The following is a 144,179-nucleotide window of genomic DNA, read 5'->3' as shown; positions in this document are numbered from 1 at the left end:
ACATAATTTTAGTCTAATCTGCCTAAAGAATGTCCTCTGTTTGAAGTTGACAGTGCTCTATCTTCTGAGAGGAATAATTGCCTTTTGAGTACAGCAGGAGAGGCCACTGAGGTAAGCCTGTCGAGGGTCTGCACCTTACAGGTGTGCCCTTGGACAGACAACCTCCTCGTTGTTCTAAAGAGAGAGACGGCGGGGGGGGGGAGCCAGGCTGAAAGAATTCATCTGCCAGTTGAAACTTTACAAGGCACCGGCACAGCAGCAGCACTCTGCATTCTGGCCAAAGTGCAGCGAACAAAGACACACTGATGTCCGGTAATTCCTCCCGTGTGATGCAGCTGACAAATTCTTGTCATTAAAGTTTTATCATTTTGTTGGACAGGTTTTGATGAAACTGACCCGCTTGTAATCTGTTTGATTTGGACAACTGCATCCGTGACAAAGTTACTGACAGCTATTGTCGAGAAACGAAAGCGACACCCCTCATATAGAGCAGGCTTTGTGTGCGCGTTTCAGTACGTCGGCCCTGTTTGCATACACGGCCGCTGAAATCCTGTGTGGCCATTGATTATGATGTTAAACATTCATTTCCCGATCATTTTGGTTAAAGTGTAGCTATGTATCAGCGATATGAGGTGGCTATTTTTGATGCCTTCTCTCTAAGACAAACTGAATCTCTGCTTCATTTGTCAAACTTCTCTGCTGCTTTTTAATGGGGCCTATTAATTGTGCAGAGAAATCTGTCCCTTTCTGAACACGGCATTGAAAGCTGCTGAACAGCTGTCCCAGCTCTGGAGAATCATATGGAAGAATGCATTATCGGCCTTGTTTGAATATTCCCTTAGATTTGGAATAATCAGGCAGCTATTCAGTAGCGAGATGGCCACGCACAGATGCCAAAGCACAGCTGAGGGGACCACTGCGGTGTGATGCCGCTCAAACACACACAAAACCAGTGGCATGAAGAATGCGGTGTGCAGGTGCAGGTGTGCTTTATTTCTGTATTGTGTGCTTATCATTCATAACGCTGTAGCTAAGACGCTTTCTTTTCAGCCCTTTTATCTCCCCCCCTTTTTTCTCTTCCTTCTTGCCTTGTTCAAGGTGATCCTAGCTTTGCATATGGCTGATTAATCTTATTGCACAGTAGCTAACATTGATCACAGAAATGATTAGAAATGCATTAGTCAGCAAACTGTTTGGAGTGGTTGGGTTTAAGTGCTAGTGCCAAGCCATTTTCCATAGGTGTCCATGTTTTTAATTTTGTTATATAGAATTTTGCAAATGGATGCATGCATGCCGCCCAAATACAGCATCAAAGCTTTAATGCTTACAGACATAATTTAATCTCCTAGATGGCAGGCCTGATGGACTGTGTAGAGAAGGCATCCCTGCTAAATTCATTATGCTAAAAGTTGCTAGATCTCACTAGCTGATGAGAGGGAGACAGAGTAGCATAACCTGTGTTTGTATTTTCTGCTGGATAAGATATTCTGGCGGTGCATTGCAATGTTGATGAAAGCAGACTTCTTCGGTCAGTGTTGACACCACAGAGCTGTCACCGAGTTAAAAAAGAGAATGGTACAAACTTCTACATATAGTACAGCAGCCATAACCATAACTATAATGCGATATTCGGTTCCAGTTTCAAATGTTTTGTCAAGTTATCTCCACATAAATAAACTGAGCATAATGATCCAGTGCTCAACCGCATGCAGTAGCTGACCGCATATTATTTAACACAGTGCTGCTCAAGTGCTGATGTGTTTAAAAAGTGACACTGCCACCTAGTGAATCAACTCAACATGATCTGCTGTTTCACACTTGAACGTGATATTCAGAAGTACAAAAAGCTAGGATATCCATTTGCTTTTGAAACAATGTCGTTCATGAATTCCTACAAAGTAAAAGCCAGATGCAGAAAACCCTGCCTTCATCCCAACACACTTTTTGAAGCCATTCTTCATTTTCCCCTGACCTCACTGACTGCAGCCCCTCCTCCTCGCTCCTGGCTCAGACGCCTCCTTTAATCATTAAACAAAGTCTTTCTTTATGCACAGAATTTCTTTTCTTCCTCTGATTTCAGAGTTCAAGTTCACACTAAATGCATTTTAGCTTTTAGATTTATTGTACTTTTGTATGCAGGAACATTCATACGAAAGCTAAAGTCAGGTTCATTAGAATGACGTACTTTGCACAGATCATAAGCAGGATGCAGGGTCAGTTTACGGCAAGAAGAACAGACTGACATAAATAAAAATAAATAAATGATCAATCAGCCTGCTTAAGTAAATAGGTTAGTGCAATTTTCAAAACAGCCAAATACACTTCATTACTTAGCAAAGGGACACCTTTACAATTAAAAAGCATGGCATCCCTTCAACAGCAGAGGTGCAACTCATAAGGGTCCCACCAAGACAACTCTTGCCACATGTTCAACACTCCCTATTAAAAACCTGGGGAAATTAATGAGCTTCCATTGGCACCCTCACAACAAAGGGATCTATAAAGCAGGCTTAATGTTCTCAGGGAAACTTTACTCTTCAGTAGTTCCCAATCAACCGGTAGCAGCAGATTTTGTTTTATTTCCCTTGTAACCTACAACGGGAGCTAAAAATGCTACTCACTGCATCTTTACATAAATGTTATCCTTGATTGAAATTGCTTTAAGCTCATTATTAATCAAAGATTTGTCAATAATTAACCATGTTGGGTTGTCAAAATCTAATTATGTATAACTGTAGTGTATATTTTTGAATAACAGCTGAGCAGCGTGCTTTTGAAAAATCCATAAATGCGTAAAATATCGCCAAACAACATGTATTTGTTATTTATTCACAGCTCTGCTAAAAGAGTTCTAAAAACAGGCACACATGGTGTACATGGAGAACAAAACCCTCTCATGTTGTGAGCATTGATTTGTTCTTTCTACCTGCTTGTACACAATTAAGAACACTTAGGAATCAAAGAGCGCAGAGGTTTGCAGAAAGGTATTAATTAGAACTTTATTTATGCAGATGCTTTGTAAATTTGCATAAAAAGCAATTCCACAGATGGGTTTATGGCAGTAATGACTGTTCCAGTCTGCAATAAAACATCTGCTTAATCACAACAGAGACAGTCAATGGCTGCTGTGAAAACAGGCTGTCCAAGTACATCTCAAAGAAAGTACTGAGGTGAGGAGATGGTGTGGACGGGTTAGAAAAAAAAAAAAAAAACAGCAGCGAGATTTAGGGAAAAACCTGTTCAAACGCAGCATTAGTTAAAAGGGACACACTTCCCCTAAATATTTGCTGGTGGTACTTTGAGGGCTCTGATGTTGAGAAAAATGCCCTTATCGTGTTGGCAGAACAATCCACTTACTGTGTCTAAGAGAAGAGCAAGTTTTGTTCCAAGTCAAGCCAAGTCTTTGTCTGCATGTGCCAACTATTTTGAAAATATTCCACTTTGTCTTTTTAATCCATGAGAGCCACACGCAGACACGAGCTCGTGCACGCTCGCACACACACACACGCACCCACGCACGCGGCAGTGTGGCTGCAAGGTCACTCCAAGTATTGATAAATCACCCAGCTGTGATTCCCTCCTGACAGCTCAAACTAACATCAAGCTGGATGGGGGAGAACAAAAGACCATCAAGCGGCCCTTTTCCTGACACTTTTATTCAATCACGGCCAGATTGCTTACGACAGCACCAGCAGCTGTTTCGTCTTCATCTTTCCCCATTTGATAAAGCGTGTCAAGTCATATTTCTGTAAGTACTTCACCTCACCCCATACTGTGCAGATCCGCAGCGATTCGGCATATGCACATTCCACATGAGGGGATCGTCAAATGGGTCAGGGAGTAATGACACCCCTCTGAAGGTCGCACCACACTGGCGTGGGGGTGGGAGCAGGTAGGTGGGTGGAGGAGGAGGGGTGGGGGGTAGATGGGGGGTGACGACAAAGCAACAAGCTGAAGGTCAAAGATAAGAACAGCCGCAGAGATATCTAAGATAGCCAGCAGAAATTAAACAATGAGGGAAAGGCAGTAGGGCTTTGATTGTGTTGTTTAAGGGGGGGGGGGGGGATTGCTGGTGCTTGGGATTGTTATTTTGGGATCACCATCCCGTTCACAGCTCTTCTGTTGACCTTGTTCCTCATGGGATGGAGGTCTGTGATAGGACGGAGAAATATTGCAATGTCCATTGTTTGTTTGTGATCAGACATCAGCCCCGGACAGAAATGAGATTTCCATTTCGCCACTGCCTTTTAATGTTTACATTTAGATTGCCTTTACAGGTCCTGCTTTCCCGTGCAAGCGTCTGATAACAATTACAGGTGTTTGAGTTTCTTGTACAGAGGATGAATGCCATAGTTGACAATAACGGTTGCATCCAAGGATGAAGCACTCAGCACTGCCTCGCTCTGATTATTTTTGTGCAACTATTTGAGGTCATTAAGTCATGTATATATATATATATATGTAGGTTGTAGCTCAGTACTGATAATCTGCACAAAGCTTTTATGTGAGCAAACATTCCGAAGAAATAATGCAAATATTAATAAAAGTACAGCTACAGCTGTTTCTATCTTCTGCTTTCTCTCATGCCAAACAGAAATAGCTTGACTTGACGGGACAATGTAGCGTGTATCAAACTTCTGCCATACATCATTAGAACAAGAGCCAAACCAGAAACTGTACTGTTGCGCTTGAAAACTGTGTCACTGGAAATATACAGTAACACACCTGTTCCAAGTCACACGCCTCATAGCACTTCATCTGAAACACGTCTCAGGATCACCTCTTCAGCATCTTTCGCCTTGAAAAAAATGACATCTTCTCAGTCAGGTGCTATTTTGGCCGGAGCGGATGGCCGCTAGCTCTGTGGAAAGAGAGACATGTAAATCAGGTGGAATCTGGGAGATGCTCATATCAAAAATGGGACAGCTCACTCCACTCAGACTTGGCCTGGCTCCCAGGAATGCAGTTAGCAAGCACACAATCACTGCCTATTCACGGTGGCACAGCTGCTGTGGACATATGTTCCCCACCAAAGGAGGAGGACATCAACCAGGCACACCTTGAACAGGTTAGCAGATGAATGGCGTTCAGTCCTTTGACAGTCTGCCCTCGTCTCGTTGTAGTTTCCCTTGCTCAACAAATAAGTTCCTCTCCAGTGTGGCCTAAACTTTTCGCATACATTCATCCACGGCAAACCGTGGGCATAAAACAGTAACAGTATAGTTTTGTGACTGTATGCTTGCTATGCGTTTGGTGGTAACTTCACTTCTGTCAATAAATATCTGAAATCAGTGACATTTCTCAATCATTTAGGCTCTTTCAGAAGGACAATGAACCTCATGGAACAGTAATAAGGAATATTAATAGTAAAAGCGCATACAAAGACTTTTTACCACCCCTCAGCAAATGACCATATGTGAGAGAAAAGATTACATTTATTCATAGCTGTCTTTCATCAGGAAGCTTAAAACCCAAACTTCGAATGTAACCCCAAATTATATGCATATTGAGCTGACCTCTTCACCCTTTTTCTTAAAGCCATAGAGGCGGTGTGATATGCAAAAACCCGCAGATCCTTCAGCTCATCATTTAGACGATTTCAGCACTTTTGGTTTTCCAGCCGTCCAAGGGTGATCACGCCAGTCACTAATAGATAAAGAAGAGGCCCCCCATTAGCGTGGAGGTCATACATGTAATGTAAAAATTCTCAGACCGAGCTGCCATCGCAGTCAGAGAAAAAAACAATGTGACTTACACTTGAAATTCACTCGATGCAATGTCAAACACTTAAAATCGTGAGACAGAGAACGCGCTAGATAACTGCAATCCATTCTCACATTATCCATTGTTAACACTCGTGCTTTTGTCACCCATCTCTGCAGCTATGACCTATTTGCTTTAGTGAAGTGCTCTGAGGCCATGGAGCCATGTGAAGGTTGTTCACCCATCCAGCAGGGCCATTTACAGGAGAGAGACCCCAGAGTCGAGCCGCTGCAGCTCTCTAATGACTCTATCAGCTACACTGATGGGAGCAAATGGCACCCAGAGATTTCAACACATTCCCTGAGCATGCATTACATTTGCTCTCCTTATTTTCGTCATTGTTTTGTAATGGTAATGCACAAGCGTGCATGTAAGGACATTGTAAAACACATGAAATTACACCATGGCACTATAAGAAACATTGAGCAACAATTTACACACATGCCAGGCTAACTCTAAAGTTAAGAAATTATGATGCCACTGTCATATTAAGTTGCTAACACATCTTCAAACGATCTTTTAGCTCTTTAACCTAAATACAACCTCGGTATAATTATTGTGATTTCCAAGGGAAGCAGGGCTGATCTTGCACCTCAATCCAACAATTACAGGAAACTATGTGTAAGATAAAAACAGAATATGTGCTTTCCTTTGTGAGAGCTGGTGGAAAGTCACAGGAGTATTCATTAAGGCCTTTGTGTCCTGTTTGAAATAGTGCTGTTAAAGGCTTTAGCTGTGGGCATCTCTCTGGAAGAGATATAATGATCCTCCAATTAGAGACAGAATCATGAGACCTGTTTATTAGTCCTAATTCATCTCCTCATTGTGCTGAGCATATCAAATAGCAGAGGAAAAAAAAAATCAACAATTTGCCTACCATAATTACAGATCTATTAATAGTTTCACAACAATGACAAGCAAAGCTATTCACATCATTTTCTATAGTCAAGAACCATACTGCACCACTGTCAAATGTACCCATTAAAGCCTGCATTTATACCAGCTCAGTGACATCTTGCATTTCAAAGACGTCTCTGAGCCTCTTCAGATAAATTACACTTTTTCATTAACAAGAATGGTTTTGGTATTATTAATTCTAAATGGATTTTCAGACACCTCCCTACATTTGTAGCTTATCATACAATAGCAGGCTTTTGTGGCCGTGAAGGTATTTTCCATTAAGAACAAAAAGATGAAAAAAAAAAAAAAGAAGAAGAAGCCTGCAATGCATTGTTGAGGTTTCTGTTTCAGGAGTCTGAAGGTAAAAAAGGGATACAGAATGGCAATTGAAAATCCTCACACCTAACTTGAAATGTGGAAGTTAGTGTTCCACAAAGTTCAAGACACATAATCATGGAGAGAGCTGTTCCCCTCAGATAACTCTAAGCCTTAATATTATTATGGTTTCATTAATTCTAAAAGGTGATGAATGAACACAAAATGAACATAAAATTCTCGACTGGTGATTGAACCCTTTAGGCATAATTTGGTGATCTGTAGTACAACCTATTAGAGTTTGTACAGTAAACTATTTTAGTGCTATATCACAGTTTTCATTACTTTAGTGACTATCAAGCCAACCTTTGACTAAGTTACAACAGTTTTGCCAACACATCCTTACAATAAACTATAATGTTACTGTGTGTGTTGGATGCCTTTTTTTATGTAGCATGGTAAACTATGTCATGGTACAAGAAATATATGATGCTATTGGTCATGGTCTGGCAGTGGTGTCAATACTGTTATATGGCAACAACCTCCAAGGGACAAACACTGCCATGGTACAACAGTGTCACAGTCATAGGACAATGCGTCCATATGCAGTAGGACCACAATTTTGGTGAATTTGACGTTAAATACAGAGTCTACTGTGTGTTAGATGAAGTCTCTACAAGCCATGGGTACAATCTGACTTCTGGCCGTGACAGGTATTATACCTTATGGCCCACAACTTGCTCTCCCATGTAACCTCTTGTACTCTACTGTATGTTCGCTGATCTCTACCCACGTCTCTGCCTGTACGCGCCCTCTCCACCGCTGCGGTGTTGGACACCCTCCTCATCGCGTGGAGGATCCCGCAGGCGCAGCGTACCTTCAGGGAAGCTTCGCGGAAGTGCGCAGGAGGATGCGCATTAGCCCTCCTGGTAAGAAAATTCCGGTGTTATTTCTGGGGTTGTCCGTTAGTGGTAGCCGTGAAACGCTATTTTAAATAACTCAGTTTGCGTTAGCCTAGAAATTATTCCCCCAAGAAAATAACTGCGTAAAGGCTTGACCAATAAAGTTACCACCAAATACAGAAGAGCTGTTTTCAGGCAATGCTAGCTAAGTAGCATTAGCTTAAAAAAACGTTTACTATTGCGGTTAAAAATATTAGCTTAATGTTCGCTAAAGGCTAAAGTTAGCCTCCAGCTAACTTAGAGTTAAAAGGCACATTGTTGCTGGTATATTCTTGGGTGGATAAAGCTGTCCTAATCTGCTGTGAAATGGCTGCAAATGTACTGTGTGTATTACTTTATTAGGCTATAATTTCATTAAGTTGTCAAATAGTAGTAATAGTAATGCCATTACTTTTTTTGTTTTAGGTGCTGGCTAATGGCTGGTTGACTTGCACAAAAAACTTTCCCAGTCAGGCTTTGGTAAAAATGAATAGACTGATGACAGAAAGCAAAAGCACACTGCAAAGTGCTTATGGACCTGCCATGCCGCAATTTTGGGACGTTCTGGTATGTAACATTGGATGATACAAACTACATGTGTTTTCACCCTTTCATTTTTTTCCACTGTTCATCAGAGATCAAAAAGGCAGCATCACATTAATGTTAGCTAACATTATTTGGTAAGGATGATAAGATGCAAAGACGATGTGGTAAGACATTGTTCAAAATTAAATAATTTAGGGTTAGTCAGGGAACAGAAAACTTTTGGTGTGTTGAGTCATCTTAATGGCTCATGATACTTTTTTGGGGTGATCATATTTTCACTGCATGGGGTGATGTAACTCCATCACAGTGTTGCGGGTACTCCTGATTGGTCAGAAGCTAAATATTGATATGCTCATGGGAAATCACTGGTATACTTGTTTATTAAATGGCGGGTCATTCATTCACTTTTATTTTGCCTGTGAATAAATGTTTTTCCCTCCTGTGTAACTGTCCAGTAATGATGGATATGTTTGTGTCATATGACTGCTGTAGTTTACATCTGTGGACAGTTTAAAATGCACAGAGAAGTGGACTTCAGCAAAGGGAATTAAAGCACAGCTAACGCTAAGTGGAAGAGCGCTACAGTTTCATGTGTGATATGGGTAATACCAACAACCTAATGGGACATGCTTTAGATTTGCAGTGTTTGGGACTGCCAGTGCAAAGCAGCTGCAGCATCTTGTTGGTACAGTCCATCCACTCCTCCTGGCTCCAGGGTGTTGGCAAACTGCTCCAATCCCCCAAAGTGATGTGACAAGTCGACCTCAAGTTAAGGTAACACTCGTTAACAGATAAAATAAATTCATGGTTCTTAACTTTAGAGAGCAACCACGCCAGTATAACAGATTTGATACTGTATTCAGTCAAACCCCAACACAGCTGTCATAACGTTTCCTTAAGAAGAATCTTTGCTGCCTCTCTGACAAATAGTGCAGCTCATGACAGTAGAAGCAGGGGCTGCTGCCAGCTTTGGGGAAAAAAGCTGTGTGGACGGCACCAGCACATCAGTTTCACACGGAGCTGGCTTCCTCCTGAACTCAATCATATCACTAGCCAGAATGAGGCCATAGTGTTGGCACAGCAGAGAAAATGTGAGGCCGTCTTACCAGTAAAGTTGAACCTGGCCCAGCCCTTTGCCACAACACAATGCATCATCTAGTAATGTAACTTGAAAGAGACTCTAAACTTTATCTTGTAATCGAGATCTAAAATCCAGTCTTATAGGTTGTTAACAACTGTGCAATGTTTCGGCAGTGATGAGCCTTCAAACTCACTGATCTGTTACTCTAATTGGGCGTCCTGGATCGTATTTGCCTTCCATTTTTTTTAAACAGTGCTGTTAACGGACTGAATGCTCAGCTAATCTGAAACTAGATTACATTTCACAAAGTTCCAGAACAATTACACCTAATGTTTGTGAGTAGTTCGCCATTTTGTACGAGTTTATGCAAATCTGTTTTCTGTACACGTAAACCCAAAACTTGACACAGCAGAAATCCTGGGTTTTGTGTTATTTGTGAATATTAGTCATGTTTTGGTGTCAGATTTAACTAGAAGTTTTGAAATTTGTCTTCATTGTAATCTCATAGACATTATCAAGGGCTTGAGAGACAGATTGACTCAGAAAGATCATGAGAACACGAAGAACTTTAAGTTTCCATAAGTTTTGGGGAACTGCATCAAATATTGCAGATCACGTCACCTGTTACAATATTTTAAATATTGTTTCAGCAATAACACTTTGAATGAAACAGCCTTTTAATTTGTTCCGTTCTTAGTTTTTCCTTGTATTTTATACACTGGTGCATACATTCATCTGCTTTAATGCATGAGATGTGTACACTGTCCATTAACAGGCCTTCTGGATTATGATTTGAAGGTTTTGGTGACATAACTTTATTTTACAAAGCAGCTAAACTTGAATTTAGTCTTGCAGTGGCCTTTTTATACATTCATAACATGTTTTGGAAATAAAAGTTAATTATTAATTATTGAGGTTAATTATTGTCTTTTATTCTTGCAATGTGCCCACTATAAATGTGTTAGTTAATAAGGATAAACAAATGCCGATTCAGAGAAACCATGTGTGCAATAGGCATCTAAGTGAGATAGACTGAAGCCCTGCTGTCTGTTGGGACAGGGCAGCTCTACTTTGGACAAATTAATCTCCAGTAAAGATGACTTAGATCAACTTTGAAAAACACTAAGATGAAAACTCATAAAATGATTACGAACGGCGGCCAGAATGACAAGTATTATCAACAAAAATTAATCAGGTGCATCTTTTCATGAACTCAATTAATAATGTGCAACAACGGGGTCTTTTTTCCCTGGAATGAAAATTAATTAGCAGGGGAAGGTCACTCGGAGATGCTGACATCACTCATCAGGCCGCTGTGGCAGTTCTAATTATTTGTCTTCCAGGCTTGGCTGATCAAAAATTATTGCCATACCTGAGCAACATTTAGAAAAAAAGCTTTGTTTAAAGCGCTTTTAATTAGACCTGCTATTTGATTAATGCCGTGTAAGCGCTCAGGATCGGCCCTCTTATCAGCATTTCTGACAAGTTTGCTGGGTATTGTTGTGTGAAAGACGTTTTACTGACACTAACCGACTGTTTAGAATCTAATTCGTTCACTTTAGTTGCAATTAAAAAGCTATTTACTGCGAGAGCACTTGTTGATATTAATATAGATGTTGTAAACTTTGACAAAGCACTCCGTATTTATACTTGAAATAAATGTGGCATTAAGTGATAAGTAAATAAACTTACATTATGAGGATTAGACCTAATAAGGAGCGTAGTTACTAACAACCTGCAATATCACACAAACACAGTGCTGTTGTGAATTGTGTAATGATCACACAAGTTGCTGCCTGCACATTCTTGCAAGTGTAACTCTAGTTCCCATAATTTATTGTACTTTTGTCAGCCATACTTAATAACAAAAGACAAAGGTCACAGCAAACCAACATGATTACCTAACCTCTGTCTGATAACATATCTAGCCACTACTTGGCTCCTTGGCCACATATAGTAGCGAGAGGACAAAGCAGCCTTGTGAACGAGGCTTTATCAAGCTCTTGCGTCTTTCCAGAGTTATTGTGTTGACTCGTTGCCTGAACTATCTTCAACCCTTACTACATCAATTCACATTACCTGCAAATTAGCAAAGTTCTACTTTCAAGCTCACAGTACATTTGATCCAAATAGAGTCTAAATGCCATTTCTGTTCCTATTAACCTACGGATCGGTGTGGCAGATATTTTCATGAGGTTGCGGGGGAAAAAACACGAGGCTAATGGCTTGGTTGTGACAGCGCTATTCATGATGATTTATGATTCTGTGTTTAAGTTGATTACTCCACTGCTGACTCGGAATACTATTTCAATTAGTGCACTGAAGGTCACTCCACGAAATCCCTCCATAATCTATTCCTATTAACACTAATGCGCCGAGTATCCATATCTGTTCACCCTTGTTGATTCAAATCATCCCCACTCCTAACGGCCAGCTTGTTTACCAGTTTACTGGTTCGGACGTATCCTAGATGGTAATTTTCTCTCCTCCGTGTATCATTAATGTCTTCAGTCTTGACACATGGCTAGGAGGGACATCTCAATAGAGCTCGGGTGCATTTTTATTGCTTTTATTATTTCTAATTTGTTTTACAGATCAAGTGATATTTTTGCTGACTGAAATTGATCCTGAAAGCCCTATAGGCAAACGTGGTAATATTGTGAGGTTAGAAAGCAACAACCTCCTATTACTTGTCATCATGAGAACCAAAATAGCCTCGGCGTGATCAAAATTTTAGAGGTCTAAATTAATTTTACATCACTTTCATTCATACTCCCACTCACCCATGCAGAGGAGGAAATTAGCTACCTGTATTTAATCTAATATGTTCCCACTGTAAGCGCTGGTGGACATGATAGACTTAATCAGTTCACACTGAATCAAAAAGCTCACCAGACAGTGCTTAGCAATGAACAATCTATTAAGTTTCAAAGACAGGGTCTCTGAGTTTGCCATCAAGACTGGAGGCCTACTTTAATTCACAGGATGTTACTCTCACAATACAAATGACCTACCCGTATGATTTAGTTGTTTTGAGGCTACTGAGATGAGATATAAATCAGAAATTGGAAACAAATTTACAACTAAAGGTTTATTGCCTGTTTGCCAGTTAAACTTTAACTTCATAGTTGTTTGGATTGGCAGGAAAACATTTTATTGCGCATAAAGAAGCAGACAAAAATCAGTAATGAAAAAGGTCAAAACTAACTGCTAACAGCCCTTATCAGCCACAACAGGCCTCTAGGCCCCAGAACAGGAAACATCCTTTTTTGGAGAGAAGGGTAAAAGTGCTGACATTGTCACCAGTTGATGGGACTCTATCCAAGGGATAGGTGAAAACACTTGGGCACAGTGACATCAATTTTCAAGATGATTTAACTCCATGCTCCTGTGTTGGAGGAAAGAAACTTCAGACCCCTGATTTACCTCCGATGACAGCCACGCGGCCCCCGAAACAATGTTTCCAAGGCTACTAGCGAATGACGAGTGGTCACGTCTGTACAGCCGTCCCCATTGGTTTGATTTATGTGACCGGGATCCAATAAAAATGGCAATCAAATCAACCCAGCCACTTTACAGGTAGAGGGCTGTCTGATTGAGTTGTCGAAGGCATGGCTGAGGCTCAGAATGATTATGCTAGGAAACGGAGAGGGGTCCATCTCTCCGCACCCAACAAGGACACCATACATCTCCCCATGCAGCTTTCCTACTCCACTGTGAAATGTATCCAAAATAACTGCACACCTACTGCTTGCCTGCCTCCCCTCTCTGAAGGTTATTTGTCGTCTGAAGGACTCTCCCTGTCAGCCTATGATGAATACCATGTACACAGACAAGAGCAGCGTCAGGTCCAGGATTAGCCGGAAAACTCACTGATCTGTGAATAACCTAAAAAAGAGGAGCTGAAGATTAGCAATGATGCTTTTAGGAATGATCCATCAAACTCAACTACCTCAGTCACTCAAATGAATCATCTCACTTGATTCTTTAACCCAGGCGAAGTACGAGTGACTGCCGCGCTACCTGCAGGTCACAGAGATCATTTTGAGGATGTTTATTAAATCAGTGCTATCAATTTTCTTACTGATCATCTTTTATCTGTCCTGTCCTTGGGGATGAGTCAAGCACACAATGATGTTAAAGGTTGCGGTATTCAACTTATGGCTTTTCCATTCAACCTCCAGAGCTCCGCTGGCTATATTGAATTACAGCCATTGCCATAACGTACAAATTGATACCTGAAATACGCCCCATATTGAGAGGGCCTGTCACTAAAGTTAACTCACTTCTGTTAACAGAGCTACCGTACAAAGCAGAACAAAAAATGAGCAAACAATAATTGTGAACTATTTGCCTTGGCTTTGAACTAATGACAACTTAGGCAGGCCTGTTTACTGTGCATGAGGAAGCACACATTCAGGAAGTAAATTGGATCAAAGTACAAGCAGCTGCTTAAGTACTTACTCGCTTCGATAAGCAGAGTGAAATCACCATCATTGTTGCATTAGAGTGACTTGCTTCAGTCACCGCCAGGAAAGCAGACAGGAAGAGGAGAGGGGAGCTGATAGTGTACCAGCTCCATGTGTCATGAAGGAGCTGCTGGCTAACAGCCAGCCTGAAAGAGAACAATTGAACATCACTGTAGAGTCTTTTTGTGTTGGAAACACAATCACCTTGTTAGAGAACACAATGCATTGTACAACAGGTACAAACACATCCTCTGGAATAACAGTCAAGCATGTGGAATTTAAACAATCAGTCCACACATTTCAAGACATACATTTATGAGGAGAGTTTTTTTTGTTGTTTTTTCCCCTGCAGCTGTAATAGTTACCTCAATATTATTTCATAGAAAAGTAGGCCGCCACAAAAGTCAACAGAATACCAATTTAAAACATGGAAAAAGTCAGTCATGGTAAGAAAAACAAACAGATATGAACCCAGTGGCCTTTTAATATCTTCTTTTTAAGGGTCAAGCAGAGAGTGAAAACAAAAATTCTATGATTCAAAGGATCCAAAATGACATCATCTGAAGTTTCCACTGAACTCTGAAGACCTTTCCTCTCTAGCAGAGAGGACACAAGGAAAGTTCAAGGATTGAGCAAGTCAGTTGGACTAACATGCCATGGAACAGGAAATAGCCATTCATTGATTTTGTGTGTGTCCAGAAAGATCAATTTTATTCTTCCTTTGTTTTCAGACTACAATGCACTAAAGCCTCTGCAGCAGCAGGATGTGTTTCGTACAAACGTGGTCCAAATGAAGCTATAAATCAAGTGTTGGAGCAGAAACACATAATGTCATCCCCCATAGACCACGCACTGTACAGTACTGCACCTCAAACTCCTCCATTCTGCTTCCATTCTGTCTGTACAAACAGCCTCACAATGTCAGACAGTCTGCTTAATATGACTGTCAAAATGAGGACTATTGAAAACTGCTCAAAAAAAGGTAGCAGGATGCAGATTTATTCCATTTGGATATGTATTTTAATGCTTCGTGGAGAAGTTAGTCATGGTTAGATTGTGTCGTATTGCATTCGCTCCTCCTACTGTTATCTGCTTCAACATCGCTCTGTTGTCATGCAGTTTGCTGATTAAGTGTGCGTGTGCACGCGCATCGTGCTCATGTGCATAAACTGACACTTCTTTAATTGTATTGCACTTGTGATATCTGGTGCTGGAGTTAACTCGTAAAAGTGAAGTCTCAAGCAGATTCCCAGCGTCTGCCTATTTAAGATTCATAGAAAAGACCATCCACCCCAATCAATATCTACTTGAGATTTAAGTTGCATTATGTGTCCCCTTCACAGGCATGATTTAAAACATCAGCACAAAGTATTCTTAATTTTATTGCCTGCCGTAAATTAAAATTAATGATGCTGACATCCACAATTAACAATGAAAAATGCAGATTCTTATAATTACTTTAGCAGTAATATTGTTTTCAGCCTGGGCTCAAGGTGCTCCTCATATGCTCCTCAACATTCAGTAAAACACAAAAAGACAGCTTCATTACATTTTATTTGCTATAGGAAACAAAAAAAGGGTCTAACAAAAATCCACAGCTCATTTGGGAATATCTCGCCATGCATAATTAAGCAAATTTGATTGGAATTAAGCATGACTTCTTTTGGTTGGGTTTTAATGAATGCAAATCAGGCATCTACATCCCTAAGATTAATTTCAGCCAATTAAAAAACAAAGCTTGTTGGAAAGTGTAAAAGTGTTCAAAGCAGGGCAGCAAAGCAGTTTCTCTCTCCCTCTCCCATTCCCTCTCTCTCCTCATCTCATCTTCATAACTTGCACTCAGGAGAATCCCCCCCCCAACTTTGATCATTAGCATGAAGTTACAGGCAAACAGTATGAATTCAAATGTGGCAGAAATGCACTGCCAAGATCCTTATGCGTTCGTAATCTCAAAGTTGCACCCCTTAATAGTTTCTTTACACAGATATCGTTTGAGTACCTCTGCTTGAGGACTGACAGCACAGTTAGGATATGCATTTATCAGAAGGTGTATAGAAACATTAATACAAATACGCTCAAATATTGATACGATGTGCTAATTTCTCGCTTGTGATGCAAAGGCAAACTTCAGTGCGTTAAAGATGCCATTGTTCTGGGTTTTGACAGGACAAAATATGACAATTATTCTGCATTAGTTTGCCCACAATAATGTTGGCACAACCTGAAATCAACCTTTATCAGTGTTCAAGAGCATTCAATCCATCTGACTTAAGCACTCAGGAGATCTCATCGCGGTATTTTCCATGTGAAGGCACCATTGCACACCAGACCAGTGACAAATAATGCAGCTCACACCAGTAACAAATGTCAGTGTCAGGCAGTGTCTATGGCTTATGTAGGCGTCAGTCTCACCATGACAGCCTTACATTACCCTCCATCTTAAATGTTAGGCTGTTTTTTTTCACCTATCAATGCATCGCACTGAGTAAATCCTGATTATTTGGAGAATCAGACATAAACGCTAATGATTGAGGGCAAGCAGGCACCTTCGGGCTAATGCTAATCTGCCTGCACATTGCTCGGAGAACGGCGTGTACATTGATTTGATCTCTCACATCAAAAGACAAACAGTGGTGCAAGTCAGCACATCCCCAGTCAATGTCATTCCTTGAAGTGATTCCCCCACACGTGCATCTTCATGGGCCTGGGGAGAGAGGGAGGGAATAGAGAATTAGGCAATCAGATCTATTGGCATTTCTTTAAAGGAGATTCATGGTGGGAGGACAGAGGAAACGTGTGGAAAAGTGGTTCCCCGTTCACCTGCTAACCAGAGCCAGTTCTGAGAGGCTTGCTGTGTTTAGATTGCATTAATCCCTCTGTCTCTACCTGTTACAGAGCTTTCATTAATGTTGTCTTTTAACATCAAGTCTCCTGCAGAGTGGGGAATAAGTGGAGAGTTCTCAGAACTCTGCAGAAAGTTCAAAGCGCCACAAGAAACCCTTTATGTGTTCCCTTAATCATTCAAAAACCCATCCTAGTATGCCACTTGCGTAGCTCCTCCATATGACGAGAAGAATTAATATTTGGCCTCTGATGCATTCTTTTTGAAAGAATAAAGGAATGTGAAGGAAAAGCATTATCTATTCAAGGAGCGCAGGGAATACTGACTGTGTCTCAGTTCTGTTGTAGCTGCTGCGTCTCATTTTGTCTGTTGCAGATCACAGGGCTGCAGACTGGTATGTTTCTGAGGGAGAAAGAGAGAGTGGGAAATTGTACTGTTTTATTAGAACCCGGTGGGAGAGTTTTGTAGTGGCAAGCATACCATTGAGTCTATTTGCATCATGCTAGCAATGAATAGATATGATAATATTGTGATACTTTGGAATCGCTCCCACAAAAGTGGTTTATGTGATGATTTTTATGTGGTGAGAGCCTCTGGCAGAACCCCTCATGATATCAGAGAGATAAGTCCACACCACAGTTTTATATTCATTTATTTTTACCGTGAACGTTACAAATCTACACCTTTAGACTGTAACTTATGATCGCTACTTCAATGTGAAAGACTTGTCAAAATACAAGCCAGCATAATTATTATTTCACGACTGTTCTCTATCATTTGTTCTGTTCCACTTGTTAGTGCCTATTTTTTTTGTGTCTGAGTCCTCCACTGTGTATTAACTCTGACGCCTTAGGCTTTTCATTTCATTCAGTAAAGCCTCATTGCTATAGAGTTGGCCTTATGCTTACTTTATGCACCAAGGACCACATATTCAAGTTCACTAGAGCAGACCTACGCGCCTTTTGAAGCATTTGGACCGCGTTATTATGAAAGTATAGTGTTCGTACATTTGTAACTGCAATTGCAACCCAGCCATCAGTGTAAAATTTGCTATTCGAAGTTTCCTGAATGCATCGGCACAGAGAGCGGGAAAAATGTGTGTACCCTTTATTTTCACACATAATAACACAACAGAGATTATTATTCAAGGGGTAAGACCAGTGAAAGGCTATTCAGTGCATTTGTTTCAGACTGTCCTACTAAAAAACTGAAGTAATTTGCTCAAAGCCTTTAAACATTGTATGCGTTCAGCGGTGCTTTCTAAAAGCCTTTTAATTAATTTTTGTCAAATTGCATTGAACTTTTTAGAAAGAGGGTACTGTGGAAAAACTGTCTGCTAGGTGTAGGGCTAAATTGTGTGGAGTGAAGAGATGTTACTGTGTGATGGGAAGCCCAAGGGACAAGCAGGAGGACAATGCTGTCTCTTGGGAGAATTTTATGCTGCTGAAGTGAATTTGAATACATAAAGGAGAACTCGGGTAAAAAGGAAAGGGGGGTACAACATAGCCTGTGTTCTCCTGGTCCCTTGTGTGGGAAAAGAGGCAGATTACCCTACGTTTTCTTTTTTTTTATTCTGGCCCGATTCTCAATTACTAATTTTGCATTTTAAGGTCTGCAATTGTGCCATGAGTACATTAGCTCAAGAATAGCATATTTTACCTCCGAGCAGCACACTTTCAAGTGCCAAATGTGTTGCTCTTCAATGGTAGTTAATTTATTTCTAATGAATGTATCCATTACCACATCACAGATCTGTTACAGATGCAGTGCATCACAGTCAAAGTGTTGCACAGATTTATTGCCTCCACTAGAGACGTTGCATGTTTCTCCCTAGTTAGTTCATTTTTTGCCTCTTTGTCAGCTAGATATCTTAAGAGTTCAACAGATTTTTGCAGGATTCGGTGGACAGATGGGCCCTGTGCCAAGGAGTAAGGCTTAGATGCTGGTAGTGTTCTGGGTCCAGAATTTCCTGATACAAGCCTATTTGATGTTAGCTGTAACACTGACAGAGACTTGATCTCAAATCGTAAAGGATTTATTTACATTGTCATTTGAGGTTCGCACTGTCCATTTGTCTCATAGTTCTACCTATATCCTGATTGTGTATGAAGGACTCATTTGCAAAAACACTTTTATTTATTTTGCTAAATAATGTCTTTTTGTGTGTGCACTCCAGCGATTATCAGTCAAACTGGTGTTGGTTTATTCGTTTTAAGAATGGCTTTTGTCTTGCAAATGAACTCTTTGCTGGGATGTTTTCTGTGATTGCCTCAGTGAAAAAAACATACGGTGCAACATTGGTCAACACAAAAAACAACCGAAAAAAGAGAACATATTCGTATCAGCACGTTTTCCTGCTCAGGCAGGCAACGCCCCGCATATTCTCCCCTCTTAGTTTTCCTGTTTGGTCTGCCCTCTTTACTTTGTCCCTTATCTAAGCATCATTCATTCCTCCTCCGTGATCCTGCTCTTGGCTGTGGTCTGCATGGCTTGGCACCCTCCCATTCCTCCTCTACCCCACTAAAGACACTGCTCTGCACTGTTCTTTGTCTTCAACCAAAAGCAGAGGGGTTGGGTGGTGTGTGGGGGAATTACTTGTTGACATGCAGCACCTTCACCTGTTTGCAGTACACCTTGCTATATTGTCTTTCTGCATCTTGCCTTGCTTTATGCACCTTATGGTAAAACTAGAACATCGACAATACAGCGTATTATTTATATCTTAAGTTTTTTCTATGACGGCTTTCAAACATATTCATCCTCAAAGATTTCTCAAAGAGCAGTCAGTGGGTCCCTGTTGAGCCAGATCTAAAGGGATTCCAAGATAAATGAGGAATCTTTCATAATTATATCATACACTATGTATAGTCAAAGCATCTCTGGAAGTGATTTGTTAAATAAAACCTATTTCTATATCTGTAACAAAGATCTTCCTTTTGTACAACATAGTCTGATAAATGAAAGGCTTCATGCATCAGTTTTAGAGTCCATGACCTGAAAACATTGTAAGACTTGCAGAGGCATGTTACTGTGTCACCGTAAGCATGAACTGGGTTGCAGTAGATGTGTTCTGGGTTCCTGTAGAGGTCACTGTTGTGTGGTGACTTTGTGTCAGATTGGAATACTATCAGCGGCCCTCATGCATTCCTTCATGAAGTCTGCACCAAGCACTGTGACATTGAAATAGACTGAGGGAATGTGAGCAAGAAAAGAATTACAAAGTTGATTTTGTTTGCAAAGCCATAATGTCTAGTAAACAACATGGTTTTAAAAAGGAAAAGTTTGTTGATGCTTAATCTGTACAATAATGAACAGTAATTATTTTTGTGCCTGTGTTAAGCATGCTGTACCAGTAGTAAGTTAATTGGGACCAAATAAAGAACCTTATGTACATATGTCTGAAGACGTATTAGAATTGTAGGATTATTTCCTGTCTGGAAGAAACACATTATGTTAATCACAAAATCCCCATATTTGTGTATCTGGGAGATGATTATGAGTGGGCTTTATTACCAAGAACACAAATTAGATAGTATGAATGAGTTCATCCCAAGCATTTGTATGTGCCATTTAACTCTGAAATCCTTGTTTATTAAACTCCAATTGCACATATGAATCAACTGTTTGGCATTAATCATGAAGTACAAGGGCCCAGATGGTACAATCTTAGCCAAGCTTGAATTAATACGAAAGGTTGAATCGCTGCTGCATTGAGATCCTCTCAAGGACCTTTGAAGAATGACATGAATAATCATTGTTGTTGGATGCATAGTTTATTAAGTCAGCAGAGCATAGTGACCTACTGCAAACTGAGAGATATTATAGCACATGGCACTGCCCTGCCTGGACTTTTTGATGTATTGCAGCTTGGATGCTAAAATGAAGAATGACTTCTAGTGCGAACTAATATAAAATTTTAGCATCATATCATGCGCCGTAATATCAGTATCATATGGTGATCATGATAACTAAACATAAACATGACCAATGTGACACACAGATAATGGTCACACATCACTGATTACTGCCACTGTTGCAGCCTGTTTATGCTGTCGGACTGGCGAGCCGCTTCCACTTAGCTTGGCTTACAGAACAGTGAAGCCATTTGAAGTTTGTCTTATGGTGTTCAAGTTTATGACACAATGACCTGATATACTGGATTGGTATCAGGGCTAATATAACTAGCTGGCTGTTGGCCAGTCATGAGTAATCCACATTTATTACCTTTATTGTCCTTAAAAAATTCCAGCAGTTTAGTTGCAATATTTTCTTAAGAAGGTTATCATTAAATTTACACAAACTAAAAAATTAAGAGTACAACCACGATTCCAAAAAAGTTAGGATGCTGTTTTTACTGACAACGTTTTTATGAAGGGTACCCAAGTCCATGTATTAATCTCCTTTCTACAATCATGTGTTCACAAAGTGGTGAACTTTCCTCCACCCTTGCTTGTGAACGACTGAGCCTTTCCAGGATGCTCCTTTCATACCCAGTCATGATACTCTCACCTGTTACCAATGAACCTGTTTACCTGTGGAATGTTCCAAACAGGTGTTTTTGGAGCATTCCACATCTTTCCCAGTCTTTAGTTGATCCTGTCCCAACTTGTTTGAAACATGTTGCTGCATCAAATACAGAATAAGCAGATATTTACAAAAATCAATGAAGCTGATGAAGTCTTTAAATATATTGTCTTTGTGTTGTTTTCAATTGAGTATATGTCAGAAAGGATTGGCAAATTGTCACATTCTGGTTTAGGTTTACACAACATTGTAACTTTTTGGAATTGGGGGTGAAGTTACAGCTTCACGTTACCTTACAGGCAGAAGAATATTCCCAATCAGTCAGCTCCACACAGTTATATACATACATATTTCCAAGTGGAAATGAAAACAAAACACTGCATTGGGGCGTGTGCCTTGATCATAATCAGTATGGGGTGATAGAAAGTGGCGTTGGTGGTTCCATAGTTCATAAGGAAGCACAAGATTAATACATACATCTTGATTAAGGTAATTAAGATAACAGGTTAATGGCTGAAAATACAGCCAAGGAAAGGTCAACCTGACACTGTAATATAATATTGTAATCACTGTAACATTTTTTTTGTCTTAGTATTATTTGTGTCTGTAGCATTACTATGAATAATTCTTTGTATCTTATATTGATTTCACTCAGTAATATGAAGAAGAGGAAAGAGGACAAGAAGAAACAGTAGTCAACAGGCAGGCAAACAAGATTCAAATGGCAAAACTGGTGTGTCTACTGTGCAATTACAGCTGGACAAATAAAAAACTGTGTAGAATGACAACTTATTACAGGAGTATATCCTGTCATTGTCTCTTGTTCTCAACAAAAACAGTCCTCCTCCACTTTGCTTTGGCCTTACGCTTAATGTATTCCAGCTTAGCTGATTTCCTCATTCTAAAGGACATCGCATCTCATTTCTTGTCACTTGTCTCCTAAATTCCTAAAGGTACAATTAGCATTTTGTTTGACGAAATGTTGAAAGGTTCATAGATTGATATTTGCAAAAATGTAAGAGGGTGTTTTTTTTTTTTTTTCCAAATGCAAATTCTGACATTTATTAACTTTTATTACAGATACTCTGTTTATGGATTGTAAAGCTCTGCATAGCTTTAATGGGAATAAAGTAAAATTACAATGTTTAAACACAATCAGTGTGGCAAACCAGCAAGTGTGTAATTTAGTGTGGTGTGGCAATGAAATGTTTTACGGGCCTTGATTTATGCCCTGTGCATGGCATTTCTAATGAGAGAGACCAACATTGCAGTGCGCCTGTGTTCCAGGAAACTACATTTACAGCAGATCTTTTTTCTCAAGAGTGTTTTTCCCCTGTGAAATAATGTCAGCACTTTCCCACCTTCAAAGTCCTTTTGTTTCCAGATCTATTAACAATTCTAATTGTACAGGAACACTTGTTAAGTAAGGCTGGTAAATAAAGCAGGAAACGCATTATTTCCTTTTAGTGCAGATTAAAGGTACAGCTATGCTGGGTTGAAGCACATTAATGAGGTTTTAAATAAAAATGCTGGCAGGGAATTTACACCGCTGACTGGTTTAACTGCAGTAAGCAGTTGATTTTCCTTGATGTTAAAGGGGAACATTATTTCACCCACTAATGAAAAATACATCTTTCCACCCTCCTATCTGTTAATTAACATGTTTGTGTAAAGGGATTTTCAAAAACGGATACAATCGCTTTCAATCTGATTAAAGTAAGTGATACATAATAGGGAGGTTGTTTTCCTTGGGTCCCTCTGTTAATTGAATAGCTTTGTATGACTTGGAATGTTTTTCCTAGTCACAACAGTTTCCCCGGACCTAGCTGCTCGGGATGCCCCTATCTTAATTACGGATCATACTCCAAATGTGGTTCAATTTCCTCAGCAGGACAGTTTCTGTTAACCACTATTTTTAAGGCCAATAACAACGTCAAAGCTAGGGATGATTAAAGCAATTAAAGTTTCCCTTTGTTTTCTAAGCACAGCGAGATAGGCCTGCCTGTTTGTACAGCATTTATTAAACATTTACTAAATGGAATTGAATCTGTCATCGATGAAGTTTTCTGAGACAATTACCTTTTAGCATGGCAAACACTGTTTCACTCAGCTAACGTCTCACAGCTTATGGCTGTGATTAGCCATTTGATTTCATCAAGCCAAACTAAAATCCTCCAGCTGAGAGAGAGAGAGAGAGAGAGAGAGAGAGAGAGAGAGAGAGAGAGAGAGAGAGAGAGAGAGAGAGAGAGAGAGAGAGAGAGAGGTTTAAATATAATTTTACCATCGGAATTTCTCAATTAGCATACCACATTTTCTCCATTAGATAAACTGCCTTTAGAGAGCTGGCTGGTTTAATCTGTTTAATGTCCGTGTAAACTATAATCTCTTGATTCTAAAAAGAAATCCCTTAAGGACATCATTCGCATACACTCTTCATAAGACAGTTTTTGAAAGACATGATCGAGTGCAGCTTTTAAAGAGGGATTGAACAGAGATGGGTTGTTATGCCTATCATGCTTTTCTTTGCTGCGGCACGTGGATTTTGCGAGTCCTAGTTTTACTTGCTTGAGTTTAGCTAATCATTAGTAATTAGCTTGTCCTTGCTTGACTATCACTAGAACATGCAGCATCGCTAAATTTTAGATTGTTCCAGCAGTATGCAGGTTTACGTGAGCACTCTGTGTTCTGCTTGGTAATTCTGCGAGTTTTGTGGAAGAGCCTGTTGTCTCTGATGTTATGTGCTAGATTAAGTCACTCCTCTTGAAAGATGGCAGTTGGCGTTCTCTGAAAGATAATTTGGAAGAGATGTCACCACGTGACATGATATATGAATCAAACTTTGATCTCAGATCGAAACAGAAGTGTATCAGACTGTGTGCACACGTACATCACCGCCTATCACAGCAGCGCTGGACTGTTAGTCTATATGGATGTAGAAATCACAATTTGTTGTTATCCTATTGAACGATGAGCAGAGAGAAATCAGAGTGTTTACATGCATATCATTGCCTTCCATCATACACTGCAGGCTGTATGAATTAGGGCCTGCAAACACCGCCTCATTCTCCTTGCATCACGCCAAGAGTCACTCCATTGATTACCCTTCCCCGCTCCCAGGAAATGGCTCATGCATCTCGTGTACATTATAACAAATGTTCTCTTTGCATTACAATTGAATTGTGATTGTTATGTTCAATCAATGGGGAAAGGTCACGGGATCGCTCCTGCCAGCGCTTTAATGGAGAAGTCGATGAGGATTCATTTTAATCACTGCGGCTGTGGCAGAATGAGCACAACACTGAGAGACTGTCAATGGCCCGGTAATTACCGCTGTTTATACAGGTTTCTGCTTTAGCAATTTAGATATCCACAAATCTCTCTGTTTCTTGCAGCACAGTTATATTGGAAGCTGCGTGGCATCAAATGAAGTGCTGTAGGATGTGGGCCGTGACTGCTCTAATTGTTGGACTATCGGTGAGGCTGGCTCTTTGAAAATGGAGTGAGCTCCATTTGCTCCTCTTTTGAGCAGTTATATTACCAGAAAGCTGTTACGTACTTTACATACTTTGTGTGAAGGAGAATTCTATTAGCTCCGCTGAATGCAAGTCCTGCCTGTAACACTTGCATCAAGACGTGGAAGATTGTATATGTAGATCACCCATGTTTACAGTTCAAGCCTGTCCAGGTTAACCCGAGTGTAAGTGTGCAAACAGCTAGTGGTACTAAATGATCATGCCTGTGCTCTTGAAGAAAATGTGTTTGTATACATTAGTTTAGATGTATCTCACTTCATTTTCTATTTTCTTAGTTGCATTCTTCCCTGTGGTCACTTTGCTCAGCATGTGTTATGCTTTGCATGTAAGGTGACTTGACAACTCTAAAGCAGAAATGCAGTTTTATGTAGATTGGGGGTGCAATTGATGATTATTTTTATTAGCGATTAATCTGCTGTTTATTTTCTTGATTAATCGTTCGGTCTATAAAATGTCATCAAGAGCTCCTGGAGTCCAGGGTGGCGTTTTCAGATGCCTTGTGATGTCCAACCAGCAGTCTAAAATCCAACAAAATTCAGTATGCAGTGCTATAAAACAGAAAAAAAGAGCCAATTGTCTGATGGGAGAAGCTGTCAGAGAGAAGTTTTTACTCAATGATCAAAACCGTTTTAGATTTAGATTCATTTTCTGTCCATTGAAATTCTGGACTGTGACCAAAGAGTTATTGGTTCTGGTCAGAAGAATATATAGAAACTGTAAACACTCAATGAGCAAGCACCACGAGCAAAGTCCCATAACTTGTTTGCAGATAGGAAAACAATTGATGGCCGGTGTAGAATATTATCACGCACCCTCCACCATCAGTGTGCTCTCTGACATCTCCCCTTCACCCCAAGTGGCATGTTTGTGTTGGCCAGAGTCTAAGAATAGATGGGGTCAAGGCAGTGTAACCTTGGAGAAACAAATATTCATGATCAATAAGTGCGTTATTCCAAGCATCTAAATGATTCTTATGTCTGAAGCTGCTTCTCTCCCCCCACGCGGAAAGGCAGTTTGAAGATTTATGCAGACGAGGTAAAAGGACATTTTAAAAGACTACACAGTATCACTGCTTTCAAATGTCATGTAATCATAGGTTAGGGGAGAGTGCTGGGCACCGAGAGCTAAGTGATGCTACAGATAATGAATTGCCTCTGAAATATAATACATCGTGAGTATGATTCTTTGTTCCGAGCTCTGTACACCAACTCTGTTCAATTAAAGTTATTTATCTCTCTTGTTTTTTAAGTTCATCAATTATATTGTGATACACTTAATGTCCATAAGAGGATGATGTATGATTGGTCTAATTATTTCTTATTCACCATGCTTTCTAAAGCATATCAATTTTGTTAATACCATGTAATTAAAACACGTCAGTGCGCTACAAGTTGCTGGCTGTATTAATGACTATGAAAATTATTTTAATTAAATAGCCAATTATAGAAAAGTCCTAACCATGAGAATTGACATTTAAATGAATTCAATTTAAATTGCTTTTCAACATTGTTTTATCAAAGCTTTATGGGGTGAATAAATTATTACATCAAACAATATACTGTGTCATTGATCACACACAAGTCTTGTCCCATATCCATACATTTTGAAACACTTTCCTGATGCCATGCATCATACTGGGTGATTACGTTTTGACACAGTCATTTGTTTACTGCAATCTCATCCACATGTACTGTACTTCTTTGTAGTTTTAGGAAAACTCTGATAACGGTTTGTGTTAGTTGACCAAGTATTCAGTCACCCTAAAAAAAACTTCATTCACGATACAACTACTTGAAAGTACCGCTGCTGTGCCTGAAGGAAGACACGGCATTTTTTATCACAAGTAAACATTTTTCTTAGAAAGCTGTTTCCTTTAAGGATCGACTCTCAAACACGATTCTACATGCAGTAATGATTTTTCTCTATGAACAAAGTACTGTGGTGTGGAGTGCAGCACCAGTACACACTTTATTTTTGTGCTGCGCCGTGTTTTCATAACTGTGGTCAGACACATGCAGCCCACCCAGTCTGTTGAAAAGCCTTTGTATCTCAAACATCATACATATCCTGTGGTGCCTTTTAATACCTATTAAGCTATTCAGGCTCATATACTTTCCTTTTTTCCCACATAATGTTAATGAAAGTCATTTTTCAGACATTACAAGCACAATGATTTGCAGTTAACCCATGCAAACAAGAGAAATAGTGGGCAAACTGTTGTGACATTCATTGTATATAATGAAATCTTAATATGGTGCATATTTAAGTGAAAGGTTAGCAACATAAAGGGCAAATGGATTGCCTGGCAATGAATTTTAAGCAGCTATTGATTTTACACTACAAGCTACCTCTTTCCCTGAATGATAATTTTGAAATGGCATACTGCTTATCTTAAAGCTGATCTGACACAACAGGACAACAGAAATACACAGAATATTAAGGGAAAGGCAGACTGTGATAAGCTCTTCCTGATGTGCACCACACTCACTCCACCTATGAGAATACATGCTCAGTGCTGATGTACTCTCCAAAATTCACTTGATACAAGTATGTCTTAATGGCAGCCAGACGATCCTGATCAAGATTGTCCAAAGCTGTAAAACTAAGAAAGCCGTGACTTACACTTTCATGTATGTGTCTCAAGACACAGTATTTTTTTGGAAATCAAACCTAATCTAATGAATGCAAACAAATTGGGGAATGGAAGGTAAAAACCCTGACAGTTGTGGTGACTGAAAACAAATTTAAACAGTTTCATTTCTGCAAAACTTCCAAAATGTTCCTGCAAATCGTTGAATAATGTGTAAAAGTTATGTTTTTTTTTGTTTTTTACATTCTAACTTCAATAGGGGGAAATCTATTAATAAATTGTTGAAATTAGGTTAATCCAGCAGCTTGTTTACATTGCTCACAGTCTTACACAAATTGATTTGTTAAGAAAGATAGGAGGAAAGGTTCTGTAGTCCATGATGTGCCACAGCAGTTGAATACATGTGGAAACTCTGTGAGCGCCTGCTGTACATGGACTTTACAGTACGCCATGACACACAGCTGCATTTCCCTCCCTCTGCCATTATCCTTTTTAGCTGTACTGTCTGAGATTGAGCTGCACGGTGGCGCAGCAGGTAGTGCGCGTGCCTCACAGCACGAAGGTTGCCGGTTCGATCCCCGGGTCAGGCGGGGCCTTTCTGTGTGAAGTTTGCATGTTCTTCCCGTGCATGCGTGGGTTCTCTCCGGGTACTCCGGCTTCCTCCCACAGACCAAAAACATGCTCATTAGGTTAATTGATGACTCTAAATTGTCCGTAGGTGTGAGTGTGAGTGTGAATGGTTGTTTGTCCTTGCATGTGGCCCTGCAATCGGCTGGCGACCGGTTCAGGGTGTACCCCGCCTCTCGCCCATTGTAGCTGGGACAGGCTCCAGCCCCCCGCAACCCCGAAAGGGATAGGCGGTATAGATAATGGATGGATGGATGTCTGAGATTGACAGAAAGTTTGAGAGCTCATGTTCTCGATGGCTAAAGCTGCGCTCAGTACTCAGCATCATAAAATAGTGCAACCCCTGAACAAGCTGGTGTTCTGTCTGGAGGGCTGCCAGTCACCCAGGACACCCAGAAAGTAAACAGCTACTATATCTGTGCTCAGTGTTTTTGTTTTTAAATGTTTTAAAGGCTTGATTACACTCAAACTTTATTAGAAACTGTACTTTTATGTATGTGCAGCATACACTGTCATACAAAGTGTGCATTGGTTTGCATACAAAACTTCCATCTATTGCCTCATGTAGTGTAGTAATAGTGTTGTAATGATCAGAGCACTAATTCAATGACCCATTTGTTCCTTTCTCACAGATAGGGTGTACCTTGGACAGTGACTCATACAGTTAGGAAATATGGCATCAGAATCAAAAACAAACAAAATTGCAGTTTTAATTCCTGGAGGACAAAAGTTACATGCTTTCAAAATGCTTGCTGCAGCTGCAGGATGTAAACAATCACAAAGTGCAAATGTTTTCTCCACATTTTGTTGATTAAAGCCATAACTGTCAACAAGACGCCTGTGATGCAGCGGGCTTTAGAAAGCAGGTGTAACCTGTTAGAACCAGAAATAACTCTTAACATTCATTTCAGATGTAACTTGTGATTGCATGTTTTTCTTTTTTTTTCAAATCACAGGAAAAAAAATGACAATGTGTACATGTCTTTATGATCGGCTATAACCGGATGTCTCTTGTTTGAAAGACACAATGCAACATTTTCACAGACCTGCAACATTTCAGTGGTTGCCCAAGCCCAGTTATCTGTTCTTCAAAGGCTTCCACTGTCCCCTAGCTCCTCCCTCTCTGTACCGTGTGACAACAACAACTCATCCACAGAGCGGTGCTGCACTTTTCAGCTCATTTTCCTCCTGTCATTCCTCCTCCTATCTTTGATCATTGTCCCGCCGCTCAGCCCCCCCTTAAACCCTCACTCTGCACGCCTTTTTTCGGCAGCTCTTTTTACTTCCCAACTTATCTGAGGAGCTAAACTCTCGTGGATTCTTTCATTTAGGGGTGTCTCGGCAGGCTGGGTTTTATACTTTGAACTTCGGCTACTCTCTTCCCCTCCTGTAGGTGACCATGGCCGTACCGGCTGCTCTGATCCCACCAACTCCTCTGGTCCCACCGCCTCCGATCTCGACTCCCTCCGCGACGACGTCCCCGCCGTCGACAACTTCATCACCATCTCCATCCCTGGCCCCCCCATCCGGACCCGGACAGAACCTGTTCAGATCAGAGCTCCTCGGCACCAGCAGCCCGGGCATCCCGACGGCGGGTCTACCCCCCAGCAAACCCGTGTACTCGACCCCGTCGCCTGTTGAAAACATACCGCAAAACAATGAGTGCAAGATGGTCGAGTTGCGCGGTGCCAAAGTGGCGTCTTTCACCGTGGACGGCTGCGAGCTCATCTGCCTTCCTCAGGCTTTCGACCTGTTCCTGAAGCACCTGGTCGGCGGACTGCACACGGTCTACACTAAGCTGAAGCGGCTGGAGATCACGCCGGTGGTGTGCAATGTGGAGCAGGTCCGCATCCTCAGAGGGCTCGGCGCCATCCAACCCGGGGTGAACCGCTGTAAACTCATCTCCAGAAAAGACTTCGAGACTCTGTACAACGACTGCACCAATGCGAGGTGAGTGAAGAGCTCTGTACGGCATTTTGGCTTCAGTGTCTTAACGGACGGCCGTGCGTAAAGACGCGGGAGCAAGGAAGGGGGAGACATTTTTCCTTTTACAAAACAAGTGGTTCAAGCAATGTGTGAAACTTATCAGGCACATTTAATAATTAGTTGTGACAGACTGGGAAAGTATTAGAATATGCGTGAGCGTGCATCCAGGCAGCGTGGACGGGAAGAGGCCAGCGCGCAACATCAGTGGAAAAGTTCAGTGAAAGTTTTTAACACGTGCAGGGCAAAGCTGTGCCATGATGGATGGCCTGTCTGCTTCAGAACAAATGAATCGATAACGTAGGCTACACCTCGGCTGAGTTTTACAATGTTGTTGAATAAACGTCAGGTGTGTCGAGGTGCAAGAACAAGAACAATTCAGGAAACGAGAGCCCGGGCGTCTTTTCACGAGCCTTACTTTACTATAATTCTTAATTGAAGGAAACTTTTAGCGCAACTTTATTTTTAAATGACTCTGGAATAAAACTAGGTTATGTCTTGTTGTATGCCCTTGCCACAGGGGGAATACATTTTCAATTATGACAGCTTTGGTTTTCAAGTAAACAAGACAAACTCCGAATTTCAGAATTAGATGACGTGGAATATTTTTATATTCATTTTTTTCTTAGTATTGGCAGCCAGTACATTTCTTAAGGACGTTACAGTACACTCACGGCTCCTGTACCAAAGGGTGTGTGAAGCCATTTTTTCCCACTGTAAATGCTATAGAAAATTGTCACACACACATATGAGAGTGTGCCTTAATCGAGCACCCTTGATTTCTTTTAAACAAGGAAATGAATATAGAAAGTGAGTGAGGTAAACAGCTGTACATGTGAAATTTAATGCATTAACCCTTATTACCAAGTCAAATATTTTGGGCTTTAAATGTTTTAATATGGAGTGATTTAAGAGAGGATCAATATTTGATTAAAAGCCATTTTTTGCTGTCCTGTTGCTCCTAGCTTTGATGTATCGCTCAGTCTCACAGGATAGTTCAGCCCTGGTCAAATTTACCATCTTACCTGTCACTGTGATTGATTCCATATTGATCTCCTACCCCTGAAATGAGCTGGAAATGCAAATATGATGGAAAAGCTCACATCAGTGGGGAATAGCAATAAACACTTTGAGCCACTTTGAAAAGCATGCAGCCTTTTTGCAAAAATATAGTGTGAGATTAAACTTCATTCTGATGATGAGATGCATCTTAATATCACAAGCAAATGTGAAAATGCACTGACACACAGACAGAAGTTGCTGTGCAAACAAAAAAAAATCTCTACTATTAAGATCCACGTGTGTGATGAGGTTTAATACATCTTGACCCTCAAACCGTTGCTTTATTTGCAAAGTGGACTATTAGGCCTGGTCAGAAAATGCAAAATCAGATAACTCACACAACATTTGAAGAAGACTCAGAGTGATATTATTACAATGAAACATTATGCTAAAGGTTTTTTTCTTATCTAGTTCATTATTTCAATTTTAAGCAGCCTACAGTTTTTCTATCAGTAAACACAGTTTCTCACCAGCCTCACACATCTACATATGATATTTGGAGCTTAGAAATATGCTTCAGCTCCATTTTTCCATCGCAGTAGCAATCGTCTCAACAACTCACCTGTGCACTTTGGTGCTTAAGCATCATTTACATAAAGCACCAAGGGAGCAGAGCACCCCCCCACCCTCTCTCTCTCAATAGAGAAAGACACACCGTGCGGTGATCCTCCTCTCAAGCCTGGCATGGGGCTTCAGGTGACAAAGTATGTGGTTGAACTCTCAGGGTTGTCAATGGGGGGGATGGCCAGCGATGGGGTTAAAGGATAATGCAGTGCCTCGCGTCGCTTTAATGACGCTAAAGTGCTGGGCTATTACGGGCACATGGACAGGACTGTAATTGTCTCTGAAAGCAGCCAGGTACTCCCGGTGCTGGGCTAAAATCAATCACTCAGACCCGGCCTGCCCGCCTGCCTGCCCCATTTGGAGAATTACATCATGGAACAGTGAGGCATCCGCTGGATAAAAGGCTTCTGTTACTTAGAAAGAGTTGATTTTATTTGCAGGGATGTGTGCTTTACACCGTCTGTCATTGAATTGCTGCTGACAAAATGATCAGTCTGAGTAAACAGGACACAGGTTGCCCTGCAGGTGAAAGCGAGTTCCCTCTCCAAAGTCGATGTTCTGTTTTGCACCGACTTAGTGTCGGAGAAAAAGTATTTGGGTTCACCAGTTAACCTGCTCAGGTTACACAACAACAGCCTGCTGCCTGAGATAGTTTAGCTTTTCATCTCGCTCCATTACCACAATGTCACTACTCTTTTTATACAGCGGCAGAGTGGTAACAATGAAGTGAATAATACTCCTGTACAATGGGTCTTACTATTTCACATGCTGTTTTTTTCCCTCTCGCCGTCTATTGTGTTAAAACAACACTACTCTCATTTTGCACACAGTGTGAATGTGAATAGCATCACAGAGCACCGCTGCATCCCGCTGATTTAGTTTGGATGTGGACGCAAACAAAGCTCCAACCAAATTGTCCCCCACTATGCCCACTTTTGCATAACTCTTTTTGAACATGTTAAATGTTGCTCAGAAATGTAATGCAGGAGCTTTTTGGTTCTGTGGTGATGGAGTCAAAAATGAGAATTTAGACTGGAAAATTCTTCTTACATACGTTTACAGTGAGTGCTTGAACTGCGTGAGCTTTACCTAATAAGCAGCACAGTATTTTAGTAATTATTGTTCATCTTTAAAGATGCTAGGAATACAGTCATTCTTGACCCCTTCATTTTCTTAAGGACTCTCGTGCCAGATTAGCAGTGCTCACTCTCGCTCCCACACTGATCCAGGTTAGTAATCTCCCCTACATTATGACTCTGGCCCTCCAGGAGCCCCCTGTTCCAGCTACTTGTTTTCCTTTTCATTTTCCCTGTGGTGGGGTGGAAAAGGTTCTTATTGCTTTGTGACACTTGAACTCTCTGAAAGGTTATTATAACACAGGGGGCGGTGCAGAGATATCACATATCTCTCATTGGTCTGCTTTGTGGAGGCAGGCTATCCGATGCTGGGGCGCAGAAACGCAGCAGTTAATTGACAATCATTGTCTACCCTTGAAGGTTAACCACACGCCCCAGACAATGTCCCACCACTGGGAATGGGACGGCTTTTCACTTACATGCCCTTCTTAAATAGATTTTCCCCGGCTCGTTTCAGTCAAGCAGATCTTACCCTGAAATGTTATAAGTGACAGGTCACAGTGAGACTTTTTCTTTAACAGATACGTTTAATTGATAGTGATATGACAGAGTGTGTTATGAGAGGTATCACCTCTTTTGTTCCTATTTCAAGAGTGTTTATGCCTAAACACACATATTTGCAAATGACGGTAATTGTTTTGTTTAGCGCTCAGTGTGAGCTGCCACTGAGGGTGCCAGCTTGTCTCTCTCCCTCCTCTCCTCTGCTGAGCTCTCTTATAATATATTTGTTTTCTACAAGGCACGGATGTGTTTACAGGTACTCAGGGGAGATTTCTGGATTCCATTCAAATCATTCCCAGTCAGAGTGGGTGCTAAGATACCCGTCACCCAGCAACCACATCCAAGAGGGAGCTTGGGCGATAATAACTTCAAAAACAGAGTGACAGATGCCTGATTAGAGAGAGAGAGAGAGAGAGAGAGAGAGAGAGAGAGAGAGTATACAAAGCTGTTTAAAATCCAAATCTATTCAAGTACTTTCTTGAAAGTCAAATTGGCCCTCATATTGTTTCTTTACTGAAGGGAGAAAAGCATTTTAGGTATTTTAAGTTTTTCTCTCTTTAATTTTTTTTCTTCCACTTGTTTTTTTTTTTTTTTTTTTTTTACATTTTTAATCCTTCAGTGGGGCTCTGCTAAATTTGATTAGGTACAGTACATGTGCTCAAGTCAACTGTGCAGTTGGCAGATGGTGGCAAGGTGTTTTTTTTTTTTTTTTTTTTTTAACAAACAAATAGTCTCCTTGAAAATCTGAATTGCTTTATTGACTTGACATTCACTCAGCTGGAACAAGTGCAGATTACAACATTTTTTAGAAAAATCCACAGACTGGCTCAGTTGACAAAAGTAACATTCATTTTCTGTTTTTCTTTAAAGTGCAGGTTTTTTTTTTTTTTTTGCAGCTTTCAACGAAGCTGAACCAAGACTGTGGAAAGCACAGATTTCACTTGTTAAAGAGGCTTTGTTTGACACTGTCTAATGTCATTTGTGGATTTAGAGGCTATTTGCATGGTGAAGAGGCCTGTATTGTTAATTTGCCCGTTGGATGCATTAGTTGTCCAAGCTCTTATCTTATTTGCATGCCTTTACTGGATCCGCAGCAATTGAATCACCAATTAAATCTCCTACCAAATGAAATGGTTACGAATCGCACATGGACGTCAGGTCTTTTCACGTTGATCAGAGTATTAAAATGACCTATTTTTATTATGTTCGCCAGCCATAAAGGGTTATTAGCTTTGATTTTTATAGACAACAGACTTAAGCTGTTTAAAATCTGTCTGTCAATAAGACTTATCTAGCATATTAAACTAGATTTGTTAACACTGATTTTACCTGATGATTTTACACTTGAGACTGATTGCCTGACAGGCCGGCAATAGATTTTGGGTCACCCTGATTTCCACCCTCCTCTCTCCCCAGTCAGAGCTCCTTTGCTTGTCTTTACTCACGGGCTCCTTCACATTACAGCACATTTAGGGAGCATGGCGGAAGTCAGTGACGCTCGCACCAGGATGTTAAATGCTACTGACAGAAGTTAGAGGGAGCAGATGAGATTTCCTGATTGGAGAAGGAATGCAGGCCCTTGCCTGGCTCTGTCTAATATGGTCACATAGAGAAATTGATTTTCCTCAGAAATTAATTAATTTTTCATATAGCCCAGAGCTGGAGTTTAAAAAAGAGTGCACACTTGCTGGTTTCCTATTTTCCCCCTTTTTTAAAGAATTATTGCCTAATCATATTAATACTTTTGCCCCAAGGATGAAAAGATAATTGTACAAATGCATTTGGAAATATGTATCACTGAGTATTTATGATTAAATTATGCAAATAACTCCGCTCCCATCCTTCGTGGGCCCAGATTGTCTAATTAGGATTGATATGGCGAATAGATGTTGGGGAATCTGAATACAAGCATGTCCAAAGAGCAGAAAATTGAAAATGACAAGGCTGGAATCCTTAAAAAGTGTGTAGGCCCCCCCCTCTCCCCTCCTTCTCTGTCTAATTCAGCGTAACTGTATCAGGAGTTAATTTTCCCCGGCTTCATTTCTCGTCTGAGCTGACAGGAAAAGGAATCCATCAGGGAAGCAATCTCAGATGGGATTCCACAAATTTCCTCCACTTGTTTTTTCTCCCCCTCTTCATTTTCGTGGAGGCTATCAGGGATGAATCTTCTCCTGAGTAAACATGCAGATGTTATTCCTCCAGTGTCAATGTTTTTGGAGCTCTCTACTCAATACAAAGGACTCCTCCTAATAATTGAAGTATATTAAGAAAGGAATGTCATCCAACAAAAAGCTCTTTGTACTTCTCAGTCGAGTATTGGACATCATATTATGATAGCACAACTTTTTTTTTTCTCATTATACTGAAAGCTAGGAAACACTTGTGCAGATGCATTTTGCTTTATGTAAAGACAATTGTAGTCCAGTATCACCATGCAATTGTCAAGTTTGATATGACAGTGTTAGGAGTTGGCTGTTATTAAGGCAGCTGATGGCAGAGTAGATTCATGCTAAGACTCAATTTTCTCAATGCCAAAGTAGTCAAAAGTATCAAATTGATTTTTGAAAGTCTTCAGTCTATTGCGGTCTATTTATTAAACCCCACACTAGAAATGTGCCATCTCAGATTCAAGTTGGACTTGCCCAAACAGAGACTGACAGACAGACACACTGTACATTGACACTACTTTGAGCCAACAGTTACATGTAATTTAACAAGAGCCGTGTTCCTTGCTGGGCTCAGCGGTACATCACAGAGAAGAAATCAGGGAGGAAATGACATCGGTTTCCACTCTCTCTTCTTCTGTTGTTAGCTTCAGATGAACGGCACAGCACAGGAACGGCTCCAGTGCCTCCAACAGTATCTATTAAAGGGCTGATTGTTATCTAATCTTTACCTGGCGCTAGCTGGAAAAGCCCTGAAGCTAATGACACTTGAGACTAGCAGCACATTCGGTGGTGGTTCAAAGCGTCTGCTCAGTCAATACTTTCTGATGAAAACCTAAGAAAACGGCCCCACAGCTATTTATGTGGAGCCTGGATTCACTTAAACACCAGAAACACTTAATGCAGTCAGTTTGTTGCATTGAATTATAACTAACAATGTGCATAAAATGAGTTTGTGTTGAGCCAGCAGGCGAGACACTAAACTGCTCTCCTGTGCCTGGTTTTGGAGCTTCAGAGACTCTGGTGTTCAATTCAGGTTTTAGTGTCTGTAAAAAAAAAAGACTTTAAACCACACTGGCATAAGTCAACAATTAGGATGATTTACTCTTAGCCACATTTCCATTTTTACCAATTTTAGTGCCTTCAGTGCATTATAATGTCAGTGTGCCACAAATGGTAAATTACCAATTTAAACTGTTCTTTTAATATACATTTATAGGTCATATCTAGATGATTGGTTCGAGCAACAGCATTGGACACTGATCAGCAGATTGTTCCAGATCTGTCTTTCAGATGATGAAAAGAAATTAATTAATTAGTCATTAATCTTAAGGTCGTTGTCAGCTGAATGTTTCTTACATGAGAAAAACTGTCAAAAAAAATTGGATTTTTATTAGCTGATATATACACAACCCCATCCACTGCCTAGGTTTTTGAACATTAGCGTTCAAAATAAAAGAAGTGTTAACGCTAACGAGATATTCTGTGCTGCGTTTGGACGCGTTATTTGTCCCGTCGCTCTGTTTTCAGTGCAGAATCATTTCAGCTGTCAGCAGTTCAAAGTGAATGAAGCAGCTCGTTTGGTGGTGCACTGTAAAACGATAAGGTCTGCAATTTTGGCTTTTATCCACAGAGATAGCCACACCCAGAGCTGCTTCCTGACGGCATTGCACACCTGTAGAGGTTATGAGCGGGGTATCAATATCACCAGGTCAACACATTTTCATCTAACACTGACATCTCTCTTTGCCGTCCACCCTCTCTCTCTCTCTCTCTGCTTCTGTCTCCCTCTCTCCCTTTAAGCCTAGTGAGAATATTGGTGGGAGTCTTTATTGGTTGCAGCGCTTGGGTTTCTCTCCGCGTAGACTCAAATGTCACCGTCTCCCTGATGTTTCTTTAAAATCGCCTGTGCCACCACTTGCTGTGGCGCCCGGCTATTATTACCCTCCTCTTAAAGAGTGACAGTCGGGTCCTCAGAGACGTGACACAAACCTCTGTGGATGGAGCTGTAGTGCTGTGTCAAGCCGATGCTCCCAGCCAATCAGATAGCACGGAGCAGACCACTGTACACCTGGTATGCTGCGAGGTGAGCAGAAAAGTCAGGAGTCAGTTCACACATTAAAACATGACTTCTGCATGCCTCTACGCACAGATACAAAATCTAAAACGTAGACTAACTTAGGTAAAGTTTGTGTGCTAGAAGTCACTTTTTAACTGTGATCTTAAACTCAGTCCATGCTAAATGTCTTGAGAGCGTGTTCCCAGTCGTTCCACAGTGGTGCAGAAAATACAGTGAGACATGTTCTCTATGGAACTAAACATGGTTATGATAATAAAGCAGCCCTTGGCTGAAATGTCCACATACATTAACCCTCTGTAACTTTCACATGGGGATTGTGTGAGTGTGTTTGCTTCTGTTCAAGTGTGTGTGAGATGCTCAGTGAGGGAGAGAGAGTATGTGTGTGTGTGTGTGTGTGTCTGTGCGTGTGTGTGTGAGAGAGAGAGAGAGAGACCCTCGCACTACTTCACATATGAATGGTCTTGTGTGAAAAGGAGGATGAATTGAGTCAAGCTGACATAGCATGCCAATAAGCTTTGTCTCATTTCCAATGCCGTATTCATTTGTGCCACAGAGAGATTTATTGCATGATTGACAATTATGAGAGGGTGACCTAGTTCTTTGTGATGGAACAAAAATGGTTTTCATCAGTTGCCTTTGCTGTCTTTTGCATTGTGTGTGTGTGTCTGGTAAAGAATAGTCTCCATGCACTGAAATACTTTTTTTCCCCCCTCCAACTATTGAAACTCATGCGTTTTTCTCGTAATGGCTTCATATATTTTGCATAGAATCACATCATCCACTATGTCTGTTTCACAGCAGAAAAAATGAATTTCCTACCCCATTAAGCAATGTGAGCTGTCTAAATGGATCACGTTAAAGTGACATTTTTACGAATGCTCTTCAATCTCTAACTTTGGTGTAGAAATAAAAAGAAAAGGAAGTCATTTTACACACTACATACATGCACATTATTTATATATATATATGAGCCATTTTCTATCAGTGCTTGCTGCACTGTATTTCTGACTGTATTATTGTTGTTACCTGATCACCCAAATCACACATGTACTCATCCTTTTAGTGCTGTGACTGTCAGTGAAGAGCTTCGTTTGTGCCTTACATTTCCTGATTCCTTTATTCCTTTATGGTTCACTCTACCTGTCTATTAGCTGTGTCTTTTCTCTCCGTGTGCGAGCGAGTGTGCGCGCCCAGTCAAGCTTAGATTACTACGACTGTGAGGAGGAAGTCTCTGCACCTCCTGGGACTCCTGCTTGACTGGCCCCACAAATGATACAAGCCAGGGTTTAGTTGGGAGTTAATATCCTGCAAAATTGTCCTGCACAGCCTCGGCAGAATGTGGATGATTAAATGACACAAGCATATCAAAAACATTTTTCTCAGACTAGTGGCTGTTAAGTGTTGCGCCGGTGCAGCCCGTCTCCCAAGGTTACCATTAAAAAGAAAGGAATAATCAGTGGGAAGTGGGTGTCATTGAGCTGTGTGTGTTTTTCCATGTGTGCACCTGTATGAGCGTGTGCGGGGATGCTTTAGATGTTTTGTGTAATGCCCTGTTTGAGTGGTAATAATATCTCAACAGGATTTCAGGGTCTCATTGAGAGGTGTGGTAGAAGGTTGAGAGGACATATGCTAATTGTGCCTGAGAAGACTCGACTCTCAGAAACACATCCCACCAGAGTTTTCCTTGTACGCTGGATGCCAGACCTGCCCTAGTGACAAAAAAAAAAAAAGGCTTGAGGCTCCAAAGCGATCCATTTTATCCTTTCTTTTTCAAAGGATGCAATGCTTTGTTTTAACCTCTGCCGGAAAGGAGATGAAAGGCAGTGTAATAAAGCCAAAAGGTCTTTCTGTAGTTATCAAATGGCCTTTCACTCCTGACCTTTAAGATGCCACAGTAGGAACTGGAGACAATGCTAGAAATACAGATCGGATTTCAGAGATCAAACACCTCTTTGTATAGTTTACTTGCATGGAGAAGAAAGAACAACCTTTCACAGCCCATCATTTGAACATAGGGAAAAAAGAAAACCCAGAAATATTTGGGAAAGAATGAACTGCCTTGTCAGCGCCTGCACAGATCAAACACTTAGAAAGTTCAAGTAATGCAGCAACAGATACATTTAGGTTCTGAAGCATTTCTTTATTTCTTCCTTTATCTGATATGCTCTTGCCACAGCAATGGGCTTTGTATGAATCATCTGGGACTTGGCTCTTGAATGTGTGTGTGTGCGTATGTGCGATTGCATGTGTGTGCACATGCATTTACACTGCTGTGAGTTGCTTTTTATGTTACATGTCATTGACATACTAATGTGCAGAAACATTTTCACAGAGCTGTGCTGTTTGCTTTTCCTAATGCTGCACGTTAGGCCAGCTGATGCTGTCCACCAGGAAGCCTTTCACGAAGCAATGAATGGGAAGGCTTGAGATGAAATGGATGTGTGGCTGTAAGATGTCAAGTCCGCTGCACTTCTATTAATAGTTAATAAGTTTCTGAGCTGTATGTACTGTACTCTGAAGTCTTAAAGCCTCAATTTACACATATAATCATTTTGCTTTAATGTGGCCACTGCGGCACGATTTATAGCTGATGGATATGGGTGCGATGTGGGAGGTTCAGATTCAGGTTACTTGAAATGACAAGGTGCAGCATTGTAATGACAGGCCTACAATACCCAGCAGCCCATTTTTTTTTCGATCATGTCCATAAAGGGGCTGACTACAGAGATCACTAATCATGCTCTTGGACGTAGACGTTATCAGAATCTGTGATGGCACCCAGCATTCCTGTCATTCTCCACATTCTGCCGAGCAGCACTCCCACTCTGAGCGTGGAGTGTCGGTGCCTGTGGACCCTGAAGGGCTCTGTGTAAGAGGCCCAGTTGGGGTCCTGCTGGTCCAGGCCTGTTGACAGTTCCTTGGCACTGTTGTCTCAGCAGGAAGACATCAGTTGGAGCAACAGAGAGGCCATGGATGAAGGCCGTCTGGTCAGCACAGAGAATGGAGTTGGAGAAGATTAGGCTTCACCCACGGGTCATTGTGTTCCCAGAGCAGGCCCAAGCTCGCCGGCCTCCGTATTGTTAAAGGGAAAGGTCAGGTCCAACGACTAGGCTAAGCCTATTAAACAGCCCGCACTGCTTCTTCCTGGAAACCTGACTGTGCTTTCTCTTAACTACCGAACAGGGGAAAAATCAGCTTTGAACAGCTGAGGTCGGCCATATCCTGATGTGAAGCGGAGACCACAGCTAATTGAAAAGAATATAACTGTATACCCATATGAAAGCATTGCAGTCATGCCTCTTTATAACACCAGGCAGCCATTTCGTATGACATGTTTCACATTTTGAAGAACTGCTAATTGTTTTACACAGCCCTCAAGTTGGTATGCTGTACAGTATGTGCGCTAGGCTGCCAACGTTCGCTCTGACAGATCCTACCAGTGTCGAACAAATCCTCACATCTATATCCTCTCAGTACTAAATGCTTATGTACCGCATTCATAAGGTCGTCTGAGCCCCAACACACTCCCATAAGTCTCCTTTAGCTGTAGTGATGGCTGATGTCAGGGATGTCTGCTGAATGAAAGGAAACACAGGCAGATAGCGTTTGATCCGTGATGGAGATGAGTCCACATAGGAGTAGAGCTAGTGATTAATAATGGTGCATCTGGGTAAAAAGGATGTCATCCCCTGGACGTCTAATGAAAGCTCTTGAACATATCTGGGAGAGGCGATATGTTGACAGTAGATGATGCAAATGAGGCTAAATGTGAGAGGAAACCTGAAATGAATCACCCCGCTGTCTCAGTGGCGTTTGTGTGCGTGCGCGCGCGTGCACGTGTACGCGCCCCGAGTAGCAGCCAGCCGTTTACACCGTACAAAGCTCGGTGTGACACTCTCCCTCCTTTGTCTCAAACTGCTAACTGTATTTAATTTCACATCTTATCGGGCCGGGCTTTGTCTGTCTGTGAGTCTCTGCACAGTGGAGGCGACCCCCGGAGATAAACTCTGTCAGGCTCTGGGGTGATTTATTAAATTCTGATTTCTGTGAAGGACTTTAATGTCGAGGGGGTGGGAAGAGCGGGAGGGTGGATGGGGGTGTTGGCCGGGGGTGGGGGGGTTGGTGTGGGGGAGAAAATATGTCGCAGGTGTCTCTGCCAGCCCCGGGCACTGTTCTTTCTCCATTACCAGCATTGTTAGGTATAGAGAGGCAGGAGAAAAGAGAGAAGTAGGAATCTATGCTGAATTTCCTGTCTTTGTTGTGGCAGCGGGTTTGTTTTTTTCCTCTGTTCCAGGCCAGAACAGCGGTATCAAATCTCACTTGTTTGGACTGGAGATAGCGACTGGAGTGTGGGACGCGGGTTAGTTTCATCGAGGGCTCGACCCAGCTCAGTTTAACAGTTAGATTTTAATACTTCTCCCTCTCTTCCTCGTGACACCTGAATGGGGCTCTAACCCTCCAACCAAATCTATTAGGTAAATCCTCTGACCTTATCGGGCTCCTTATCCCCCTCCGATATTTGAATAAAGCCTGATGTCAGGACATGTGTGACATTTTTTTTGACGAGTTCAGCAGATTTTATGGGCAGCTATTACAGCCAGTGTGGACCCAGTGCTGCAATTTAAAATATTTTCTTGTTAAGCACACTTCACAGGTCAATTGTGACCGCGCCGCAGCTCAACGTGTTAATTTTAATATCATTTTATTCATCTCAAATGCATCAGCCCCTCCCCCTTGAAGCCTATTTTACATTTCTCTTTCATATCACCTTAATCTAAATTGATGTGTTATCATACATGGATCTCAGAGGAGGGGATCAAATAATGACTGTCAGTGGTGCATGGTGAACTGTGTTTTTGAACATAATTTGGTCCTCTACATTATAAAATATGCTTTAAAGCCAAACCACAAGGTGATTTTCATATGACCCTTCCCTTTGTGAGAATTGTTTTTTAAACTGAGAACAGAGCTGTAAAAGTGACGCGTTGCTTCCTCTGATATCTGTGAAGCAGTTTGATCAAAAGGTAATATTGGAGAGGGGCGCTGCTGGTTCTTGTCTCTTACACGTTACTTCCCAAAGGGCTCTTTTCTCTGTGACACCTCGATTCTCTAAAGCGATGAGTGGATGATAAAGAGTTGTGGATTCCATATATTTATTTATTGCTCGTATTGAAGAAGTTAATAGAAGACTGTGGGCTGTGATGCGTGAAGGGCTGCATGGGACAGGACTTCTTGTCTTAGATGCAGAACTATAGAAAGCCAGGCTGAACACATACATCAAACCACACAGACGTGCATGTGCACAACTATCCACACACACACACAAGCACACAGCGATGCTCTATATCAAATAGTTTGCCCCCTCTCTTTCTTTCTCTTCCCATTTTTCTTTTCAAACCAGGGCATATCCCACTCTCAGGGTAGCTATTAAATCAAACCTAGAAGATGAGTTTGCAAAGCCAGAAACTCAGTCTTACTTGTACTACTCCAAAACTAAACATTCAGAGCTCAGCAGCCCACAACCTCCAAAAAAAAAAAAAAAAAAGATCAGTTTAAATACACTTTCTCTCTTGCAGAAGCAGACTTTGTTTGACCTAGTATGCAAACCCTGGTTAGCAGGTTTGATTGAGCGGAGCCGAGGATCTTAGGGCCGGCTCCTCTGATACCTACGTCTCCCTGTCTCCATTGTTCTCTGCAAGTCAGCATCTTTTGTCTTTGCCACTGATTTGTCTTTTGATCTGTGCGAGTGATTTATCTGCATGGAATCGTTTTTCTCTCTGTTCCCCCTCAGGAAATTTGGAATGAGGCTGGCCTAACCTTGCCAGGGCCAAACAAAGCCCGAGAGCTGATCTCATGTATTTTGATGCTGTTTGTGAAAACGACACACACACACACACACACACGCACACACACACACACACACACACACACACACACACACACACACACACACACACACACACACACACACACACACACACAACTCAGACTTTGAGAGGGCTGAAAAAAGAGGAGAAAAAAGCAGCCTGATGGTGTCCGTTGTTTTGTGTTTTTCTCAACAGATGTAAGTACCTCCAGCTAAATTTCCATTTGGAAGTGACATGTTTTTCAAACTCGAAATTATTAAATGTTAGTAAGTGGATTTAAGTGGATACTTCTCATGCAGGCTACTAGACCGCTCCGCACAGACATCCTCTGGGAGAGCAGGCTCTGCTCGCTGTGGCTGAGATCACCAGGTAGGGCTAATGGAACGGGGACCCTGATGTCTTCCGACTGCAACAGTTTTCCCTCTGTTTGCCTGCTTAAAAAACGCCAGAGGTTGGGGGGATTGGAGTTGACAACCCTGAGGGGATTGGAGCTGTTTGCCTTGTGCGCTTTTTTTTTTTCCACCCGCCCTCATGTGCAGCTGTTATAGCATCCTCCCTCCTCCTACCAGCTGCCAGAGAGAGAGAGAGACACACCAACACAGAAAGACAGAGAGAGAAAGGGAAAGAGAGCCTTAGTGAGAGGGAAGGGTAGGACAGAGGCGGGGGGAGTAAACACAACCACTCAACACCTGCTGCCCGGTGAAGAGAAAAGGTGTGTGCAGGAGAGAGGGTAGAGGGGGGGCACAGAGGTAGGTGGTTAGGGAGAGGCGACATGAGTACAAAAGCCTGAGAATGTGTTAATGTGGGAGTGAGGATTGTGAAAAAACAAAGATTAGAGGAGAGACAGGTGGGGGGATATGCAGGTAGGCTACAGTATCACACTCTAAACCTTTGGTATTCTAAGTGCTCCCTCATGCGCGCAGCCTGCTTATCTTTAGTGGTAATCTTGGAAAAATATAAATATCTTTGTTCCGAAGGCAGTAGTCTCATTGCTCCAGATGTTTACGTGCTTTGATCAACATTGTTTTGGGGTTGAGGCCCAGCGTGTTTGTCTGAGATCTCAGAGAGAGGAAACTTTTCCTCAGCCACGCTAATTATTTTTCCATCACCGAGCCGTCACCAGTGAGAACTCTTCGTGTCCACATCGCCTCCCAGGCAGCAAATAGAGCGCATAACACTAGGAAAGCATGAAGCCGTCGTGAGCGTGTTTGCACAATTAATGATTTCCGAGATAGCTTTCTTTCTGCAACATTTTCCACATGAAATTTAACAAATACTATGGCGTGATACCACAGGTGATAAGATTGACACTGAGAGTTTTGTGCACACGGAGGTATTTGATTCCTGTCCAAAATATGCATATGCATTTAAATCAAATGAAGAAAGCAATCTTTTTAATCAGCCATTTGCTCTGTATCAGAGAAGTGCAGAGTCCCCCCCCCCGTTCCGTTTGGGAACGAATTGTCAATTGGCTGACATTATCTAAACAAGAAATATTAAAACTAATTAAAGAAATGTCTCTGTATAATCTTGATAAGGCTGAGGTTATTTTTTTTTTCCTTTCTCTCTCCGACTGCTGCACTGTGTGCTCTGTTAGGGGACTTGCCACAGGCTTGTCTGAGCAGAGGAAGTTATGAAACTCCTACTGCCATATCATTTGCACAAGGAAGTTTCAGCCTGTTCCTCTGGCTCTGTTGACTTGAGTCCATAAAACAGCTTTATTAAAAATGACACCATTCCACTCTGTATTTGCTCAGTGGCTGCTCATCTAGATTAGGTCACATGTTGCTGTGTAGTGTGGCCAACAATAGCCAGAGTTTATGACAGATAGCAGCTGTCTGGGCTGACTGTGTTGTGATAACATATTGCATACTGTACATCTCTAAATCTGCTGCCTTCTCATCGAGATAATCTGCTTCTGTTTTCAACAGAAAACTGTCTCGGCCACAATTCAAAAGCAAGTCAGCGCTGTTCCAATTTCCTGTAACCAACTGCACATGATAGTAAATCATGAAGCTGAAGTGACATGGCAAAGGCTGCTCCAGCTCACACTGAACGCGAGGCTCGTTCAGCAGAATTGATGTAACACTGTTACTTTGTATTGCACAAGAAAAATACTTCAGTGAGGAAATCGCCGTATGTTTCTCAACCAAAGCACAGTTTCATCTTGATAAAAGGGCCAAAATCTGTACAATCGAGGTAACACAAAGCATATCGAGTGTCTTCATTGTGTGCGCTTACAGGAGTGCTTGTGTGTGCATGCCCATGGATGTATAACATAACACCACAGAGGGAACACAGAAAGGGAGGGGGGAGCATTCAGAATTATGTTATGGCTGCCTCCTGTTTAGCTTTTCCCAGAGCCCCAGGCGACTGGAAGGCATCAAGGACACCTGGGTGCGACTTTATTAAAGTATGAAATGAGAGGTCAGTGACGCGACGGTCCCACACATGACATCCTGCTGCTGGCCCTTTCTTCCCTGCCTCCTCTCCTCAGTCCAGGGCTCTGATGACTCCTCTATGAAAGTCTGTTTCATTAATCCCCCTGAGGGTCCCCTCAACTGCTCTTTCTGCCGCTGATACAAATTTAATTCCTGATAGGTCTGTTAGATGGAAGCCATGTCTATCAAGGCTTTTAATTAATGTGGCACCACTCTCTGTGTATCACAGTGTTTATCTGAAATTCATGACCAGGGCGAGGACGGACGGGATTGTTCAAAGATGGCTTGTTTTCCCTTTTTGGTTGAAATGTGAATTTTAATTAGACACGGTTGTTACTCTGAGGGGTTGTAAAAGGGGGCTCTGTGCTTGTTACAAGGAGGCATGTGTGTGCGTCGTGCGTGTGTGTGCAAGGTAACCGCGAGCTTTGTATGTTCACCTACTGTCACACCTTTCCAGTGTGTTTATTTTTCTTTATTAATGCTCCAGTATTTTGAAGCAAAACAATGTTGTTAACAGGTTCAGGAAACTACCTACAAAAGTGCAGTTGACTAAATTCTTCGGGCTTCACTGTAAATCCAGAGGCTGACAATGGGCTGGCCCCACAACTGTTTGTACTGGCAGGTTGTTTCCAGCCTAATAGCTGTACAGTATCATTGTCAGCCTCTTATCATGGCAGGCACAGCCATTTCTGACACACTGACACCTCAATGGTGTGTGTGCGTCTATCTTCGTGTGCACTTGTTTGCATCTGTATCTGCAAATTATTTGAATGTTTATACGTACTTTTTTTTGTTTCTGCATATATTTAGGACCACTGTTGAAATCTGTCGTTCTAAGAAAAGAGATGAAGTGATTTTTCTCCCCTTGTTAGCGGACTTGCCCCTCAGAGAAAGTGTCAGAGAGAAATGAAAAGCTCATCTCCAGCTGTATCTCCAGTCTCTAATAGCATGGACGGTGCCTTGAGATGGTTCTGATGGAAGATTATCATTTGTGCAGCGCACTTCTTAGCACTCTTATCCTTGTCCCTGAGTCTAATTTGTGTTGAGGCTAATTTGTATGCTGTCCTTAATGGTTGTGTTTGGGTTAGTTCTGAGTAGCACAAAGCCTTTAATTGTGAGGTTTAACATTTTGCAATTAAAATCTCCCCTCATTGCTCTGAGGAATGAATGAGCCGTCTTTGATGTGCTTTAATCAGCCGAGATGTATTGTAGTTTAAGAAGCATAAAGATGCCAGATACATTTCTGATTTTAAATTGACACACTCTTACACCTTTGAAGATGATAGTTCCCCCACCCCCTGCCTCCCCCCGCCTCACCCCCGCTGGCTTAAAGCAGCGAAAGCTCGGTCCCTTGAACCCCACTCTCAGATTCTGGGGCACAGATCTCTATCTCCCATTCTAAAGTGGCCAAACAGGATTAGGAAGAGGAGCGCTTCTATTTCACCAGGACCAAGGAAGCGTACACAATGATTCACCAGAGCTTGACTAAAGATCTTAGATGCACTCTGCGACTGTATCAGCTGTTATTTTCTCACCTGTTAGAGGAGCTTTTAGACATCCCCTGTAAGACATGCAGATGTGATCAAAAGAGCGTTTTTAAAAAGCAAACTCTTATTTAGATGTTTCTATTTTCCTCTCTGTGTCTTTCGTGACTAATTTCTGTCACGCCATTAGCAAACGGTGGAGAATGTAGATTGTGGCGCCGTTCTCCAGAGGTATCCTTGTTTTGCTGTATTGTTGTCGAACAAAAAACCTCATTAAGATCAGAGGGGGGAAAAAAAGAGAAATATTCTTATTGGGGGGAAAAGAGGTGGCAGTTTGATGAAGGCTGATTGGGAGCATCTGGAGGCTGTTTTCAGAGGACATAGCCCTGAGTGAGCAACCCTGGCATTTAAGTACGGCCCGCTCCTAGAAACTAAAAATCTCCCAGCAAGCAAATTAACGGGAGCAGGGATTTGGTAATAATGGAGGTTCTCGGCTTTTGTTTCACCGTGACAGATGGACAGTGTGTGCTCAAATTGAATTTGGCTTTAATTGCATTGTGGCGTTTATAATTTATCTGCTCCACAGATTTTGTTTACAGGTTTATGGGGTCTTGAAATGCGTGTTTGCTCTCTTTCCCCTCTCTTCCGCGTTTCTCCTCTTTCCTCTCCCCCGTTCTGTGTGAGTGTGCGTGTCTCTGTGTCTACGTGTCGGCCAGATCCTTTTTCATCCTCCACTACAGCAGGATAAAGGACACTGTAATTCTCTGAGAGTGTGGTGTTCATTACCGTAGCAGTTTGCCCTCCAGGGTGAATGTGTTCAATAAGCGAGATTGTCTTTTTTCCAATATACACTTAAACGGTATAAGATTGCAAATGTAAGCTCCGTAGTGCCCGTCTGCTCCAATGCTCAATGTTCAAATCATTTGGATCACTTGGATAGGTGAACACAATATAATCAAATATCTCTCCTTTTGAATAACTCCTGCACGTGCACACAAGGACACGCATGTTAGCTGACAAGAGGGCGCACTGGCACACACATGCACATACATATGCACACAAACAGACCCATTCAGCTGCTTTGTCCAAGAGAAAAAGAGCCTACTTGAGTTATTTTCTCCTGGGCGCCTGTGTAATTCTACATATGTTCAAGTGCTTCCTCTGTATCCAGGTGGGCAGGGTGGTTGCTTCTTTCCCTTTCATGCAAATTGAAAGCATGCACTCGAGAAGTAGAAAAAGCATTTGTGTTTCTTCGGAGAGATGCATGATACTAGCTAAGCATAATCTCTCCAGTCGAAGCTTGACACGCTACTTTTTGCTATACAGTGATTACTCAAATCTCATTCTGTACACGAACATAAAGCCAGCGCTTTGTCTCATTAATTTGCGCAATATTTGCGTTTTTTCCTTCTCTCCTTTTTTTCTCCTTTGGGCAGCATCTCACAGTGGTGATAAAGATTACATGCTTGTCTCCTGCTCCATCTAGCTCCTCTCTCTTCTCCTTATCCTAGCCTCTGCCACCCTCTAATTGATGCACCCCTGCCAATTTACACTTCAGCCCTGGCTCTGACCCCTATTAACTACCTGGCCTCACTCTCCCAGGGAAAGCACTGTGTTCAGGGAGATCCCCTCCCCGCCCCCCCCACCCCCATCAACTCCTCTTAAGACTGCTGCTAAACACAGTTTCATACTTAGCCAGCAAGAGAACTTGACGCTCTGGCCAACTTTTATCTGGATGAGTGAAAAGGATAAGCCAAGCTGGGCTGTTTCCCTAAACACAGCATCCCACAACACAGCAGTTTATCATGGGTAGGCCTCGCGGTCATTTGACAGAGGTTATTTATTTATTTATTTTTTTGTCTGTCCTCAGATTACTGTCCTCGTAACACTGCACCAGCCACTTGTCATTGTCTGTTTTTCACTTGTCCTAGATCGGGAGTATTTTGAGGAATGTCCGCTCTGTTCTCTGTACCTGTCCCAGAAGTCAGCTCATGTGGGTTGTAAGAACGATAGAGAAAGTGGTGTGTGTGCTCCAGCAGCATTCACACTGTGTCTCTATCAGCCATGGCTTATTTGTGGTGGGCCTAGCCTGGCGTATCTACTCCGGGTTTTACTTGACCTGATGTTATGTCATCATGAACGTTCTCTGGGGGTCCAGACTCTGTGCTGATTAAAGGACAGCAGATAATCACATGTGTGCGCTTGTGTGTGTGTGAGCTGCTAATCATCTACGTTTATATTTAGATGATATGGCCAACTGAAGTGGACACATTTAGAATAGGATTTGCTGGGATGGGGACACTTCAGAGGGGTGAGTCACGTAGTTACATTTTTGCAGCAGACATGGTATGTGTACAGGGTAATGAAGTAGGGAATCATTCTGTGTTCTCGATTAACAGTAATCACAAAGCAATTGAAGCGTGAAAAATGAATTTGTTTCTTCCAATGCAGAACAGCTTCAAAACACACACACAGCAAACTTATTAATTATTACAGTGCCGCCGAGCTACCAGAAGAATATTTTTAAATGCTGTCATGTTTCGTCTGCTTAATTGTAAGGTCTTGCACATGGTTTCTTCCCATTAAAGTTGAAGAGTGGAAGAAAAACCCGGCAGTGAGTTTTAGCCCCCCCACCCCCACCCCCCCACCCTCCACTCCCAGCTCCACTGAGTAGCATTGCGGCTGTTTAGCCACTTTTCTCTGGGCAAATTGTTTTTGTGACCCATGGAATGTTAGAGGAAATGCTTCTTTCTCATTGGCGGTCCCCCGGGTGTGGAGGCCATGGCCCCTGTCATCGGCCCCAGTGCACACAGACACATGCACACGCACACAGACACACGCACGCACACACACGGGATCACTCTTTGCAAGAGGAAAGCAATCCACCACAGGAGAGGGACCTCCAGGCCTTTTTATAGCTCCAATACTCCCCCCCCCGCCAGACTCCCAGACGTGACATCACAACAATCAGAGATCGTTTTCAGTGGTATCATCATATCCATGCACACGCACACTTAGAAAGATACCCACAGCCTTTCTCCTGATTGTTTCTGTATCGTTATTTACTCTCTCATTTTTTATGCAGATTCCAGCTTGTGCACAGACTTATGGTGAATTAACCCTTGCTTTGCACAAATACACAGACGCCAGACAGTGATGATTTTTTTTCAACCCCCTTAAAGAGACGTTAAAAAGTAATCATGAACGGTCCCAATTCGAAAAGGATTTCCCTAGAATGTGCACTGAAATATGCTCCTCAGATCAATTAAGTGTTTACAGCCTGTAAGAATCAGCAGCACAATAGAGAAGCTGTCTCTTCTGGACCCCGGAGGCTACCGTAGCAATGTTTCATTAAGTGCACTCACTCCTGTGGCCCCCTATAAACACACATTAATTAAGGCACACAGAAACACAGTCTCTGAGCTTGCACTATGGTAATGATGATATGACCCCAAAAGGAGAGGTGCACCAGGGGTCAGGGAATAAAAGCAGGGAGCGTTTAATGCCAGAGCTTGGCTGATCTGCAGAAACACGGTCTTAACTGGTCCAATTCAAATTAGGCCCAGATTTTCTTAACTGGCTAATTTAGATGTGCATGAATGTAGATTCATTTCCAGCAGTGACTGTGGCTAGGGTGTGTTTTGTCCTCCCATAAAAATAATGATAAGGGTCAATGACAATTTTCTCTATGTCAGCAGTCAAGGCCTGATATGATAATTTATACACACCGACAAAATGACCTAATAATAATAACGAGACAGTGTTTTATTTTCATATAAAACTTGGAAAGTTTATCATGCTCTGTCACACTGCCAAACATGGAATTAATAATCGCATAAACACCACCAGATCTCTCCGAGTTTTAATAAACAGAGACACTGAACATGTGTTCTTTGACATGCTGCGACGTGAGATTGAAGATTTACAGAACCCAGAGCTGTACGTTATACCCTAATACAAAAGTTACCCTGTAGACATGCTGCAGCTGACCCAAGATCAATGCTTGCTCATCCCTCGAATCATTCTAGTTTCAATAGCAGTCACCTCCCATAGACAATTTAGGTAGATTTGACAGTGGCAAATGGGTGTCATCAATATGATCCCAAACATTGACATTTTCTTTGGTGGGCTAAGTGGAAAGTCCCATCCCATCCTCTCAAGATCTGCAGCTAGAGGCCAGGGGGCTGGTATCCATCTTCGTAACAGTGACTATGTTGGAGGAGGAGGTGAAGGAAGAGGAGGCGAAGAGATGGAGGGGAGGGAGGCAGCATGTCAATGAGCCTGCCCAGTGTCACTGAGCACCACACAGAACAGCCATCTGGAGAATCAAAGACTCCTACCATCTGGCTGCCTCACCCACTCTCTACCCCCACAGAATAAGAATCAACCAGATAGTGCTTTGCCATAACACTCTTTGGCCTTTTGGAGGAAAAAAAAAAAGAAAAAAGTCAGGTAAAATTGCATTTGAGTTTAAAAGAAAAAAAAAAAAAAGCCTGTCAACGTTCATGAATACGGTAAAGAAAAGCAGACGTTTGATTTGTGTTTTTCTAAACAATGGGGAGATAGGATTGACCCTCGTTCGTCAAGCCATCATATGTTAAAATCAGACTTTGAAATGAACATATGCTCGTTCTACTGCCAAATGTAATATTTACTAATTCCAACTTGCGTTTTGAATCAGTCTCACATCTGTTTGGAGAGCACGTGTTCGTTTGTCAGATCTGAATTATGCACAGAAAAGTTTGGGGATAACAGAGTTTAAAATGTGTCCTTAAAACAAAGGATAAGAGGCCGTATTTCAGCTTACATTTACAATACTATTTTTTTGAACAGACCAGTACTCAAAAGGGCACAATGTAAAGGCTCGCTCTCTGTAAATGACTCCATACACTTCTTAACCTCTGGCTTCTCTACCCATAATGCTCGAGGATGGTACTTTCCTGTTTGCATCGATGCTTGTGCCCTTGATTCTGTCGTGAAACCAGAAGTCCTGCTGAAGGAGCCAGAAGCTGTAACACAATGAAAACTTAAATCTTAAAGGAGTTCTTTAACATTGAGCCAGTCTTGCTGAGTAGACCTTCAAAGTCTTGATTTAAATTATGTATGCTCTGTAAGTATGTATTTGGCAGCAAAGAGTGGGGAGAGGCGGAGGGATGAACGCTGAAAAGTCATCAGCCATATTCCAAAATGCCATTTCCGTGTTGCTGAGGTACCATTGTTTACAGGGCTTTGATGGAGAGGTGCCCTGATCGCCACTAGCTGTTTCTCTCCCTCTCTCTTTTTCTTCCCCCTCTTAGTTTGAGAGAAATCTCCTGACGCTGTAAAATGGGCAATGATGACATATGTGGATGCAGGCCTGTTCATATCTTTGTGGGGCCTTTAGGGAAATAAATATCTGAGAACATTCAGTGAAATGAAGCTCACTCAATAAATCACCATGACACAATAAACACTTCTGGCACATGAGCACCCCCCTACCCACCATCCCCTGGTGCCCAGCCCCCTCACGCACATACACACAAACACACACACACACGTACACACACACACTCTTTTCTCAGACACCACCTACCTCTCCCCGCCTCTTCTTGTGCTACCAAATGGTGCCTCCCCACAGGCCAGTAAATCAAATCCCAGCACAAATACAGTGGGAATTTATTTGGAATGGGCTTTTGTTCTCTTTAACGCCTGATTGTTAGGCTGACTAGGTCGCATGATAAATTTTGAGCAGGTTGTTTCTGTGTAATAGCTGTGTGTTTGTTGCCCCCTGTACCTAACGTGAATCATGCTGCCTTTAAAGTCCACTCCTTTGCCCATTTACACCCAATGCACCGAGCAAGAAATGTAAAGGAAAAGATGTAGGAAAGATTGCGGTGTTTCACTCACAAAGTGTGTTTTCATGAGCGTTTTTAATTTTCGCATTGGAAAAAAAAAGTGGAAATTTGATAAAAGCCGGAATGTTGGAAAAAGTTTTGCTGCTTGGCTGAGGTTGAAAAGTTGGTGTATCGGAAAAAGCAAAAACGTGACCGAGTGCGATGGAAACGGTCTTGGTGAATTAATCATGATGTGCATGAAGCATGTGACCTCAACGTCCACTGAGGCTCCACTGAAGAGACAAACAAATGACGGTAGACAGTTCAAAAAAAGCAGAAAAGGCATATTTCCATCATGTTTCCCACATCGGTTTGTCCGTCTGAGCTTCGACTGAAGAATTCACGCCACCAGCTGTGCATGCAAAGTCTCCACCGCCTAACACTCACCCAACAATAGTGGACGAAAACGCACATTCATTTGCATTTTCTCTTGATGATGTCAATTTAATGCTCAATCTGGATGGAAGCTTGGACGTAGACACACGAAAAGTTCTGGTTACGATCGCCAAAGACAACGCAGGACATTTAACGCTGTTAGCTTTCTTAGAATATAAAAGAATTAGTAAATGGAAATAGAAAAGACTGTTCGGGCCTTGACAGCAATGTCCTGACAACCTCTGAGTGACGCTGTTAGAGATGGCTCAGCTTTTCCCTTGGCTCATAGGCACCCGGTCAGTCTCCTGTGGCAGCCACTGTTTATGCAGGGGTAATATAAGCAGCAATATAACAGGCTCTAATTGGTTTATCAGTGTTTGCTATGGTAACCTACATGGAAACAGCCCCTTAAACAATTATATTTTTAAACTGCTGGCCAGGATATATTTTACTTTATCTGTGGGCACCGTGGATATGATTGCTCACTGTTATAAATGGTACATAGTTAGCACACAGAGAGAAAGACATTGTTTACACTGGGCCTCATGCGGTGAATCTGTCCAGTGTAAGGTAATCTGCAGTAATAAGCCCCATTTGTTTTGTTTAGCTTTTAAGCTGAGGGAGAGAGGAAGGGAGAGGGGAGAGCGAAAAAAAAAATCTCATTTCAAATCCTACCCACCTTCTTATCTCTATTTGTTCAGTTGTTTTTAATGCCACATACTGAAAGAATTTCAATGGCTGTTTTGCCATGAAGTCATTTGTTATCCTTCAGCGGGCTTTCGTCTCCCTATTGTGTGACAGCCCCAGAGTGCTCGAATCCTCCAGATGGAGCAGGTCAGACACACACAGACTCACTCGCGCACACACACACACGCTCTCGCAGGCAGGTTCACACACTTTCTTTTCAGTGGTTGACATAGATCTCCTTGCCTTGTGACATATACGGAAATGATAATGTCATTTTTGGCAATTTGTCTTTCCTCTACTTTTCTGTTGGTTGGAAACGTGGCTGCAAAGAGCCGCCTGGCAGTTCTACAGCTCGTGTCATGTTTACAAACAGTCCAAATGAAAGTGTTTCACACCACTATTCTCATTTTACACATATTGTCACTCGGTCTGTTATTCACTTACAGATTTTCCCTCCAAAAATTGGTGGATGCTCCACAGAACAGATGCACGTGCTTTTTCTTATTTGGCAATTACACTCATCTAAGGAGTTATGCCCAAAAAGCAAAAAAACACAATGTGGAACTCTTTATTCTGGAGATGAAACGCATTATGGTCCCTCTCGTTCACTTACTAAACACTGTTAGTAAGTTAAACGCTTCGAAAAATAGCTTCCTTTCATCATTAGACTGACTTTTTCTCTCGTTTCTTTCCCTTTTTTCTCTTTTTCCATGTGGCGTCCTGCTCTGCTCCTGTTTGGGTCCTCTGATGTGCAGGTAAGTGGTCTCTACGTACACCTAAGTACAACTACACCCAATCATCTGATGCATTATTACTCCATATTTTTTACATTTTTGAAGTAATTGTTATTTATTTTTTGACTGTATTGATTTTCCATATTACATGTCACTCAGTGTTTAAGCTACTTTTTCCACACTTTCTACTATTTCATCAGCCACTGCTTCAACAAATGCTGCAAAGAAAAACCAAAGTGTTGTAACGCAGTGTGAGACAGATGGCCTGCAAGTGCACAGTTTCAGTTTCTCTGCATTACAGTTGACATAACGCACACTTCCTGGCCTTCCAGTTCACAATAACATTTTAACGTGGACACAACAGGTGCAATCCAGTGGTCGTTCACTTTCGCTCGCCAGCGATGGTAATAAAGGTAAGAGCAGGTTCCATAACAAGGGGAACGTAATAACCCTAACAGCCATCCTTAAATGATTTGATTGACTCACGCTAGACCTCATCGCTCTATTTTAAATCTAATGGAGTCTGGGTATAATTTGACCAAGCCTTGATTGACAGCCCCTTTCTCTATCTCAACAGTAACCCCTGACGATGTACATTAGAGTCGGATTAAGCCAAGGTGCTAACGCATATTAAAAAATTAAGCCAAGCCAGTGGACTGGCAAAGCTCCTTTTTTTTCTCTTTTTTCTCCCTTTTTTCGGACGGTCTAACATTAAAATTTCAATGGCATCAAGTAGTGATAGGGACTTGTTAATACAGTCGCAACTTGCCCTTGTGGAGGAAATCAAATGACACAGTGCAGCAGGCCACAGAGGAAAAGACTGATAGGACATTATACTGCTCGCACACAGCCGCAGAGCCTTGCAGGAGCGAGGCAAGGATGCAACATCAAATATAACAATGTAGCCTTCATAACTAGGTGCTTAATTTGTCAAAATGCCTCTCTTTTTGTCTCGGGCATATTTTACAGCGCCTCCAGCCCTTGGCATATTTAAGAGGACGGTGGTAGTTTTTCCTGCGGCAGGATACCAGCCTTATTGTACCGCTTCAGCTGCTGTAAATAGTAGTAAATCTTTAGCGTTGCATTTATTCTAGCGTGACACCAAAGCCTCCCACTCAGAATGATTGAATGTAACTTATTTGATTCTGCTTCCCTTCATTTGGGGATTTTGTGAAGAGTGTTGGTTTGAAGACAATGAACTAACAAAAGATTGTTTTAACAGCTGCATGTCTTTGATTACACGCTTCTTTGAAGTATCACTTTAACTTAGCCTTTGAACTTGGATCGAGATCAGAAATGAATTGAGCTCCTTTTTGATGTAAGAGGAGGGGATTTTATTGTTGAAATGTTCGTAAACTGCTTCCAACCGTTTAGAGAACAAGTTCAGTGTTGATTTTTAAATTGAGGCAGGAGAGGGGGAGGGAGGCACGGAGGGGGGTTGAAGAGAGGAAAGGAGGGAGGGGGGGCTGGTTTCATGTTCACGTGCACCCAATGACAAGGGAAGGAAAGCAGCGGCTTTCATTCCCCTTTGTAGAGGAGAGTTCTGATGTACAGACTTCAAGTTAGTCCAAAGTCTCAAGCTCCACGTTCGCTTGTGTGGCTCATTAGGACAATATGCCATCCATATGTTGCACTAAATGATCGTTATATTAGTTTCCCCACTTGTAAAAGACAAGCGCACGTGCACAGAATGTGAAGAGTTAAACCTTCCTGCAACAGTTATACTTAATCTGCTTGTCGCTTTTGACAGCAGTAATAATGTGCATTTGAGGTACTGTGTTGTTTTGGACAAAACTCAAATTCTATTAAAGGATTAAGTAATTGAACACTAATCTAAAAGACTTGAGGTTTCTGTTCTTTGGTAATGCCTTTAATCTTGGCACAGTTTTAGAAAAGGCAGTGAAGTACTGAGTCACTGAGGGAAAAGCAGATTAGTTCAATTTCATGTATTTTAGGGGAGAACTACACTAGCTTAGATGGATTACTGTTGAATCAGAGAATTGAAATGTAATGACGCAAAAATGTACATTTGCATAAACACGCAGCTGTGTCAACTTTGTCTTTGCAAGTGAACAGCAGAAAGTGGATCATGGGAATGGACGTGAGTCGCCTGTGCTGTGTCACGTGGAGCGCGGTGGCGATGCGTTATTTTGTTCAGAAATAAAATGAAGGATGCCGAATTTGGATCATGACTGCAAATTTCTCACAATAGCAAATTTAGAAATATAATACAATCAGTGGTGAGCCATTGTGTCTTCTTTTTCATCATTTCCAAATTAATCATGCTCCAGATCCACTCCTATTGTTCACTTTTACTGTTACCAGTAACAATAAAGAAACAAAAGTTCAAGAAATTGCTTGCCCTACATCTGTCATTGTCATTGAGAGACTGGCCATAATACTTTATTTATATTCTGCTCGGGAGATATGTGGTTTCTGTTGTAAATGTTCATTGATTCAAGGGCAGACAAATATACCCCCAACACCCTACATGACCCACATAGAGCAATATGTGCAATTCGCCATCCATTAAAATAACATGATAGGCACAAATAAACTGTATTGTACATTTCGTTACCCTTGCAGCTAACTCAAATTACATTTTGAATGTCGTCCACTCAATCTCCTCTCGCCTTTTGTACTTTCTTTGATATAAATAGACAGACGTTCAGGAGTCTGAAGAGTGGAAGTCAGAAGAATAAAAAAGGAAGAGGAAATTTAGATATTTTTAAATGATGTCCTACATTTTGTCAGCTAAAATCAGGATATTGCCTGAGCGGGGAGAAGCCATGTTCTTCAGTTGTCAAAAGGCAGTAAGTAATGATTAAAATAGCAGTGTGAAACGCGGGGAGATTAAAGTGATGCTAATGATAAGTGAGAGAAGAAAAGGGCAAGCTATATTTTAATTCCTGGGAGAATGGTTAATGACTTCTATTGCCTGAGATTAAACTAAACCTGTCTCATCAGCTTTTTCTGCTCACTGAGGAAAAAAAAGCCCCCTGCACTTTAATTTATTAAACTCTTTTAAGGAAGCACATTGATCTACATAGGTTAAACTTTCAAAATTTGGGCAAAAAGACGCCCCATAAAGCTGTCACACAGGGCAAAGCTGTTGAGTTGCTCAAGGCACACTATAAAGAATTCATTATCTCCAAACTGCCACATTTAATCAGAAAATATCAATTATTTAAAAGGGGAGGTTTGCTCCTGTTTAGAGCATCAGGTTTTACTGACACACTGGATTATACTGACACTTTGAATATATTTTTCTGCAGCCGCTGCAGTGATGCTGTGAACTTTTCCATTTTCAAAACCCCTTTTTTTTCCACCTTTGGCTGAGTGAATGCGCATTTGGCCGCTGTAAATGGCTCCGTGTAATCACATCAACAGTGTAATATCATCCAACAAGTAAAATGTTTATCTCCTGTTTTCAGCTTGTTGGAGGGACTAAGACTTGTGCTGTGAAAATTTTTCGCATGGCATTAACACAGAAGCACCGGTGACCTCTGTAATGAAATGTATGGTACTGTTGACATGGCATTACAACGATTCAACACTGTTCATTAATCTTTGTTTTGCTAGAACCCTTCTGGCATGTCCTTCGCCAAGGTGTGGAGCAATGCCAGAAATTGTAAGGCTCACCACATATTTCTGATGGCAATTAGCATGCATTCCGATCCACTGAGCCCCTCGCATAACAGCCCAATCCTTACAGCGGCCAGAGTCTTTATCAGCACCCGGGTGATAGGAGTCATTGAACATTCTGCTGACAGCAGATTATTTTTGTTTTTATACAGATGTCAGGCTTGAGTAGGTGGTGTTTTCCACTCTTTCTGTGGGGCTGTGGGCCCCGTTGTACTCTCTTTTCAACTGCAGAGGAGAGAGCAATATCAAGATTTTTCTCACTCTTTAGTCTGCGCGTTTGCCTCTCCCTTTGTCTTTCCTTATCTTAACCTCTGTCATCGCAGGTCTGGAAATAGGTCTGATATTTAAAGCACTGGTAAAGAGTAACCATCATCCATTAGAGGACAAATAACAACACTCCACCAGCGCTGAATACTGCGTCCCTCTAAATTCTCAGTGGATCTGTCAGCAGGAAGCAGGCATGCAATTAATAAGCCTTTTACCTCTAATATCACAGTCCTGCCAAGTGGGAAAAAAAATGAAGAGACATTCATTTGGATGTAAGAGAAATTTTCCACAAATGAGGAGAGGAAGCACATTTCCATAGTGCCAGCTGATGGCCCGTGCATAGTCATAGCAGCCATGATTCTGATCGATATCATCAATGGCGACTGCTTGCGTGCAGAATTTGATCCAGGAGTCTCATGCTAATGTTCATGCCTGTGTCAGTCACAATGTAATCTCTTCTTTTGAATCAATGACACTTTCTTTTATGGTCTCGCAGCTGTTCCAAATAGACGGTAGCACTATTCTTAAATCACATAATCTTAAAGCCCTCCAGAAAGCTTTGAAAACGCTGACAGCCGAGTTAACACTTTAATCAACATTGTACAAACCGAATGAAGGCCGCTGCTCTTCACAGTCTCAAGATGTACATTAAAGATTTGTGCCTCGGTGGTGTTCGTGGCACTGTGCGTAACCTCTAGCTTTTCTTTTGACAAATTCAAATTTTTCTTTGCAATGTTAATGATTCAAATCCCTCGATTTGCCTGCAGTCAGAGGAAAATGTCTCTGTATTATTTTGTTGACATATTCGGGATGAAATGATTTTGCTGCCCCCCCCTCTTGTTGCGTGAAGTAATATCGCTGTGTTTCTGGGGACACATTACAATAATGCATTAAGAAATCACATTAATAATGCACATATTTTGTCACATATTTATAACTATCCCCCAGACATCAACATGTCACAGTTGTTGTTAGATCCCCTTTGGTTTCAATTAAAATCTCGCTGAGGCAATAAAAATAGCCAATTAAATTGGAGCAGGCTCTTCAGAGGTACAATTGGTCTGATTAGATTAACCTTGAACATCAATTAGGGTTAAAAATAAGCTTAAATGTATTTTAATAACTGCCCACCATATTTGATGCTAAACTATGCTGTACTTCTATCACTCATTTCCCCCGCATTGATTCTGTGTCATTATTTTCACTTGATTAGCCCGTGTTATCACTTCTTTTCTCCTGTGCTTATTTCCAGCTTAATTATTTAGACCGGAGTATTGTTTATAGCACTCTTGTCGTGAAACATTGAGACTTCATTATCTAATTACAGGAGTGTGCTTCCAAGTTACAGTAGACAATAGAGATGTAATGATGTATAACAGGCATCCTTCTACATATCAGTCAGCACAAGTGTTGAAAGCAGGGTCGCAATCCGGCTTTTTACAGCAGCACAACTTCTCTCTCTGTCACTTGCTCTCGTCTCTTCCGCTCTCTCGCTGTCAGACGCGCACGTACAAATACGCACTCGCTTCCATAGCTGGAGTGTGTCAAGCTTTTCTCACCACCGCCACTGCTGCCTGGCTGCCGTCAGTGATCTCATCCCACCTGGTGGCTAAGAGCTGAGCATCCAGACGCTAAAAATACGCCTGTCGCTAATGTCACATCCCCCTGCCATTTCCAGCGCCCGCTTCCCAAAGCCCAGGCTGGTGTGAAGGGAGGGGGCCGAGCAGACATCTTTGTAATTCTTTTAATAACATGTGTAAATGGGCAAGGGGCCTATCGGTCTTTATCAGGCCTGGCGAGCGGAGCAGAGCAGCTGATACCACCTAGGGGCTGGGAAATGCCTGATTCATCTAACAGCCCGTGAAGCTGATTAATTTCACTCTTCATTAAGAATGTGTTGTGATGTCTTCTCTGGACTTCAGCATGTCTTTCTACCATCACGCATCACACTCTACCTCGGTCATCTTTTTGCTTCCTCTCCAGCCGTTTCCCTCACTCCAGCTCGCCTCTCTTCTTTCTTGGGCAGTGTTAGCAGCAGCGGCCACCCTCCTCCTCCTCTTTTTGCGCCCTTGGCAAATGAAAGGTCAAAGACGCTGCAGTGATTAATGAGCAGTAGACTCTGGGATCTCTCTGTCAACCCCCCGCCACTCCCCCTCCCCTCCTGCCCTCCCCACTCCTTGCATTATTTCATCTGCTAATCTCACACAACACTACTTAGTTAGTCGCCGAGAAAACAGCTTTGCGTGTCTCCATCGAGCCGCGTAGACACCAGCGCCGATGAACTTTTCTGTGAGGCATAAAAGCAGTCGAGGAGAGCATTATTGAGGGAGGGGAGGTGGCGGCAGCGCTCACACAGTGTTTTTGGGCCAAAGAAAAGGTGCTGTAGTGTAAATGTTGGGCTCTCCACTCAGCTTTTCATCTCAAGATGTTGCGACCAAGTCTAATGATTTAAGTAGTGTGCTCTCAGCACAAAAAAGTCCACTTCAGAAGCTTGGCGGTTTTTTGGTGTAATTGAATGTGAACGTCTCCGCTCCTTTCACAGGATAGATGGACACTCCATGGGCTCAGACCAACTGTTTATTTGAAAAAGTAATGAAATATTTACTCTCCATTGCGGTACAGATTAGCAGCAGTAATTGACTGCGACAGAGGTCTATGCACAAGTATGTGTGCGTTTTATAGCGAGAGAGAGGGAGATGGAGAGAGAGAGAGACAGAGAAAGAGTTAGAGGGCCCCTCATGTTTGAATGCAGATCTTCAGCACACAATAGGCCTGTTAGAGAGGCTGAGTTTCTGCCTGTCACTTTCTCTCCACATGTTGCTTTTTCTTTCAGAGATAAGTGGGCCTAATGCTGAACAAATAGTGGAAATCAGAAGCCACTGAGAATCATTTGCCTCTCCTTTTCCCATGGCTCCCAAATAGACACCCAGACTCACAGACGGAGGGAGTGACGATCCGAGAGGGAGAGCGAGATGGAGGGGAGGGGCGTGGGGTGGGGGGGGGCAGAAGAAGAAAGAAAAACTCAATGAGCAAAACAATTTTGTCACCACAAGCAGATCCAATTGAAAAGTCTCCTGGATGGGGAAGAGCTGGAGTTGTCAGATCAGGCCATGGCAATGAATAGATCCAAGCGGGCTAAATTGGCATCAGGTGTGGGCTTCCCCTGGCCGGTGATAGGCTCCCACATTGTGCTGGCTAGACATTTGGCCATTTTCAAATATAATGGGAGAAATGAATGCAAATGAGTGAGTGGACTGAAATGTATTTAAATGCAGATTGAATGGGGGGCTCTGCGTAGCGCCTGATAACAAGTTGCTTTAGGAGAAGGGCCACATTGTGTTGGATCATCCCTCCAACCCCCACCGCTGCGATCCCCTCACCAGCAGTCCTGTTCTCTCTCCCTCTGTCGCACTTGTGTCTCATAAGGGGCCATTGTTCACTGGGTAAACTCTCTCAAAACTATTTACATTACTCATTTATTTGAATTTCAAATATTTTGGGTTCTTTCTTTCTCCCATATATAGCCGACAATCATGCAGCCTGACGCCTTGGGCTATCCAGTAAAACAGTAATTGGAAAAGGACAGAGGGCTGTGGCAGAAAGAGGAGAAAAAAAGAGAGGAAAAAGCCGGAAAAGGAGGGGTTCAATCATTAATGATAATGTTGCTTATGTCCATAGCCTCATTAGAGGCAGTATAGCAGCCAGTAGCATGTGTTTCACAAACAAGTTCCCCCTGCCCACTGCCAGTCGACCGCTAGCCCACGGCGATCCATCTTCTCAAACGTCTCCTTCCCATATTTAAGGAGCTCTCGTTACAGCCTTTCCCAGACCTGTGAATTTATGGCGCACTCCAAGCGGTTAGCATAATCGCTGGGAATGCAGTCATTTCAGTGGGAATGTGGGAATTAGGGCAGGAGAGAAAAGGAAAGCTGTTGGTGTGTTAATTGAATTTCATAAGAATCCTTTGCAGCAGCTTTGTCTCGTTCACAGGGCAGCGTGGACGTGTACTGCTCTGAATCAAATTCTCTCTCATTATTTCTTTTTTTTTTCCGCCTCGTCGTTCAAAGAGCTAACAGAGAAATTAAGTATTTCTCTATAGAAGCCTCGATATTAGAGAGCAGCCAGCTCATTTTTACAACTGTTCATTTTTCTCCTCTCTGATCTCGCCAAATAAAACAAGAAGAGCAACAAGAGGGTGCGTTCTCCTCCTCCACACACAAAAAACTGTCTTTTTCCCCCTCATCTGCATTTAAAATACAATTTACATGCAATTAAATTTGATTAATTAGAGACACTAACCTCTGCCCGTCCTGTGTGCAAATAATGTATCGTGCATTTCAATGTCAGCCAACTCATGTTTACTTCAACTTTGTGTTATCAGGAGCCATCATTGTTTTAGTTTCCACAAAGACATGATTTGAGGCATTAAAAGAAAATAGACTTTCAAATATTTGACATGCTGAACCCTTCAATGCAATGACAGTCTTGGCTTGAGGGCGTTTACTTGGCTAAACAAGTCGTCCAGGACTTGACGTTCGCGTCGACTGTGTTGGTAACTTAATATAATGCGAGATCATTTTCAGAATGCCAGTGATTTAAAGCCGGCCCTGTTAGCACAGGGGGCAGCTGGGGCAGCGACTGCAGAGATGTTTCAGTGTCCAGAAGTTTCCATGTGGTGATTAATAGGAGGGGTAATGTAGTGGGGAAATGAGTAAACACTCCCTTGCTCCTGGCTTTGTGCTTCAACGGCTTGATGACAAGGGCAGAGCAAGGTGAGAATTAAACAGACCCGCAGAAGAAGAGAAAAGGAAAAAAAAAACAGGGAGCAACGGGCTGGAGGGAGGAGTGAAGCATGACAGACCTGGGCAGTGAGTGGGAGTGAGGAAAGGGCGGCTGGGAAGAAAGAAGGCCGCCCTGACAAAAGTGGAAGTGGAAGTTTCTCCTGAAGAAGAATAATTAAAAGCGCTCAAGGGAGGGCAGTTTTAATTTCACATGTAAGGGGCTAAAGATTTCATTTAAAGGCGCGGCGAGCGGAGAGGAGGTTAATAAGATGAACAAAGCAGGGAATGTGAGAACATACAGTGTGAGGAAGCACGTTGGACTTTCACCTGACACGTTTTTAATTATTGAACCTCTGATATTTCTCTGTTGAAGAGAGGGGGTAAAAAGAGAAGATTAACTGATTAATGGTCATGGTAACCAATTACTCACTCACGGGGAAATAGATGTAACTTCACCGCAGTAACACTTCTCCTCGTCGGAGAGTGTAGCATCGCTTCCAACACCGCAGCTAAAAGCACACTCTGGGTTGTGCTGGCGGTCTCAGTAGCTGCCTACTGGGAGCACAACCAGAGCATTGCATAATAATAAAAGTGAACTTGCTTCTGCAGTCAAATATGTGCTCTTGATCACTGAAATCTCACTCCATTAGTGCTATCTGAAGTTGATGTATCCCAATTATCATAATAAGATCAGCTTGGTCCCATACTCCATGGGACTCCAAACTCTCTTACTGCCACAAAATGATCAAAAGGACTTTGTGAACTAGACCCAGAGTCCCAGCTGTGGGCTGATTTGTTCAGTAGTGTTGAAAAAAGAACTTTAATTGAATATGATGTATTTCTTTTTCTTGTACTTTTGGGCCCAGTCTGCCAGACCAGAACAACAGAGATATGCCAGCTTGTCTTATCTTGGCTAGATATCGACCCAAGAATACTTTTCTTTACTTAGATCACTGTTCAAGACTATAACACAGTTCAATGTTTGCCAAGCTGCACCCTAGTTATAGACTTCCTCTCTGTGATGCAAACAGCATGCTCCACAGGTCTTGATGTGTCCCCCCGCACTCCTCCCTCTTTGTGAAATCATTAATATTGTCAGTGCAGAGCATGGGAATGACTGTTGCACCGCCATCCCAAAATCCTGCTCCCCTCCTGCCGTGGCATCGCTCTGCACACACACTGTTTGACACTTATGTATTATATGTTTATCAGTCTCTAATGAAACACTGACATGTTCTCTGCACAAGGGATACTGTGTTCCATTAATAGCCCTTAAGGAACCTTGGGCACTCACAAAAAGACTGGTCCTATTGCAGCTGACAGCAGAGGGGCCCTCAGCCCCGGCCCCCTGGAGAGGGAAGATATTAGCAAGGCCTGCACTCTCTCCTTCGGTCTCTTTGTCATTCCTTCTCTCTCACCCCCCCCCCCCCCCCCCATCCCTATATGCATCTGTCTCCCTTGGAAGTTAAAGGTGTCTCATTCTATTTCTTCAGGCACACGTTACTTGACCACGGTGTTTCGCACGGAGCCTGACAAAGAGAACTGTCAGTTAATTTGTCAGAGAGTGTTTGTGATTGATTTATTCATCTAGGGCTCAACAAATGTTTGTACTGCGATGAATCCCCTGAACCGTAATTTACTGCAAATTAAACTCAGCCCTCTAATGACACACGCGCACACACTCACAGAGGTACGTATGGATGTGGCATCTGATTTAAAAACCAGAACAAAAGAAGAAAAAAAAACTTTTTGGAAAGATTTAGTAGGCAGAACAAAACCCACAGCAGAAATATATATATTTTAGAATATTTTGGGAGACAATTATATTTATTTATTTATTTATTTATAGATAGATTTTTTTTCTTTATTTTGGGCTGCTCTGTTGCTGTCTAGGACTGAGGTGAAATCTCACACTGCTACTCTGATGTGAAATCGTCACTTATGTGTTGAATAGTCCGTGACATCTGCAGCAACTGCTGTCTTCTGTATTTTCACCTCTACTTCATTTTACTCAAAGAAACTTTGACTGTTTTGTAGCCTAATTACGTACTTTCTAATGGTTTTATTTTTAATGAGAGAAGTGCTTTTTTGCCTCAGCTTTCCCTTCAAAAGCTGGATCTCCCACATGAGACCCATGATCTCTCTATTAGAATGTGACAAAACATTTGTTCTCACCAGAAATAATGGTCTGTAACATCCTCTAATGTGATTCACAGTTTATTTGCAAGTCCATTGCCGTGTTGAACAGGGGGTTATGGGCGCGTCACACATATGGATAATTTTAAGCAGATGCATCTGGCGTGGCTACCATGCTATGATTAGTTTCCAGAGCATTTGTGAGTGTGTAAACCATTGCCGACATGGATGAAATATAGCCTAGGTTCACTGGGAGTGCAGGGAGAAGAAATGTACCCCATCTGTAATACACTGTGTAGACTAATATCAGCTCCTTTTCTCTGATATTGCAGTGAGATATCGATCTGGTAAAATTGTCCCATATTGGAGCTGTCTGTTGTGATATTCATCATGCTGTCACCTCTCCCCAACACCTACGCGTTATTAGAAACCCGGGTTTGAAGAGGTTGAAGGGTTTTAGTCTCCGAGATGTAGCAAACAATTCATCATGAGAGAGAGAGAAAGAGAGAGGGGGAGAGAAAAGAATTCAGGTGAGGTGATGCTTGGGTAAAGATTTATGTCTAGTCAGGCTGTACATTAAGAATTATATCATCAAGCGAGAGGACACCAGCGGCTTCACTGCTATCTGCTGAGCAGGCCTATTTGCTCTCCTGCCAGGCTTAAATGGAGTTTTTTCTCTGCCTCTCATGAAACTTTTAAGAGAAATCTGAAGTCTGAGGGAATGTAGTATCTCACCCAAACAGAGTTATTTGTGAATCGTGCGGCAGCTTGTCGAAAGCAATTGTTATGTATGTGGATGTTTCGGCGAGCCTGACATTATGTTTTGCGCTCGATGCCAGTCACTCATCAGGAATAAAGCCTGCAACTGGTACGTGCCACCTTCAGTTTGCCCCACTTCAGGGTGGGACTCTACTTTGAGTTCCTGTTATTTCCTCTCTTTGCTCGCAGTCAGAGATTCTTCCGGGAGGATCACAGAGATGTACACAGACGGAATCCAATTCTTCCGTGTCTCGCAGAGGAGTCAGACTTTGATTCGTCTTTAACTCAGTACAAATGCTCGTCTGGGAACGTGCAGGCTGGGGGCTTCCTCTGAAGTTCTCCCTCTCTCTCTGGGAAGTGTGTGTGTGTGCGTTTGCACGCTAGGCTCTGCTCTGTTAGCCGCGATGTTATTGTTGTAAACAGCATTTAAAGCACAGCTGGCCAAATTGATCAGGGCTTGCGTTGGAGTGAACTTGAGCAGCAGAGAGTGGGGCTGCATAAACAGGGCTGCTTGTATCTAAATATGCAAACACTCTCACAGCAGTCGACACTCGGGGGAACAGACACTGTTACTTCTGATGGGGAAACAGTGAGAAACAGTGAGAAACAGACTCGAGCCCTAACCTTTCCATGTATACAGAGAGAGAGGGAAGACAGGAACATTTTCCCTGATTATGTAAACATTTCTTTTCCTCCCCAGATCATTTTTGGACTCCTCCACGTATTTACTTTTCATTAATTATTGAAAAAAAGGAAAATCAGGAAAAACAGTGAATAAACAGTAGATAATTTTTGTTTAATGTTTCACACAGGATTCCAATCCTCAGTGCAATTAATGCTAATCACCACAGTCTTCCTGTTTAGCTTGAACTGGGAGTGTGTTTGTGAGTCCTTGCTGTCTCTCTTGTCTCCATCTTTTGCTCTGCCTCTCTCTTTTTTTTCCCCTCCCTGCTCCACCTCTGCTGTTAGTCACTGTGTCTCCTCGTGTTATGATTACATCACCCTTTCTGTCTGTTGTGTCCATTTAGACCTGAAATTAATCACATCCGACAATCTGGTGGTGCTATTCCCAAAGTTCAAAAGCTTTAGTGGAGAGAGAGTGATAGAGAAAGAGAGAGAGAGAGAGAGCTGCAGGGAGAGACGGAGCGAGATGGAGCGCATCAAGCATGTTGGAGGTACTTACCATTTGTAGAGTACAGTATATTAATTGCTTATCGGTTTTTGATTTCAGAGTCATTTAGAGTCAATCGAACGCATAATTTTCACAGCTATTGTTCTTTGGGGTTTGTTAATTGTCACCCCACTGGCAGAATTAAAAGCAAATTAAAAGCCTTAACTATTGACTCTATCTGAAGTCACTCTCCACAACAATTTCACAAAACAATGGGGAGGATTAATGAAAATGCAGCTTGATTTCTGTTCTCCAAAGCTTTTGCTATGGGGAACCAATTAACTACCCTTCAGGATGACTTTCACTTCTAACTGCTGGTCTGTTCCACTGCCAGAAACTGGGATTAATTCTCAATTAATCCCTCCACCAGAACAACTCTGCCTTTGTCTGCTGGGGAGGACATGAGCATACAACACCGAGGTTACCCCAAGCCTGTTTGGTGGAGGAACTCCACCCCTCCTAAGATTGATACACCCTGTAGACTCGCTCTTCTCAAGCTGAAAATAAGAGCCATTAAAAGGGAATGGTTGACAATGATTTTTGTTTTAGGATTTTGAGCTTTATTAGCCATGCATATTAATGAGTCAATTAATTCCATTCGTCCTCGCGAGTGGTCTGTTTGTTTTTGCCTGACCTTTTATCTTAGATGCGTTCACGCTCCGCTTGGTTTAAGCACTTACACCATACTGTGTTTCCCATAGCCTCACGTCCAAAAAGGGAGTTTTTATGTGTTTAGCACTAAGATTCTCCCCCTCTCTTTTGTTTTCTCTCTGCAACTCTCTCGCTCTCTCATCCGTCCACCCTCCCCCTCTGTCTTTCTCTTGCTCTTTCTCCCTCTGTCAGAATGCCTGCTGGATGTATTCCTCTCTAAATGTGACAGGAAATATGCTATTATAGCATGCAGAATATTTGCCTGATGGGATTTGCAATAAAATTACTACATTTCCTTTCCATTAGGATCTCTGAAACCCCTCTCTCTAATTTATGATTACCCTGGCAAAAAGACATGTTATATACATAAAGACTAAAGTAGCCCCCAGTCCACATTTAGCCCGTCCTGCTTTCAAAGTTAGTTGAGAGGACAGGAGAAATAATTGAAAAGTGCAGCTGGACTGTGTACAATCTTGTAAGGGATGCCTAGAAAATGAGATTAATCAGTGCACAGACATTGTGGGGAAAAGTTTGCAGTGAATGCCTGACAGTCGTGCTCTTTCTCTCATTTCAAATGTTGGCAGGCTAGCAGGCAGCTCCAAGGGAAATGCGCTCCTTTCATACTTGAGTAATTGATGAATTGTATGCAATATGCAAATGAGAATCCATAAATCTTATGAATGACAGCTTAATTTATGTGAGCCTTAATGAATGCAGGATTAGATTTTAATTAAATATCCTCAAAGGCACCCTGACTGGGTAAGTTTTTAAAGCCTTGTTTTGAAGACTTGTTTCATATGCATCGCAGTTCATGAAAAAGAGAGATCAGTGAGAGTGGTTAGATGAAATTTCCTCGCAGTTTGAAGATAAGACCTGTTCTGTTTTGCTAACCAAAGGCACTTGCAATTAATAAATATTGGAGCAAAATCATATCTACCAATCTCATTTAGGCTTTCCTGGAACTGCTCATTCTCATACATTTGATTAACTGCATTTACTTTAAGCACTATCTGATTTCTAACATTTGGTACAGTATCTTTTTAATTAAGAGAATCATCCATTAGGCATGGAAAAGTCAACCAATTAGGCTTTCCTCATCAGTTCCCGCGATGTAGCAAGTCTGCTTACTCATTATCACAGTCTGTTGATGTGATACTAAACAATCTTGGACTCTGTAGTTATGGGACATACAATTATGAAATCAGCTTTTAACATTAACGATGCATGGGAATAATCAGCAATGTATCGTGTTTTAGATCTTTTTTAGATTCTATTTCACAGCTGAGAGGCTTCAAACAGCTCTAATAGAATGTGATTACAAGAGCGAGCTCTTTGTAGCTACTGTAACAGCGGCTTTCTCCTGACGCCGGGCTGCGGTTTCATGACATAGGCTCGAGGACAGCGGAAAGAGTGCGACTGGCTCCGGGTTCCTCCGTACCATCAGACTCTGCGATGGTCTCTCCCAGCGTGGTTCTAATCAGGCCTGAGCCCAGACAAAGGCACCAGGAAGGCACCCACTCTCTCAACTACCACTGATCTCAACCCTGCACATTAGTCCACACAGGGATCAGAGCACAGACAGCACTTTAAAAGGGGTTTTAGTGGGATTGATGCTAACTCTCTCCCGCCTTTGATTTCACACCATTTGATCTGTGATATATTGTTCCGTAACAAAGGTTCACAGTTTGCAGGCGGATGCAGCTGTTCCTACCCTTAATAAATAAACGTGTGTTTTTTTTTCTCCCTCCTCGCACTCACAAACTCGCTGTAATCCAGCTATCTAGATCAGATAAGCGTGATGGGGCTACCTGTGCGAGGTGGTGTTTGACAGGTGCAAGGGGAAGCTGATTGAGATAATCCAAGAATAGGTTCAATGCAAATACAGATACAAGATGAGGGTGAGGATAGATGGATGCATGAAAAAGATGGATGAGTGAATACATTCCCATGTATCACACTGAGACTCCGAGATTATGATCATCACAACCAATAGACTGCCAAGGTCAGCAGGAAGTATAAATCATCTTTTTTTCCCTTTTGGTTGAAGGCAACATATATTCCTGTCGTTCTCAGAGCTATTGTTTGTGGTATTATTAGGATTATTACTTCACGCTGCTGTTATGTAACAGTTGTTTTCTTTATCAATTAATCTGACAGTTAGTTTAATAATTTGACTGTTTGCTTTATAAAATGTCAGAAAGAGTTAGAAAAAGGCTGTTATTTTATTCATTTTAATAACAGCCCAAGCCCCTGAAGCCCAAGTTGACATCCTCAAATTGCATGTTTTGCCTGCTCAGACTAAAACCCAAAGATGTTCAGTTTAGATTCATACAAAAAAAAGGGAGAAAAGCAACATTTAGGAACCAGAGAGCGCTTGACATCTTTCTTTTAGAAATAGCTTAAATGAGAAATCAATCATCAAATAGTTGCTGATTGAATAAGACATTTGAAAAAAAGATACCCTCTTCAAAAGGAAACATGGAGATGATTAATAAAACACTTCTTGTTTCCTCATCTGTTCGTTTGCATGGGTGCGGATGCTTATCTGTGCTTCTGTGTTTGCTAACATCATTGTGTTACCCTCCACAGCAGAGCTAAACGCAGCTGGGACCCAGAGAACTGAGATCACGTTCAGATCAGCTGATGATTAATTAGACGTATATGTCATCAGCACAAATCCACAGTGGGCCATCAGCATTTGTTCGTTTTTGACTGGAGCTGGAGTTGAATTTTCAGTCGGCCGTCCCGTCGTCGTCCCGCCACCGGGCAGCCTTTTCTTCAGAGTGGAGAGTCGAGCGTGTTTCTGAAACAAGTCATTTCTAGATTTAAAGTTAAACATTTGATCTCTTTTGCCTCAGCCAACCCTGTTGTCTTATCTGTGGGGATTTTAAATTGGAAGTAACACGCCGCAGCCATGTTATCCCTGTCTTTCCACAAACACAGTTAACCTCTCGGGGGAGTCGTGCGCATAGTGTTAAATTGTTTGATTGAACCAAATTTACAAAAAAAAAAAAAGAATGAACTCAGCATATTCAAGCCCCCTGATGGTCTGAGGCCTCTGAATTTCTGCCTGACCTGGCACTTAGAAGGTAAGGAGCTGCTTTGTTTTATCAATAAGACCTTGTTTTCATGGCTGGTCACCACCCCAGCAAACCAATCAATGGGGCATGCTCTGCTATCGCTGTGAGAGAAATGAAAAATAAACCCCAGATAATCCTTCAGTTAAAAGGTTACTCAGGGCGATAAAAGCTATTTTGTTAATTTATTTACTCTCTGCACTGGAGAGATAAAGAAAAGGAACAATTAGGGAATTCTAGGTGAGAGATTTTAAAAGGGCAATGACATTGGGTTAATATTTTATAAGGCCTGATTGGCAGAGACCTGGAGAGGCCTTTTGTTTACACAAGCCCCAGACGGAATGATTCACTCGCTTGTTTTGGCCGACTGGGCGGAAATGGAATAAATATCTTCATCCTTACCTTTTAGAAACGTCAAACAAAAGACTGAGATAAAAGGTTAATGGCTCAATCATAACCACCAGGAAATAATATTATGCTCTTTCTCTGCAAACCGGAGTCGCTATTGACATAATCAGGTTGAATTCCTAAAGATATCCGAAGATGGGAGGTGCAGATGATTTCTGTGTGTAACTGAATCCACTGAGGGAGTGTGCTCACTTGGGCTAAACATTACATTTGTGGTTTCAATTGATTTATAACAGATCATAATCACTGCATTAACGGCGTTCTGGGTAATAAGATCTCAGTCACTGCTTCCGTCGACAGAAAAGCGTCTGATAGTGAGATGTCAGAATTTTGCCACGAGATCAAAAACCGTCCTGATATCTCATGCGATATTATACCTCTTATTATACCTATCACCTCGTGTTGGCTTCCTGTAAACGGGGTGAGAACGTGAATTTAATTATTGTGCTTTTATTGCATTGTACTGCTGAAATTGGACTCGTGTGGAGTGTATTGTTGGGCCCCGTGTAATCTGATTGCCTGCGCAGTGTAGTGTGTTGGATAGTATCAGGTTCCAGCCGACTCTGCTGGGTCAACACACGGCCGGGCCATTAAAGGAAGTCTGGTTCAGGGAAAGTTCACCGCTATTTTCTTTTCACCATGGTAGCGAAACAAAAAAAGAGAATAGATGTGTAACATATTTGTGGCCCCAACCCAAAGCTGGTGGGGCCTATTTTGTTTCCTTAATTGAAGCCAGAGATATGAAGGCCCTGACTGTCTTTAGTATAAATATAAATAAAGCAGGGAATAAAATTCTTTCATGATTGACCTCCAATACAGAAATAATATTGTCCAAATAAGTCCAACTTGAAAAGCCAGAGGTTCTTATTTTCCCAAACATTTTAAGGTGGAGAAGAGAAAATGGAAAAAAAAAAAAAAAAAAAAAAAAAGGTCGAGAAAGATTAGAAAAGACAACAGCGGATAAGACATGAGAAGCACCAGCATTCCAATCATAAATCCAGTTGTGCTGTCTTTTTTGTGCAATAATGGCCTAGTTTGGAGCAGTTTCTGTGCCAGGCTATTTAGGGAATCAGCATCTGCTGCTTGATAAATAGCCTGGCTCTTTTGTTTGAGGCCAGGTTGAGCTCCTCTCTGGACCCGGCGTGTTAGCCTGGATGGCTCTGGCCACGGCAGATCTGCAGTGGTGTTAGCACGCAAGCCTCAGCTGTGGCATTTCAAGGAGCTAAATTACATATTGCTAAGAACATTACGGGCAAACTAAACGAATGACAAGGCTGGGAAAACGTGTAATAAAAGAGGGAAATAGTCACGGCACACACGCTGCTTCTGTAGGTTTAAACTCCTGCTCTGCCATGAGAAAAGGAGACAATAACCTTCATTTCAGAGAGGCTTTCCTGCTGCTCAGAGGTTCCTCAGTTCAAAGCTGCTGTTCAGTTGGCATACTGCTTTCATGGCTAGTCAGTGTTATTTGTGTGCAGAGAGTAGCTGAAATGCTATCCCTTTAAACACACAGACAGATTCCCTTGCAGCCTATCTAAACATTACCTTTACTTAACTGGGTCTTTGTACCTGGGTTCACATCCTTTGACATGATCTAAGGTTGATGTGACATTTTTTTGTCCATTTCAGGCCCTTTTTGCTTTTAGTATTGTTGGTAAAAAAAAAAAAAAAAAAGCCTTTTACCCATCACATACCCTCTATTGAGGTCTTTCATAAATAATTCAGCCAGAGTACAAGTGAAAGTGATGACAGCAAAACTGTGTGCGATCTCTCCCTCTCATAAGATCAAAGAGGTGCTTCTATAGAAATAGGAATTACATTTCCAGACGTTCCTAGGTTGAGCCGGCACTCATTTCTCTTTCTGCCTCTCTCTCTCTCTCTCTCTCTCTCTCTCTCTCTCTCTCTCTCTCTCTCTCCCCCTCCGATCCTCCTCTCACTTGCTGTCATTTGCTTTCTCTCTCGCTCCTTCTTTCTGTCACGTTTGTATTTTCCCTCCAAAGGGACACAGTTGGGTGAAGGTCTGCTTTTAGTCCTAAAACCTCCAGAGCCGGTATATGAGAGAGTCAGCACATTCAGACAGATAGAGCGAGTGCACTCTATTAGCAGGACTGAGGTAAATAAACCTCACAAGACACGGCTGAATAAATTCAACTACTAAGGCTGTGTAGTATCTGAACTAAAACACTGCATCACTCTGTAGATGCTGCCTTTGGGAAATGTAGTGAAATGTACTGTAACACAAACAGCCTCATATACTGTACTGGTTGATAAAGTCCAGAATGAGCCTTAAAAACATCTCATCAGTTGGTTACGTTGATTTAATTTTAAACATTTGTTGGTCATAAACACCTCGTAAACTTTTAAAAAAAAAACTAAGTCAGTAATCATATGGAAAATCATTTAACAAAGATTCAAATCATGACGCTGTGATACTGAAATAGCATTTTGTGATTGTTGTGACTACAGTAACGCATCATGCCACCAGCAATAATTAGCATAATTAGCATTAAGATATATATTTGTGGAGACATTTTGCTCCAGAGTAGACAAAAGAAATTACGCCTTAGAATAAACTTGACATCACTGTGTAAGCATGTTGGCGCACCCCCCAGACCTTATTAACAGAATAAAAAAGTGGACTTGAACGCAGCCTTGTAAAGGGGCCGGACAGAGGCTCAGCCAACACGTCGCAGGTTCGATTTCCGACCCTGTCCTGTTTGTCCTCCCATAGTTTCGGCACGGTGCGGAAACCCTTTGGTGTTTTTAAGATGGATTAAAGTCAGTTCATATTAGAGAGGACTTAGTATCCTGGTAAAGCTAAAAAATGTATGTGAAATTATGTATGAAGCCAATATGTCACCTGTGTCAAGTCACCATAATTCATCTTCAGCTCAGACATCCAGCTCCTTGTTCATAAAGAATATACCTATATAGGATTTTGGCTTCCTCATTATGTGCTCATTGAATTTTTTTCTCTCACCCTGTAGGTTTTTCTTTGTTGCTATAAGCTAGCAAAGCAGGTATTGATTGTGACTCAAAGCTGTATTAATAAGTGAATGAGTAAGATGTGTGGAGAGTCAGGGGTGTATCTGCTTTGAAGGCCTTTTCTCCTCCACAGTAAGGTGGCACAGTCATTTATCACGGCTGGATCTGTGCCCCTCGTTTGGTGTAATAAAACTCCCCCATCAGAACCGTCCAACAGGTCTGAATCACTCTGTCACACCACCTTCCAGCTAAGGCACGCATTAAATCAAGCAAGCAGAACATTTCCTAAGGCAGCCATTGCCTTTTAATTTCCTGAAGAACCTTAAAATATCATTCATTACCAGAACTACACATATTTGGTTTTTAAAAGTCTCATAAATCAATAGTGGCCTGACTGCAATAATTATAACAAGTTAACATGTAATTTCCAGGCCGAGGGCCGCGCACTGGATTTTAGCATATGCAAACGAGGCAATTCAAATAGTGTGGGGATATTAATACGGAGGAACAGGTAACGAGGTACGGGTTATGAATTATGCATCAAAAAGTGGTTGATCTTCAATAAAGGAAATGAATTCACCGTGTAATCTAATTAGTTATGGAAGTCTATTATGTTGAGCTGCAGAAAGCAACTGTCCTTGAAAAGAAATTTATTTACAGTACATGTTAGCTATTTGGAATGGAATTGCATTCTGGAGTGCTTCAAATGTTAACACCCCCCACCCACCCACCCACCCACCCACCCACACCACTCCTCCTCCCTCTGCCAGTCTCCTCCTCGCCTCTCACCCGCGTTCTCCTCCTTCTCTGTGCCTGGTGTTTTAGCTCCAGACCCGGCCGGCCTCCGAAGAGGACCCAGAGCGTGACATCACCGGAGAACCCCCACATCATGCCCCACTCAGTCCCTGGCCTCATGTCCCCTGGCATGATACCACCCACAGGTATGGTTTGGCCTTAGTCTGCAGCGCTCTGTCATTGTTGCTAAGGCTCTGATTCACTCTGTCTGGGTCTTTTCTATCTCTCTCTCTCTCTTTCTGTCACACACACTCATGAGCACACACACACACACACACACACCCTCCCCACCAGTGGCCTCCCCGCAGCTTGTCCTCGAAATGGCAGCCAGTCCAAAGTGACACATGCACCCAACCACCAGACACCAGCCGCTCACTCGTTTACCAAAAACAGATCCTCTGCTCAACGCCCGGAAACCAAGAGGGGGAGAATAAATTGGAGTGGAGATCTTTTCTCTCAGATTATTCCAGTAGATGTTGCATTTTGCCTTGAGTGCATTCTAATTAGTGCGATTAAATCCACTCCACTGGTATATGTACATAGGCAGTGGTGATGCTAAAGCAAGCTTATCGCCACAAGAATCAACAACAACCGTTTGTGCCCTAACTTACCCCTGGGCCAAGTCTTATTGCAACTAATGCTTTTGTTCTATTTGTGGCTGGCTTCATTGTGACTGCTTTGATGTTGGTGGCTCTAAGTGCTCTGATTTGCATATTGTGCTCTCCTTCTTGATATAGTATGTCTTTAATGATATTGTACCATCCAGCAGAGCTCTTTGAATGCTCATTCAGTGTACAGTGCACATTATATTTGACCAACTATTAGCTGGAGTACTTTACAAAGAGATAAAACAGCACAGCTGCTTTTCCACGCTAAACCTCGGTGTCTAACAGTTTTAACAGACTTGTAATTATCCCACCTCACGTGTTTTTTTCCATCTCTGTAAAAACAGTCTGGAAGTGTGTTTTTTCTTCTCTCTCTCTTTCTCCAAGAGGCAGCAAAGCAGCGTCTACGAGGCGTTTGAAATCCAATATTAAACACAGATTGGGCCATCCTTGTGATTCAGTACAATAGAGGCTCACAGGCTGGTGCTTTGAACTCTGGGAATGGGGTGAGGTCACTGGCTATCTGCGCCACAGTACAGAAGGCGAACTTAAAGGCCGAAGTGAACACAGAGAAGGACAATGATGAGAAAGACCCGTGTTATTTAGTGGAACATAAAGCAACAGAAAAGCCTTTTGATATCATCCCCTTTAAGCCCAGAGGGACTCTATGATCTTGACATTTTAGTCAGGGTATTCAGGGGGCAGAGATAAAGTAATTGAGGTTTTTGGTCTTCTCATAACTGCCGTAAGCTTCCTAACTGTGGCGAGACAGAACTTTCCCATCAGTTTCTGTGTTATGATTAAACCGTTTATTGTTTCGATTATAGTATTAAGCATTAAACGTCAAGGAATTTACAGATTTTGACAGATTAATAATTAAGTATAATTGACCACACATAAGTTAGCATCTAAGGAGGCGACTAATTGATCTCCCTGTCATGTCCAAATATCCTGATTGATGATAAAAAAGCGATACTGAGAAACTGTCTTAAATAGTTACACTATCATGTCATGTCATATTAGTTCATTTTTCAGATGAGTTAGCGCCTGCACACACAGGCAGAATGCGGGCAGACGGCTTTTCCCGAGGCTTCACCAATCCTCCAGGACTCCACAAAAAGCCACTGTGCCGTTTAATTTGGGCTGCAGAGAGAAAGCGAAACACTCCATGAAATGTTTTGTTCACACAGTAGCACGTCATTTCTCTCCTGGTGTTACGTTTGCACATTTGTCTATGCTGGTGTTCCTTCCTCAGCTCCTTACTACTCAGGAGAGGCTGAATGGAGCTCGAATTTGCCAAAAGGTCTCACCTTATGATGGATACAGCGAGTGCTTGAATGATCTAATCTCATAGCCTTAGTGGGCAGCGTGACGTGACAGGACCAATTCTTCACTCGATTTACTCGGTTTTAGGGATTTTGTTTGCTGTGATTTCTTCACGTAATCAGCCTTTTTTTTCTCCATCACGCCAGTGCAGAAATCTGAATGTTTGAGTAATCGTGACATGAGTGTTTCCCCCGTCCACCACCATCCCTCAACATCCCCTCCAGGTGACCGCCCCAAGGGTTGTCACTTAGATCACAGAAGTGGAATTTTTTGGATATTAGAAGTAGACATTAGACTTCAGCTCAAATCATATTAGATTCAAATCAATGACCACATTCAGCACGGTGGAAAGATGTCTGCTTCACACTCTAACAGGACCAGAGAGGCCTATGTGAAACACATTGTTAACATATGTATCTTTGCCCTTGACACCAGTTCCATTTAGAAAAGGACATCTTAATATGCTTAGGTTTCCTTTTAAGGAAATACCCACATATGTGTGTGAAAGCACATGTGTGTATGTGTGAGCGTCTGAATGTGTGCGTTCATGCCCCCTGGGGGGGAGGGGGGTTACGCTGGAGCCTTTCCAGTTGCTGATGCATTACAGGCAGATTGGCCCCCAAATCGGATTATTTGCTGTGGACTGACACCACACTGAGATGACATCTCCTTTAAAGTGGAGAGGGCCTCCACTCACACTCTGGCCACTACTTAAGCAGCAGCTTCAATATAATTCATTTATGTCCTGGATATGGCTTCAACCTTTTGAATAACACAAGAGTACTGCATTTACCATTAGAGAAATGAATGTCACCTACATCTAACCAGGGTGCATCCTGTACTTTACTGATAAAAACAATATTTTCTAATGCTGTCTGGCTCTGGCTTACAGCACGAGTGTGTGCGTGGATCCCGCCGGTGCCTCAGAGAGCTGGTTCTCCATACTGTAGGTGGAGATGCATTGTAATATTTATGTTCTTTTGATGTACAATTAGCACGTCAGCTTCTAGAGTGGATCATCTAATCCGGTGCCACTTCAAGCCGCTTTAAAATAGATCCAGTATGCACCAGGTAATTTAGTGTCAGTTCTTTGTGTCGCTGCCCCTCCTCTTTCAGTCCGCCGCTTGTCATAAGGTTAGCGCGCTGTGTAATTGATACTAAATTTGTCATGATGTGGATAGCACAGTTCAAGTGGTGCAGTGTACCTAAGAGTCGCGTTGTTCCCAACCCCAGTTTGTCATTGCTGCGCTGCCACCAGTCCATGCATAAAATTAGGCGGCCATGCTCATTGACATGGAGTGTCTCTTCCCTACTTATCCTGCTTGCCCGATAAATAAAGTGTGTTTTCATTGTTGCCCATGGTGCCGTCCCTAACAGAGACAGAACAGAAACACAACAGATAAGCTCTGGTTATTTTCCTTTTTTTTGTAATCGCTGCTAGAGAAAGTCATAAAAGTCAGTCTTTTGTGTACTGATGTGAAGTTAATCTGATTTTAATTTAATTATACGAGTTAGTTGCGGAGGGCACAGGCATTGGGGTGTTTGTTGTAAGAATGTTCTGACATTGGCGCAGGTATGGGGCAGCTAGCATGTTAATTAATGATGAAGATCCTGACAATATGCAGAGGCATGACAGCGTTAAGCCAGTCGGCTGCTGCTTCCTTTGCATATTAATAGATCCTTCATTATTATTTAATATGACAGCTGCTCCAAGGGCTACCATCAGACCTTGTCTCTGTTATTTGCTGTTTTGTGCTCCCCATGTGACAGTGCCATGCTATTCTCTATTTGTTGAAATGTTCCCTTTTCTCTTCTCTGACTGCTATGGCTCCCTACATGCGGCCGGGATGCGCTGTTTGTTTGGTGCTCAGGAGGATTGTGACTTGCCCGCGTGTCTATATAAGAAAAGTGTCTGAATCTAAAGGTGACTTTGAAAGAATATATGAGGCTGGATTGTTTTGTTTGCATAGTAATGAATGCAGATTAGCACTGAGTGGGATTGGTCTTGTTGACGTTTAGACTTCTAGTGGCTTAATAGACTTGTTGCTGGGCGCCAACATTGCCCTGGCTTCCTTATTACATCCACTCTATTGAGGTATGTGTTATGTGGATATGACAATTGATCTGGTGAAATGAAACAATTATCAGAACAAAGATTTCGATTTATGGAGAGTGTCACTTAGTCAAAGACAGGCTGGGGGATGGAGCAGAATGATAAATGAAAATTGGAAACGTGATCATTTCATCTGTTTCAAATCCATTTTTAAGCCTTTATGCACTCAATGCATATTTGACCAAAACTTGTCACCCTCTTCTTCGTGGATTCATTCCCCTTTTTTTCTTCTTTTGTTCTTACATAGTCCAGCGTACCTCAGGACGCACAGGCTGCAGTGCAATAAACCACAGTGTTCTCACAACCGAAGTTAGAGAGCATCAGAAAGCACCACTGCGGCACTCCTTTGAGCGGCACCTGATTTGTGGGGGGAATTTATCACACAAACAGCCCAGAGGTGATTTCAATATTTACTCGGCAGTCTGTTCTGCATACGTCTCATTTGGAAAACAGTTGACTCTTGCCCATTATACACAAATGAAGGCTGACCTTCAGACTGGGCAGAGGCCACATTCATTATGTGGAGAAGTATCACCTTCTTATGAGGCAATGGCGCTTTTCTCCCCCCCCCCCGCTCTGCCCATGCATATTGAACAGCAGCCAGGGCCCATTGCAAACGAGAGGGCCCTCGCTGACATGATGTATACTGTACGTCAATATGGTCCTGATGTATTTTAAGATGCAAACAAGACTTTAAATTATATGCACCTCCATGTCAGTGGCTCAGAGTGACTCTCGCCATCTGCCTATCAGCTGGGGATGAGAGGAGAGGGTGCCCAGGCCGGTATGTTCTTGCGTGCGTGTTTGTCGGCGTGTGTTTGTGCCCGTGTGTGCGTGCATGCTCGCATGTATCTGTTCGAGCCACATGTTCGATTTCTACCTCTCCTTGTACTTGTGTCTCCCCTCAGATGCATGGCTAATAGCTGCTCTTGAGTCCCATCACGGCGATGTGACAGCTTAGTGATGATAAACGCAGACGTTGCCTTGTTCTGCGTCAAAAGTAAAGCAAACCTGCATATCCAGTGTAAGCAGCCCCTGTAGAAGGGCAGGTGATCTGCCGTATTGTGGATATGAGTGATTCCACTAATAGGTACATATCGTCTGCTCTCCTTGCATTTTTGATTTTGTTGCTAGGGTTGGCAAGAGGAGTTGTGGGACTCTCCTGAGACCGACGAGGCCTAGAGGAGCTTTAGCACTATCTGTCCCTGCTGTTTGAGAGCAGCCTCATGAATAAAGATTTCAGTCACGTTCAACACACCAGAACCCTGGAAATACCACAATGACAAACCAATGCTTTATGATCTCTGCAGTGTGCTCAGCATATGTATGTCTATAATCTCAGGCTTACTATATCAATCATATCAAGCCCATTTTGATCGAGGCAGACGGCCACGTCAAATATTGCTATTCCAGTATATAGTCAGAGATGGCAGTGGAAATGTGAATGATCATTTCAAATGTGATGTCAATAGTCATTTAGTCTGCACATGAAAACCGCAGCCTCGGGCATGAGGAGAATCCGTGTCAAATTCTCAGAGATGTTGGGCGTGTTGTTAGTGATATGCACACTAAAGAACGTGTTATAATTGCTCTATTGTAAGAAACAGGGCGAGCATTTGTGCAACCTATATTACAGAATGCAGACGGAAAACATAACTTTACTTTTTCTGTGAACTGTTTTACATGTTTTCTAGGCAGTAAAAAAAACATTTTTAATGTTGTGAAAACAAAACAAAAGCATCACATTTTGTTATAATCTATCCTCACTTTTTGAGGATTTTAGGTGTCCGTATGACCAATAGGATCTTTTAGCCTATTGCCTCATGAGTTTCCTGCATCAAAGGAGGAGTATGTTTGGGTTTTTTCCAAATGTAATAAATGTAATAGTGAATACGCTGAATTGACTCTTTCACAATTTTTATGGACCATATTCCTTATGTTTTGTTTATTTATTTAAGAATTCACATTAATTAACATGCTCTCACACATGGTCCTCCAAGTATTTAATACACTCAAAGCCTTTTCTAAGTGTTAAAGAACAAAACGAACTTGAATCCTTGACTGTTCAATGACTGGCCTTGACTCTCAGAAGAGTCCTGTCATTATGTGACACTACAGTACACACTAGTAGCTGTGAAGAATTTGAATAGCAATGTTAGGCATTACTCAGGCCGGTGCAATGTGCTGAATACATTAGAAGGTATCATTGAAATCCACTCGATGAGAAGATTTTTAAGACACAGCTCTCTCTGTATTTGGTGGCATATTGAACCTGTCTCAGCTTCTGTCTCATTTTTTTCTCTCCCTGAACCATCTGGTGTCACACTGTATCACCATGCCTTTATTATATACAGTACACACGTACTTTGTGTATTATAAGTTGTACACACAAAATGCTTGCATCATGCACTATTATCTTGACTGCATCTGTTCCTATCAAGGTACAAATACATCAATATAGTGGCGAGGAATACCAGAGTCAGTGAAACATTCATAAAAATCATATGCTGCCACACACACAGGGATCCATCCCATCAGTATGATAACCTGCTGTGAAGATATCCTGTCAGAAGATGAAAAACCAAGCTGTGATCTCATGGGCGCTTATTCCCCATAGTGTATAAAATTATTCATTGTTTTATTATTTCAAAAGTCTTTTTTCTTTGCTGTTTTTCATGCACCGGGGCAGGTTTCTGAAAGGTTTTGCAGGTGCAGTGGCTCAGCCCCAGCAGACATGTAGTGGTCTGTAAGCGCTCTGTCTCCTCTGCCTCCTCTCTCCAGGCCTGACAGCAGCGGCGGCAGCAGCTGCCAACGCAGCCATCGCAGAGGCCATGAAGGTCAAGAAGATCAAGCTGGAGGCGATGAGCAGCTACCACAGCAACGCCAACCACCATGGGGCCGACGGAGAGAATGGAGACCTCAGCTCCAGCGTCGGTGAGGATCCCCTTCACACACGCTGTCACAGACACGTTCACACTCACATAAACGGAGGACAAATGGACGCTGCAGAATGTTTTATGTGCCTGCACAGACGCAGACACACACATATAGATTCACGTACTTCATCACCATTTTGACACACAGTCTGTTCCAAGACTGCAAATCATTCATGTGCTATTTTAATAATAGATTAAAAAAATGTTTAGCTGCATCTGCAACGACAAACAGAAAAAAGATTGACTGGTTAGCAACTTTTAAATCCTCTATGAAAATTAGGGGTTTGTTGAGATGATCATTAGCGCCACCTATGGACAGAATATCATTAAATTTAGCAAAATTGCGAGTAAACGTGTGTGCCTGTCAACTAATTTGCTGTGTTTAAGGGTTCGGGCAGTTTTTGCTGATTAGCCTGCCCACAAGAAATTGGCGACTGGAAAACTGGAATTGGAAAATAGTTGCGCGTATCATAAAACAAATACGTTTTTTTCAGGGCACATGCAAATGTTTAATGCACTAACTTTGATGAGTTAATGAAACATCTTCTAGGAGTGTGGGAAATGCTCCTTTATCAACTCTTTTAGAATGGGGACAACGGATGTATCATCGAGTCGTCCAGAGAGGAATACATTTGCTTCTTCTGGTTCAATAGTTTTGAGGAAAGTGATTTAATTTGGCACACGGTCACACTGTTTCTCCGGATCACATCCTGAACCTTATAGCTTGTTCCTTGATGCGTTCCCTGCCTTTCCACCAAGGCTCATTGAAATGTGTTTAGTACTTTTTGATATATTACTTAAATAACAGCCACATAAGTATACAGGACCAACAAAGGAAAAGCTCTTTGCAGAGATAGTAAATAACACCATACATACAGCTTGATTTAAACCAAAGACTGCATGACTCTCTCCACTATGCTGCTGTTTTCTTAATAAAATGGTAAAATATTGCTTTTGTTCAGTGTGTGTGTGAAGTGTAAATATTCTCCTTTGTGAGGTAAGTCTTGTTTTTTCTCGAAATGTTCCACTATTTTTTTTGTTGAAAGAAAAAACTTCCAGTAACTTCTCCTTAATCGCTAAATGAAAGTGTGAACACAGTTTCCCAAAGCTATCCGCTTCTAACAAGGTCTAATTGAATTGCTCTGAGAGCATTGGTTTTTCACTATGTGCCATTTCAATTAATTATTAGCCCTAAAATGCAGAAGGATTTTCATAATATCACAGAGAACCACTTAGTGCATTAAGGAGAATGATAATGTATGTTAGTGCGGATTCATGAGCCCTTTCCAAATTATAAACCAAATGTAATCCCCGTAGCTTTGCTTCTAAACGGAGGTTTTGATTCACTTACTGTAATAAATGGCTCGACTCCTGAATACATTTCATCAGTAATACTTGACACCACGGAGCTTATGGCGTGCGAGATGAAAACAGGATGTGTTTCTAAGCAGATTTAACAATGCAAAATGCATAAAGTGTGAGGTCATCACTCCAAGAGAATGGAGTATGTTAAGAAAAAAAAGAAAGAATATGAGCCTACGAGGTCACGGAAATAAAGATAAATGTGAGTACCAACAGCAAGGCTATGGCAGTGGAGCTAATAAGAAACTGTTTTATCTTTTTACAATTTAAATTGTAACCTTGAGCCCACAGCCAGCCACACAGGCTCCCAGTAGAATCATAATTCTGGCAAGGGGGAGCAGCTCTAGGTGTGGGTGCATGGGCCACAGCATTAGCTCTCTGAGTGAAATATATGGCAGTGACGCCTCTCGGCCCCATCCACAATCAATTGGATTCTTTTCCTTTAATATTTACTCGCAGCGATGAGATGCTCGTCTGCATGGTGATGAACAGTCTGCCACTGGCGTTTGAAGGTGACCTGTCAGTGAGTATGGACAAATCTCTCGCTCGCAGAAATGTAGAAAATAAATCATTAGGGGCAGGCAGTCAGACAGGGGCCTCTCTCTCTCCCTCACTCTCCTCGGATTTAAATCAGCTCAGATTTATGATTTGAATTAATGCTTCGTTTGGTCAAAGGAATGGTCGCAGAGACAAATGATGTTTGGTACTGAAACCATCCTAATATTGATTACTGGGTGTCGCAGCAATCTCTTGTTTATATCAAGCACTCTGCTGTGACAGGGTGGCCAGCAGGAGTCATCCTGATAATACGCCGGAGAAATATGGCCTGCTCAGGCACCGCAGGGCCATGAAACACAGCTAGCAGCATGCTGCCTTCTTCTTCATTCCCCTCACATGTTTATTTTTAATGAAAGCCTTTTGTAATCTCGCTAAAAAATATGAAATGACTTAAGAGAAAGCCCCGTTGCAGGATTATTTAACATTCCAAAAGTGTCTCACTCTGGCCTGCTTTTTGCAAACTATTTTGGAGTGTGAATGCCTAATATGTCCAGCTCTCAGGCCTGTTATCCAATAGCAATCCAAACATATAAATCACTTGACTGATATAGCATGGAGTGGGCAGAAGGGGAACTGTATTTGGCTGTAGCTCTGTTGGGACTGGACTGACTGTTGTTCCCACTGCTGCTAGGGGATGACTTCATGTTGTTTTTAAGAGACTCAGACCACAGCTGCTCTGAGGAAACGGACTGGAGTTTTATAATCATCCAGCTTAAACTAAGACTCAACAAACAGATGTGTTTACTCACACAAATGATGTTGCCGACCATGATAGGAATTGATATGATAATGAGCGTGCTTCTGATAATACCACTAAGGACACAGATCCATTTAATCAGAAAGAGCTACTACATAAACCCATTGAAAAAATCCTCCTCGGCCTAAAATACAGGTGCCTCATCTCAGTGTTTGTCTGAAGCAGATCTTTGTGAAGCGCTTAAAGCAAAGCAAAGCAGAGGCAGCCAGTGAAGGACACTCTGTTCTGTTTGTAGAGTCGGATTGCCTGTCGCTGTCTTTGTGTTGATGTAAATTGAACAGGCTAATATTTCTCCCTCGCATTAAATATTCATCACAATTAGACCTTCCTGTTTGCATCAATGTTATTAATTATGAGGGAAAAAACAGCCAGTTCAACTCTCAGCTAAAATAACCAAACATCCTGAGTGAGAGAAAGAAATAGATATGTTTGTCGGAGGGAGACGGATGAAAAGATGAGAGTCATGGTGATAGAGTGACAGAAAAATGGAAAAAGAGAAAGAGAGTTGCGTGGGGGTGTCTTTCTTTCTTTGATTTTCCCTCACACTCCCTAGTTGGGCAGAGGGAGCCCTCTCAAAGCACAATGTGGATTGTTCCTGCGCCTCTCAGGAAATGCCACAATTACAGATCACAGACCAAGCAAAACACGTGTGGCGCTGGGCCTTGAGGGGGATAAACAGCCCGCCATTCCCTCCCAGTGCATTGACCCCAGCCACAACCTTCATTACTGGGAGAGAAAATATTGTCAGCTGCCCACTAACAAACACCTGCCAATTTCAAGAGAAAGAATTGCTTTTTTCCAGCCGCGGAAGGAAAGTAAAGTGTTTCGTAGACCTGCAGAAAAGGTGTGGGAAGAACAGATAAGGCTGCGTTCACCCTTGTCCTCTCCTCTCTCTCTTTTTTGAGTTTGTCTCACTTACTTCTCCGTCTTTTGCCCTCTGTCTCTCTTTGGCCACTGGGTGCTGCCCTGCCACTCATCTGACTCCTCACCGCACAGCTCTAATGGAGCTGAAATCCTGTTTGTAATTAGATATGGGAATTCCACTGTCATCAGCCAGATGATGCCGCGACAACACCGACCAAGTAGCTCGCAGACAGACAGAGCCGCGGCGAAAGGAGGAGACGCGACGACCGCTGCTAACTGTCAGATTCGGCCGAACATTTTGAATCAATCCTAAACCTGTAACGCCGCACCTAAGCTGCATGAGCAGTTTTATTCTACACACACTACTTCAGAACCTGAAAGCCCTTTGTCTCACATCTGTGGCTTCGGTCCAGGCTGCCTGCGCCCAACAGGGAGTGGAGAGCCACATGCTAGGCTGAGGCCGGACGGATGGTGACAGGTACCTGGAGTGTTGCCTGACTGAGAGCTGCGAGAAGAGGTTCTGGGTGAGATGATGAGGAGGCATCATTCTCTCTTCCCAGGGTCATCAGGCTAATTTCTGCAAGCCCCACCCTCACGCTTGTATGTTTGCGTGTGTGCGTTAGCGTGTGCGCGTGTGTGCATGCTCGCGTGAGAGAGAAAGAGGGGGCCTTGGCCCCTGAGAGCGCTCTGTGAGGAGACCACAGCTGTACACTCCCAGCAGCTAATTGGTCCTTATCTAGCTGTCCCATTCATCTTCATTTTTTACCAATTACTGAGCATTATCTGTGTTCTCAGTTGGGTATGGGACTTAATCCTTTTTGGTTAAGCTGGTGCTACAGCTTGCAAATTTCAAATGGAGACGGGGAGGAGGGTGTGGGGGGGTGGAGGAGGGAAAGGTGGTGGGGAAGGGGAGGGGGGGCAAAAGTCATAGCAAAAACAAACTCTGAAACTTCCCATCATCCTTCACTGGCAGGAAGCAATCAATGAGCAATGACATCACACGAAGGAGAGAGGAAAAAATGGAAGGGATCAATTATTGGCGTTATAATTCAAGTCCTTGTTTGCAAACGTTGCAGCCTCATCGATTAGGCTGTTCTTGTTGCACTCACCATTATTGACTTGTTAAAACCATATTTTCTCATCATCAGTGGTTTTACGTTTGCGGTCACACAGATAACAACGCTTTAAGGGGGCGTCATTAATTATTTAAGATGTATTCATTTTAAAGCACAGCGAGTCCAAATCATCCTGTTTGCTCTACAAACAATACAAATATAGTACATTGCTTATCCAGAAGGTACATCAAGACACTGCAATCTGGGGCAGTTAGCCTTAATTTTCTGAGATCAATGCATAACTAGGCTCCTCTCTATATGGGGTCCGTGCTTGGCCATGCTGCAGAGCTGAGTGGAGTCAGCCTGGAGACCACGCACTAATTACTGGAGTGTTTACTGCTCTGCTGGATAGCATTTGTACCATTTTGGATCATATCAGTGAGTCAATGTGTTCTGCGCTCGACAGATAAATAAGACATTAAGATGACAGTGTGTTTGAATGAAATTACAGTGGAAAAAAATGATAGTCATCAATTATAAAATAAACAGGAGCCTGAAATGGGTAAAATTAACAGCCACACACGTATATATACTTACAGAGCACACTGGCATGCATGTCAGCAGACACAGACAGTCATGCACACAAAAGCAGGACACATATAGAGACACTGCTCCTGCACTTTGATAGGGATCTGTTTGGTCACACTCTCTGCGCCAGCTGTCAGCCCAGCTCCACTGCTGCGATTTAATTAGTCTGTTTATGTCCTTTCTAATAATAAAGCTCTCTGGGTGGAAGGACACATCCAACTAGCTAGCTGCGTGCTCCAACCTGCTAGCTGTGCTAGTGCTGGTGGCCCAGCACAGCTAAATGTGGGCCATGATGGAGGATGGTGGCTACTTCCTGCTCCTCTAGACAGAACAATGGCCCTCAGGCTCAGATCTAGTATCACCCCCTACTCAATCCTAACCTTAACCATTAGGGGATAAAGCACATACTGACCTGATATGAGTGTCTAGGGGCAACTTCATCCATCTTCCTCTCTAGCTCTCTTGTGGGAGCTTTTGTCAGCCGAAGCTCTAGAGAGAGACTAGATTGTAGCCATGGGCTGAATGGAATTCATTTCACGAACATATCATAACACCTCTTCCGCTGTGACAGATTATTGTCTTGTCTGATTTATGCAATTACAATATGGGTTGTTTGGATTTCCTTTAGTCTGATGTTAAGGCTGCGCCGGACAAAACAGGGTCCGTTTAAGCTGCGACTGCTGGGGAAGAGGGGAGCAGTGGCAGTAACTGAATCAGACACACTGAGCGAGACAAGAGAGTGGCAGAGTAGACAGACAGCCTTCCAGCCTGAGTAAAGAGCTTGATGGGTCTCTGTCTCTCTCTTGGGCTTTGGCCCTCACCATCTCTCTATTAGTCTGCCAGGCTCATGGGAGCCAGGTGACAGATAAGTGAAGAACGACACACACATTTTAATAGACATTTCAAAAGATAAACCTGATAATCATTTCTCTTTTTAATGAAGTCTAATGTCCTCGTTCTAATTCCAGTTGCGTCGGCTGTTAAGCATCAGCGTAATACTTGAATATGCATGATTGGGAAATTGTGAGGCACACTGATGTAGCTACAAAATACACAAACGCAGACAACTGCAGAAATAGATTACAATAACAGGGGGAATTGATTAAACATTATTTCTGTAATGATCCATATCAAGTTCTATCATCTTTGAGTGGCAGCGGAGTTGCAGCCTTATGGAGAGGAATAGACTCAACACGCTAGACAGACCTACTGTCACGGAAATATTTGTTTGATTGTCTCATGCGGTTAGTTCACAATAGCAGAAGCAGAGCTATAAAAAACAACTGACCAGTCGACTTGTCATCCCTCATCAACATTAGGCCTCATTCTTCATTAATTGGATAGATTAATTTGGAGCGCTTTGATGCGGGGGTGATGCATGCGTTCGGCTGTCCCCTCCTCACTATTCTCTGTCAGGTTGAATTTAGCCAGGGAAGGGGCTGACCTTTGAAAGTGAAGAGATCAACACAATTTGAAAAGACAATGTCACTTGGTGTAAATGTGATACGTGTAATAAATGACATTCAACCTTTCAGTGATGATGAGCTTTCGCAGGTTGGAGTAATGTGAAATATGCACGGCGTGTAATTGCATAGAATGTGGAGTAGTTTGCACATAGACAGCTAAGATGGTGCAGCATTAGAGCCTGGATATCATGTGCTCTCTTTTCACCATGATTATGTCTAAGAGAAACCATTAGCATACAGTAATAATATTGCCGTGTACACAGTAGCATAATGACAGAACAGTGATGAACAACAAAATGATCTCTTTTGCTGTGATTACCATGTAAAAATGGTCCGCTCAGCCGCAGTGGGGGGGGGGGAATCAAAGAGCATTTGCGCGATCCAAACAGTTGGTTCTGTTCCACGGAAGCACTCTGCCGTTCGCCTCCACCGAAAGGTGTTTCTTCTCAATTATGATATGGGAACCCTCATCCAAATAGAGCTATCAGCCACAGTGAGCCCAGACATCTTCACCATCACGCAGCCTCTCCTCTGGGACCAAGATAAAGCGGGAGAGAGTGAGCAAGTTCAAACAATGTTAAGGAATTTCACATCTCAGCGTGTCCTTCACAGTGTGAACAAACACAGGAAGATATTTCTTGATGAATTGTGTTTAGAACCCCTCACAAAATAATTGAAATAACCTCAACGTTACATTTATTTTTTTTATTTTATCCATGTACTTAAATGTAATTCAATCCATACTAACAACATGTTTTGGACTGCAGTGATGAAATAAAACTCACGTGTTACAGTTCACCTTGAACTCATTAGCTCTGCTGTAAACTGGAAGCTATAGACTGCATTACTGATTTTCTCTCACGAGGTGATTGTAATGGAGGAAATGAGAGCATGGGTGGTAGTGATGCTAATTTTGTAATTAAAACGGATGATCTGATGACCACATGCAAACTGATCCCCCACCCCCCACCCCCCACACACACACCCAACCGAGGTGATATGACGGCAGAGTGGGCCGTGATTGATAACGCTCGTCAATATATTTCATTTCAGAAGCCTTAGTCAAATGACAACTGGTTGTCATTGACTGAAAGCAATCTTTTTAAAAGGGGAGCCTTTGCTAAGTATCAGATGAAAATGATTCCTCTGTCTGCTTGGGTGTCACTGTCTGTAGGAGCTTTATTGATTGGGCTTGAATATATTGCAGCCGCAGTAGTAACAGCTGCTAGTAATATCTCTCCTCTCCTTCTGCTCTCCTCTTCTGCTCGCAGCACTTTCTGTGCCGCGGCTTATTGTCAGCGATCAGATGTTGGTGCTCTTGTGCCGATGCTGCGTATTCATCAAGAGTGATGTGTGACAAATGTAAAGTGAACCCGGTTCCGACCCAAATTAAACAAGCCAACAGCATTTGCTAATGTGTCCTGAAGGCCTGGCTGTCCTGGCCACCCCCAGCCATGTGCATGATTGCGTTAACTAAACCCACCATTGTCCCCCCCCCCCACTCTATACACTCTGTGTTATCAAGCACAAGGATGTTGGCATTGGTTGGTAAAGGTCATTTACTGTAATGAGATTTGCCACATGCAAGCATATGGCTTGATTATTGCCCTGTTCGTTAACATTTTCAGCAAAGAGACAAATAGACAGCTAAAACTGGGGCTGGAGCGGGTGGGGGCGATGGCAATGGGGAAACGTGTTTAGCATTTTCTCTTCAAAGATAGCAAGAACTTTTTTTTCCACAACAGATCTGCCACGGAGATGATTGATCTTTCAATTTTCATAAGGAATGCGTGCCATTAGAGGCAAGGATTTAAATTATCCTATAAAAGTTGCCTTCCTTAGATTTTGTACACTTAAAGGACAAACACCTCTGTCTGTCTCCTTGATAATTTCTACCACATGTTACACTCCAGTGGTTTGGGTAGGGAAGCAATTATGTTACCTCATCAAACCAGAAATGTTTTCTTATCATGCTTTCTCCTACATTACATTACATTAGGCATCTTGGCAGGAAATCTTTGCCCACCTGAATCATTGGGAAGTGTATCTCTTCACTCTGGCATGCTAAACACATTGTGTTTGTTGATGTGAATTAGATTGAAATGTGTCCAATCATCGCAGCTCTTGGAACGTAAAAAAGATATTGTTTGCATGTGTTTTTATGTCTGGCTGACTCCATGTGTGTACGTGCCCATGCAGCAGTATCTATACGGTATCATAGTCCGAGTGTGTGCTGGGTGTGTTTTCATGTTTACCTCTCCTTGTTACCGTGAGATGCGTTCTTTTTATGTGTCCGTGTGTGTGTGCGCGTATAAGAGTGTACAGCAGGTATTTAACAAAGGCAAGATGTTTGCTTTATTATCAACATTAACTGCATAAACACAAAAGGCTTCAAAGTTTCATTCAATGACACTGAGGGGCTGTGGGTGGCTACATCAAAGCTCAATACCTTCCTCTCTCCCCCCATTTTAATGAGAAACAGGACTCACCAGCCTTGACTGAACCTGCCATCTGCGTGTGTCTGTTTTTTCCTTGTTTGCATGTGTGTGTGTGTGTGTGTGTGTGTGTGTGTGTGTGTGTGTGTGTGTGTGTGTGTGTGTGTGTGTGTGTGTGTGTGTGTGTGTGTGTGTGTGCGAATGTGGGAGCAGTTGTGTTTCCGTGCATATGTAAGCATGTGCTTGTGCTGTGTAAAGTGGCACCATGATGCCAGGCAACATATTTATAGAGGCTGTGTCGTATGTTTGATCTAATGGCCGTGAGGCTCCCCTCCATCTCACATGGCAGACGTGGCTTCTGATTCTGGAGGAGATTAACAGTTATGGTAAAGATGAATAGCTGATTAGTGCCATGGAAAGACCTCTGAATGTCTTGCCGCATGACAGACACTTTGTCATGAGCCATTCATTTCCTTTTGGGACTGGTGTGCGAACCCTCGATACGACCACAACAAATACTCTCCATGTGTGTGCGCCGCCGTCTCACCTTTGTTGGAGAAATACATACACGACATGGGGGCATTTTACAAGCGCAATTAGGAGGAAAACCGAGATTGTTTTGCAGCGGCGGGCTGCATATGCATTGTGCAGTGAGTCAGTTCATTTAGCTGCTTGACTGGAATGGTCCTGTTCAGTTTGACGGATCAGAAGAAGAAAAAATATCTCAACGCCATGAAAACCAAAGGCTTAGCGCCGAGCAAATCAGCCCTTTGTCTTGTTCAATTCAAATCAAAGGATAACCAGGAATGTTTGTTTGACAACAGCATTTACAATGCATTGTTCTGAAGCCCAGAGCCTCCCAAACAAAGACAGATAGGCTTTAAACAAGTCATTTAATTAGCACCGGATCCCCAGCTTTGGCTGCGCCAACCAATTATACATTCCTGAGGCATGTGCAGGTCCTATTTCACAGGAGCGAGAGGCAGATCCTCTCCAGCCTGTCTCTTACAGTACATCTCTCCCCTTCCATTTAAGAGAAGGTAAATAGCCCAGACAGACAGCTTCATTAGCCAGCGTCTGAAGAGCGCGGGGCCGATTGTCGCTTAAATAGTGCGCTTTTACTGCAGGCCCAACCGGCGACCTCCGATCAATTACAGCTGACATTATTGTTTGTCGGGAGCTTTTTTCCTGGACAGAGGGAGTAAAAAACGAGATCAGGCCTGAGCTTTGGCTGGAAATGTAATCTTCCCCCTCTCTTTGGTTCTTTTGCTCCACAAACAATAAATCATTCAGTTGAAGAGATAATAAAGTGCCAAGTAGGAGCTAGTTTAATTTTTGTCAGGGGAAATCTGTCCACAACAGAGTTAAGGGTAAGGGGCTGGCTGCTACCTCCATACCATTTTCAATGACAATGGCTTAGTTCCTTTTTTCTTATTTTCCTCTGTAGGGTTAGACGGCCAGAAAGGCTGAAGTCCTGTTTGGATGAAGATTAACTGCTGCACAAATCACTGCAGGTTATCATTTCTGTCATCAAAATAAATTACTGCTCTGTTTTTAATCATTTTAAAACATTCAACATTCAATCTTTTTTCGGTGTGATTCTTTTAAGTATCTGACCTACCGTCAGCCGCGCCGTTTGGTTCTGATGTAACAGCTTTTTAATCATGTTGTTACCAAGGGCTGTTTTAATTCATTCAATTCATCCTCCATGATTCAGATCTTTGCTTATCCATGCATGAACTCCCAAGCACTGCAGCACATAATAGCTGAGCTGTTTATATTGGTATTAAGTGATTTGTAGTTTTAATGATGGTAAATAGGAGTTCACCTTTGCAGGTCCCTTAGGCTTACTTCAGGTAAATTACTCCAAATGCATTGTTTATGCCCTTCGGAGTGGGGGGGGGGGCGCTAGTGGGAATTCACCTCTCATCAAGTCTGAACTTCTGTATCAGAGATAAACACAAACTGACAAATATGTTGCTAACGGTTTGCCCACTGGAATATCTACACAATATCTAGGTGATTAATGAGGCTGACTAATGCTTGTTGATTCCGCTTTTGGAAAAGAAAAACACCAAAATAACTGTGTGCCATTGTTACCAAGTTGCAAATTGTTCAGGATTATGACCTACAGTTACTTGTGATCCTTTTACTTAGCGAGAATAAATTTAGCAAATGGGGAGAAATTGCATATGAATGAAGCGAAGAACACTTAGCTGTCTGGCAAAAATGCCAGATTCCTTGAATAAACCAATATCCTCCTCACCTGGCTCCTTTCAGCAACAAATAAAGGGATTTGGTGGACCCTCGTTGGTCTGTGGCACATTCCCCTACAGTGGCCTGAATGGGCCTTTATGGGAGAAACACCGCTTTGGGATGGGGTGACATGAAAGGGGCTGGACAGGCACTGAAAGCGAGACTAATACCCCTTAGAGCGAACAGAGGTCCAGTGTTTCTCCACCAGGTTGTCTGTCAGGTGGAGGCACATCACCAAATTCATACAGCACCGAGTACAAGATACAACAGAGATACAAGTCGGCTGGATCCTCCACTTTTTCTGCATAGTTGATTGATCAGGTGGAAAGTCCGTGTGCCTTTTTGAACGTAGCTGTGTTTGATTGGATGGGTGTAATGTATCCACCTCAAAGGCAGAATAAGTCTCTTCACTCTGGCCCTTGAGTGGCCTTGAAAGGCTGATAGGTAGCCTAAACCTCTCCATGTTGTCCTACAGTAAGTACCCCTGCAATCAGGCCCTCTGTGGTGTTTTTTAATTGAGCTTAGCCTGCTGAGTGGTAATTGATTCAGCCTGAGCTACAGCAGAGGCGCTGATACAAGGTGCTGCTTGGCTTCCGCCTTTCTTTAATCTCCCTTGCTTTATATTGTTTGGGAATACTTGCCACTGAGAAACTGCATGCCATCTTTCTTATGGAAATCAATGCTTCTTGTGGAAGGAGGGGAATGACAGAGAGGAGTACTTCTCATGTCCTTTCATTTTCAACCAGTGTCCTTCTCTTTAGAGGCTTCGCCATGCAGATCTCCTTGCCCTTTGGCTACTGATGTTTTGTCAGAAAAGAAGAGTGGAGTTGTTTTGTGGATCAGCTTTCTGTAGTGCGGTATCTTTTTTTTCCCCTCTTTCTTTCACGCTTTTTTTTTTTTTACCTTGAACTGGGCTGCCAAGAAAAAAAAGAAAAAAAAAAGGAGTGAAAAATCAACAGAGAGGCTCAATCAGATCCAATAGTGTCTATGAGGTTTTCTTTAAAGCATTTGAGGAAAAGCATCTGAGTGGCGGAGGAATGAGACCAAACTGTTCCCAGTCACTTTTGATCCTGCCAGTTCAAAGTCCCCATAGAGCAGAGGGGGAGGGAAGGGGTGCCGTGGTTGGCGGGGGGGTACAGACACCTAGCTTTGACCTTCTGTCTGCGCTCTTGTCCTTTGAAAGTTGGCTTGTTTTCATTAAGCCATTCAGAAGCTCAGTGCAGGGCCGCAGTTGGACTAACTACTAACCCCCTATGGTATCTTTATTAGACATTCTTTACATTTTCGGACTACTAATGGTTCAATTTTCCCAATTAGGCGTCTATTGCTAGACAGCAATTGAATAATTTAAAACATTTGTAAGATATCTCTGATGTTGTAATGGAATAATTTCTGTGCATATAAAAGAGAAAGAAATGAAAATCCCATTATTGTGCGAGCTGAAAGTGACTTCACTCCTTTCGGCCTCACTCTCTTCTTCCTCTCTCTCACTGGTCTGGAATATAGGCTGCTATAATTAGCCTAAAGTCATTGCCATACTGTGGTCTGACGGTACTTGTTTGTCATTAGCACATTTAACTAGTCATTTGGGTAATGGCTTTCAAGATTGCCTTTGTTTTTACAGAGATATTTTTTATATGTAAATATTGAGATAATTTCCATAATGTGCCCTTTTTATTCAGCATAGAATAATTGATGCATCTTTATTGCTGTGTAAACTTTGGTCTTTGAATGACTGTGTGTATAGTTATCATCCCCGTTTTCTTTATTATTATTGCAGTAGTATCTATTATTAACATGTGCTGTAAAACATTTATGTGTATTATGTTAACATGGAAAGATACCAGGGATGCGATTAATTTGAATTATTCCATTTTTTTTTTCTAATGGATGGCCGTGTAAAGCTTTAGTGTTATTGGACACCACTTTTAAAGGGTATCTCAGTGGTGGGAATTGCTGATTGCTGAATTAACAGCAGCAGGTTTTGAGTTTCCAGCCAGACCCTCAGAAGTTTCCCCTGTGAATATCTCACTCATAATATGCATCATTGAGTAACCAACGACCTCTTCATGTGTCTCAGGCCTGGAACTCCCCTTCATGATGATGCCACACCCCCTGATCCCAGTCAGCCTGCCCCCAGCCTCTGTCACTATGGCGATGAGCCAGATGAACCACCTCAGCACCATCGCAAACATGGCCGCCGCAGCACAGGGCCAGAGTCTGCCCTCCAGAATGGTCACCTCTGTAATAAAGGTAACTTTTAAAGCAGTAATGCAGCAATTTCACAATAACTTCCTCCTTCCTGTGGTGTGTGCTTCAGCCCGGACTGGATCTTTATTTTGGGCCTGTGTGTGTGTTTCTGTCACTGCTGGGGTTGCAGGAACGTGTGCCGGACAGTCCCTCCCCAGCTCCCTCCTTAGAAGACCACAGGAGGCCAGGCAGTCACCCATCGTCCCACCGCAGCAGCAGTGTGTCCAGCTCCCCAGCCCACACAGAAAGCTCCTCAGACAGGATACGTACGTCTCTTTATGACCTCACAACACAGTCAGAGGAAAAGCCAGACGTGCTGCGCAGACTGTCGCAAGCAATGCTCCTAAAGTCGCTCTTGTTTTGTCATCTTCTCTCAAGCGGCACACCACAATGGCCTGTCCATGAACCACGCCCTGCTAGGCCTATCCCCCAACATCCCCCCTGGGCCTAAAGAGGGAGACCTGGCCCACGACATGAGCCATGAAGGAGCTGCACACAAGAGGATGCACACTGACAAAGGTGAGTCGGGTTTTATTTGGAAAATAAAGGTTTGATGGGGTGATGCAGCTGATATGATCCACAATGTTTCCGAGTTTTTCAGCAGAGACGCTACAAAAATGAACCGTTTAACCCACAACATCAGAAAAAAACACATTTAAGTTCAGGACTTTTAATTAAGCGTTTAGTTCCTTCTATTCAATGCTCACAGCGGATGAAAATTATTTTATGACAGGCTCCGTTCTCAGAGCCTATAGTTTAAGTTGTAATTCTGACAACAAAGACGAAGGCTTTAAGGTTTGTAAGTTTGCAGAAAAATCTGAACCACCATGTTAATATCAGCGGAGGCAGAGGGACCTACTGAGCTAATACTGGAGACAAGGAGTCAAGGTTAGTGTGTCAGCTACTATTGTTGGTCAGGTTGCCTTCAAGTGTTATCAACTTAGATAGAAAGGCTTTTTTATACGAACTGAAGTGAAAGATAACATCAGGTTTCACCGTACACCCACCACAAAATATTCTGCCTGCCTCATGTATTTTTTTTCCCCAAAAGAAACACTTAACACTTCTAAAACTTAAGGCCTTGAATATTAATAATACACTTTCAGAAATGTTAAACCTTTGCCTGGATTTGCAGTGACCCTTCAGTCTGTTGTGTCACTGTAACAAGACTCAAGTTTTCGAGACCAAAACGTGTGAACATGTGTGGATGTGTGCGTATGCGCGGAAACATTTTGCTTGCTGGAGCAATCTCTTTTTTTGGATCTCCACAGTAACACTGTGTGACTGTGTTTAGATGCTTTACATGTACATTCATGCTGTATTACACATGATGTGAACACATTTAATGACCTCTTAAAATAAAAAAAAACTATAGATGAGCTAATTAATTGTTTTTAATAATCCTCTGCAAAAAAATAAAGCTTTTTGACAGGGTCAGATGAGTAGTTTTGAGATTTTACATTCCCATGCACTCATGTGCTGTTGTGCAATAATATAATAGAATATTCTGTTAACAGAAAAAAATGGGAAACGAAGTAAAAGAGCTGCTCCCAGTTCTCTTAATTAAAAAAAAATTAAACAGTGTGACAATGAGATGTTAGCACACGAAGTAGGTTTCGTATAATCAAATTTTCACACAGCTATTACATTATTGATAAAAAGATTTTTTAAAACACAAAAGTAATACTGGTATTAATGCATGAATATATAAAATAATCAGCCCTCTGTATTCAGCAACAGACCTGCTCACATGTGCTGTTTTCTGTCATTACCATCAACTCAACAAATATTCAAAATGCTGAACCTCAGTCACGTTGTCCACAGTCAATGCTTTTATTATTAATTGCTGGTATTATTTCATTAGAATTTATTAGTGCTTATTAAAAAAAAAGAACAGAAAAAAAGATAGAAATCTTCTAAGCAAAGCAGATTAAATACAAAATGAAGCAAATAATAGATTTTAGTATTCTCTGTTGGTTTTGAGCAGGAGCAGGCTGTGCTGAGCTGTGCTGTGCTGTGCTGAGCTGTGCTGAGCTGTGCTGGGTGATGCAGGGTGGGGTGAGGCTGATAATGATATTAAAACCACTATGGAAATCATTGGGCTGTATGTTCCCTGTTGGCTAGGCTGACGTGAAGATCAGTGTTAGACCTTCACTCACAGGGTGTGAAGCAGTGAATAGTAATAATTAGCAGGATCATGAGCTGAATTTATGGGTCACAAACTGTCTAACTGTCTGTGCATGCGTGCGTGTGTGTGTCTGTGTGTGTGTGTGTCTGTGTGCATCAGCCAAACACATCAACACAAACAGAGAAAGAAGGAGAATTAACCAAATATCCACAGACTAAATCAACTGGCTGTTCCTCAGCAGCAGAAATCTTGCATCTTAACTGGAGTGCCTCCTCCACACTCAGATAATCAACATAAATGGACTGTAATTTCGTTGCAGTATTAGAGGAGAAAGCAAATGACCTAGCAATCCACACCAATTCTCGCTAGTTGACCCACACACATCTACCCGCGAACGCACGCTGCATTATCTTTGAGATTGTCAATTCCTAATATGTCACTGGACTTGATTAGGATTCTGAGCTCTCCAGTGTGTGCACCAGAGGTCTCTGGCTGTGGAAAACATTTTTATAAAATAACCCATTAATGCAGAGGAGTGCAACTAAATTAGTTACCAATTTGCTGAGCATGAATTAATGAAGAGAGCTTCTCCCGGCTCCCACAGTTGTAATTTTCATAATAACCCCAGACCTTTATTTGGCAGGTTGTTTAGTTTTTTCGTTTGAAGGTTTTCATTAGTCTAATGAGGACTGTGCAAGGGCGAGCAGTCAGCACAATTTACATGAGGAAGCTATCATAATAAATGAGGCAATTTGAATAACATGCACAGGTTTATGCAGCGAGATAAGAGAGATTGTAGCAGCCAGATTCAGAGGTAACCAATACATTAGAACCAACTAATAACCAAAGTAATTCCAATAAAAGCTTTAAGTGAAGGGAATAAAATTAATGATAGATATATTGAACTGTAATGATATGATACATGATGCATTAGATTAATAAAATAAATGTGTTCCATTGTTAAAGAGGGGAGAGGCCTCACCATCCGAAGCTTTGTTTATGGTGAGCTTTTTAATTAGGCTTGTTCATCGCATCAGTTTGTTTAGATAAATGAGATAACATTCCAATGGTTTAATGATATCTCTCCACGTGTTTGATCTTTATGATCCTGGCAGAGCATTAAATTAATCTCTTGCAATGCACTCTTAGAAGAGAGCACAGTGGGCACTGTGGAAGGATGCAGTGCTCCGGCTCATATGGAGGCTATTTAAATAGCCAGACACCTCAGAGACACCCACTATTAATGTCACATCACTCATATCCTATGAACATGTCTCATCTTTTTCATGTCATCTCTGCTGATGAAGGACAAAGGCTTGTTTGTTGTCTAAAAAAGACAGTTTCCAAAGTTGTGTCACCCAGTGCAGAGCAGCCAGATGGTTATTTATTTTTTTTATTTTTTTTCGGGGGGCTGTTGTTTGAACTTGATTATTTTTTGTCCAAATTCTGCTGGAGAAAAAGAGGGGAGATTAGATGATGTGCAAGAAAAAAGGCTAGTAGAAAGCTAAGTGTTATCTCACATGTGACTAATTGAATTGCTTCAAACAGAAAGTCTGTGGCGATAGCTTCCGACAAGCCTCTGTCTCGTGAAACAGCAGGTAGCTGACAAACAAGGGAAAATTTGAAAGGTACGGAAGCCTTTGGCTGTAGACTCACTTTGGACATCAAACACTTGACATCATTTTATTTCCTTGGGGAAAAGGTGTTTGAAACACAAGCCATATGTATGTACATCCAAGTATAAGAGTTTTCTGTAAATACCATGTGGCAGTTTAGCATTTTGCCAGCAACAAATTTCACCACTTTACCTCAGCCGTCTCACTGCAGTTAAACATGCCACATCTCTTTTACGCCGAGCTAAATGGCTGACAGGAGAGTTGGAAGCTACTACAGTATGAAAACTGATTCTCTCAACCATATTTTAAAAGTGGGTGATTCACCGGTAATATGATATTGGCACTTACCTGGTAAACGTTATATGGCCTTGTTGACACAACAGGAGATGCATTCATAATGTCCTCACCAGCACAAATGGATGCTCGGGTGTATTATGTCACCTAGAGGTGCATCCCCTCACACCCGCTATCAACAGGACGGTCGTTGATGCATCGAGCAGCGGTGTGACCACAGTGGACGAAGCTGATTTGCCACGCCTTTTCTTTGTCATGTTGCTGCCTAGATGTCCAGTTGATATGCTGGTGCACTGTGCACCGTCTGCAGTCCCAGTTTACTGTCTGAATGATGAAGTGGAGCAGGTACCGGTGTCACAGTCTATTACATACAGCTGCTTTGGGCAAGGACCTGTGGACGCTGATGGGCTCATGTGGAGAGGGGATTACAGTTTGAAAAAGATGAAAAAGACAAAAAAGTGATTTCCAGCCTTTGTAGTCACTGTTCTGTTGCTTCTTTGCATAAGCGTTTGCAATGATAAAAGGGAAGTTTGGGGACTTTGGGCCAGGCAAAAGTTTGGGCGTCAGTTTTGTGCGCTTACTGCGGTGTAAATATTTCACTGACATTGATGGTATCCGTACAGTATCATTAAAAGTTGGATATGTTCAGTGTAAGCTCCTTCTCTTCATCTTTCTGACTTTAATGCATAGTGTTTTGTTCAGTCCTCCCGATGTCCTTGGCGTTGCAAGCTTCAAACACATGCTGACTACCTGACTTTCCCTAAGTCAGGAGGCAAGATCATTAGCCATCACAACCCTGAAATGTGACTTGGCAGACAATAATGCTTTATGATCAAACAACTTGTCAGTGCGTCCTGTTGAAATGAAAGAGTGCAAAAAAATAATTCAATAGAGGATCAATCAAATTTCCCCAGCCCATGTGAGAGAGATTGCTGATGGTGCAGAGAGGGGCTATTCCTCGAGGACATGGGAGTTCATTTGGATATTTGTTCTCCCCCTCATGAATGTTCCATTGCGTGACACCATCTCCTGCTAATCACATTTCACTGAAAAGGGGGAATGCTTTTAGGGACGTTGAAAAGAGAGAGGTTCTTTTTAATCTTTGAAATGCCTCAAAAGTGACAGAATGCTTTCTCCTGCCAAGACGTGAGCCTCGGATGGGGAGATAAATATGCTGTGGTCAGCTAAGTGTATCTAGTGAGCAGAGAGGCAAATTTAATAATGCATTATCATTCACTGGCGAAGGTGAAATCTCCCTGTCCATCAGAAGGCTGAGGCCTGTTTCATGTTACCCTTCACTGCAAATGAACAAGTGCTTTACTCAGCCATACCAGAGATGCACAGTAGGCACCAGTGCTCAACTATATATGCTGCTCTGGACTGTCAGGAAAGCTGGTCTGTAATCAAAGCAATCATCTCTCGGTCTTGACTGGAGACATTAATGATCACAGTCCTCGTTCCTGATAAAACTGTTTTGAACAATAACCTTTTTTTTTTTTCCCTCTTCCTCTCTGGGAGCACAAGGTGCGTTTTACATATCTGAGCATCTGCTATTATGCAGATTACGGCAACATATTTTACACAAATGCCCTTGGACAACAGCGTTAAATAATTATGAAGATTATGTACAATGCAGAAAATTTGTGATTCAAAGCGATTCATTTCTTCGCAGTGGCAACTGTTGCAGACAGATAAGGTTGACCCTGAATATGTATTTCTGTACTTTTGGAGACATTCTGTGGGGTTGTTTGTATAATTTAGTTTGTACATGTAAACAGTAATTAAGTGATGCTACCAACATGCCAGGGCCAGGCTCTGCCAAGGTAAACACCAGCCCTAGTAGTTTGCCATAGTCCATCATGTTTACAGACTTGCAGAGCCGAGTGCTGTTTGTGTGCTCTTCCTTGGCAAAGCCCATAAAACACAACCAATTGGACGCCGAGTGTTGAACACAGTCAGTCTTATCGTCTGGCAGTCTACTCGCTGACTTGAGGACATTGTGAGTCAAACCTTTAAATTTTCACTCTGCGATAATTACGCCGCTATACTTGAGCTTTTATATCCTTTCACTGAGAAAGTAAATCATTCCTAATAAAGAGAGGAAGAATAGTGGGCGGAGGGAAAAGTGCTTGAGGACTAATTCTCTTCACTCCCTCCCTCTCTGCTCTCTATTCTGCTTTTTGAAAGCCTTTCTCTGAGTATTCCAGTCACCTTGACTTTGCAGCTGCAGCCTTATAGTCTGTTGCTTATCCTGCCTAACCCCAGCCTGTCAATTAGGTGTTTAAAAATTAATCTCTTTAACTGGAAATACCATGCCAGCTTTCTTCCGTCTGTAAATGAAGTGTTATTAATTCAAACAGCGCAAAGCCAGTGTTATGAATAATGTTATCAAAACAGATTTCCACACGTTTAACACGTTGCTCCTATTAAAACCCCTTAAGTATTTTTATAACTGTGAAACCAGGACTACTAATGGATTTGCATCCATTTTTGAGCTTCTACAGCACGCAGCCATAGAGCAAGTGCTCCTAAGCCAGGCCTTTTAAAGTTTACATTTCCCATTTCCTCTTTTGTTCTTTCATCTTCATTTAAAAGCAGCTCAGTATATCCAGTCTGGATTAGCGCCAGCCATCGTCGGCGCTCGTTCAGCAGCAACAGAACGGCATCGTCTCTCCCTGTAGGATTTCAATGCCAGGCAATGACACCAATGTGTCTCCCTGCCCTCCCCCCAGCCCCCCCCCCTCCACTCCCAAACCCAGCAAAGCTCTGATCTAGCAGCAGGCTATCTGGCCAACCACACCAAGCTAATACTTGTTCCATTAAAACCTGGTGATTACGGGGGATTTCCTCTCTGTTTGTTTGTTTGAATGCTTAATTATCAATATGTAATTGGCATGTGTATTGTGATGTTGGGTGCATATTCGGTGGCATATTTTACTGGAATGCACATTGCTATCGGGTAGAAACAGGACTCCCCAGTCACTGTCTAAGTTAAGCTGCATGAGAAGTTGCTCTAATGAATTAATAAATGCTAAACAAAGGAGAACTAAACAAAGAGGGAGCAATAAATGGCTTGATGATTAGTGGGTCAGAGAGATTAGTGGGGTATACAGTACAAATGATCCCCCTCTGAAATGGGAATGATTCAGGCAAAATACCCGATCAATAGTTTAGGCCAATTTAATCTCTGGGATTCGTCTGTCAATAAAAGGACCCGGTCAGCGGAGGTCAATATGCAAAGACAATCTAAACACCTTCAAAGTGCCTCAGTGTAATGTCCTTCTTCCAGTATTACCTTCTCGACAGTTTGTGCTCGTGGTCAATAGGTGAATTACAGAAATCTATTCCCGTCTGCCTGGCCGTCATTTTCTTTTCTGAGCCACAAGTTTATTTTTGCTCCTCCAACCCGAGCCTTACCCTCCTGCTTTGACTAAAACCGAAGGTCGTGGATTTAGCGCCGTGCTCTCTGACCTTTAATCACCTTGCCCCGTCCTGTGTCGACCGCTCTGACTGGGAACCGTCCCTCTACAAAATGCCATTTTGTCTCCGCTGCTGTTCGCTTTAAGAGCTCATTTGAAGGTGTGCGCTGGCAGAAACAAAAGTCCTGTATGCTTTTATGCAGTCATCACAGTCAGCCAAGCCTGTAATCCTCAGAGGTCCGATAATGACATAGCCCCTGCATTTATTACATGGAGGAGAGGAGAGAGGGAAAACGCTGACTTTGAACAAATGAACACTCTGACCTTTATGCAATAAATATGACATGGGCCGCATAAAAAGACAAGATATCTTCCTCCTGAATGGAAGTCAACACGGATTCTGCTCCCTTGCCTCTTGCTCTCACTGTTTCCATTTCTCTTCCCCTCCCTCTCTCTCTCTCTCTCTCTCTTGCTGTTTTTTCTCTCCCTCTTTATGCAGCTAACAGTTAAACAAATCATGAAATCGATTTTAAGTGTTTATGCCATAATATTGTAATGCTCCAAAAGCACCATTTGTACTTCATAATTGTCTCTGCAGTGGTAGTGTTACGCAGAATGTACACTGCAGCACATTATGGACGATCAGCTGTCAGTATTCTAATCTTCATGCATGATTAGATTCTTAAATTTAATCAGAAGCGGGGTGTTTTCTCAGCAATGAAAGCAATAAAAAATATTCTTTATCCACGCCGGGAAAAGACGGTTTTAACGGAGAGAATCAACCTTTCACTCTGTCTTTTGTGATCTTGGTGTGATCCCAATTGAGCATCACGATTGTCTTCTTTTGTCATCTCAGACCGCCTCTCTGACAGTAAAGGATTTATGGTTATTTCCTCCATGCAGCCTGTCCATCTGTGGCTCTATCGTCATATGGCCTTGAGAATACGATTCAATTTATTAAGGCAAAGCAATGGACTCATTACTTTAAAAAGGTGGCAAGAGAGAGAGGGAGAGAGAGGGAGAAGTGACACACTGAATTGGTTATTAATGGAAAGGCACAGCCATAGGGCAGTTGAAATTTAATGATATCCTACAAGAAAATATGAGGGTGTCACTCTCCAAAAAGTCATGCTAAATGTCAACATTTTAAGGTCCCGGCGCTAATTTTATGCCTGTGCACAGTAATGTTTTGGAGAGCATTTAGGAAACACGGCCCAGTGGCCAGCCTGATTATCCCGCTCACCTTCTCTCCTCTCTCCAAATGGGTTTGTGCAGCAAGCGATTTCATCTCTAAGTGAAGGGAACATTAGGGAGGGGAGAAAGAGAGAGCGATAGAGGAAAACACGCGGTTTGATTTTCATGCTGTGATAAGAGAGTGGGAGCCAAATGTTACCTGTTAATCTAGCCCAAACCGACCAGGGCTCTTGACTTTGTCCCCCAGCAGGGATGGGGCAAACACTCATTTTCCTCTCTCCGTGATGAAAAGGAAATTAGCTTAAATGTGATGAGGGCACATTAGCGTGTGTGTGTCGTGTGTGTGTGCCTAATGAATGTGTATGTGTTTGAGGGTTTTTTGTTTGCATGCATCTGCACGCGTGTCTTTTCTCTTTCTTCTCAATGTACACTGTACATCAGGCACACGTGCTCAACATATGCAGGTGATAGTCATTCTAAAGGAATTTGTCTTGTATGGATCATCACAGTATGTCCTGCAGGCTCTTACTTGCTTAAGAAAAGTGAGCCTGCAAGTCATTTTAACCCTCCAGTAGTTGGATTATGTACTTATGTGTAATTTTTTTGCACAGATGCTGTGAATAAATGAATTTCAGCCTTTGTTAACAATTTGAAATCTGCTCGTGTGCAGTACACTCTGCAAGTGTGCAGGAATAAAAATTTGAAAACAAGAAACATCAACAGAATGTGATTTTTGACATATATTCAATTAAAAGCAGTACAAAGACAATACATTTAATGTTTCACCTCATGAGCTTCACCGATTTATGTAAATAGATGCTTATTCAGCAACATGTTTCAAACAAGTTTGGACAGGAGCAACTAAAGACTGAGAAAGATGTGGAATGTTCCAAAAACACCTGTTTGGAACATTCCACAGGTAAACAGGTTGATTGGTAACAGGTGAGAGTATCATGATTGGGTCTGAAAGCAAGAAATGATGGAGAGAGGTTCACGACTTTGTGAACACATGATTGTAGACAGGGTATTACAACATGAGCTCATTTACAAATATCAATAAAGTTATCTTAAAAAGTATCTTTGTACTGTATTCAACTGAATATGGATTGTAAAGTGAATGTTTGCATTGTGTTTGTTTTTACGTTTCATGCAGTGTACCAACTTTGGAATCGGGGTTGTACCTGTTTAAAACTATCATGCAGTTAAAGCTGAATTTATTTTTATCTGAAAGAGCCTCCAGAGTGTAGAAATCATTTGCAAGATAAGCTCAGGCTCATGTTTTTTTAAAGTGCTCAAATTGCATGCGACCACTTTTTTTTTTTTTTGCCCAGCTCTGCATCACTGCATGTGTAGCAGAAGACAGATATTTCCCTTGACAAGATTTTCCAAATCCAGCGCTTTAAGTGCAGGTAGAATAATGCTGTGTTAGCTGCTAATGGCTGTCCGAGAGGTCATAACTACTCCATTTGAAGGAGGCTGGTTTCTCCGCAGCCCTGGCAGGTCAAATCAAATGTAATTGTGCAGTGAAAAGCTGTGCCTTGCTTTGTGTTGGCTGTGCTGACAACCTCCAGGTTTAGCATTCACTTCTCCTGCTGGGAGGAACACAGGTTTGCAAGGACAAAGGCTTCACCTGTCAATATATCACACTGACTGGCCAGCCAAATGTACCTCTGCTCTCCCTCTCTCTTTCCCCCTCTCTCCCCTATCCCTCTTCCCCTCTGTCAGTCTTTCACTCTCTGCACACCCATTCTATTCCAGCCTCCTCTTCCTCAGATTCTGCCTCATCTATCTATCCATCCATCCATCTTCTGTCTTCAACCATCTATCTCTCGTTCCTGGCATCCTTCTCGTCCTCTTTCTCTCTCTCTTTGTGTGTCTTATGTATCTTCCTCTCCTCCTGCTCACACTGCCTTCGTGTGAGGACTCAGCTGAAATGTCCTGAGGGACCCAGTTTCAAACACAGGAACCAGAAACATATGGCACATTTTCAACTCCCAAGGTCAATTACAGCTATTTATCCAGAGATTGCAGCTAAATTTCCCAAGGTTTCTTCTAGATTTACCACAGATTGCAATGTGTGTCTGTCACATTTTAAATCAGGCCAGTTTCCTCTGCTTCTCTCTGCTCCCTGCGACTTTCCATCAAATATTTCAAAGGCTTTCAAGTGGGTTTTAGACATGTTTTATCTCTGGTTATCATGTGCCCCATCTTTTTTTGCCTCAGCTTTGCAAGGTCCAAGTGCCGCTTGCAACACAAATCTAATAACATGTAAATTGGAGATAAGCCCAGATCCCTCCAAGTGATATTTTTTACATTCATAGTTTGTCAAGTCAATTCCTGGGCCCCTGTTTTAGCAGCACAACACATGAGGAGTGAGAAAATTAACTGGATAGGTGATTCATCATTGCTAGCACACTGTCAAGGACTCCCTCTGCAGCTATTGAGAGCAGGGTGGAGGAGGAGGACGGAGAGGAGGGGGTGTTGTTTTAAATTATGGCATTTCATTCAGAATGCATTGTATTTACAGCGTCCCATTTTTATTTGTGGCTCCTATTATCCGCCGAAACAGTTGTGCATGAAATGTTATTTGTGACAGGGGTGACCTGCGAGTGTTTTTCCACACAGTATTTCATAGTCGGGGGGGGGGGGGGGGGGGGGGCCTTAACTGTACCTTTACCGTACGGTAAGCACAAGAGGCTGTCACAGCTGCTGTTGGCAGCCTTGCTAGTGGAGAAATATCACCTGGAAACAGAGTACTCCATTCCACCGGCCCCCATCACTCCAACGCCTGTCGCTGTAATTAAGTTGAAGTCAATGATTCTGGAGCGATGGTGAGAAATAAACATGCAAACACATGCCAGCATTTGCAGCCAGGAACAGAGAAAAAGAGAGGGGGGATTTGGTGGTGGTGGTGGGGGGGGGGGGGGGCAATAACATTAGAAGCACAGAAACCACAGATCTAGATCATGTTCCATTCGAATTTACATTTGAGTTTCATTAAGCCAGTTTTGATTATATTGATTAAATTAGTCACTTATTAGCTTCCCTTTCGTTGCTTTGAAAACGCCTGTATTTATGCACAGCTCCTGGTGGAAATGTTAACTGACAAGGGCTGCTGTACGGTAGTAGGAGTCTGTCGAACAAAACACGCTGTTTGCTTTTCCCAGAGCATGACAGGTTGTTTCCCCTGCAACAAAGCCATCAAATATTCTGTGTGATCCAACATTGTGTTGGAGGGGAGGCCTGCTGAGTGGGAAGCCGGAGTTTGTTAAAGCAATGATTTATGATTAATGCCAACACTAAATAAGGGACAAAGTGCCTACAGTACAAATCAATTACAAAGCTACAACAGCAGACCTTTCCCCGAGGTCTACTAACGTCTCTAGTTGTTATGGTGATTTTATTGGAGGTGGGTGATGCAAGCATATAATGCATGCAATACATCTATATCAACCTGAGCTGGAGCCAACTGTAATGCTTTTGATCTTTGATTAGTTATTTTATTGAGATAAAATGGGACTTTCATGTTGTGCCACTGTATAAGGAGAGTGCATTTTCTATCTCCACCCAGACGCCCACCTCAAAACGCAGACAGGACTGCACCAAACAAAACAAATTACCACAGGAGTGGCTTCTTAAAAGTAGGCAATTCATTATTTTTATGAAGTCAAATTATAAACAAATTTTAATCCATTAGGCAACCATCCATTCTAATTAATCAACAGGAGTGAACTCCATCTGAAAAAGGAGAAAGGTTGTTTACTCTCTCCACGGACCAGCGGTGCATACTTCACCATCTTCCCCACTCAGAAAAAAAGAGAAATCGTTCTTCAAATTACAAACCTAAACTGTGAATCCTAACACTCGACTTTTGGCGCGGAGATGTTTCCAGGGCATTTGCAGATGCTTGAAATAATCTCCAATGTTTTTGCTCAATCTGCTCTGAGGATGGGTGAAATAAATACTTTAAACTAATTAATGTAAGACCAGCTGTTCCCAGCACTTGGCTGGCGTTGGTGAATATTGATGGGAGGGAGAGGCAGGGCTGTTCAGCTCCACTCGCTGTTTGTACAAGATTCAGCCTGCCACATAAACAGATATGAATACTGGATGAGAGCAGAGAGGTGCTGTGCCCAACACAGCCAGGGTTCCACATTACAAATAAAAGTTTTTCCCCCCTTTCATTAAATTAACAATTAAAGAGCTGATGGTGCAGACTTCCTGTGGAGACCTTTTTAGACTGGATGCGTTTAATAAACTCTCTCTCTGCAAGATGGTAGCACTTACAAATTGTTGGCTTCATAAAAGCTCACTGGACAAAAACATGTGTCAGATCTGATGGGGCAACAAACGGCAGCGTCTGACATACTGTTCTAGTTTGACCGGGCTGTATCTGTGTCTGCCGGTTTGCCTCCTGCCTTCTCTCCCTCCCCTCCTCTGCTCCTCTGAGGCCCGGTGGAGAGGCTGGACAGCAGATGGCAGGGCCCTACCCCTCTGCCGGTGATGAATGGAGGATGATGTCATCTTAGGTTTGACAGGCGCCCGTGCGTGCATACACAAAGGAAGCCCGAGCCTCTGGGGTCGAACTGTAGGCCTGCTCCTGATTTTGGAGTCCACATGACATCTCTTAAATGGGGAAGCTGGATTTATGTCCTGGTTGATATTGTTTAAACCCCCCCCCCCCCCCCCCCCCCCCCCCCCCCCCCACACACACACACACACACACACACACACACACACGGGCCTTGGGAAGAAGCAATACAATGGAATCTCCAAGGGACTGGCCGGTCCACTAAATTTCTGCGACGAGGGGAGCGCAGGGATTGGCTGCTGGAGATCAATACAGACCCGGTCATTGCTGCTGGTCAATTCAAGTCACGATCAATATGTGTCAACATCGCCAAAAACCACTTATACATTCTACCACTTAGTGTGTTCTGTAAGTTTCACAAATAGTATTCTATGAATGATTTAATCAATTTTCAGTGTTATCATTTTTCTTTGCAGAAGACAACTCGATGTGCACCCCAACAGCAAGAGATAGCTACGAGAGGTTGTCATTGGCTGGGCAGGCTCTGCCCCCTGGCTTCCCCTCACCATTTCTCTTCCCAGATGGCCTCTCGTCAATAGAGACTCTCCTCACCAACATACAGGTATTGTCTGCTGACAGAGTTAATACAGCATGCTTAAAAACACAGTGTTCAGCATCCTCTGATGGTTCATAGAGTAAAGGATCTCTGCTCTGTACCTTTAACCTCTCAACTAACGACTCAGTGCAGCCTGGGTGTCTTTGTTTCAATCACCACCTGAGGGCGCCACGGTGGAACATTGTTAAGTTCTGTAGGTTGTGGCGGACAGTAAAAATATATTGTCGATTTCGCTCGTCACTGGCTTTTCCAGCAAAATGACAGTTTTGGACTTTTGTTCAAACAGCGTTAAACATGTTAACCATCAGCAGGAAGTAGTGTGACTCTCTCACAATAAGGAATTTGGCCAACAGAGTATTTGACTTTGACGGTAGAGACTTGTGTACATCACCTCATCCACAGACGACATTGCTGATGAACCATGAAGACAAACTTAAAATTAACGTAAGTACGACTTGCAGTCTTTTCCAAACGGCTCCCAAGAAGGACGTGAAAGTTCATTCTAGACTTTGGAAATAGTGCTTTAACAAAATGTCTTAACTCAGAGTCCACGACTAGCTTGTTCCACAACTGCTGCTGTCTTTCACAATTGAGCAAACTCCATCTGCTGTCAAAGACAGCGAGATTCGTTTGAAAGCTCCAGAAATAGCTAGCAAGACAAATTTTGGTCAAACTCAGCCAAATAGTATAAGTCTCTTCAACTTAAGCAAACCATTGTGGGTTCCCTGAAAACGCTCATAGGGGTCATTTCCTCATCAATGATTGAGGGCTAAATCAGAAAAAGTTAACGGAGTTAAGGTGAACATTAGGACCACAGATACACCCATCTGTAAATCTGCATACCTTAACATTACCCATCCACTCAGCGTGCCATTTAGGCCTCAGCTCAAACACCCTCAGTCAGAAAGATGAATGTATTTGCCTTCTGTCTGAGTGTAATGATGTGTGCACACTGCTGCCCTTCTCATTGCACTTGTACCGCTGGCATCAGAGTCCTGCCTCTCCTTTGGCTCTGTGTGGTAATTAGAAAGCCACAAGTAAACCCGTCGCAAGCTCCCAACACTCCACTAAGTCATCTTTGATAATGATCTTCGCCTTGAATATTTATATACAAATCAACAAAATGAAACCAAGCAGAAAATTAAGATAAAGCAACTTAGAATAAATTGGGGTCAGAAGAATCAACAATTAGTAAGATATAGCCCAGTGCATTTGATATAATTGCGTGTGGATGGGGAATAATTGTGAGGAAAATGGCCGCGGTGCTGTACTGTTTCCACGTGAGGCTGCGGTGTCTTTTGTTTCAGGACTGTCAGGAGTGTATTTGGAATGGCAGTAATGTAATTGATACATGATGAGATGCTTGTCATTCATATTATTCATTCGTGCCGTGCAGTGAGGAGCTTGAAATGGGCTACAGCGACTAATTCTGTGTATTTATATCAGTCCAGTTACAATTCAGCTGTGCAGTTAAATGGGATGATGTAAGACAGGGATAGAAAGAAACTCTGCAGAGTAAAGACGCTGACCTCGCCTATAAAGCTTTTACCATCTACTTAGTAGACTGGAGCTTTGAGCTCCATCTTTTAGTGTGACAGTGGTGAGCAGTGTTTCCTCCTTCAGCCGTCTCTCTGGTTCGGTCCAGATCGCTCTGACGTCTATCTCTGCTTGTATTTCACAGCTTCGACCAAAAGGGGTCAGACATACCCAGCAGCCACATCGTTATTCATTAATAAAAACAAATGATTATCACAAAAAAATCTGCCGGATCTGTGCTCAAGATTGTAGATCTTGTGGGAGCCGTGGAGCAGCTAAAATGACATCTTCACAGATAAAAGAACCCGCAAAGGGGGTAATACGCCTGAAAGGAATCATGTAGCAGCAGTCAGCTTTTGGCCCTGTGTTCTGCTTCACTACTGTGGGCAGCACAAAGAGCTGCTGTGACATACTTTCACTGTGGTTTGCTGTCACTTCATCTTGAAGCTCTTAAATAGCCCACATCACTCTCTCTTTCTCTGCTCCCCGCTCACCCTTTCTTCTGTATATCTGCATGTGTGTGTGTGTGCATGCGTGCAGGGCCTGCTCAAAGTGGCGATTGACAACGCGCGGGCTCAGGAGAAGCAGGTGCAGCTGGAGAAGACAGAGTTGAAGATGGAGCTGTTCAGAGAGAGGGAGCTCAGGGAGACTCTGGAGAAGCAGCTCGCCATGGAGCAGAAGAACAGAGGTACTGCCTGACGACTACCTGGCACTGAATCCTCCCTGTCAGCCCCGCGCGTGTGTGTTTGCATGCGCGCGTAAATGTGTGTATTTCCTCAATGATTCAGACTTCACAGGCCTGGGCTCATGCAGGCATGTTAGCTGCTGCATTGTACATGCATGCGTGTTTCTTATTGAACCACTGACGTGAGCGGCTGTGCTTCTTTGGTTGCACATACAGTGATCTGCTTAGCACTGATTTTCCCGCTCTTTGTCAGTTAACATAATTGGTAATACACATTAACTTAGAGAAATTCACTCTCGGCCTCATGTTAAATGCATCAGCTTCATATGCTAACTGTGTCGTTTATGTTTAATGAGAGAAATTTATGAAAAATATTCCAATAAATTTTTCAATTTGCTTTAATTCCCTCTAGCAGTTTGTTAAGTCACAGTCAGTATTTTCTTTTATTAAGGAAGATCTTAATATATTATAAAATATTTAGGTTTAATTGATTTCCCGTTTTCCATTACAGTATGCTAGATTTTGAAATGAGGTTATTATCTCAATAATCAGATATCAGTCTAAAATAAGGCTCCACTAATTTGCCCTATAGCTCATTTAGCGTCACTGTGGTCTTTCCCCGTCTTAGCAATCATTCAGAAGCGTCTGAAGAAGGAGAAGAAAGCCAAGAGGAAACTCCAAGAAGCCCTGGAGTACGAATCCAAGAGGAGAGAGCAGGTTGAGCAGACTCTGAAGCAGCCGTCGCCCTCTGACAGCATGCGCTCACTCAACGGTCAGGCACTCACAGTGAGACACTGTCACCGCACACTTCACTTGCGACACTTCCAGATGTTTAGTGAGCTTTCTAGTGGGACAAATGAGGGGCAAAAAGCAAGTGTGCCAATCCGGAGTGTTAGATATGATTTTAAAATGTTGTCAAATGTTATTATGAGCATTACATTTAGAGCTGTGTCTTACCTGAAGTGCAGCGTCTCAGCAGGCTTTCTGTTTTCATGATATCCTGTGAGATTTTACACCCCGTCCACTCGGGCTGCAGGAGCAGGAGAGTGACTGGAATGTTTGATGAAAATATGACTCAAGTGATCAAAACAGTTGCAGATTAATCACTGCCACTGTTCACACATCAAAACATCAAAATGTCTCATCCGGAGTTAAATCATGTAATCCATATTTACAGGACGTCTCAATGAGTGGGAGAGGCACAAAGTAACTACATTCACGTACTCAACTTAAATCCAGTTATCGTTCATTAGTTTTATCTGACAGGAGCTACTGGGTTGCAGAGTTTAGGTGTTGCATACAAAACATGATGGGCTCATAAAACATGATTTACTGTCAGAGTTTAAACCAGCCAGTGTGTCAGAAAATGTCATTTTAATATGTCAGTGAGTAATGCAGATCTTTGTTCGACATGAAATCCGTTCAGTGTGCGTTTGTAGTGATTGTTTCATCATCAGTTCACTGGTGGAGTCTGCCACCAACAGCACGAGCGTTCAGACCGTTTACAGCAGAACTGTTCATATTTGCTACCAGTACAATTTTACCTTTGACACTTCAGTGTGCTTAACCACCGACACATCTTTATTCAAGCGAATGTTCCAGGGTCACACTTTTAATGGATGATAATTCCAGAGTGTTAAATCAAGGATTTGAGTATCTTTATTTTCTCCTGACAATCACAAGAGAAGCACAGATGATCCAATATTTTCCCGTTCGCTGACGTGCAGGGGAGATACACCTCGAAGGCTCAGCCTCTTGTTTTGAATGAACGATGTTGTGAAACTGGCATTGTGATAGGTGGATGTCAGGGATGTTTAACGGCGGTGATCCCTCTCTTCTCTCAGACTCTCTGACCCCTGAGATGGAGAGTGACCGCAGCAGTGGAAGAACAGATGCTGAAAGGACAATACAAGGTACAGGGGCTCAGATGAGACAATAAATCTCTCTCTCTTTCTCTGGCTCTCACTCTTGCTCTCTTTCTCTCTGCTGCCCCCCCCACCCCGCCCCACCTCCCCTCCACACAACCCCCCACCCGCTTCCTCTCTCTCTCTCCCTCACACACACACTGCTTCAGTTTATGAACATTAGTGTTCCTCTGCCTGCTGTTCAGGCATACAGCTCACCATCTGGGCCACAGCACTAGGTCAAGATCATTGGTTTTCTGCAGAAATAATATTGTTCTTTTACTTGACTTTTAGTGGCCGCCATGCTTTTCAGACACAGATCTTTGCCGGAGCAGTACAACACAGGATTCTATTGTAAATAGTGAAACAACTTAGCAAGAAGGTCGTGAAGACGGAATGAAAGAAGCGGTTTGTTTACAGCTCAGGAAGCATTAATGAGTCATAAAACCACAAAAAGCAGTGGAATCCCCCCTTTGATAGTAATAAACGGGGCAAATCAATCCATTTTATGAATAAGCCTTGTACATTTTTAATGGTTTGTTTGTTTGTTAGCCTTGGGGGTGCAGTATGTGTTTGGGGAAGGGCGCTCCAGCGATAACCTCTGTAGACTGTCTGCTATCTGTGTTTACCCAGATACAAGACACCTTGCAGAGGTTGAATATCCTCATTATTACTCGAACGTCTTCCTTTAATGCGCCTCGGCTGTGTCTGCTCAGAACCGCCCTTATCAGTGGGAGAGGTCCCAATTTATCCGGGAAAATGCTCCGTGTAATTTGCTGTGAAAAGTGGAAAATATTCATCTTTGTATGCAAGAATAAGTTGGGTCCCTTTAACTCTTTAATGTTTGATTAGTCTACTTGAACTGATATTTTGTGAAAGGGCAAAAAGAAAGAAAACGTACTAAGAGAAATGATGACTGCTCCTTAATTAAATGTCATTCAGTCACTGCGGGGATCTGAAACAGTTTGATGTCCAAAAAAAGGAAATCCATATGTCATCATTTAAATACAAAGATAACTTCCAGATACAGCATAATTATAGCACCCTATTTCATACCAAATTAGTATATTTAGCCACTTAAATTTCTTTACACTCATATGAAGAGCTGACCCTTTTGTCGTGTAATTGCATCAAATTGAATGTGTTCGAGCTTCGCACTGACAGCGACAGCAGCCATTGTCCTGCTAAAATGTATAGTCTGGGTTGAAATGAAACAGAATTTTTTCCTTTTTTTAAATCTAATCCCCGTTAGTTTGATGCAGCCACAGAGCATGCAAATGTCTGCAGTCTCTCCATCACTCTGATCATTGCCTTGAAGAGTGGAGTGAAGGAGGAAACTGAATAACAGGCTGCATTTTGTGTTTTTGTTCAATTAGAGGAGCATTTGTCTGCCACCCATGTCTCCTCTGCTCCACTCTGCAAGCCTCACTGTATAATTAACCTCAAATGGCAAAAAATGATGTTGATAAATTACACAAGCAGAAGGGGAAAAAACAAGCCTATCACTCGCATGAAAGCCGAGAGAAATGTGTGGGTACATTCTCAACTCCAAACTGAGGGAGGCGAATGGAGAGAGAGAGAGGAGGGGGGAAAAAATAATGAGGGCATAATTTTAGAGAACTAATTATTTCTATTTGTCTTTTGTCACACTTCTCTAATTCTGCGATATTAACACAGTCTGTGTTTATTAATTGCTTTTACAGTGTTTTGAATCGGGTCCAAGAGGGAACGTGGCTCTTTTCACAGGCAGGCAAGCTACTGGGACCGTACCTCGCCAGTACTGCCTGGCAACGGTGCACATGTGAATATCTTCCCCCAGTATCTTCTCTGGTTCCCTGCCGCTTCCCACTCGATGTGTTCGGCAAGTTTACACGACCCTGTGCACAGAGATAAAGTTCTTTGTTGCAAGATTAAACATCAAAACAGTTAAAGTGAAATTAAAATTAAATGAATGAATGTCACTGAAGCAAAAAAGACTGTAATTAATGGATCCCTTAATTGTCTTCATAAAATATTTGCATGGGCATAATTTGCATAATTTACATGTATTAATTAATCTTTCAAAGGAATTTTATGCTGAGAGAAGCCAAAAATTCCCTTTGTTTTATTTAGCATCTAATGAAATATTTATTCTCTTTAATGAACTTTTCATCTTGATTTGAATATAAAAATACTAAAGTTTTAACATATTTTAATGAGACAGCCTTTCAGGGAGCAGCGTGTCAGGACGTCACCAATTTTTTTTCCTGAAGCAGATGTTTCAGCGTTTGAGCTAATGTTTGAATGGGTGAGATTTGCTTATCAGACCCCCGCACTCATCCCCCGTCTTCCATGATGATGCGATCTGTTAAAATGTTCTGTTCTGTAAAATGCTGCGGCGTCGCAGCGGCTCACGCCGAAGAATCGAACGGACTTTGTTTTCATTAACACCCCTACAAACTGCTCCGAGTGTGAAGCTTAGCAGGCAGGTGGACAGACTGCGAGGTGAGCGTGTGACGCTTCGTCTGCTCTTGGAAGGCGTGCGTGTGTGTATCAAGTTGTGTATCCCGGCCCACACTCCTGGCGCTCTCCGGCCCCCTCCTCGGCTGTCTGTCTGTAGCACCGCATTCATGCTGTAATGACTTTTACACAGAACTCGATGGTTGTTGCTTGAATAGAGGCAGCCAGAGTGCAATGCCTTCGAGACCTACGGCAGTGCTGGGTAATTAGCCTGTGTGTTTGTACGTCACCCAGCCCCCCCCATACACACACATGCTGTAAACACACACACACACACACACACACACACAACAAGCCTTTGTTGTCTCCACCCTCCATGCACGACAGTACATAAAACACAGGCTTACAGGCAGAGCAGTAATTGATGGAATATTGATAATGCAAGCAGTGCAGGTTTTAGGTTCTAAATTCTCAACAATAAAATAAGAAAAATGTTTCTAACTATAGAAAATAACCTAACGCTCTGTGGGAGATAAATGCACCTTTAGACCTACGCTCCACGTCTCTGTGCAATAGGAGTCAAGCTTTGTCTCTGACGTCCTGTGTCATGTCCAACAACTTGCGCCGCTAAATGTCTTTGTGTGCGTTTTTCTCTTTAACATTGAATTATTTAGGCGCACTGCCATAGAGAGGTGTGCTTCCTTAAAGGCATTACTGTAGCTTTCTCCGGCAGAGGAACTGTGAAGGTAATAAACGTCAAACATGCTCCTGAGCTGTGCCTAACAGATGCTTTTACCAGCTCAGCGTCGGAGCAGCACTGCTCGCTCAGGCGAATACTCAGACAAGAGTGTTTCACTGGAAATGGACAAAGCTCGTTAGGTTGGAGGTGTCTGGAGATAACGCAGCACAGGAATGTCTGCCGTTTTCAATAAACACTATTTCCATGCAGGAAATGTCACTTAGAGAGCGCTCGACATCATGAGTGCAGTATTATGTTCAAACAAGCGTATCAGTAGAGATGTCTTAAACACATGTGGCGTACAGTTCTGATGCCTGCAGTGTGGTTATCATAGCTGCTTTTACAGTGTGTGCTTCGTTGGTAATAAAATATGCATGTAACAATGTAATTATATTTGTACGTCCTGACTGATGTACTGTGTATGATTTTAAATACCAAGGTAAAAGCATTTTGGTTAGGCCTTATTTTCTTTCTCCCTGACATCAACATCATTAAATGATGTTGCGAGTGTTAATGTATACGACTGTGAACGCTGTTTAACCACGTTTGTCACGCTTGCTAACTTAAGCCCTCAAATCGGTTTCTGAATCCATAGTTGAAAGACCAGGGGGCAACATTTTGAAGTTACATTTCATCAACAATCACATCCTGAATGGTGCGTGTGCGTCAGCAGGATGTTAGCTGTTGGCTAATTCTTGGCTCCTGTGTGTGTCCTCTGTTGCAGATGGGAGACTGTTCCTGAAAACCACAGTGATGTACTGATAAGTCCGCGAGGAGCTGGAGGAAATAAAAAATTCTGACAAAAAAAAAAGAAAAAAAGAGAGAAAGAAAAAGAAAACCCATGAAGATTCTCAAGAGCCCTTATCCAGGCTGAGTTAGTAGAGGGAAGAAGTCAAGCTGCTTGTAGGAGTTCAATGGAAATGCTGTGTTCACCCAAATGCTGGAGGAGGTTGTGTCGGAATGTAGAATAAGAAGTCTTTTTCTCACAGAGGCCAACGTTAAATAGTTTGATAAAGCAGGTTTTGACGTAGCCGGTTGGCCAGCGTGAAGGATAAACACATATATTGAGCACAGTAAAAATGTACCCATGGTACACTGTTGGTAATAACTCATAAATTCTCAGCACTGAAGATTTTTATACTGTATCTCAGCCAGCGAGAAAGCTTGGAAAAAGAAATCCGACTGAAGTTCTGTTTTGTATTTCAAATTGAATTTTGAGACGCTAAAAGTGACACGTGGAGATGAACCCTGTGAAGAAAAGAGAGAAAAAAAATGTGAATGATCCGCGTGTTCGTCAAAAGAGGAGACTGATGTTTGATTTTCATGTTTTCTAAATTAGATGACGATACAATCAAGTTTCATTTTTACCATTGTTGTATATACAAGGTCTGATGATGCTGATAGGAAAACTCGCTCTATCGAACCCGAGTGGATTGATAAGGTATGTGTATATAACGTTAAGAGGTATTGTGTATGCAGTAGAGCTATTAGGCAAACAATACCACCATTTATATAAACCTACAGTTTTGTTTTGTTCTATTTCTGAGCCATCATTCTTTCCTATAGCTGCCATTTTGGTGAGAAAGCATGCAGGCATGTAAATGTTTGTCCTGGAATTATGATATTTAATAAATCCTATATTGTGCTGAACAAATACTAGGGTTGACTCGCTCGAGCCCAGATGGTTTTGAAAACATAATTATCAAACATTTCACTTTCAAAATGAAGACTTTTGCTGTCGATAGTACTGTAATCTTTGTAACAGAGGTAATATTTCTTGGAATTTACTGTACATTTTTGTCATGAGACACACTCAAAATCAGCACCTCTCAATGTTTTTTTTTTTCTTTTTTTAAAAAAAAGATGCAGACTAATTATGAGAAACAATCAGTCATGACACAACTTTTCGACTGACGACCGTTTAACGTCATTGCTGAAATCCCTGTTGACTCTCCACAAACACACTTTTCTTTAGTCTGGAGTGTTTCATGATATCCTGATGAGAAAAAAAACAACAAAAAACTCATGTTAAGTTATCATTTTCCTGTTTCTTTCCCTGAAGATTTTGGGTGCTGAAACACCTGTGTATATTCTCAAAGACATGAGCTGATGTCAGTCCTTCAACTGCAAACCAGTTTCGACCTTATGTGTTACAATCAGAGGAGGAGGAGGAGGCGTGTCCCATGTTCACGATGTATTTGTTCTTTTTGTTCTCAATGGAGTGTCTAGGTCTGTTGTCACTGATAACTTATATAGCTTCTCGAATCATCTCTTCATTGTACTTCAAATTCAAATAAAGTTAACATGTTGATGATAAACTATGTGAGTTAACTATGTTGCTCGAACACACTTCTCGCTCGTACGAGTCACACACTGATCTGACTTTGTATCAGCTCGATGCAGGAAAGGCCACTAACACGTAAACATGTAGCTGGTCGCCGCTCAGACAGCCAAGCTTAACACTTTAATATGATCTGATACAAATGTAAGCGAGTGTTGGGGGCAGCTCCTTTTTTTTCTTCTTCTACTCTTTTTTTTTTGTTGTGTTTTTTGCCGTATTGGTTACTGAGACTTTTACAATCAGCCCTCAGTCTTTTAACTCATTTCTGTGTATTATGAATGACCTAAAAAACATTGCAGGTATACTGTGCTGTAGAGAAATAAATGAGCATATTGTTCTTCACTTTGTATAGCAGAAAAAAAATGTATGAGTAATCAAATGATGAGAATATCTTGTGTACGTTCTCCTTTCTTTTCACTGAGTGTGGATGCAAGCGTGTGTGTGTGCACCCTTTGCATGTGTGAGTGTTTTTTTTTTTTTTTAATGCGCAGGCTAATCCTAGATCAACTATGTAAATGAGGGTGTGACCAAGCTCACTGTAAATAAATTATTTCATGTGTACTTTCAAGTGTATGACACTAATTCACAATATATCACCATAAAATAAACAGCGCTGCTTTGAGCAGTCGTACGTGCTGCAGGGTCACGCATCGTAATATCCACTTTATTGTAACACTTGAGCTTTGAGGGAGTCGTTAAGGAATTGTGAAGCTCTGCCGTCCATGTTGCGTTTGTAAATGGTGACGTTGCCTGTTTTTGTGGCCCTTTGTCTCCCTGTGCATGTGTTTAATGATAATTTGCACTGACCATTCCTGAGCGCTGTTGTTTGTTTTCCTCATGGGACACTTATCCACAGGGATCACTTCAGAGCAGCTGTAACAGGTACAGCTCTTAAGACGCATGAAAAAAAAGAAGGAATCGACATTGAGAGACAAATTTCTCTAGTAAGCAATTCTGAGTGAAATGTGTTGACACAGCAGGCTCGGCCCATTCCCATTTTGCATGCTTTTTAAAGCATGGCCGTAACACAGCCACAGAGATGAATAATTGACTGATTGCTGCATAATTCAATGCTGCATTGTAAAAATTCAAGGCCTGAAATATTTCTTCTTCCTTTTTTTCATTAAAAATGAGGTTAAAGTTTCAATCAACCTTGAAAGAACAATATGACACACGATGGGCAATCAATTGTGAAGCCATGCTTCTCGTCGAGTTCGGATTCACACCGACTCTCCAAAGTTGAGTGAAAGAAACTGACATCGCGTCCTCTTTATCCGTTTAATGGCTCAATCCTTCCTTCTTTTTGCTGCAGTGAAAGCTCCGCTCTGCTCGCCTCCAATGAGCTTGTGAGACATCCTCTGTTCAGAGCTATTACTCAGATATTCTGTTTATTTCTCTATCTGATGCCTTTTCCTGCACTGGCATCTGAGAGAAGAGGCCCCGCAGCTACATGTTTCATATCACTGCACATTTTGTAATAAATTCAATTCAGTACAAATATGACCATGAGGCACGGAGACTTTAAATACCAAATGTGCATTATAGCTGTGTTGCATTTCACTTCACAGGAAAGCACAGCGCCGACTGCACATTCACAGCACTGGAAGCCGTGTGAGTCCTGTGCTTTATCTACTTGGCTTGACGTGGAGATGTGCTCATGAAGACATCATCCAGACGTGATTATTCCGCATGATCCTGCCTCTCGTTTCACTGTTTGCGGAACATCACATCGTACAGTTTCTTGTTGTTTTGCGTTTGCTCGGGCAGCTGAAGAAACATGTTCGCTGACACTGCTGACAGGATTTAAAGTTCCTCCCCGGGCATCGATTAACGCCCGACAAACTCATCTCTGTGCATCAAAATGAGGTTTTTAGAATTTTTTTCCATGGAAAAAAAATGCCTTCATGCCTTAAAATGTCTTCAATGTTGCTCTACCTTTACCTTCATAAAATATGCATGCATTTAAGTAGTCCCCGCCTCTGTCTCCACCCACCCTGCTACTGCTCTGCTGCTCCTGGAGCTCACCTTCGTCGTCCACACAAGCGATGCTTTCTGGCAGAGAGCCATGAACACGCACTTGATTTTACCGAACCCTATCTTGCTAATGTCATGCTAGCTGCTTATTGGGCTAACCTTTATCATGACAGACTTTCTTGGCAAATTTCTCTGTCAGAATTATCATAATGAATGTAGCCATCAATTAATTCAGCAGCTCACCTGACAAACTGTAAAGCAACGTTTGCTGTAACTTTTCTTAGTCAACGTTATGTCCTGTCAGCATTTGGCGTGACTCATCATGTGACTTGGCAGGCTAACGTTGGCTAACATTTTGTGGCACGCAGCAGATTGTTTGGACAAAGTCAACGGTCGAGCTGTGAGCTCGTCCCCGCTGTGTCCGCGGGCTGAAGGGATGGAGCAGCATTGGGCTTCAGTGCAAGTTTTGTAGCAAAATTCTTTTTTATGTGAAAATTTCAAAATAGCGTTCTGGAAAATAACTGATTTACCTTTGGTAATTTTTGAAGGCTCACTGTTCCTCTTTTTGCAACTTTGCAGCCAAAAACAGGACTTGGTTTTGAAAAAAGTGAAACTTAGCTTGCAAAATATCGATACGTAGCAACACCTCACCCAACTGCATTGTTAACCCCGACTGAGCTAATTCCTTGCTCATCATCGCGAGCAGGAGATGGCCATTTACTGCACATCTCTTGATAACTCATTGGTGCCCTGAGTCTGTGGAGAGACATTAGGAAGGTGCAGACTGATCGTCTGAAAGATAGGACTAATGTCACCTAATCAGATAGACCATTATGTATTAGCGAAACTACAAAACAGTTTTATCTGACAAGGGCCAGGCCACATTACCTAAATTAACATTTTGCAAGCGTGAACATGGAAGACCACAGAGGCAAAGGGAGGGCGAGGACTGCGGCCTGCGCTTAGACATTCGGCAGTAATTATTAATTTATGATTGTCTCTGGCCTTAATGAAAATGAAAGCCAGGAAAGAGAACAGGGAGGGATAATGTGGCGTGAAATTGAGTTTCATTTGTACAGGGTCCACCTTTTAACTCTGCGCTTCTTAGGCGGAAATGGAGCCGAGCGCTTCCCCCTCCGTCTCTAGAGAATGCATTTCACTGTTTTTCTTTTTTTTTTTTATCATGCTCACTCTCCTTTCAGTCTTTTAGTCAAAGCATGTTCATATCCTCTCATCCTTTTGTGATATTTGGGGCCAACGCGCCCTTTAACATCTCCATTACTCTCATAAGGCCTTTTCAAAATGACACAAGGCTCTTTGATGTGTGATAACTATGTCAACAAGTTTCTTGAATGGAAATGTCTCCGCACAGTGTTTCTTTAATGTCAACAAGACAGCGCAGAAAGGTCTCGGGCCAGGTTGGCATGAGATGGAGAGAGGTAGAGAGAAAGGTAGATTGATTTACACAAGATTGTATGAAGTATAATGCATTGTTGATATAATACAAGACAGGTTTTTGCTGGGAGTACTGGTCTCTGTGGATTGTGACATGCCAGTTCAAAGCTTACACTTGCTGCTATACTGAAGTGATAATGGTTGAACAGTGGGAAGGATGGAGGTGATAAGGGTCTTTGCATAAACATGCAGAGATGATGGTCATTAGATCCTTTTCATCTTATTTGGTAAGGATTTAATTTAAGCTTACAATATTCCTACATGTTGTAATTCTGCCCACTGTTGAACAGGTGGTCTAACTAGTTTGTTCATTACCATTATTTTCAGTTTGTGGGTAAACCAGTGCACAGGAACAGCTACGCATATCTGCCTTGTTCCACTTTTAATGGCTGCCAGAAACTTTAAAGGTCCAGTGTGTCAGATTTAGGGGGACATATGGGCAGAAATGGAGTCTAATATTCATAATCATGCTTTCATTAGTGTATAATCACCTGAAAACAAGCATCTTCTGTTTTCATTACCTTAGAATGAGCTCTTTGTATCTACAGAGCGAGCGGGTCCTCTTCACATGGAGTGTTTCAACAGGAGCCCAGACAGACAACCCAAACACTCCAGAGAGTGTTTTTTGTGTTTTTAGCAGCCATCGTAAGTTCTCCCACATGCTTGGAAGGGGAGGGTTTGGCGAGGTGTATTCAGTCGTTTGCAATCTGCAACCTCACCACTAGGTGCCACTAAATCCTGTGCACCGGTCCTTTAAGAGATGTCATAACACAAAACATACAATACAATAGATTTTTTTGCGACATGCAATATTTTATGCAATAACCTTTTTTTCTTCTTTTGGTCACTTGGAGTCATGGAAAAAAGCTATAAATTCAACAGTATTAGATCTGGCTTTGTAGCTGCTAAATACAGTGTTTAGCAGGTAGTTGCTGACTTTGTCTGTTGTTTGGTGCTGGGTAGGTGGTGTCCAGTTGGGTTCATGCTCAGTTTTTCAAAGAAAAGCTGCCTCTTGAGGGTGAAAAGAGGTGAGCCTGAACCAAAACAGTAAAGTTGTGTGCCATAAAATCCAAACTATGAGCAGAAAAATGCTACAAAAGTCAGTACATCGGGGGAACTGCCGAGCCGGATGGTAGACATCTGATACATTGTTCATTTAAGAATATTGATTCCAGCAGCTTGAAGTCGTTCGTTACATCATAACTTGAAATAAGAAGATTTGAAACCAGGGCTGTTCAAAGTGGGCCCCCACGGGCCAAAGTCGGCCCACCGTAAGGTTTGATTTGGCCCACCAGATGTTTTTAATTAATTTTAAAATAATAAGAGAGTGTACACTGTTTTTTTTTTTTTTTTCTTTTTTTTTCATGAGGTAAAGATGCTCCTCAAATATGTAGAATCCCTAATTATTAATTATTTACAGAATGTGAACATGGCAGGTGGAGTGACACAGCCGCAGGAAGTCAGTCAATTAAGGGAACTTGGGATCCTAGAACCATTTTGCATCTTAAAAATACAAGACCGTCAGGGTTTGCTTTGGCCCCTGGCCCACCATTAACTTTCAGTTTTGGCCCTCCAAAGGAAAAAATTTGGGCATCCCTGATTTAAACCATTCAGTGCATAAAATTACCATTTGAATTGTCTGTCATCACAGTAAACATGAATTAAAGAATTGTTCCGATATTAATGATTTATATGGCTTTTACGACAGAATTAGTATCTTTAAGCAGCCACTTCACGCCATGATACATCACTGCCGACCATGAAGACGTCCTCAGATCTGAAGTGGTGCCTGTAAGCTTTGACAGAATTACTCACAGAGTATCCAAATCACCAGGGTTGGTTATATTAAGTCAATTACATTTTTACAATTGTGAGCGAGGGATGGTTAATTTAGTTTGACCCAAGAGCCCCCGACACTCCCCCAGATAGCAGATGGATGAGACGAGTGACCACAGGCGTGAGGGAGTGCGTGTCTGAGTGTGTGTGAGCCCACTGGATTAGTCTTCATTTGGCTCCTCTGTCATAAGGGAGGGGAGGACTGAACACTGTGTGGCAGAGCAAAGAAAACACACAGGGTCAGTCGAACACACACAAACACAAGCGCGTGCTATTAACCTCCCCCCCAGCTCATCAACTTTATTTTGCAATCTTCCCTCAGAACCATTAGAATACCCTGAAGAAATGACTTTCCAATTAAAGGGGATCTAGAAGAAGAGTTTTTTTTTTTTATCTCTGGCTGCTGGAGTTCTTTATTCCAATAATTTAAATTGGAATTGATTTTTCAATTTACCCACTGACTGCTACGGACACAGAGCGCAGGGCCGAATAGAGCTACGTTCCCAGAATATTTGTCATAACAGCGCGCCACATGTAAATTTGCAAAGTCCCCCTAAATAGTAATATATTTCCTCCTGTGAGAACAATCAGGCAGGACAACACATCGAGGCCGCGTATGATTAAAGCTTCAGGTAGGCTATCTCTCACTTTATGTGCTGTTTTCAGGAAATGTTATCTGATTTCCCTCCAATTGGTCCACGCTAATTAGCCGAGGGAACCATTCTATTCATTTTTGAGAACGACCATGTTCTATCGCATTAGTTCAGATTTGTACTCTTAGCACTTTCTCAGACACACTGCTTGTAGTTTTAGTGTTTATGGGCTCCCCTGCACTCAGACCAAACTTTACTATTACACAGCATTTCCCACATGTTCTTAGAGAAAGAGGAAACAGTAGTCTGTCCCAGGCAGGGAGCTAGGGCCTCACATGTTTAAGTTTGACAAACTATGCCTGTGAAGTCCGCAACAACAGCAGCTCCAGCTGCGTTCTAATGAGCATTTATTGTGTCTCTACTGCAGCGAGCGCTTTGCAGAGCCTGCTTCAAAGCCAGCCAGATTCTACTCGAGCTGTTTTACAGATGCGTCTAGAAATCCGAGGCCGTTTCTTCTGTGGACGAATGGTTCTGTCTTGTGCTCCTGACAGCTGCGCAGGCTTGTTGTTCGCTCTCTCCTGAGTTGTTTTAATAAAGTTGTGCTGCAGGAGTAGTGAGAGAAGATTAATGGACGCACAGGAAGTGTGGCAGTTGTGAGAGGATGCAGGACAGAGCGGGCCAGCAGCCATCTGTTCCCTCTCCTTTACAGCTCTCTTAATGGAGAAGCAAACCAAACAACATGGATCTGAGCCCTGCAGACAGACACACACGTGCACACACACACACACACACACAGACACACACACAGACACACACACACACGCACACCTCAGTTGCACACAGCTAAACACATCACTTTATGTGACAGAGATGAGAGCTAGGCTTTTGTCATTGTATTCCCCCTTGTTGAATGTGTGTGTGCACATGCTTGTGTGTGTGTGTGTGTGTGTGTGTGTGTGTGTGTGTGTGTGTGTGTGTGTGTGTGTGTGTGTGTGTGTGTGTGTGTGTGTGTGTGCCTTTTTTTTTCTACCTTTCAGCAAAATAAAGTTGGGTGTGAGCCATGGCTGTGAGATTTAGATGAAAGACGCAGCCTGGATGGAACGTGATTAAGAGATATGTTCTTGAGGCAAAACAGGACTTGGCATTTGCTGAGACAAAACCTAATCAAATTAAAGCAAAACATGGCCATTGTTGTGGAGTGTGTTCTCTGCTTGTGTCACGTTTGAAATGAAACAGTGTAAAATAGATATGGGCTTGTGTCTGCGCAGCATCACCGACACAGTGGTTTTATTCACGTTTACACACAGGCACTGACTAATGATGGTTGTGCCCAATGATGCCTAAAGCACTTTATAGAGCTGTCTGGGTTGTAAAAAATGTTTACTGTGATGGAGCTGAATGGCTCGCTGAAAGAGTATTATTGTTTACAAGTTATTGTTTTAGATTAATTCACTCAGCAGAATTGTTAAATTCTCTGTCTAACAGGCATGGCCACCTCCAGTTCATTCTGCCGTCAGTAAGTATTTGCTGTTCCTCCTCCTGTGAGTTCCCACTCTTTGCCGGTGCTCCGTATTTATTATTAGCCTATAATGAAATCTATAGTCCGACTGTTTCTCATTTTGTTTGTTTTGAATGAACGCAGACCATGTCACGTTAAATGACAACATGCATCGTCTCCCTCTGTCTCCCAGTGAAGACATCTGTACGACATGATGAAGTTTCCTCTCTGAGTATCAATCCTGTAATTGAGCTCAGGGAGAGGAGACGTGATGTGCACACAGAGGAAGTGAAAGGCCTCTCTCGCTCTCCCCTCTATCCCTCCATCTCTCACTCTTTCCCTCCCTCCCTCCTTCCCTCTGTGTCTCTCTTACACACACACACACACACACACACACACACCACAGGCTAACGCTGTGTCCTCCCTTTTTTCCCCCCCGGGCACACACAACTCTTCTTCTCTACCTGCTTTTACAATACATTTGTCAGTCAGCTCTCTTTAGATGCACAACAGTTGAAATGAGTGCATTAGCATTAGCTGCCATAATATCACTCACTGTTCAGGGCACCGTGCACAATGGCCCAGGCCTCGGCACACAACAGACGCACAAGTGGACTCTCATAATAGTGTCTTCGCAAGCTTTTCACAGCACTGCATCCTGAGTGAGACAGCATCCTGGAGCTACAATGTCTTTACTCGTGTCTCTTTATCCGCCTTGTAATGTTTCTTTCTCCTCCTGCTCTTACGATACCGTGGATCATGAGGAACCTGAAGTGAGACCGGATTAAATATTAACACAACCTGACGCAGTCCCCACCGGAGCTCCTATTCCACTTCACATGATACAATTAAAAACATTCCCACATGCATTGAGTGGAACACTTGTCAAGAACATGCTGCTTTACTGACTTAAAATAAATCTCATGCTAATCTACGGAGAACCTGACAAGGAGGAGGCCAAGGTTTCCATGCAGGCACTTAGCTGAGTAGAGAGTTGGAAAAAAAACACAGAGAGAGTCGAGGGCCTTACATTATTTATATGTGCTAATGGTGGCTGTCTGTGTGTGTGAATCAGCAACAGAACAATCTGCTAAAATAGACACACAGCTGTAATCAAGGCCATACATTTCCTCTCCTTCTGCTGTTCTCTGCTTACTGCAGGGTCAATTGGAGTCAGTTTAGTAGCATTTCAAACTCTTGCCGTGGATTATCTCCTTTTAATGGAGACGAAAGACAATGCGGGAGCAGGCTGCGATCGCCAGAGGAAAAGATTACCTCTGTGAAGCTATTCGGGGTAAATATGTGTACAAAAGGAACACCTCACGCAGTTCCTACTGTACGTTAGATATCATTGTACATCTACCACAGATAAGAACAATAGCTCATGTGCTTAACCTAGTTTTGTCCACAAAAGGAATCCATTAGTCTTATTGTGCAGCCCTTAAGCTCAGCATCACAGGGGGGAACCCACTGTTGCGCTGCTACATCCATGCACATGTGCCTCTCATTTCCTATGGCAGTGCAGAAGTATCCTTCAACATCCTATTGTAAAGTTTACCAGGGGAGAGGTTCGGTGTATTAAAGTGCCCTGAGAGAAAGGCTAAACGATGTAAATGCAGGCAGCTGCTTGTTGCTAATGCCGTACAGTAGACGAGGAGGCCCAGGCGAGGCTGGATGTGTACAGTATCTATATAACATTATAGGCTCTCTTTCATGTCCTCGTGCTCTCTAATGGGAACAATATGAAGGCTAATGGTATAGTAAAAGTGCAGGAAACGGCGCTCCGAACTAAACTGTCTTATTCTCCTGTTGTTGTTCAAGTGACACAAGCTGCAGCCATATGTGTTTATCAGCTTATAGTATAAATGTTTGACACAGCATTGATATTTAATAATCCTGTGGATGACTTTTGACTGGACTTGAAGTTCCCCCACAGGCCCTCGCACAGCCCTGTCTCCTGGAAATGACGTATATTTGCAACTAATTAGCAGCAGAAAAAATGTTTTGAAGGAAATGGGATGACATAATGAGGAAAAGGTTGTTAATTAATGCACCTGTGAAGTCGCAAAAATCTGATCCTGAACGTTTGTTTACTGGAAACACGTTTAATTTGTCTTCCCTTAAAATGTTTGGTCAATCACTGGCAGCACTTGGTGAATGCTAGGGAAAGATTATGGTCTATTTTAATGACCAATAAACCACTGTCCACCCTGAGCATGTACATACTATGTATTTTTTCATTCACTCAAAGAGACATTGAGTCTGAACATGTCCAGGCAGCACTTCTGTTTGTCAGCACAACATCATTATGAATGCAAATGAGCTGTATATAAATGTAGTTTCTAGGAGACAGGGTTGACCATCGATACCACTCTTCATGTTCCAGATATGTTCATTTGAATTGCTTTTAAGCAGGATGTTATTAAACACCATAAATTATTAAGAATATTGTTTCAATTGTTTTACAGTATTTTATACAGTTTAACTATTAACTACATATTTGGAGTAGCAGAAGCTGAACATTTCAACCATTTATGTTTCACTTTTAGCTCATTATTTCAACCATTAATCAATTACTATTAACTGTCTCACCCATAAATCAATTACTTGTAGCCTTTTCACCATTTTTGCCTTACTTTTATCTAAATGTTCCAACTGTTTTGCTTTTAGCTATCAATTTTAACCATCTGCTCATTACTTTACATATCAGTTTGAAGCATTTATCCATCATTTTAGCCAATGGTTTAGACTTTTTGATCACTGTCAATGCCAAACACTGCCGGTTTTCTAGCTGATATATATATGAATTGTAATTGCTATTTTTTCCAAAGCAGTTGAGCTATTCCACAGTCTTTACACATACCTCCTGGCAACTGCAATAGTACTCAGGGGTACAAGTACCCCTTTGGAATCACTGCTGTAGGCTGTTAACTGCTCTACCGTATTTCTTCCTTCATATTCAGAAGGGTCATTTGTCCCAAATCTGTTTCAAAATAGCACAGAACACAAATGAATATGTAAGACACAAACTAGGGAAACACTTTTAATTGTGATGAAGATGAATAGTCTAACAAAGCACTATTTGGAAAAGCAAATACAGCCTCACTGTCTCTGATCATCATTTGATCGTGTGCTGACACGCAAACTCTATTAAGCTGTCTTCAAATATGCAAAAATGATATGATTTTACAATGATTACATATTCACTTCCCCAGCTGGCTGGCTCCAAGCGTCTCCATTTGTCATCGACTATTGTGTCCAATTATATGATTAGCTTTGAACACTCCAGCACTTCGAGAGCTCTCGTGTGTTCTGCCGCGGAGAGTGATTCACAAACAAAGTCATTACAACATGTATTCACACATATCAAATAACAAAACAGATGGCCACTGCGCTCGCCGCCTGATTTGTTTTCCACACGAGTGGTAGAAAAAAAAAGTATTTTGTGTGAGCTGTGTTTAATGCTGACTGTTTTTATTCCCAAAGAAGAGCAGCTGGCTGTCGCGCTGTTAGATCAGCTCCTATGAAAGACAATCTTGTTTTCATTAATTTCTCTACAACAAAGGCACTTGTTGGGAAGATTTAGAATTACAGCGGGTAAAGCTTCCGGATAATTCATCACAGGGACTTGACAGGAAACTTAATTGTTTTAAATGCCAGTTGCTGTGAACAGCGTGGCTGGTTTTTCTTTGATGTCTAACAGGTGGGACAGATAGACGACTCTCTGATGTTTCATTTGACCTTTGACCTCTCGGTTATAAATCCACTTGTAGTCCACCGACCAATAAACCTATCATCATGTGATGAACTGCAGTTCCCAGAATTCCGTGTGAGATGGAAATCTTGTTGTCTGCCCTCCTCTTATTAAAACAGTGTAAATCTAGGCCGTCTGTATCCCACAGTCTGACCTCTTCTTGACCTGTGAGCACTGGACAAACCAACCAGGAACCATACAGACTCCCAGTCCAATTTATCCTTTAACCAGTGTATTCCACATCTCAGTGAGAATTGAACTGGGCTTGCTTGTGAAGATGTGGGAAACATTAATAGGCTACAAAAAGCATTGCACAGTATAAATCACTTTATTTAGTTTTGTTTGCAATTGATCATCCATAAGATAACCACTCTGAGAATTGCCATGGTACATGTGGTTACACCACAGGGTGTCTTGACTGTCTAATTGCATGAGACACTACATAGTTACTCAGCTACACTGACTCACTGTCTAATCCTGTTAAGACTGCGCTGTGTGACAGACACACTAACTTGATTATTTTAGCAACTGGCAACACCAGATCAATCCTTAGCTCTGGTGATGTTTGTGCAGGACACTTATCAAAGCCGTCACATTCAAACGTGACGTTTCTCTCCTCCATTTAAATTAAACAGTCTCTTCACAGAGCTGGAACTGTCACGCATTCACTACCCTCTAACTTCTCTGTCATTTGAGGAATAAATTAGTGATAAATTTCAAGATCTTGCACGGTGGTGCAGCAGAGACCTGACATCAAAGTATCCTCGTGCAGGAAAGGTTTTCTCTTTTAAGGTTAGGGTTGCTTTAAATCTAGTAAATAGCCTCGCTGACATCTCTTGAGGATGTTACTGTAAATGCACTTTAAGTGACTGAATCATTTAACATCTAATCAATACAATTCACATTGCACCATAAACACACTTTGGTCTGATTCGTGGTTGAGGAAGCTGTTACGACTGTCGTTAGCAACTTCTCTATGACAAGGTGGAATGATAACTTCACAGGATTAAAAGTGAAATATGTGTTTTATAAAGCCGGCTGAAATGTGATAAAATGCGCTTACAAAAAAAAAAAAAAGTAGAATATAAACATAAAGAACTCTGAAGCTGCAAACGAAAAATCTTGCACTATCCTCTTCACAGGTAAAGAAAGCACTGCTGCGTCTTGCTCTGGCAGGTAGCTGGGCTCTAGCTGTGCCATGCTGCCATCACCTGGTCGATAAGTTTACAGCAATTTTCAGGACGCCTATGAGTGTTATAATGTGAAGTGACACCAGTCAAACAAGCTGGCTTATTTGCACCTCATCACATCATGCACCATTGATGGTTATATTTAAATCATGATGCTACATCGAGGTGTTACGGAGGCGCAGTTGCAAATGTGGTGCAGTGACCAAACAAAAGCAACTCACCTTAAAAACCCACCATTGTTTCCTGTTGGTTTTCCCCCGTTGAGGTAATCAGGCCCTTTATAGACGTTGGCTGATGCCGTAACAAGACTGAAAGGGGTTTCAGTATTTATACATACTAACAAAGCAAGCGCCGAGATACTGTAAGCTATGTTTTAATGATTAGAAGCTTTATTTACGCCTTCTTGTATTCCACCTGAGCCACCCGTGCTTTGTCTGCCAGAGCAAAGATGCACAGAAAACATCTCAAGTCTCATGGGTGAGTCAATCAGCTCTGAACACAGATGTTTTTGCCACAACAGCAGCACTCCCATACTGTGAGTGCAAATTACACCTTGGAAATTAATTGCAAGTTTTGATCCTTTTGATAATGAACCATGTTCACAGTGATGCATTCAGTGTTACATTGTGCCAAAGCGAGCACAGTACATATCAGCGCGCTGTTCTACGTGGATGTTTGATTGTTGCTTCATATCATTGCGCTGGTCAGGTTGCTCATTGATCGGACGCTGCCCGTGTGTGTGTGCCTGCTCTTCCGTCTCACACTTCGCAGATAGTTCCTGTACAGAATCACACTGATCACCCTGTCCTGGAACTGCTTGGAGACGATGTAGTACAGAATGATATCTAACACTGTGCTCATGTTCATCAGGAACGTGGTGAAGACTGTCCATGTGCTAAACCCCCCATCTTTGGCTTTCCCCACCAAATGGAGCACTAGACACACATGGAAAGGCACAAAACACACCAACACTTGGATAATCAGTGTGATGATAATCCGGATGGACTTCTGCTTCACTTTAGGTTTGAGTTTGGAGGTGCGGCCGTGGATCAGATTGTCCACGATGACAATGTAGCAGCCTATCATGATACATATGGGAACCAGGAAGAAGAAAATGAGCCGCACAAAGTTGACAGGGTTGTCATGGCGCATGTAGATGATGTCTTGCATTTTGATGCAGGTGGTGAAGTTGGAGATGCGATCGGGGTCATCCTCAGAGAAGAGCAGGGGTACAGTACCACCAAAAGTCATGAGCCACACCCCAAGACTCGCCACCACGGCCTTTGGGACGTTCCTCAGCTCTTTGCCGTGCTTCGGCTGGACGATGGCCATGTAGCGGTCTGCACTGATCAGGGCGAACAGCCACAGAGCCATGCAGGGGTAGAAGATGGTGAGAGCCGCACTGATTCTGCAGAAAAGATCTCCAAATGGCCAATAGTCCTGGTGGTGGTAAACCATTCTGAAGGGGAGGAGCAGGATGAAGGTGAGGTCCACCACCGCCACGTTTATCATGTAGATAGTGACAGAGTTCCTCTTCTTGGTGGTGAGGGCAAACACCCATAAAGCAGTGATATTGACTATGACTCCGATGACGAAGACGAAGCAGTAGAAGATCAGGCCAGCCATGCGGTGCTCCACCAGGCCCTGCTTCGGCCTTACAGCGTCAGACTCCACAGACATGTTGGAGAAGTTTAGATTCAGTTTCATTCTGAAACTTACAGAATGAAACGAGATATTGGTGATTCTTGCATTGAATAATTGCTTTTAGACCATTTGCATTATTTTAGTTGACTAATTGATAAAGGTCATGTACTTCTAGCAAGGATTTAATTAAGGAAAAGGGATATTTTGGTCACATGTACAACAAGTATGAAATTGTTTCAATCTAAGCTGAGTACTTCTGTAATTTACTGTCAGCTACAAAAAATACTCACAAAACATAAAGATTTATTCACAGATTCAGATTTTTGATTTTGACAATTTTGACTACAATAATCTGTTAAATTTCAAGTGTTAAACGATGCCAGGAGCAAAGACGAGGTAACGCAACTTACTTTTGATCATTATGTAGAAGAATCCCTCATTTTCTGAATCTAAGAAAAAAACACAAACAAGCAAATCACCAGTGTAAGCACAGACAAACGTTCTGTGTTTGAAAGAAAAAAAATGAGTGAATTAGCCACAGGCTGCATCTAAATGTGCACATATCTGTGTTTTACAGTTTGCAGAAGTTGCTGCTCAGTAATTTGGATATGTGCTTTTAAAAGCTGTGCAGCTGGAGGAAGACAAACAGACCATGTCAGTCTAGACGTGTCATTCCATTATTAGAATTTACGATAAAAAACTTACTGTAGTTGCACGTTACACTGTAGAGAGAATGGAGTAACTGTAAACTGATGCTGTGTATTGCTAGTAAATCATGTGACTTCCACGTTTCACATTTAAGCATTCATTTTCTCCACAGTACTGTACTGAAGTGTCAATTGTGTATTGAGGCTGACCATTTAAAAGCAGGAAAGCGATTAATGTGAAGCTGCAGAATAAAACAAATTTGCAGAGTGACTGAAATAAGTTTGACCCAAAACTCAGCAGCGAAGCAGCCATACGGCAAGTGACTATAAAACATGTCTGCCAAAATGACTCCCTCCTCCGTCTGAACGGTTCAGACAGATCAGGTAGCCTTGCCTGAAAAATAAAAGACTGCACTTACCACAGAAATCACACAAACACCTCGACGAGCTTGCGCCAACAGGTTTATGAAGCGGCACAGCGATTTATCTGAGCACTCAGCTAAAACAGGGAAGTGAATGCGCTCTCTGAGGGTATTGTGATGGCAGTGGTGGCGAGACCGAGCACAGTGTAAAGCCCCCATCACTTCCTGTGCTGTAATTTCTGTACTTTAGATTCCTTTACAGTATCTGCGTAGTTGGAACACAAAGGGCTACAGCTTTCCACAGTCTGCAATTACACCCCCTTAAAGAAAATGATGTGCCATTAGAAGTGGGAGTGTGTTTGGCAGGCAGAGAGATGGCAGATTTAGGGCGAGTTATTGATTGGAAAAGTGGGGTCTGTCACAGCACATTAGTTCTCAGGGGAGTAATCCACAGCAGGTTGCTGTGAGAAGCATCTGCTGCTGGAGAGAAGTAATTAAAAACAGGATGTTGAGGCAGTTGCCATATAAACAGGAAATAAGACGGTGGTAATAGACACTTCACGCTGATGCTGTGAGATGGTTTTACACCACGTCGACTTAATGGATGCAAAGCGCATACCTCAGGTGAAAAGCTCAAGGTCAGGCTGGACCTGGGCTGAATACAGATTAATGTGTGTGATTAATGTGTGTGTGAGCTGCTAACAACTATGAATTAGGACATTTGGCTCAAGGAACATTGTGCAACGAAAACTTCTTCCCCTTCTCTCCTAAGTGGTACTTTCCATTCAAATCATGCAGCAGGTCTTGTAAAACAGAGAGGAAATCAAACTTTCCCATGACTTATAGCATTTCCTCCTTTGTGCGTCCTGACCGCTTTGATGCTCAACTTCGTTCCATGCTCACAACACTTTTTTTTATTTTTTATTACACTGTTTATATGGAAGCTGCTCATTCAGTCTAATTCTTATTCCTGGGAAATAATTATCTATCGGCTTGTCCTCTCGATGTGTCTTAAAAATTTCATGCCAGATGGTACTTTGTGTTCACTGCAATATGTTGTTATGACAACAGTCTGTGTGATGTTTTCCTCTCTTTGATATTTGTCATGTGGTTGCCTCAGCAAGTCCTCCACATAAATCCCTAGTCTTTATTGTCACCTTTATCATAAACTATGCAAGTGCATTTTCACGTAAAGATATCTGTTTAGACAACATCCACCTGTCTTTTTGTTCCTCCATTCTATCATTTTATTTTACGCTCTTCTTAGATATAAAAAGGTACTATTTAAAAAAAAAAAAAAAAAAAAAAAGCTGATGTGATACTCTTCCTACATCTGCCAGTATTTAGTTTTGGTCTACAGTATGTCGCCTGTGAAAAGCCCATTGAACTTCCTCTAACATCACCTCTTTACCCTGATTTACACTGCCCTCTAGAGGCTTAAAAGAATAACTACAAGATTGCTCAGGTTTTGATAGCAGTCTGTGCCTAATGATTGACTTAGTCTCGAAATTATCAATTTCTTCTATTATAATGTATTAGATAACATTTTATCTCTGGCAATTATTGCAGAAAAAGACTTAACAAACCTTTGATAGTACAAAATAGCATAGAATTGTATCTTAGCGGTCATTTTATGTTTAGTTCTGTCATTCCTTTTCTCCACCTATCACTCTTTCCAAAGTCTTCTTTATTAGAGTTGGTAACTGAACTTGGCTGCTTTAATTCAAAAGTTAAAGGCCCCCTCCAGGCATTTTTTAAACAGATATAAAAACACTCCTCTTTGAATAATAATCTCTGTGATATAGATTTTCCACAGAAACTTCAATTACTGCTTTCAACATTCTTAAAATTACATCTAGTCCATCTCCCGCAGCGAAAAATCCAGAATCTACAGAGTGAATATGTAAATACTGTTCATTTCAAAAGTTGGACACAAGTTCAGAACTAGACTCAAGATGTGTCCTACTTCACTGTAAAGGACGGGTGGGGAACACTCCGCGATACCGTTTCATCAGGTCCGCGACAAAATTCATAGATACAAAAAAAATAAAAAATAAAAAAAATAAATCAATAAAATACTTTTTTCCAGAAAAGGGCGTTTTTCTGAGCGGTCCTTGAACGCAACACACGTCGCAGTTGATATTACAGCAAAGCATCATGGCGACTTTTAACTGAACGGAATTAGTGTTTCGGTTGTTGGTGCTTTCCAAAAGACACGGACGAACGAGTATTTTTTGTTGAAGAAACAGACAAACCAGTGTGTTTAAGGTAGTTTGTGTGGACGAGCTCACGGTGATGAAGAAGGCTAATGTCCGGCATCGTTACAGCTACAAACATACCTATAGTTGACCCTCTTTGTGGAGTTTGGGTGGCCAACAAGCAGCTTTCATGGACCACATTCTGACAGAGAGTGGTGAGCAGCTAACAGCTAAGAGGCTGAGACTTCATTCAGGAGGATTTGTGAAGGAGAGTCTTGCTGCTGTGGAGCTGCTAACGCTGGACGAAGTAAAACTTTCTAAGTGTCAGTTTGTCTGGTACAAACACAGACTCCGCGATGAAGGAAAACCTGCTGTGGAAACTCTGTGACAGCATGGTGGACGTCATCAAGCACCTCTCTGAGTTGAAGGCCAGTGAAGTGAAATTAAAGCTTTTTAAAAATGATTCATAGAAAGACTCAGTTCCTCTCAAGACTGACTGACCCACACCTGGAAGTCCAGCTGTGAGCAGCATCATCATTATCACTGCCATCTGACATCAGACGCCTCACCAAAGGGAAGCAGCTCCAGCATTTGCAGAGGTCAGTGTGATAAAATTGAATAATTTAGTATGACTAAATTATCCACTGTCCATCCTCAGTGTATGTGCACTGGGGACTTCAACTTTTCAAATCACACTTCAGATGCTGAATGTGTCAAACTCTGCACATACATAATTTTGCACAGTGAAGGTCCAACTCTTGAGTGGAATCGGCCTTTAAATCAAAAAGATATTCAAATGAAAGCTGCAGAACTCATTTTCTGGACAATACATTCATATTACTGCCACACTGATATTATTAAAATAATCCAGATGAATCCGCCATGTTTCAAATGTGTGCATACATCATGTGATGTTCTCCGACGCTTCCCTGTCATCCCTTTAAAACAGGCACTTTCCTTTAATCCTTAAAGAAGTCACATGATAGAAGCATAAGGGAATGATAAAGCATGGTGATAATACTGTGTAGGTGAAAGACAGTGTTTATTGCAATACAAATAGCTGGATTGCCATGATTGGTGATATGGCAATGGCTTGGATCTCTTGGTATACCAGCGTGGAGAATCGAATAGTGAAAATGAAAAATTTCCTTAAGCTAAACATTAAGTTTTCAAAAGCCATGTTTTGTCCAACCATCAGTCCAGACCCAAAGATAGTCAGTTTGATATATCATATTAAAACATAAAGCTGCAAATGCTCATATTAACTGCTGCAGCAGCAACATGTCATGTTTGGCCATTATGATTAACAATGAATTGATTACCAATAGAGTTGCTGATTCATTTCATGTCAATTGACTAATCAATTAATTGACTCGTTTCAGCTCCAGTTCCCTCACTAGTATTTGTACTCTCTGCTTATGTTTCCACAAACGTTACACCAACAGCTCCCGGAATTGAGGATTTCAATACATTTTGCTTAATAACCCTGTCGTCATGCAGCGACAAATACACTAATAATTAGGGGAAATGATCATCTGTTGTTTAGGCTTTCACAAGCAGGAAGTACTGTCTGGTATTTTGTTCTCTGTAAGCGCGTGTTTTCTTCTGTGGTTTCATTGGAGCCTTGGCTGTGGTTATGCTGGATGATAAGCTCTGCCATCAACATGGTGAAATGAACTTTGCTGAACTTTTCTCCAGCGCCTTCTCTTGCTTGGCTGCATCTCCGCCTATGTGTTGTCTCTGTGTAATCTGTTGTTGAGTGTGATGATACAAGGAGGATGCTTGAGGTGAACGTTGCCTCTGTTGTGCCTGCTTTTCTTCCCCTGGTGTTTTGGAAGTGTTTGCAGCAAAAGATGTAAAAAAGTAACATTTTCTGGTTTGGGCGTTCCATTGTTATTTCCTCTCTCAGACAAACCGACCAGCCTTATCATAATGAATTCATAGGTGAATCTTGTATGTATCAGCTGTGATGAACTTAAGAGCAAAATGGTTAGCAAGGTAGAGGTTATGTCTATAAGCAACCACCTCAAAATCCAAAACTGAGAGCAAACCTGGTCCAGCAATCTAAAGCTTGCAAAATTAGTCACAATTTTTTTTTAAACATAATGGTCTATTATGGTCAATATTTGCATGATTTGAATCTCTGTCTTGAGAACAGCCAGAATTTTGTTTTATTTACTTTCAGTACTGATTTGAAAAGAGCATCTTGAATTGCACAAATCAGCAACACAAAATGAAACTGTATCATCTGCACATTCGATTTTACATTAATTGGGGAAGATAAAAATAACATAATCATCTCCTGCTATTCTTGAACACACATCACAGGTGAATCACAATGGGCACCACCCAAATCTAAAAACAGACAGTAAAAATAAAATGCACAGTTTGCACAGTTATCACAAACACACACACACACACACACATGCTTTATGTAAATTTTTGTGTTACATCACACAGACCAACAAGTTGTTCTAGACTGCAACCACACACTGTAACTAACTAACCACACAGATGTGCCAAAAACATAGCACTGAACCATAACTACACCTTAGTTACTGTAAAACAAATTATTATAACGTAACAATAATGTGTGTTCCTTAAAGTTATATTACTGTGGAGTTTCTAACAACAGCTAATTGTGTAATGCTACAAAGATTTTTTATTTTTAATGGCTCTTACGTAGGCCCCAAAATGGATCCTTGACTAACTCCCTTTGGAAATCAGGATTGGCTCATCTGATCTCATTACGTGGCCTTCTCAATGAATTCTGAGAACTGCAGAAATGGTTGAGACAGTAAATGGTTCACTGCGAGCATGTTAATTTGGTTTACTTGAGCACAAACAGACTAAAAAATCTGTTCTCCCATGCAAGTAACAAAGAACAATGATGGCAACTGATGAAAGAGTTGCCTTTTAACAGAGTAAGAGACTCCGGTTTTTTGTTGTTTTTTTTTCAGCAAAAGTGAAAACATTGTCATACAAAATGATAGGAATAGAAACTGTGACTTGGAACATTTTGATCATCTGACATTCTTCAACATCTCTAAACATTGCTCAATTCATTCTCTGAACACTTAAATGTGTCGACAGGTCTAGCTTTCTGGACAAATGAAAAGACACCTGATTTTCAGGAGCATAAATGTTGTTACAGTTCCAAGAAAAGAAACTCAAGAAAGTCTCAGTCTCAAGAAATTCCCAACCAAAAGAACAAATGGTTTGGGTAGCACTCCAAAAGCAACAATATACAAGGAAGTTATAGACCTCTCAAAGTGCTGTGAAGCTGTGTTTTAAAGAGAGGGTGCCTCGTCAGCATGCTCATGTGTGGTGCAATTTCACAGTCCTGCCAGTGGTTTCACACTATTCCACTGATCTACAGGTGGCTTTCACATACCGCTGCAAAGTGCCAGCAAAGACAAGGACGAGGACCGCAAGCTGGAAAACATGGATGTAAACAGTGCTGGATTATGAATACATTCATCTTTACAAATATTTTATGAGGAGTGAATACACTCGACTCGAGGATACACACCGTGCCTTTTTGCAATTAACGCTGAATTTAAACGTAACTTTTGTCTGTTTACAAGAAATCGTGACATCACTTCCACCATCACTCATCACTCACAAGGAAATGAATACAGACAAAAATGTGGCGCCCCTTCAACAAAATAAGGTTAATCAGTTGGCTGGCAACTGAAATAATGAGCGAACAGTTTGTCAATTTTCCTGAGATATTACAACTGTGTGCTGAACTACAACTTGAGGTAAACAAAAATCAGTCTGTTGTCATTTTGAAGTGAAACTCATATGTTCTTGCAACTTAACATCTCAGTTCATAAAAGTAACACTGTAGGATGGGATTAGACATGAGGTCAATGTTCGGTTGCAAATATTACATTTCAAAAAATGTGTCTTTCAGGCAAGTATACTGCATTTAGGAATATAAATCTACATATGTTGTACATGAACATATTTTACATCTGGTTTTCATCAATGTCTTTCAGCTCTGAGTCACTATTGACTTTTACTTCCAACATGCGCTACTCCACCAAGCTACTCCATAAAGAAGTATTCTCCTTTGTTTCCTTTGCAACAATCTCTGCTTTCCTGAGTAATTCACTAATATTACTAAGAAAAACATATACAACACAGTTTAAGGGCTGACTTTTCATCCTTAAAATTCTGAGTTATTCTGTTAATGTGCTTTTAAAAACCTTCCCTGGTGTAAACTAATCTGGTCCAAAAGAGCTGAATTTCTGCAGATCTAGATGATGAGTAGCTGCTTGGAGTCCCTGCTGGCATGAGTCACATTATTTGACAGGTCGTGATTTAAGTAGGTCCACATGTAAAAGGTTCTTCATGTTGTGCCTCAGTTCTCTCATTTACTCAGGCCGCAGTACTCTCCTTTCTGTGAGTCTCTCACTGGTTGTACCTATAGTGGAACTGAGCTGGATCTTGTTGCCATCAATAATATCCTTAGAGGAGCCTTCAGGTGACGTCCTCACTGCGCTGGAGAAGGACATGCTGACCTGTAGCTTCAGCAGCTTCAGAAGTTTCCTCTTGTAGCCTTTGCAGGCGAAGAAGTAGATAAAAGGATCCAAAGAGGAGTTGAGGTTCATCAGGCACACAGTGATGTGCAGCGACACCTGAAAGGCTGTGAGATCAGCGCAATCAGGGCTTGACACCAGCTTGCGAATCATGTACTGCAGGAGGTCAATGTGATAGGGGCTGTAGCAGAGAACAAACACCAGGGCCACGCAGCAGATCACGCCGATGGCCTTGCGGCTCCGGCCAGACTTTTCTGTCAAGTGGTTGTTCTTGGCTGTGAAGTGGAGTTTGGTGCACAAGATGGAGTAACACACGAGGATGGTCACCACAGGGATGACATAACCAAGGAAGACAGCACCAATCAGCACTGTGGCAATGTGGTCGACCTTCTCAAAGTTGGGGTATTCCATACAGGTGATATAGCCATCAGGTTCCTTGTTGGTCATTTGCATGCTCAGCAGGGGGAGGGTCTGCGCTAGGACCAGCAGCCACACACCAACACAAATGTAGCGCACGTTACTGACCTTCCTAAGTCGGGCAAAGCGCAGAGGAAGGACCACGGCGATGAAACGGTCTACACTGAGGCAGGTCATGAAATTGACTCCTGCGTAGGTGTTGATATAGAAGATGAGGCCTGAGATCTTGCACAGCGTCTCACCCAGAGGCCAGTGGAAACCCAGAGCATAGTAGGCAATCCTTAGAGGCAAAGACAGGGTGAAGAGGATGTCAGAAATGACCAGGTTGAGAGAGTACAAGGTGGTGGAGTTCATCTTCTTCAGATTGGGGCGGATGACGTGGAGGGCAAGGCTGTTACCGAGCAGTCCCACAATGAACACAATGCAGTAGAAAAGAGGCATGAGGACCCTGGCATAGTCCCGGTGGGCGTACAAGGTGCCACAGACAGAATTATTGCTGGTGGATGAGGAGGCGAAGGTCACAGGCACAGTAGTAGACCTCATCTTGATGTTTTAGGAACCAGTAGCTGCAAAAAGGAAAATTAAATGTGTTAATGATTTTCATTTCTATGTACATTGTCTTATTTTCTTTCTCATCTTATCAAAAAATGTGATACAAAAAAGTGTAGATTAAGGAAATAAAACAAAATCTGTCAGTTAGCCCTTTAAGTCTTCATCCTAAAATTGAATGATTTACATTGTGGGGACTTGTGTTTTGTCCCCATAAGGAAGGTTAGTCCCCCAAAAAACATTGAAACAATGACTCTCTGTCTACATTGAAATGAAAATCTGTTGTTTAGGAGAGCCCTGACACAAGAGAACAAGCAGGGTTAGAAATGTGACTCTTGCTTTCGAAAAGGAAGTAAAAGAAGTTACAGTACTTCTCACTACACCTGATGCCACTTACTGCCAGTTTCAGAAAAAATGGCCTGACAATGTCTGCTTGTATTAACAGAGGGGGTTTCTTTCACTTGTAATAAATTATAAAACACGCCAAACATGATGATTTCACCATATATCAAAAGCTCTCTTTAAGAATTTCTGAATGTGCGAGGATAAGATGAATTTATTTGTACTTGTTTTACCCTCACCTAATTAAAAATATTTGGGTTTTCAAGCAGGTGAACTCTCAGCTGATTTATCATCAGTAGCTTACAGCCAGGTAGTGACAGACAACTTGTCCTGTCAAATACTGCAGAAGTTGTTTTTGTGGTGTGCAGTGCCACCTTGTGGGTCTTTGTGAGCCCAGCAGAGAGCAACCTCTGCCTTCACTTGTCTCAGTTTCAATAGCCAAGGCTTTGCGTAATCAAGCCATCAAATTTCTTAAAGCAAAAGGTCAAATATTTCAAAAGGAAAAAAGATCTGATATGTTCTGGTGTCTGCATGTTTTGACTTAAATACATTTTTTAACTTTTCATTGTGAAGTTCAGCATATGAAGCTTATTATTTGAACACTAAAGCATCATTTAGATGATTCAGAGTACATTTTTCAACTTGTTTACACATGAAGAAAAACAGGAGTAAGGAAGGATACAGTAAGCATCCTCCCCAATTACAGCCCATTCAACCACTGATGTATGCATTGTGTTTGACTCACAGGACATAGCTGTTTTTTTCATGCTGTTAGTGACTAAAAGTGACATGAAGGAAGTCTGTGAACAATAACAGGTCTTTACTGTGATTCTGAATGCAGCTGCAGCACTTTCACACTTACGGCGCAAAAAAAATGTGGTGTTGAGAGACGGCCGTGCATATGAGGAAGTCAGCTTCCCCAGGGTGCTCAGCCTTAGAATGGCTGGCAGTTGGAAAGTCATATTGTTTGAGCTGAAATTATAACCCTCTCAAGCACATGGTGCAGTGGGGAAGCACGTTTCCTGGCCCATTAACACAAGTCAAGGGGGATTTGCATACTTAAGCTACTTTCCAAATGCCTTGTGAAATGATCAAAAATGAAGTTATAAACATGACTGTAGCTATTTGAAAAGAAATCTGTGTTTTTTATGTGTGAAGTTTTTAGGTCAAGAATATACGTTGTATTTCTGATAACACTCAAACTGTAGGGAAAGTTCCTTCTCACTATGTCCTAGCTGTGATTGATTGCTCTCATTCTGGGAGAAAGGGTACTTTTGGCTCTGAATTCCCCTAGAAGTCCCATGCTATTTCATAATCCAGCACTCATCACGTTTAACTGTAGCAGGTGTGATGATTTGCCATTTGAAAGTGCCATTCTGTAGTTCAGATGCAAATTCAGCTT

General features: G+C 42.1%; 3 protein-coding genes across 5 annotated transcripts in view; 1 reads left to right on the top strand and 2 right to left on the bottom strand.

The window, feature by feature from the left end:
- Nucleotides 1–29,399: 29,399 nt before the first annotated feature.
- Nucleotides 29,400–118,249, top strand: dachd (dachshund d). Of its 2 annotated transcripts, none has more exons than XM_070976025.1 (11): nt 29,400–30,081; nt 75,789–75,904; nt 82,584–82,736; nt 96,160–96,332; nt 96,460–96,595; nt 96,708–96,848; nt 109,988–110,133; nt 112,204–112,351; nt 112,977–113,120; nt 114,193–114,261; nt 118,155–118,249. In XM_070976025.1, exons 1-11 carry the CDS (start codon nt 29,531–29,533, stop codon nt 118,190–118,192), a joined length of 1,815 nt encoding a protein of 604 aa, XP_070832126.1. In that variant the 5' UTR covers nt 29,400–29,530; the 3' UTR covers nt 118,193–118,249. The 2 variants fall into 2 exon arrangements, with proteins under 2 accessions (XP_070832126.1, XP_070832125.1); XM_070976024.1 differs by having other exon boundaries at nt 96,160–96,333; nt 96,452–96,595.
- Nucleotides 118,250–130,709: 12,460 nt separating this feature from the next.
- gpr18 (G protein-coupled receptor 18) lies at nt 130,710–134,932 on the bottom strand. Of its 2 annotated transcripts, XM_070976081.1 has the most exons (3): nt 134,782–134,932; nt 134,126–134,164; nt 130,710–133,785 (listed from the first exon to the last, which is right to left on the bottom strand). In XM_070976081.1, exon 3 carries the CDS (start codon nt 133,776–133,778, stop codon nt 132,759–132,761), a length of 1,020 nt encoding a protein of 339 aa, XP_070832182.1. In that variant the 5' UTR covers nt 133,779–133,785; nt 134,126–134,164; nt 134,782–134,932; the 3' UTR covers nt 130,710–132,758. The 2 variants fall into 2 exon arrangements, with proteins under 2 accessions (XP_070832182.1, XP_070832181.1); XM_070976080.1 differs by lacking the exon at nt 134,126–134,164 and having other exon boundaries at nt 134,782–134,866.
- Nucleotides 134,933–141,260: 6,328 nt separating this feature from the next.
- Nucleotides 141,261–144,179, bottom strand: part of gpr183a (G protein-coupled receptor 183a) — a 3,319-nt gene continuing 400 nt past the window's right edge. Inside the window, exon 2 of the mRNA XM_070976183.1 lies at nt 141,261–142,452. Within this exon, the coding sequence (XP_070832284.1) occupies nt 141,305–142,429 (1,125 nt within the window). The 5' untranslated portion in view covers nt 142,430–142,452 and the 3' untranslated portion in view covers nt 141,261–141,304. The remainder of the gene's footprint in view (nt 142,453–144,179) is intronic.

This window comes from Chaetodon trifascialis, chromosome 12 (assembly GCF_039877785.1).
Source record: "Chaetodon trifascialis isolate fChaTrf1 chromosome 12, fChaTrf1.hap1, whole genome shotgun sequence".
Taxonomy (NCBI): Eukaryota; Metazoa; Chordata; class Actinopteri; order Chaetodontiformes; family Chaetodontidae; genus Chaetodon; species Chaetodon trifascialis.
The sequence above is the reverse complement of the archived record's forward strand: the minus strand, read 5'-3'. Positions and strand labels throughout refer to the sequence as shown.

What these genes read in the sequence shown, in the direction of transcription:
- dachd (XM_070976024.1), top strand. Translation starts at nt 29,531, where the DNA reads ATGGCCGTACCGGCTGCTCTGATCCCACCAACTCCTCTGGTCCCACCG. An exon ending in AACGACTGCACCAATGCGAG is followed by an intron (nt 30,082 to 75,788) that starts GTGAGTGAAGAG and finishes CTGGTGTTTTAG; the next exon opens with CTCCAGACCCGGCCGGCCTC. An exon ending in GGTCACCTCTGTAATAAAGG is followed by an intron (nt 96,334 to 96,451) that starts TAACTTTTAAAG and finishes TGTCACTGCTGG; the next exon opens with GGTTGCAGGAACGTGTGCCG.
- gpr18 (XM_070976081.1), bottom strand. Translation starts at nt 133,778, where the DNA reads ATGAAACTGAATCTAAACTTCTCCAACATGTCTGTGGAGTCTGACGCT.